General features: G+C 42.5%; 8 protein-coding genes and 1 long non-coding RNA gene across 14 annotated transcripts; 6 read left to right on the top strand and 3 right to left on the bottom strand.

Moving 5' to 3' along the window:
- The first annotated feature begins 6,407 nt into the window (after window positions 1-6,407).
- On the top strand, window positions 6,408-35,049 carry cep162 (centrosomal protein 162). 3 transcript variants are annotated; one of them, XM_068736126.1, is made up of 29 exons: window positions 6,408-6,499; window positions 7,225-7,326; window positions 9,654-9,771; window positions 14,665-14,805; window positions 15,276-15,447; window positions 17,447-17,523; window positions 17,625-17,686; window positions 18,476-18,506; window positions 18,914-18,988; window positions 20,438-20,644; window positions 21,936-22,017; window positions 22,642-22,918; window positions 23,076-23,304; window positions 23,557-23,702; window positions 23,891-24,025; window positions 24,153-24,284; window positions 25,212-25,324; window positions 25,529-25,628; window positions 25,928-26,054; window positions 26,182-26,345; window positions 28,027-28,131; window positions 28,218-28,445; window positions 30,057-30,263; window positions 30,416-30,710; window positions 31,697-31,829; window positions 31,915-32,056; window positions 32,128-32,226; window positions 32,959-33,093; window positions 34,269-35,049. In XM_068736126.1, the coding sequence occupies exons 2-29, from the start codon at window positions 7,267-7,269 to the stop codon at window positions 34,443-34,445; spliced, it is 3,969 nt and encodes a 1,322-aa protein (XP_068592227.1). In that variant the 5' UTR covers window positions 6,408-6,499; window positions 7,225-7,266; the 3' UTR covers window positions 34,446-35,049. The 3 variants fall into 3 exon arrangements, with proteins under 3 accessions (XP_068592227.1, XP_068592226.1, XP_068592228.1); XM_068736125.1 differs by having other exon boundaries at window positions 23,554-23,702; XM_068736127.1 differs by lacking the exons at window positions 6,408-6,499; window positions 7,225-7,326; window positions 9,654-9,771 and adding an exon at window positions 12,370-12,414 and having other exon boundaries at window positions 23,554-23,702.
- A 16,607-nt stretch (window positions 35,050-51,656) lies between these two features.
- LOC137891444 (uncharacterized) lies at window positions 51,657-53,622 on the bottom strand. 3 transcript variants are annotated; one of them, XR_011105350.1, is made up of 4 exons: window positions 53,376-53,622; window positions 52,815-52,851; window positions 52,261-52,354; window positions 51,657-52,131 (listed from the first exon to the last, which is right to left on the bottom strand). It is a non-coding gene; the product is annotated as an uncharacterized lncRNA (long non-coding RNA). The 3 variants fall into 3 exon arrangements; XR_011105351.1 differs by having other exon boundaries at window positions 53,381-53,622; XR_011105349.1 differs by lacking the exon at window positions 53,376-53,622 and having other exon boundaries at window positions 52,815-52,914.
- Window positions 53,623-56,111: 2,489 nt separating this feature from the next.
- LOC137891671 (lysosomal-associated transmembrane protein 4B-like) lies at window positions 56,112-67,992 on the top strand. The gene is made up of 7 exons (XM_068736403.1): window positions 56,112-56,380; window positions 57,242-57,353; window positions 59,876-59,949; window positions 60,271-60,393; window positions 60,534-60,632; window positions 63,178-63,273; window positions 66,765-67,992. Exons 1-7 carry the CDS (start codon window positions 56,285-56,287, stop codon window positions 66,843-66,845), a joined length of 681 nt encoding a protein of 226 aa, XP_068592504.1. The 5' UTR covers window positions 56,112-56,284; the 3' UTR covers window positions 66,846-67,992.
- Window positions 67,993-68,929: 937 nt separating this feature from the next.
- LOC137891169 (matrilin-2-like) lies at window positions 68,930-77,374 on the top strand. Its single transcript, XM_068735645.1, has 12 exons — window positions 68,930-68,990; window positions 71,144-71,376; window positions 71,545-72,117; window positions 72,211-72,333; window positions 72,505-72,627; window positions 73,481-73,603; window positions 73,732-73,854; window positions 74,115-74,237; window positions 75,033-75,443; window positions 75,530-75,682; window positions 76,055-76,147; window positions 77,125-77,374. The coding sequence occupies exons 2-12, from the start codon at window positions 71,250-71,252 to the stop codon at window positions 77,178-77,180; spliced, it is 2,028 nt and encodes a 675-aa protein (XP_068591746.1). The 5' UTR covers window positions 68,930-68,990; window positions 71,144-71,249; the 3' UTR covers window positions 77,181-77,374.
- A 1,030-nt stretch (window positions 77,375-78,404) lies between these two features.
- On the top strand, window positions 78,405-86,873 carry LOC137891052 (neurofilament heavy polypeptide-like). The gene is made up of 4 exons (XM_068735471.1): window positions 78,405-78,750; window positions 81,601-82,935; window positions 84,697-84,762; window positions 84,973-86,873. Exons 1-3 carry the CDS (start codon window positions 78,663-78,665, stop codon window positions 84,756-84,758), a joined length of 1,485 nt encoding a protein of 494 aa, XP_068591572.1. The 5' UTR covers window positions 78,405-78,662; the 3' UTR covers window positions 84,759-84,762; window positions 84,973-86,873.
- A 374-nt stretch (window positions 86,874-87,247) lies between these two features.
- Window positions 87,248-90,301, bottom strand: LOC137891170 (2-iminobutanoate/2-iminopropanoate deaminase-like). 2 transcript variants are annotated; one of them, XM_068735646.1, is made up of 6 exons: window positions 90,120-90,301; window positions 89,456-89,561; window positions 89,061-89,115; window positions 88,903-88,971; window positions 87,608-87,663; window positions 87,248-87,513 (listed from the first exon to the last, which is right to left on the bottom strand). In XM_068735646.1, exons 1-6 carry the CDS (start codon window positions 90,182-90,184, stop codon window positions 87,454-87,456), a joined length of 411 nt encoding a protein of 136 aa, XP_068591747.1. In that variant the 5' UTR covers window positions 90,185-90,301; the 3' UTR covers window positions 87,248-87,453. The 2 variants fall into 2 exon arrangements, with proteins under 2 accessions (XP_068591747.1, XP_068591749.1); XM_068735648.1 differs by lacking the exon at window positions 90,120-90,301 and adding an exon at window positions 89,722-89,814.
- A 239-nt stretch (window positions 90,302-90,540) lies between these two features.
- On the top strand, window positions 90,541-99,778 carry pop1 (POP1 homolog, ribonuclease P/MRP subunit). Its single transcript, XM_068736077.1, has 16 exons — window positions 90,541-90,626; window positions 90,868-90,979; window positions 91,321-91,461; window positions 91,790-91,965; window positions 92,089-92,349; window positions 92,449-92,536; window positions 92,695-92,873; window positions 93,022-93,287; window positions 93,405-93,498; window positions 93,580-93,688; window positions 93,810-93,929; window positions 95,476-95,597; window positions 95,751-95,942; window positions 97,135-97,289; window positions 97,836-98,072; window positions 98,727-99,778. The coding sequence occupies exons 2-16, from the start codon at window positions 90,871-90,873 to the stop codon at window positions 99,418-99,420; spliced, it is 2,943 nt and encodes a 980-aa protein (XP_068592178.1). The 5' UTR covers window positions 90,541-90,626; window positions 90,868-90,870; the 3' UTR covers window positions 99,421-99,778.
- Window positions 99,779-100,331: 553 nt separating this feature from the next.
- Window positions 100,332-124,465, bottom strand: LOC137891534 (NIPA-like protein 2). The gene is made up of 11 exons (XM_068736197.1): window positions 124,122-124,465; window positions 112,872-112,940; window positions 111,607-111,775; window positions 106,094-106,153; window positions 105,224-105,345; window positions 103,778-103,874; window positions 103,373-103,508; window positions 103,034-103,122; window positions 101,145-101,208; window positions 100,966-101,063; window positions 100,332-100,778 (listed from the first exon to the last, which is right to left on the bottom strand). The coding sequence occupies exons 1-11, from the start codon at window positions 124,227-124,229 to the stop codon at window positions 100,669-100,671; spliced, it is 1,122 nt and encodes a 373-aa protein (XP_068592298.1). The 5' UTR covers window positions 124,230-124,465; the 3' UTR covers window positions 100,332-100,668.
- Window positions 124,466-132,562: 8,097 nt separating this feature from the next.
- LOC137891700 (potassium voltage-gated channel subfamily S member 2-like) lies at window positions 132,563-135,318 on the top strand. Its single transcript, XM_068736443.1, has 2 exons — window positions 132,563-133,057; window positions 133,353-135,318. The coding sequence occupies exon 2, from the start codon at window positions 133,355-133,357 to the stop codon at window positions 134,792-134,794; it is 1,440 nt and encodes a 479-aa protein (XP_068592544.1). The 5' UTR covers window positions 132,563-133,057; window positions 133,353-133,354; the 3' UTR covers window positions 134,795-135,318.
- The last annotated feature ends 7,658 nt before the right edge of the window (window positions 135,319-142,976 follow it).

Below are 142,976 nucleotides of genomic sequence, written 5' to 3'. Positions count from 1 at the left end.
GAAACATAGGCGCTGCTTGGATTAGGCCACTAAAACACTTAGTTAAGGTTGTGGAAATATGTAATATTTAAAAAGCTAACTTGTCGTGACCATGAATGACAAATGAATCAAATAACTCATGTATAATATGACACCAACAGAGAATTATCACCAACTCTTTAGTTCCCCTCAGCTCTTTTGATCAAACCCTTTTTGAGCCACAGTGGGCACCTTTTTGTTGTTGTTGTTTTTGCTAAAAAAAACTCTGATCATTTGTACACTGTACAAACAGCAGAGCATTTAGCAGCTAAAGAGCCAAGTATTTTTTATAGGTGCTGCTGGAGATTAAAAAAGAGAGAGAACAATGGACAAACATTCATCAGGTGGACACAAACACGTCTTCCAGTGGATGCTAGCACATTATAAAAAAACTTTAAAAGGCTGAAAAAGAAAAAAAATATCTGCCTTTAACTTTGAATGTGTTTTCACTTTTTCTCCTGCCTCCCAAATCAATTAAATCAAATATTAGACTCATGACCAATTTTGAGTGCACTTTTCTGGAAACGAGAGGCGAATGGCACCACTTCTCCTCCAGCTTAAATCACCCAACTTTCCCTTAGGAAATAAAATCTAATCCCTTCCCCATATGGCATTGGCAGGCATTAATATAAATTAAAAATGGCAAGAGAGATAGTGCGAGAGAATCTGATCTATTTTGATAAAATTCCAAATTGTAATTTCTCGGATAAAAACCCACACAAACGAGACAGAGTGCTTGATACGCAGCACAGATTGGTGAGGGTGAAATTGAATGAACGTCTGACCTATTTGGCGTGGCACGCTTAACTGTGTGGGCACGGCACAGAAGTGTGAGCGACGGCATCAGGAAAGATTTCTCAACGAGAGCTGAGATGAGCACACAAGGATGTCTGAGAGCGCGTCATCCTCAGCAGTGGCCGTCGGTTAAGCTGTCATATCAGACAGCCGGGCCCAGAGGAGGAACGGGGAGCACAGGAGAGATCCGTCCCTGCCTCCCTACAATCATCTTTTTTATTTATTTCTTTTAGCTCTAAGCAGACATTATGTGGTTTGCCCGAGAAGAAAGTGACGAAGAGGATTCACCAGACGTGAGCTTTTCCCATCAAAGCAGATAGTGCGGACAGAACCAATCCATCACTGGAATGAGCTTCAAGCTGATGAGGTTTAGACAGACTGTTAGTTCTCCGGTGTGGCACTTTTCTTTTCATCCATTTATCTCTTGGTTGTATCATTCATCTTCATTTCATCCTTCTCCTCAAAGATCCGTATTCGGTGTCTAAAATGAAACGACTGTACTTGAAATACAGGGTCAGATCTCTTCACATTCCTCTCTAGGGTTACTTGTTAGCTGTTCATTATTGTCCGTCACTCTCTGATATCAAAATGATACAAGGGTCATTTCCTATCAGGTGCATCATTTCCATCTATAATGTACCCGTGCATCGTTTAGCACAGACACACAACGTTGTGTGAGAGCATGGACACTGAAACGCGTCACTCCACCTATGCTTGCTTTACATTTGATGAAATGAAGATCAGATCATATCCGTTGCCTCCACATGGCTCTCAACATGGCGACGGCCTAACTTAAAGTCAATGATGCATCATGGGAATCAGTGTCAGTTCAATGCCTTAATGACTCCTCTCCACTCTTTTTGTCACTTGTGGCTGGAGTTGCCACTGTTTGTTTCACTTTAACTTAATCTCCATTTCTAGACACATGGCGACATTCTCCAAACAAATAGGGGGCAGCATTTCACCTCTACTACTGGGCCCATGAAATTACTTAATGAAAGGCACACTGCTATCCTATAATCTTCACATGTGGCATCGTTTTATTTTATTTTATTTTAACTATCTAAACATACACAGACCCTGTACCTTCAACGTGACTAGCAAGCCCTCGGGGCAGCTCTACTTCTTCGTCCTCTCGTGTTGGACTGAGGACAGACTGGACGCTGCAGTGACTCACTATCACCTCAGCAGGTACAAGTGGTCTTACAAAACAGGATGGGCCGGGGCTAGCTGGTTAGCATGCTCAGTAGATATCTCTGCGACACAATACATAGACGTCTTTGACATAACGGCAACACCGTAACCTCTCCACATTCTGTTGACAATTTTTTTTTCTTAAACATTGCCCCTTTAATGGTCATGAAAATAAACGTATTTACCACATCAAGAATATAGCTGGTCGGTCCAGCTACTTGGTCTACATACAGTCAGTACATGCCATTTAAAGGGACCACTGCTGCTGAGATACAAATGTTTTGTCCTAGCACTACTTGCAGCTCCCACTTAGCTTCACTGAAAAGCTGGAAACAGGGTACAAACAAAACCCTAGTTCAGCTAAATGTATTTGTTAAAAAAATTGTTAAAAAGTCAAACCTATTTCCCTATTAACTGTCTTATTTAAACATCCATCACAGTTTTCTTGTGCTTTCAGTGATTAATCTGGATTAATTGCTGGCTTTTTGACAATCTATTTGATTGTGAGTGCTTGTGTTTTTAGCTTTACATCATCTCAGCCAGTGCTTTGGTGTTCAGTGTTATCATTAAATGAGGGATCTTTTGCATTACATTGTTTAAAGTGGAACCACTCCGCACCTGTGATGTTGGTAACAGGAGGCAGCTGACAGGTTGTTTTTTTTACATGCTGGGAGTGTACTCTGTAGGGTGAGGCCCCAGGGATGAGGGCCAAGTCGAATTCTACTTAAGACCGCCCAATAATCTGGTTCTGGCGCTAAGGCAGGCTTATCAAACTTTAAGGAAGGTAATACAAGCTGCTGAGCTACTTACCTCGTATCACAAGTGAAACTTACGACTTACTGCAAGCCATCTCTTCTTTGCTGCTTCAGTATTCAGCCAGAGTGCTGTTGTATAAAAGTTGATAATGTGACTCTCTTGGAGACTCCTCCCTGTTAGATTTTCTCTCAGAGGTCAGCGTGTCTCAAGCAGCATTTCAGTCTGTTGTGCAAATTCAATGGGTACAACTTCCCTGCATGCTCCACGGCCACAATTGTTCTCCTCTTTTCATGGTTTTTAACTGTGCTACTTCAGTTTCAAACTACCAACTTATTGGGTCACATTTCATTCACATTTTACATTACTCACATTTTTAGACATTGTGTGAAACGCTGGGATGTAGCAACAGGACATAGACTGTGTCATCTTCCAACTCTCAGTGGTTCAGTAGATTGAATAGTGAAAATTCAAAGTTGAAGGGACCTGATAATCCAATCCAAAGCCGTCAAATGAACCCAGTGTTTGAAGGGTATCTGAGGTAACGCATGCAATCTACCAAACTGCAAGTCAAACACGTGGCATCCACTCTGGATTCTAATACCCTAAATCAAAAACAGGACGTCGAACGCTGAGGAAGGTGCACTTATATCCTACTGACGGTCACTCCAATTATCTGTGATGGAAGTGCATCCTCATGAGCCACTTTTCTATAAGAAGCTTCCGCAAATGAATATGAATCAGAATAAAGAGCCAGTACATGGGAGGATGAGGGTAGCTGCCCAGCTCTCATGGTGGAGATGTTGATCCCAATGTCAGTGTGACAGGAGAGGACGAAGCCCTCACTAGGGCGGGGAACTGGTGCGTTTGCGTCAGAGATGCACATAACCAGCGTTCCCATCTCAATCAGTCAACCAGTTATCACGGAGCGACACAGTCGGATACAACGCTGATGGGCCTTTCCAACCCTAGACGTTAGGTTTTCATTTGCATGATTGGGGGAACATGTTGATCATTGTTTGCTGCTCCCTTTAATCCTCTAATTCCTGACTGGTATTCCTCCCCCTTCTTCACTCATTTGTGTTTGAAACAGACAAGTGTAACGCAGGGGACATTTATATCTGACTCCCTCTAAGAAAAGAAAGGTCCTGAGTATTTGATGAACAGATCACCACTACTTCTCGCCAGCGGGCTCTATTGATATTTAAATGTTCAGCTCAGTCTGTAAGCACAGTGATTAGAATCACAAAGCATATACTTTCTGATGAAATTATAGAGCTATTAATGAAATATAGAGCTGACGTATTTCAATCTGAAACACTTTTTTCTTCCTTTTATTGCTTTTTCATTCTTTCTCTAATAAACTGAACTTTACTTTTACTTTAAATTTACTTATGCCTATGAGTCTGCAGCCATGCTAGCAGCTCTGTGAGGCTGCCTGTGAGCTCAGCGACCAGCTTAAAGTTAACTACCCTATGGATAAAAATACATTTCTTGAATTTGTTACAGCACCCAGTAAAACACAAAATCTAATCTCCGCTCAATTTTAGGGTCAGTTAATGTTAAATCTACAAAGGAGGCTGACATTATGAAAGTGCATTGATAACATCACTACTGAGTGCTTCTTTCAGTTTGCATTAAGAAGTACAACCACCAATATATATTCAAATATCCCATGTAAAAGTATACAAATGTTTTTTCCGAGTGCCACATTATTGATGTCACTCTGTCAGCAGTGGTCCAGGTCTGCACTGTTTGCTATAGCCATCCATCATACCTAATGACTCTGTGCTAATGAACTAACGATTAAACACGCTATGCTGGAATAATAACTTTGTCTAATAATGACACCATATCTAAACACAGCGCAGCAGTGTTTCTATTGGCCCAACCAGCACGTCCACTCTGCCAGAGTTGGACGAATATATAGTCGGAGTTGCGATTCGTCAGGAGCTGAACACATGCTTGAATTTGTCCAATGTGACATTCATGCATTTTCCAAAAAGTTAAAAGGATCTAATATCTAGTTCCTCCACGAAATATTGCACTGTCTTTGTTCTGATCAAAAAGAAGCATCAAACACATGATTGAAATGTATTTATTGTTCTTCTATGAGCTTCATCTCCCCCCAAAAGAGCACAGTATAAGCAGACATTATGTGAGCAGAGCATCATGTTTGCTGTGTGACCATCAGTAGTTTTTTAAGGGCACATAAACTGGAATGAGACTGCAGCACAGATCAGCAAAAACAGAGCAGCCTGTGACTCTTTCCCTCCTCGCATCCTTGACACACGGTGTGAGCGTCGAGGCAATGTGTGCAAGGTTGTGAGGGACAGAGCCATATTAGGGAGGCAGGTGAAAACAGAGTTTATATGGATCCGTCCTGACCTCTGAAAGAGAGAGAAAAAGCGAACAGGGCAGGGTTTATTAGATTACTACTGATCTCTGCTGACAGACTGCCCTTCTAGGCGTACCGACACGGTGAAGACAGATACTGATCCTCGGCTCAATACTGCCACCAAGTGGAAATAAATACAAGGAGTTACTGCTAAATAACTAATTATAACACTTGAAGGTTTTTTACTGGGCAAATCACTGATTTAATTAATAATTAATTCAGTATGACTCTTCAAGAGGAAGAAATTCTGCTTTATTAGGAACGTACGGGCAACATCAGAATATATGAATAACTCAATTATGATAGGTGTGACTTGAACACTGCACAATTTTACAGTAAAGGCAACTCTTATTATCGGCACAGAGGCTTTAATAAAGGCCTTCACACGCTGGCTGGTAACTAAATCTTCTTTTTTCTACATGGACACGATGGACAAATGTTTCCATCACAAATGGTTTTAAGCATGCGAAGGTGAAGGTGTGAGTGCATCAATATACAAAAAATATGACGTGTCATATCATCTATAAATTGGGTAGGTGATAACTTAAGGTGAAGGAAATATTCCTGTTCTTTCAATCATCAATTGCTCACACTAAGAATGTGAGCTGCACCCGTGCAACCCGTCAATTATTTTTTAATCGACTTGCAGATTAAATGACTAATCGTTTCTGCTCTGAGGAATATCATATCATATTTAAAAGTAATTTAAAAGTAAGGCATTAAATGCATATATATTTTTAATAAGCAACACTTTAAGGCAAAGGAAAGGAAGACAAAACGTAAAAAACAAAGTATCGGACACTGATATAATTGTAGATATTAAAAACACAAACACAAACCAAATTCTGTGACCCATTGTGTTGGCTGGTGACAGTGCTACTGGAGAGTTTATGTGTGGTATATAACTTAACATTACAATTAATAAGAATGTGTTAAGTGTGGCACTTTGTTCTGGAATATCTAGAACTATCTACATGTTATTAATTTGGCTTCTGGTGGTCAGTTTATCTTGAATAAAATGTAGTCGATCAGAATGGCCTAATAATGGTGAATTGATCAAAGTATTTTGTGTGCGTCACATTCTACCTGTACAGAGGTACAGCGTGTCCACATACTTTTGGCCATGTATCGCTACAAAACCGTTCTCAATTTAGCCGTCAGTCCATTGGGTATTACTTCCGATGACGCGTTTCTTTCTAACCAATCAGGTTGGATTTGTCACCCGGGTGCTGTTGCGGGAACTGCCAGACACTCAAACTAGTAAACCACGTCGGAGGACGTCCGTCTCAATCCACAAGTCTTCAGTTGAGAGGAGAAAGCTGACAAAGTGGAGTCTGTAATGTGAGTTCTGTCGATGTAAGACTGATACATGCCACTTGTAAACGTGTGGTGCGCATGCAGGGGGAACAGTTAGCTTACTTTTCTAGCCAGCTAACGCTACTAGCTAACGTAAGGAGAGATGAGCTGCTTAGCTACTGCTAGCTGTATCACTTTACCTTAAAAATACCGGAAGTAAGGTCAAACTTTCTTCAACATAATAACGGGGCCCCTACGTAACTGCTCTAGCGTTTGTGCTACCGGTGCTAACTCTTTATACAACTAGCTTAGTAGACAACTTTATTTTGACAGGTTGGACGGGAAGTGGTAACGTCACCGTTTAAGTCCGTCTCTAAGACGCCTTGCTGACAACATCATTTTGTGATTGCTGGAAGCTCTAAATTAATGCTAGTCCTGTAATCAAAGCGATGTGTATTACATGTTTATTAACAAAGGAAATGATAACTTAAACGATTTGAATACAGTGCTTGCTTAAGCCTGTTATTTACAGTCACAAATACCGTTCATAAGTTAGAGGCAACTCTTATCCAATTAAAGCCAATTATGTCTGTTGTAAACTAATGTATTAATAAACGCTTTGTAAATGTATTTATTCCTCAAATTCATACCTGAACTCATGATCACATTTAGTTATGTAATGCTTAAAGTATGTAATAACATTTGTTTCAAACTATTCCATACTCGTGAGGTTGTAATTTGTTTCCCTAAATTCTTTTTGTCTTTGTCAGTGTTCTTGGTTCCCTTTGGCTGATGGGGTGGACAGTATCACTATGTCTCACAGGCTGACCAAGGACGAGCTCGATGAACAGTTTGAGCTGTTCTTGAAGGAGGTAATGAAGCATAATATACAGGCTACTATGCTATTGTTCATAGATTATCATGACACACATTTAGGGTGGCATGAATCACACTCGCAAAGACATGGAGACACCAACTTTGCTGGATTCATCTGCTTGTTAAAGTGATGCCTTTCTTTCATTGAGACATAGGTGTCTTTGAATGTTTGTTGTGGCTCACTTCATGACGGGACATTTATAGAATGCGACAGAGAGAACATGTTGTTTGTCTCATAGGCAGCACTCAAAGTTAAGGATGTCCCATTGACACAAAGATACAGTGAGACACTTATCATTACAGACATACATTTATGCATCATGGAATATGTATACAACTTTAGTGTTGAATGTTAGATGTTAAAATTCTACATCACATGTGCATACTGCTCACATGCAAAATCAATCACAGAGAGAGACTGATCTGAAGAATCTCCTCAACAATTTCACAGTATTTCCTGTTTTTTTCTTTGTGCAAAAGAGATAAAGATTCATTAAATACATTTTACAGTGTTTTTAGAATGCTGTACAAAATCACATTGAATATCTCTCTGCATTTTCTGCTATGGTCTTTTTGTTAAAGTGTTAGATGTTTGTTACTAGGTCCTAAGGCATTTACATTTTAGTAGTCATCAATTTCTTCCATAAAGTAGTTGAATATCAATCACGGGAGATGTATCATCCCCCAATAACAATAATGTATCCTCGGCAAACAGGTCTCAAATACAACCAGCACAGTTTTAATTGTAAACATGAGTTTATGGTCTCAATCTCTAGTTTCAAGTCTTCTTCAATACAGCATGATGTTCATTTAGTAAATGATGGTCTATTTAGAGTCAAACAGACCATAAAGCAGGGTATGCTTTAGGGCGGGGCTACCTTGTGATTGACAGGTCTCTACCAAGGCGTTGTCTGGTCTGAGAGTTGTCCGTGTTGTTGTCTTAGAACTTCAACCCTTTCACAGTGTGTTTTCACTTCATGGAAGTTAATTGTAACATTTTGGTTGCCTAAAAATGTCTTACTCAGCGTTCGGTTGCACCTGGCTTCATCCTCCCGTCCACTTCTTCTATACAGTCTATGGTCTGAGCTGGAGTGACAACGCGGCTGCTTTCTTGCAGTGACAGCTAGGGATGCACCGATCCACGTTTTTCACTTCCGATACCGATACAGATATCTGAGGTTTAGTATCGGCCGATACCGATCTGATACCGATCTAATAGAGAAAAACAGTGCTGAATCGATTTAAAAAACGCAGCCGACGCTACGCGCCCCCAGGTTGTCCATCGCTTTTCTCATGTTGCTGGCGTTGTCCCTCAGAATCACGTGGATTTTGCTCAACGGAATTTGCCACTTGTCAAACATTTCCTTCAGGCTAGCTGCTATCGCTTTGCTGGTGTGTGACCCACGAAAGTTTGTTGCATTTAACATTGCACTGTGTGGCACAAAAGTTTCATCCAGCCAGTGTGCTGTTAAACTTAAAAGTGACACAGGGGAAACGTCGGAGCTCCAGATGTCTGTCGTGAAACTTATCGATTTGACATCTTTTATCTCCTTCAATATGTGTTTGCACACTTTACCGTGCAGTTCAGGTAGCGCCGTCTCCGACAAATATTTTCGGCTTACCATGTCGTAGCGTGGTTCCAGGTGGTTAACTAGCAGCCGGAATCCCTTATCCCCGACAACTGAGAGCGGCTGCCCGGTTCCAGATGGCTGATCCTTTCGCTCGCTCCATTTTGAAAACAATCTATGCGGCCAGTTCGCTAGCGCATGACGTTACGCAGAGCACAACGCATATAATTGGACTGAATAGATTTGCCTTTATGGATCGGTCACATTGTCACCGATACCCGATCTAGAATTTTTTCCTATATCGGGACCGATACAGATATTGATATCGGATCGGTGCATCTCTAGTGACAGCAGGAGGCTTTGCCAAAGCTTTATAACTGCACCATGCTAAAACCACAGATGAGCGATCAGTCTACGACGATGCACAGTGCGGTTTTGGTAGTCGACTATTCTGTGAAACCTCGTTAAAGGTCGAAATTTAACATCTTCAGAAGCACAAAGAGGCAAGACTAAAATGAGTGACCCTGAATTCTCACCAGTAGCAACATGGCAGCTGACTGAAAGCACATGTCCATCCGTCCAATCCACACTAAGTCCAATTCTCTAACAAATTATAAGACTTACAAATTGTTTACCTCTCTTATTTAATTGTACTATAATCCGTATAGAAGAATGAAGAGTGTCTGACTCATGGTGTAACATACACAGTCTTATCCTGAAGGCATCTCTCTGACGTAAACCTGATTTCCTGTCAGTCCATTTCAGATGACTCTGACAAGCAGCCCGGCGCTAAAAGCAGTCAGAAATCAGCCCAGAGAGCAGCCGTGCCTTGGTGGCAAGATGAGGAACACAGCGGCGGAGCAACGGGGAGAGGTAATAACGAGGAGAGGATTCTCCATGGAATAACAGCCTGGACGTGTTAGCCTGGCACTTTAGCCAGCATGACAATGTGTCGGTGGCTGCAGTTTTGTCAGTGTTGCTCTGCAGTCCAGGGAGGAGGTGAGGAAGGATTTGGATTTATGTTATAGGATTTAACAACAGGAATTATCAAGTGCCCATAAAAGTAGTCTGTAGTGGCAAAAACAAACAGAGGTGACTGAGGAATATCTGAGAGGGGGAGAAAGAGCAGCATCATAATTCCTCTTCTGTATTGTTATACATTATGTTAAGTTGGTATGCAGGCATATAGTCAACCTCAGGATATTCAAAACTTGATTCAATATGGATGTAACTACGAGTCTGTAGTGCCACCATTTATGTTCTGTTTAGCGTGCTTGTCTTTGTAGGTGTAAAGACCCTGAAAACATATTTTCTCCAGCAGTTTCTTACTATGACAGACGTGTCCTATTTTCTGCCAAAAGTTCATACATTTTAGTCATTTCATGTAAGAGATTTCCATTTCCTCACTGGTTTGAAGTGGGTGGGACTCTCATGGGAAAAAGGTGATGTCACATCCTTCCATGTTCCTATCAGGATTTAGCCTCTCTTGAATCTTATGGGTTTTTATGTTGCCTGTGTCCAGACCTTTGAATCCGCCCACTCCACTCATTTGACAGTTTAGTCTGATATCTGGCAACGTTGTTCGGTTAACGTCAATCAAATCTGATCAAACAACACATTCAGTCCTGATGAAGCAGACTGTGATTGTTGCTTATTCAGTCTTGAGTGTTTAATAATATGGAGAAATAGTAACACGTTTTCAGGGGCTGTAAAGGGAAAATTCTGCACTTTTTATGTGATGTCCAATAAGTGTTCATGGTAAATGTAGTCCATTGATGAATAAATTCCTTAGTGCATGCTCTTTTAACCCAGAAAGCTGATTTCTCCTGCTCTAAGAGCTGTGCCATCAGTGCCTACATGTACCAGGATGCATTGCGCGCCAGCTCCTGTCCAACATGGCCTCTATTCAGTCCCTCTCCGCGCTGCATCTCATCAGCAGTATACTCTTGAAGAGTTAAGAAGTATCTTAAGAGCGATACCTCCCCCGAGCAGGTAGAAGTCATTCCTCATTCACAGGGCAGAATGGTCAGCAAGAGCTGCAGGAACAATCTCTTTGAGTTGCATCCTACTCCAGGAGCGCATTGTCACTGACAACATACATTTATGATGACACTGACATGCATGTTGTGCTGTACAGAAACAAATATTTGGAATTGACAAAGGCAAAGTGTAATTTTTTGCTGTATTCTTGTAGGATGAACATTACTGATAACTGTTCAGAAGCGTTTGTTGATGTTATCGTTAGAACTGAAAATTAGTCAATTGATGGATTTGCAGCTTTCTCCTTTTTTTTGTATTGATAGTGAATTGAGTATATTTGGGTTTTGGACTGTTGGTCGAACAAAACAAGCAAAATCAGCAAATATCACCATGTGCATTTTTCACTATTTTTTTAAAATCAAATGATTAGTAACTGAAAATAATCAGCAAAATAATCAATACATCTATGTGTTGGTATTGAATACAGCATCATATAGCCACTTAGTCTTGTTTAGAGTTATTCTGGCTCGTTAGCTCAGGTTGAAGTTTCCAACAGAAACCAAAGTGTATTTTTTTGTATAGGCTTGCCTCTCCATCCTACTGGTCAAATTGAAGTTCCTCTCTCTGTCTAACTTGACACGTCTGACTGACCTCTCCTCGACTCTTATCCCTCTTCTTTATCCAGTTCCAACAGGACAAGCATGTTGGTTCAAAAGGCTGTTTCACTGTTTCATTTCTTTCTGCTTCTCTCACCACACTGTCCTGTCTGCCTGGCTCTTCCTCTGTCACGCTCACTGAGCAGTGAAACACATCTCTAGCATGTTCATGTGCAGAGTTAGACTAAAGTTGATCTTCAAGGCCGCTTTCACAAGCCAACATTTAGTCTGTTTTAATCAAACTCTGGTGCGGTTCAACCTCTGGTGTGATCATTCAAGATAAACTGGAGGAGAAGGGTCAAAGTGGAAAAAAACTAATTCAACAGCAATATTTCAAAGTCGGTGATACCCTGCATAGAAGCTCTCGAGCTGAAAATGATGAATTTGCTCCTTTGTACACGCCTCTCCGCAAATTAATTTTTAATTAGGGCTGCTTTAATTCATGCACTGTGAAACTGAACCAGACTAAAGAGAAAAAAGAACCAAAACTAATTTGACTGTGATTCGGTAGAGCCAAACAGGCTATGGTTTGTGACAGCGACCTATAAAATGGATCTATGGTTTTGATTACCGGTAACCCTCTTATAAAACCAATAATAGACTCATTTAGAGTCTAAATTATTCTTTGAGAAGTGTTGCCCTTTGTGAGACATTGTAACATAGTCAATATGTCAACAAATCTCCCTCACTGCTACTGTGTAACATCACATTCATTGCACAAATATGCATCACTGTAGTGTTCATTTCACAGCTTTGTGTTTGTCTGATACCTCTATCCTGTTTTAAAAGCTGTCCCTTTCTGTTTCCTCTCTTTCCCAAGCAGAGATGGCCAAAAGCAGATTTATGAAAGGCAAAAAGTCTCAGCATGAGAACAACAATGGTGAGAGCATCACTATAGACAGCTTAGAGTTCTTTTAGACCATGTCCACATTCAGCTAGTTTGATTTGATACCACTGTGTCCGTGTGGAAACCTCATGCATCCACAGTAGCGTTCTCAGGTTTTTTCACTTATCTAAGAGTCAGCTGGTTAAGCCTCTGTTCAGTCCCCTGCTGCTCTGCTGCTACACTGTGTTTGAATTCAGCTACACTCAGGAGTTAGTATTTCACGTGTTTTTCTCTTTCTGTTTTTAGACAGATCATAACAAGTATGAAATAGTGATTTGATTCTGGCTCCTAATAAGTCAGACAGTCACTCCCAAGCTGGTCAAATCATCATCATTCATTTTTATGATTTTCACAAAGCAAAGCTGTTCTCAAGTAGCTGTAGTGATCGTATACATTCATATTTCAAATAAATAATTGCAGGGGAAGTTAGAGGAAAACAAAACGGTTGTTGTCGTAGTAAAGTAAAATAAGATTAGTCCAGTCCATCCATTGACACTTGTCAAAGTGTGCTAAAGAGGAGAGGGGGAGCACCCCCCCCCCCCCTCGAACAGAAACTCACTGAGTCAGCATTGACCTCTCAGCTTGCATTTTGTCTTCGTACGAGCTATGATTCATTTTGTGCTTAGAGTATACATTTTCCCATTCTCCTAATGTTTATCTGCTAAATGAAGCCAAGCATCCCATCTTTACCTCATGGGGATGTGTAACCACTTCCTGTTAGTTCAGCGTCCATCCTCCTTGGATACAATGGGGTCAGGTCAGTGCTAACCTACCTTGAATGTGTCCTCCGGGAGTCTTGCAGGCCGTCCTCTGACCCAGAGTTCTCCGTGGAAGATGTAGAATTGATGTCCGTAATCGCTACCCCTGTTATGTTTGCGCCCCCAACACATGAGGTAGAGCGAGTAACTTCTTGCTGTTTGAAGTGAAATTGATCTTCTTTTGAAAATTGGCTTTTTGCAGGAAATTTTAATAAAAGATGGCCAGTGTGTGTAGATGAATGTAGTTTAGATGTTTCATTCTGATAGTGATTCCAGATTTAATTTGACAGTTCACCAACATTATTTACTCTGTTTCTTTGTGCTGAAGTCGTCAGCGCGGACCCCTTTTATAGGCCGGTCCCCAAACCTCGCTGCAGAGCTTTTGATAGACCGGTTCAATTGGACACAACCCACAAAGATACAGTCTTGAGGGGTTCCCGAACCGTGGAAAAACACAGAACTCCGTCCGATGGCTCTGACAGTGTGAGCAGTGAAAACGTCCCGTGTGTGTCAGAGAGGAGCCCCGATGAGACCTTCTCTGATGAGGCTCCACCAGCCAGCACTCATAGTCATTCCCAGGGGGACGGTGAAGACGGTAACTTCAGCTCAAGTCCTCAAACCCTCAGCAGTAGAGTGATAGACATCACTAGTACCACTAGTTCTGTTACGTCTTTGTTTCTATTAAGCTTTGAGTTTTTAGTTTTTATGTTCATGTTTTTCTGCCTACCATATGAAACTGATAGTCTTGTAGTCTTGTTTGCTTACCGATACATTAGCTATATCTGTTACATCGGTTGCAGTTGGTTGTGTCATTGTTATTCACTGCCTGACGGAGGTTCTTTGTTAAATCATTTTAATAAACTGGTAATTCCATTTAACTTTCTTTAAACTTAAATGTGTCCAATTTAACTTTAGAAATTTATATTTTTTGATTATTATAAGAACAGAACAGGTAGTGGACAGTGGTTGGCAGTACAGGGTCATGAGTAGAAGTAGTAGTAGTAGTAGTAGTAGTACTACACACTGTGTGTCCTCCATCCATCTTAACATAAATGAGAACACATAAAATTGTGATATCTTTCACCATTTAGTATGTGGTTTATTAGGGACGACCAACAAAGCCTCAAGCTGGAAAGAGAGTAAGTTGGGACTGCACTGACAGATGAGGAGAGGCAGGTACAGAAAGAGGAATGATATTCATTCTGAGAAAATGTCCTAATTATTCACACTGTTTTTGGTTATATAGACCTGTGTCAGCATCGAGGCTTGAGTCAAACACAGATTCATCCAGGTTCCATCAACCGGTACTCGCAATCAGTCCCCACCTGCAGCTGATAGTCCTCAGTGTTGAATTACAGTTGACACGAGGAATAAATGCTCTAGAATAAATACCTCTAAGTATAATAAATAGCTTATCTACTTACAGCTATTAGTCATAATCTGTGAACAAGGTTCACTCATGCTTTTCTGTGACACTTTCCTCCAGGACTGCTGGGATCTGAGAAGACTTTCAGGAAGTCTTTGAGGAAGTCTGTTCGACAGGAGGACGAGGATCCAGGAGATGCTGGTTTGAAGGAAGACGGGCTGAAAGCAGCTGACCTCAGCAGAGACAGTATTGAGCTAGAGGGTGAGTCGAGGACAGCAGAGATGAGCAGGGTAAGACATGGGGACAAAGACTTTAACGCCTCCCTGTCAATGATAGCTGTGGCCGGCGGCGGTATGTTTTTACGTTCGTCAGTCCGTCTATTCCGTTTTCATTAATGCAATATCTCAAAAACATCGTGAGGGAATTTCTTCAAACTTCGCAAATGTCTAACTGGACTGAATGAACTGAGTCGATTTTGGAGGTGATAAGTCAAGTTCTCCTGAACGTGGTTCCTCAGGAACTTCTTGAGCGAATTTCCTTAATTTGGCACAAACGTCCGCCTGGACTGAAGGATGGATCAAAGGTCATTGTGACTTGGTCATAACTCATGAATCCATATGCTATAGTATACATAGCATATGTATAGGAAGTCTATATCCCCTCCCCATAATATTTCAGTTGAGAAATATCACACTGCTGTCCGTGTGTGCTCTCTTTTTATGTGTGCGCAGACTCAGTGATGGTACCAGCTGCTAACACGACCGGCTTGGACACGATAGAGGAAGAAGAGGAGAAAGCCAGGTTCTTTGCCCAACTAGAGGCAGGAGCTCTATCATCTATAGATTACTCCATTCTGAACAGAGAGCTGGACTCAACAAGTACTGCCATCGCTACTAACCTCAGGTATGTAAGCAGCCATGCTGGTATATTACACACTATAAGCACCGAAGGACAGAATTAGTCTGAGCTCTTGTTGAAGGTGACATTTGTTTTCCACTCCATCAGCATTCTCCAGTTGCTTACACATGTTGCTTGTACAATGCACAGTACTGGGCTTCCTTTTGGCAGACGGTTGGACCTCATGCAAGAACATTCTCGTATTCATGTCCTAAACCTTTTACTTTTTCTGTGAGGGTTGCTAGTACAAGGGTTCAACACCAGATTTAGCAAATCCTCTCGAAGGCACAAACTTGCTGTGAATGGCTCGTTTCAGCTTCATCAATATACTTGGGTTGTTTGTGAAATATGATCATTAGCATCAACGCCTCTAAATTACTTTAAAAGGCCGCCAGTTCTGCCATGAAACAGAAGCAATACAAAGAGGTATGTCAAACCACGGAGCTTCAAGTCCTGCTTTTTGTCAAAAGTGTATCATATTTAACACTGCAGCTGTTGTCATTGTTGAGTCATACTAAGACAGAAAGAAAGGTTACATTGTTGCAAAGGGGGTGCAAAGATACAAAGCCGAGTTTCCCTTTAAATCAGAGTAGTTCCTGACTTGGATGTGAGGTGGTCATGGGGATGGATGAGAGACTACCCTCCATTGTAGGGGATGCTCACTGCACCTGAGGATGTTCACCTGTATGAAGACTCTGAGGAAGCTGTGGGAGTGCGAGACATTTCTTTGCAACTACTGAACTTTGCAACTACTGAACTTTGCAACTACTAATTATGAACGTCGTTGGGTTGCAAATTGTAAACACACTTTTTCATAGATTAGTGTCAACGATTGGTAACATTAACAGTCAATCAATGGAGTAATCGTAATATTAAAAAAAAATTGCTGATACCAAATTATAGTATATTTCCAAAGCAATTGGATAGCAATATTTCTTACAGCATTGCCTCTGAAAAATATATAGATGTAGAGGCTTAGACATAATAGAATAATAGATTACATTATTACAAAAATATTCTCCGCTATAGTTTTAAAAGAAAGACGCTCAAAACAACATGTCATCGTCCTGATTTCTGCTTCACTTAGCATGTCGACATAGTTGAGTGTAACATGGTAGGTAGGGGGGACCGTGGCTAAGTGGAGAGCAGGGCTGCCTTTCAATCAGAGCGACGGCGGTTCGATTGCTAGTCAAATGTCAATGTGTCCTTGAGCAAGACACTTAACCGCAAAATTGCTTCCGTAGATACTGAATTGTAAGTCGCTTTGGATAAAAGCGTCTGCTAAATGACTGTAATGTAATGTAACAACCTGGTCATAATCACGCCAGCAGCTGAAAACATGAAGGCTGTATCCAATGTCATTTTATTACATTTGTAGCTTTGATTAAGGTTTTCCAATGAATCTTCTGTCATTATATTTAATAAAGAGATGGGGAAAATATGGTGTATAAATGTTATTTATGGATATCCAGAAATACTGGTGTGCCAGCTTTGCCAGTCCCGTGAATCTCGTTGAATATATCCAGTCTGTCAGCTTTGTGTACAAGGATGGGGGAAAAGTTCTAAACCTCCTTGTCTCTAAAACACAGTACATTACCAGCAGTTTGGGTTAACTAGACGTAGCTTGTGAAAGTAAGTCGTAAAATAATTTTCTTCTAAATTTACTGGTGACATGGGTCATATTACTTTGGAAAATCCCCTTGTGTGGTACAAAATAACTCCTGCACTTTGAGGATAACTAAAATGCTGTTATGGTTCATGAGTTTGCTCAGGGGTTCCTGGTAATTATTTTACTACCCTCTTACCTCTGTGATATTAACTGTAAATGGGGCTTGGAGGTTCCTCAGCCCTTGACAGATGTGCCAAAAGTTAATGTTGAGCAGTGGAATTGCATACTAACAGACCCCATGCGTACTTACGGGGACACAGTGTCTTTGATGCTGCTCTGCCCTTGAAGATCAACGTGGTGAATATAACGTAATGAGGATGAATGTCGTCCCTCCAGGAGAGCTGAGGAAGCCGTGGAGCAGAGTGATGATGAAAGCAAGGCCGGAGTCACAGAGACGGTCAGAGAGTCTCCAGGTAGGACTGATACACCTGTGGCAAACCTCTCTTTCTGGCCCTTTATCTCTGCCTGTAATCTGAGTGTCTCAGTCACATCTTTTCTCTCTCGGCCTTCACAGGATCTCCTCATTACAGCGAGGACTTTGAGGAAGAGGAGAGCGGAAAAGAGCTGCTGGAGGAGGTTTGTAGTTTATGATTAAACTCAGAATGTGTTCTTTGGTAAGTTAGGACTTTATTCATAAACAAAACTATTTCAACTCAAGGTTCACTCACTAACTTTTTTTAGAGCTTTCAACTACATGACTACACAGCGATTGGCTCAGTTGTCATCATGTGACCTAAGTGTGGAACTTCAGTCATTTGTCAAGTGGCCATATATTTTGTAAGCCCTGTATAAAAACTTGTTGTGCGAGATATATATATTATATGGATCTTGTGCAAACAAGATAATACATTGTGTGCATAAGTAATTATATTGTGTATAAATATTTTTTTAAATGGAGGCTGAGTTCCAAAAGTTTCCTGGCATACTAACATGATAGTTGTGGGTTTTGGACCGCACCAATAATCTCAGCTGTATCGTCTCAGTTCTAGTGTGCCGACCACCAGAGGAGGGCTGACGAGTCTACTGAAAAATACTTCTTGTTAACTATATTGCAAAAGCAAGCTAACATAGTTGAAAGATAGTGGCTGATAAGGTTATATCCTATACACAACAATAATGACAAATTAAATGAAAAATCCATAATCATAATAAAGTAATAATTAAGTTGCTATGGAATCATGCGAACATGAGCTCAAAAGAGTTAACCTGCTGTTTACATGCTTGATATTGGCTGAGGGGGTCAGAGCTGCAGACAGGGTCAATTTAATTTGCTAGTTATCTCTTTATACTGAAATATCACAAAGTGACATCTTGCTGCATGATTCAGTAATTCATCCTATGATCTTTATTTTTTATTTTTTTCAGAAGTCTAAAATGTCTACAATTCTTGCCAAAGGTAAGAGAAAACGACTCTGCGGTCATGGCTGGGTGTTTGGAGGAATACAGTCTTTCAGTAAAAGACTGTATGTTGAGATAAACAAGCCGTACACAACACATTAAATAAAGAAGCACTACAGTGGAAACCATGTTAATACTAATAATGAATGTGTGTGTTATCTCACTCAAATGTTTCAAGTTCTCTGTTATTGAATCAACAATGATAGAGAAGCAGTCGTTAGCAATGAAAATCTCAGATCTCAGGCTCCCTGTTACAGTGCTCATTAGTTTTACTTGAAATTACAGACTGCCTAGTCAATGTATATATATTAGTGCTGTACTGCTATGGTGGGTAAATGGGAAAGGGTTGTTACCATGATCTGAGCTGCAAATAAAAGACGAACTCTAACTTAACTTTTGTCTCAGTGTCTCTCCATGATTCCCTGGATGACGCGGTTGGAGAGGACCGAAGAAAGGACACAGCAGGGTCTCTGGACAGAGGTAACACGAACACATAGGGTCAACTAAGGAAGAGTCCAGTAGCACAAAACAAAACAAGTACCAGACTCAGGCACGTGCACAGATAGACCCCTAGTGGTGCTCAAGCACCTGCCCTTTTGCCCTGAATGAGAAAAGTGCCCCTTCTACTGGAGCCCAATTTTTTCTTCATTCATCAGTATTTAAGTATTTAAAAAATTACTCTCTCTGTCATCAATTCCCCCCCAAATGTGTTTTGATATCTGACGGGGCATTTATTTGAGTTCTTGTGAGAATTTCGCCCCGACATGCTCCGCGGCGCTCACAAGCCCCCACCGCAGGCATCTTCTTTGTGTTGTTGTATAAATGCCGTTTAGACAATTTCGAAAGTATGTTGATCAGTATGTAGTATGTAGCCAATCATCTTTATTCATAAGGAAAATGTAAGCTAGCTGTCTAATCTAGCTAGTTTTTATTTTTTGATTGCATTTGGCTCAATATGGCCTTGTTTTGTCTGTTTTTGCCTGTTATTCATTTATTTATTCAATTTGATAATTTGAGTTAGTTTGTCAACAACAATAAATATATAAGTTGAAAATATCCTACTGTGTTTTTTATTTATTTATTTATTATTATTATTTTTAATTTCATAAATAATTTTGGCGATGGGTGCCCTTTTTTTTGGTTTGAGCACCTGCCCCCCAAAATGTCTGTGCACGTGCCTGACCAGACTATATCATATAATGCAATCAACAAATAAATCCAAATTAAGAGCAAGCTTTATTTAAAGGCAGCAGGCGATACACTATTGCCCTTTTCTTATTTGTAAATGTATTGCTCCATACATTATCAAGATTGGTTCACAATGGATCCTTTATGCCCATCTCATCCTTTTGAAAGATGTAGCACACTCATTCTAGAAGATTCTAGATCTAGAGCAACCAGACACGATATGTAGTAGTGAGCAGACTAGTTTCCTTAATTATTGATACACAACCCATGCTGCATTTTGTTTTTCTCAAAACATGTTGGCTGTTACAAATTTGTAATATATAAATGTAACTTAAAGGACACAAACTTGCTCCCCGTCTAAAAGTATTGCATTTTTTTAATTAAATATTGAGATAAATATCATTCCATCGTCTTAGAAAATCATAGCTTATGTTCTGATGAAGTCCACAAACGGCAAACTGTTGTTTGGGCAAAATATATTTTCTCACAATAAATCACTGAGCTTCCTTTGTTTCTTATTAGTCAAATCCATGACCTCACAATTCTTTGCCGTTTCCACACAAGTTCATTTCAAGTTCTATGTCTAAAAAGACTTGACCTGCATTGTATATTTTGTTGTTGTTTACTTTCATAATCCTACTATTATGATTGAGACGCCACTAGTGGCAGAAACTTCCATATTTTCTGTCTACGTTTCATCTTGTGTTGTTTTTGAAGTTCTCTAAATGAGTTTGCTTACAGGCCAGTCGTATGTGCAGAGTGGAGCCTCAGACATGGAGGCTCTTCATGAGGCCTACAGACAGATCCATGTCGTGGAAGATTCAGATGACCATCACCACCATCATTCATCTCTGGAAGGGAGGGGAAGGATCAACAGACCTGCGTCTCCATCGTCTCCTCCTCAACATGCCACGCAGTCTCTTCAGCCAGCATCGACCAACGACTCAGGTCAGACACCACCGTCACACTAACAACCTCGAGACCGTGAAAATGAGGAGGATTTCTAAACCAGAGCAGGTGTCTAGGGCTTCTTTCACAGAGAAATTACGTTCTCAGAGACTTTGTTTCCTGCATTCTGGTGATTTTTAAAGAAAATAACGAAATAATAACTACACTGAAACAGAATTTTTATGTTAAATACTTTCAATTTTACTTTTGATTCTCAGGGAAGAGAATCGAATAATTTGTCATTCTGGCATGAATAAATATTCATCAGTTTTTATTCATTGATTTTGTTTTCCCCTGCTTTAGTATTTCTTTCTCTTCGTAGACATACTCTCCATTTGTCTCTTTGTCCTTCACTTACTGAAGGCCCTTTAAGACACAACACGACCACAGAAGCATTGTGCTCTGAAACCCATCATTTCTAATGGCTTAGGAAAACTGTGAAACGAAATTGTGAGAAATATGAGATGGTGAAATCAGGAGAGGGCAATGGAAAATAGGAGTCTACCAGAAAATCCTGAGGATTGTCAAGTGTGACCACCAAACAGTATTTGGGGAATGGTGGCCTCCCTCTGTCTGTCCGTATGATTCACTGGTCTGACTGGAGGAATGATGATCTACAAAGCTGCATCCCAGTTAAAGGCAGGGTTGGTAATCTTGAGAAACCAGAAAGAGAACACTAGATATAAAAAAGCATCCAACTTAAAAACCCAGCCCAACTCCCTTCTAATAAAAGTAGCTAGCAGCGCTGTCTCCAAAAGCTGCTAAATTTAGCGGAAAAGTCGCAGAGTCAGCAACAATGACAGCCCGTCCCTTCAGGTCTTCTTCCAAAGCCACTCCCCCAAAATGATCATAATGATCATAAACGACAAACATGGACGTTGTTAGTATTCACAGCTGTTAAGATAGCAGCTTGTGGAAGACTCCGGTGACAGCGTTGAGTGCACAGGAAGAATACTCGCAGACAGACAGGTAGCCCATCCAATCGTTACATTTTGGCTGAATGAAATGATCGGACAGGCTTATCACAGTCCTTCAACAGCCACAGATACCGTTTTTCTTTCTTGTCAGATCATTTGATTCATTGATTTCTGTCAGGATGTGAGAATTTTATCAAAATATCAACAATATTTCTGAAGAAGATTGCCAACCCTGCCTTTAAGGGACGGACTCCTCAGGAAGACACAACCAGTGTATTGAATTAAACATCCAGGCAGTCCTTTTCACTGGTAAATACTGTACGCTCATTACAGGACTAAAGTATGTTGAATATTTATTGTGTTTGTGTATCTAGAGCTTCCGACTGCAGAAGAGTTGATGAGACCCATCAGGCCAGAGAAGGACCATATCAGAGGCTTCACCCTCCAGCCTGTCAGGTTAGGACTGTAACATCGTACCAGGAATTATCCCAAATAAAGACTGTACATGTTCTGAACATGTAATAACAGAAGTATTGATGGTAGAGCATGCATATCAATATAACTGTAATCCAGTTAAGACAGGATTGTCAAAAAAGATTGATTGCAGTTATTGTTTGACTGAAGACGTTTCAATACTAATTTGTACGGGATCATTTTGGTCGATAGTTTACCAAAATACCTAATGATAAATAATAATAATAATAATAAGCCTATGATCAATAATAATTATGTCTAATAATAATAATTTGCCTAGATAAATACTAATAATAATAAGCCTACCTGTGAACAAGAGAAACAGCTTTTTCTCTGCACCCAAAGGCTAAGCCTATGTACTTGTGAGTTCATCAACATGCAATTAACAAGAATATCTATCATCTACAGTCAGGTATTTGTAGGATGACACCTCTTCAATCTGAGATTCAACCAGGCGATATCCAACACTGTACCATGAATATCAGACACACATCTAATTTGTGCTTTATTTGACTTCCAAACCTGAATTTAGTTCTCAGTAAGTTAAAACAGTAACACAAACTGTTTTTGAAGAAGTTCTTGTCTCTTTACATTTTCTGATTACAGTGCTGTACGACTGGAGGACCAAGAAAAGACACCCCGCTTCTTAGAAAGGACTTTCCCAGACGTGACGTCTCCAGAGTCACACCTGGAGCGAGCAGAAAAGGCTGGCCCCGTAGCAGGGATACAGGCAACCAGGGGGTTGACCAGTCCCCCGTCCAGCTCCGCAGACCCCCCCAACCTGACGTGGAGCATCAGACAGGAAGTAGAGAAGCTGATGCAGGATCAGAACAAATGCTCTTCTTCCACGTCCTCTCAGGCTGAAAAAGCTAAGAAACAACAGGTGAGGAGCACTTCAAGCTATTCTCCATCTCAGGAGTGCTTGGATTTGTAATAGTCAGATAGAACATTTAGTGGGTGGGACCAGATCCAATAGAGCAAAGGCTAAGCTGTGGCCGTCTGTTGTTACTGAAATAAAGTGGGCCTAATGTTTTCCCCAGGCTTCGCACGGATCCACAGTGTCTCATTCCTCTACATCCTCAGTGAGGAAACCCACGGTGGCCCCTGTGAGAGGCAGGAGAGTGGAGGGGAGAACAGCAGGGACTTCCAGGTCCTCAGGGCTGAGTAGAGCTGCTGCAGCCAAAGCCCAGCATTCTGTTTCCCGTCCTCTGCAGCATCCACGAGAAAAAGCCAAAATCACAAAGAGCCAAGAAAAAGAGGACTTCACAGGTTAATGATGGCACTCACACACAAACTATCAAGTCAGTTAACTGCTCAGATGAGTAAGGATTAGTGTCTCTCACTACAAAAGGTATATACACATTTATTTTTCTTCACTTTTAAATCTACGCAAGCCTTTCTATCTTCCTCATGTTATTTATTATCTTTGGAATTGATTTTCTGGCATCAATGTGTCCTGCTTGGAGTTGTGTGTTTGTACTTAAAGGAGCTGAATACCTTCTATGTTTGTTTGATTAGCAGAGCCAGGTCTGAGGGTGAGCGGTGAGCTGGTGGCGTCTGTTCAGTCCTTAGTGTCTGTCCTCCAACAGCAGATCAACACCAGCGGTCACCAGGGCGCCACCGACGCACAGGAAGTCACCAGACTGACACATCGTCTTCCAAATAACGTAGGGAAATACTACATGTCATGTCAGTGTTGCTGCGCTAGTTAACCCTACTGGATGGCTTGGCAAAGTGTGAACCTCTGTGCATGCTAACAGCACATAGCGTGTTTCTTGTGACCAGACTCTATTATGTTAGGGTTCCTCCACAGTTCATAATGCATGAGATGTCAGTGTTGATGTCTGACTTGCAGAGGGAGGAGGGCGGCTCTCTGGTGGAGGAGCTGAGAGTCCAGCTGGCTCACAAAGAGAGGGAGCTGCAGATGATGAAGGAAGGCACAGAGGAGCTCCACTCACTCAGACAGCAGAACTACCTTCTGCAAAGCAAGGTGCTCAAACACTCACAGCTCAGGGCCTTTCAGCACAAAACATTTCTACCATGCCTTGTAATCGTATTGTTATACATCTTATACATCAATAAGTAGTAAATAAGCAGTGTGTTTTTTTTCTCCTCAGCTGCGAAGTGCAGAAGAAGCCAGTCAGAAGAAGAGATGGGCCGAGGCCACTGACTCTGCTGCAGAGGGAAAGCTCCAGCAGATTGATAAAGAAATAAAAGAGCAGGAGACGCTCATCAAAGGCTACCAGCAGGTTTGTCCCCCTGAATCTCTTGACGTGGTCGTCTTCACTGTTCATTCCTGTCAGGAATTAATCACTCTGATCGTCTTTTAATCTTTTTCTGATATACTGTAGTTCCAAGCTTGTCGACTCTGTTGTGCTTTTGTGTTTTAAAATTTGTGTTTACAGAAATGTACTTGCTTTGTTAGGGTGTCGGGATGCAGACAAAAAGACCTAACTACTTTTAATGCTATCAAACAAAGAGAAATTCTCCCTCCTTCTAAAATGGTCCCAAATCGATAATAGAGTGCGTCCTTGTTTCATGAATGAGGTGGTACAAGAGTTGGAGCAGCGGCGCTGTGTGTGTGTCTGACTAATCGGCGACAGTCATCCCTGAAAACCCCACCCTAAAAGTTCCTGTACTTTCAGAAAGTACTACCCCTGACCACAGACTTTTTGGGGGGTAAATGACCCAGGAACTTAAGTTAGATCCTGATCCTTCTGTTCAAAACACAAAGAGTTCCTCCAAAGGTTCCTGGGAAAGTTCTTTTGGTTTAAAAGGGGCTTAAAAGTCAAAAATGTCTATTTTCTGCTCACTATAGTGTAAATGATGAAGTGTCTGTTATATAGGGACTAGTGAATCTGTGAATGAGGGAGGGATTTCTGTCACAGCCTAAGTTACCTTGTTGAGCTCCTGGAATGCTCACCTGCACACACATACATATATATATATATATCTACACAGTCTGACTGAGATAATGTCTCATTCCATCGGGGTAAACGTTTTTCCATTGTGCCAGCTCAGCAGTCTTACTTCATTCATTCTTAAAATGAAGCAGGCTGCCACCAAAGATCCTCACCCATGTCTCAATTGCATGGTTTGTAGTTTTCTTTTCTGCCTCTTGTAGTTTGAATAGTTGTTCTTATTCAAGTGCAGTAAAACTACGGTTTCTTTGACAGGAGAATGAGAAGCTGTATTTGCAGATGAAGGCTCAGCAGGTTAAGAGTAAGGCCAACGAGGAGGCCATGTTTAATGAAAACCAGAGGCTGCTGAATGAGCTGGCTTTCACAAGGTGGGTTCAGTAAAGGTGTGTCTATCAGCGGGGCTGATTTGTGAACAGATGTTTGCTTGTAAATGTCTTCCCAGTTTGAATGTCCATTTTATATTGTTAAAAATGTTGGCCTACCTATGAAGATTGTATATATACATTTTTTTTCAGAATATGTATTGATACATGTTGTTTGTATTCTCGATGGCATTTTTCCATCTTCACCAGGGATCAGCTGAATAAAACCTCAAAGACTGTGGGAAGTGTGTGCTTAATGGATCACACTCAACGCATTACAGACTTGTTGGCTCAACTGAATACATTTCAGGTACGTACCACAGTCACTGAAACCGTTCAGAAGGTCACCTATTCTATTCTCCAGCCCACACGGAGAATTCACTACGTTCACATATTCTAAACTGCCAACAGTAAATGAGTGACGACGGCCCATCGTCGTCTTTCCTGTGCTAACCGGACAATGTGTGGAGATTGCAATTACATCCATAGAACCAGCACCTTCAAGGGTTCATTCTTTCATCATCTCTGAGGGCTCAAGTTCAGTATTCAGTAACCCAACACCTGTTTTCAGCCCCCTCAGTTACCAAAGAGATGTGTTTCTGTGTGCAGAGGAATGAGGCCAAGCTGTCTGAGGACTTCCACAGACTGAAGCAAGGAAAGCAGGCTCTGGAGGTGGACCTGCAGCTGATGAAGAAAGAGTTGGACCTAGCTAAAGCTCGGGCCGTGTCTGCCTCAGGTATACTGGATTCAGAACAGTGCCAGTGGTAGACTTTAAATCCAAAGACCAAGTTTCTTCCAGACTTTTATACTGAGCAAGCTTTTGGTTTTACTGATGACGCGTCTCCATATTCTGAATGTGTCAGGTGACAAGACTTTTGAGATGCGCGTATTGGAGGAAAAGCACAGAGAAGAAGTGGCGGCCCTGAAGAAGAAGCTGCAGTGGTTTGCTGAGAACCAGGAGCTGCTGGACAGAGATGCTGGCAGACTGAAGGCTGCTACAGCTGAGATACACCAGCTCCAAGAGCAGGTGAGGCTCACTCGCCTCTTATCCTTGTGTCCTTGGGCAAGACACTTAACCACAAATTGCTTTGCTTCAGTCTATGAATGGGTGTGAATGGGTGAATTACATGTAGTGTTAAAGCGCTTTGAGTGGTCTGAAGACTAGAAAAGTGCTATACAAGTACAGTCCATTTACCATTAACCTCCAGGATCTATTCATAGTAGACGATACAAAGTCCTCCTCCTCTTATGTTCTGTTCCTTGCAGTATCACATTCATTCATAGCATCTATGTACTTCAAAAGGCCACTTCATTTGGTCACATAATGATCTGTGAAGTGTTACAGGTCCTTAACAACTCCTCCCCACCATCCGCTAGTCTGGATCACATCTGAAGCCCAGTTACTGGGTGGCCTTGTATAAACAGCGTAGGGTTAAAAACACAGGAATGACTTGAAAAGCCACCAATCAGTCCGACTCAAAGGGCGCCTTTAAAGCGTGTTCCTTCCGATCTTTGACATTTGTAAGAGTCAAAAACAATATAACAGAAGAAGACGTATATTGTTTTGTGATGTGTTTTATCATCATTATTCTATTATGCTCAGGACAAGTTGTGATTGTTGCTGGTTTGTGTCATAATTTGTCAGTATGGAGATGCATAGGTTTAGGTGTTTCACCACACTCACACACAGATTAATACAGTGACATATTAATCACAAACATTATGGATTTAGAGACCAACTAATCCCACCACAAACACAGCTCCAGCTTCCCCGTGTCAGCTGTCTGCACTGACAACACTACAGCATGCGTTTCTCTCACATAACTGCAGTTTTCCATCTCTAGTCCAAACGATAGTTATGTATGTACCTGCGGTTCTATTAACTCAGGAAGAATGAAATAGAACTCTCCACACCCCTGAGAGAGGATTTCTGTTTGTGTATGTCTTGATAGGTGGACATGACCCGGGTGGAGTGAGTGCGGTGGAGGTTTTTCTTTTGGGATGTGGTGTATAAGGCAACATCACAGATTTAAAAAAAAAAAAATAATACAAAAATCTCTCAAAAAAGACCCCAAAGACTGGCACCAGAAATTAGTCTTTAGACTGTAACAATGCTGGATAGTTAGTGTTTGTAGTAGCTCCACAGTATGCACAATTTTAAATGGCTAAATTAAACGGAATGGATAGTTTTTCATTGTGACATGAATGTTTCATGCCACATTCAAATCACAAAGTGAGGAGGTGAGATGCATTTTAGTGTCATCCAGCAGAGAGCAGCAGAGACATTCAAACACTAAACGCATACTCAGTAGAGCCTTTTCTTTTTTGAGGAGAAGACGCATCCTCCATGCCGAAAGGAAAAACTAGCAACGGTCCAAAAACAGCTGAGGAGGCAGAACCACGAGTTTCATCTCATCCTCGTTGACAGCTAATGGCAGCATGACAGTTAGGCTTTTGCATTAAAACAGTATGTTGGAAATATAATACAACAATATGATTTCTCATCTGCAGCTACACTAATGTTTAGTGTGTCTGCTGTGTGGGAATCAACTTGTGTGGCAGCAGCTAATAATTGCAATTAGATTTTATTTGTAATGTAATTGTAATCAGCCCTAGTATCAGCTATGATGTGTGACAGAACGACGGTTTAAGTTGAACAGTTTAATGCTGCTTACTGGGTTGGAACTGACAGCTTGTCTCCGTTTCAGGTAGAGAGGCTGAAACTGGATGTGGGCAAAAGAAGCAGTGAGCAGCAGACGAAGAGCAAAGAGAAAACAGTGGACACTAAGAGGATGCAGGACCTTGAGCGACAGGTCTCTCACACAAGCTAACCTCTTCCCCTTCCCTCTGCAGTTCATGTCCCTTCATTATTTCTGAAGAGTCTTACTCTCTTCTCCAGGTGAAGGAGCTGGAGCAGATACTAAGACGCAGAAACCCAAACTCGCTGCCCGCTCTGATCTACGCTGCAGCCGCGGCCGGCTGTCAAGAGGAGACGTCCCCTTCGCCCAGCAGGATCAGCGCCCTGCTGGAGCGCAGGATCCAGCGTCTGGAGGCTGAGCTGGAGGGTCACGATGAGGAGGCCAAGCGCGGCCTGCGGGCCATGGAACAGCAGTTCCACAGGATTAAGGTACAGCTAAAGGCAATTCAGATATAACAGCTGCTGTATGATGTAGTCACCTCTCAGTGTCAACAATTTAAATGACAGTCAGATCAGTATAATATTCTTTTTAAAGCAGCACATTTTACATTGCAAATATGCTTAGTGACGATGCGGTAACACTGAGTTACAATCTAATCAGTATAAGGGAGTTGTGGTGTCTGTGGCGACTTTGCAGCTGGTGCACCTGAAACGTCAACCAGCCTGAGCTAAAGGTGATAGGAAGGAGGGAGAGACCATTTTAGAGACGGAGCAGCAGCTCAGAATATGGCCCAAGCTCTGGTTGAAAGTTTCTGGAGTGGATGCTCCAGAGAAATATAGAAACTTGACGTTCAAAGGAAAGATTAAAGGACAAAAAAAAGAAAGCGATCAACAGCGAGGACATTCCTGGGGGGGAAGTGGCGAGTTCCCCTGCAGACATATGTCTTAAACACAAGCTTCTGTTGGCGCTCAAGCTTCGAGCACTCTCAAAGCCGTTTATGCTCAACGCGCTGTTCGTTGCATTATTCTCCAAACGCCAGAGGGCATGCAAACAGAATGTCCTGTGAAAAAGCAAGAAGATAAAGAGTGAAAGACCATCGACTGTAAGTGTAACCGGCAAAGCGCCATAAACCAACCTCTACTATGACGAGGAGGAATTGTAACTATCTGTAAACTCATATCTCATATTCATGCACTAAAAGAAATGAAGGTTGAAAACAATCCTGTAAACAATTCGATTCGGCTGCAAAATATTTACTGACATTTCTATTTTTAAGACCTCTGTAAAAACAAATTGGTCTTCTATGGAAAATCTTCAGACATGTTTCTATTGCTTTTGTCAGTGAACTATTTGTGACGCCATGTCACGTCGCGCACGCCAAGCCTCGTACCGGCTTCACTACGCCGAGTATAAACCAAGCTTAAAGCAGTGTCGGCAGTTTTACTGTAATCACTCTCACTGCCAGCAGGGGGGGACAAACGTTCCGCACTTAAGCAAGACTTTTCTCACTGCTGTTAGATGAGGAATATCACAGAACACATGTAATAAGAGGAATTTATAACCACATTGACAAGTGCAGACAATGAATAGGCAGCCAATTAGCTTTAGCTGGACCACCTATATACATTACATCTGTTGCGTCGCTTCTCCCGCACATAACAATGTTTGTCTGCATGGTCCCTGCCACCTAAATCAATGCCAGATTTATTTTTGTTTGTTTGTTTTCATGACTAAGGAATGAAGAATAAAAAAGGAGAAGTGGTGGATCCTGTCAGATGCTCAGATCAAATGCAAAAAACTGGCTGATCTACACTATTCTGAATTAAACGTCACATATTACCTCAGAAAATACATAAAAGGCTGTATGCCAGTGTGTCTTGTATACAAATGTATTTATCTAATCAATAAAATTGTCTTTGGTTTTAATATTCAAATGCTAAAGTGGATCTCTAGCGCCAGGATTTTCGTAGGTAGTAAGAGGAGGCTGGATCACAGGATTGTATTTGTTATCAGATTGACAAACACATTGTCATAAACTGCAACAAAACGTCATGCAAAACAAACTTTACAAACTGATTAAAATTGTGCGCACCGTTCAGCTGCGCTACGAGCAGCAGATCTCCGAGCTGGAGCAGCAGCTGGAACAGAAGCAGCAGTTGGAAGCAGCGGGGCCCGAGCCCCGGACGTCTCAGGCTGGAACACGGGAGGAAGAGGAAAGCCATCAGGAGAGAGAGAAATCTCTGCAGGACCAGATCGATCGTCTCCAGCAGCAGCTCAAACACGCAGTTGGCACAGGAGCTTCCCAGGTTGTTAACACGCAAAAACACCTAACGGCTATAGCTTCACTGATTAAACACAACTCACAGAAATGTGAGATTCTTTGAGAGACTATGTAAGATATTGATCTTAATGTGATGATCGTGAAAACCTGGAAATCTAATCTTACTACCCTCCACAGGCCCAACCCAGTCCAGGCCGACACCAGCGCCAAGCCGAGGCAGCGTTTGGAGCTCGGATAGAGCGTCTGAACCAAGACCTGGCCTCAAAGACGCGGACCATTCAGGACCTCTGCCGCACTGTGGAGAGACTGCAGAAGGAGAGGAGGAACATGATGTCCGTCCCCAACCCACGAGCAGAAACCCGTCCTACAGAGACGAAGAGACAGCCAGCCTCAGCCAAAACTACTGCAGGAGGAGAAGAAACGTTTCCAGCTGCTCATTGTGAGAAGACCTACCAGCCCACCGTCTTCACAGGTATGGATGTGGACGTTTGGCTGAATACTCCATTCTGACTGGCAGCAGGATGTCCATTCAGGATGTCCATTCAAAACAACGTTTTCATTGCATAAGTACCTGAGGGGATGGTAATGATTGTTCCAGGTATTAGCAAACCCTCAGGTGCTACCAGGGAGCGTAATATAAATAAATGGTCTTATTTTTTGTCTTTGACAAGTGACCATTTTACTTAAAGGATAGATCTTGGGGTCCATCTTGAAACAATACTTATATGCCTTAATCCTTCCTCCTGTCCACCCCTGCCATGAAGAAATCATGGCAGGACAATTTGTCCTACACTAAGTTCAATGTAAAGAAATAAGATACAAAATCCATAGTTCTTGTTCTGACCAAAATACACTCTAAAGTTAAGAAGCTTCAGAAGTCTGGGTTGGTGAAATGAAGTCTTTTCATCACAGCATTCCCTCTTAGTGTTTCCCCAAACACTGTTTCCTCACAGGTGTGGTGGAGGGGCAGTAACACATGGTGAATTATGCACTTATCAGAATAACATTGGAAGATTGGAACTTGATTTGTTGAACGCAGACTGCTGAAGCCTAATAATACTCATTTAAGCTGAATTTAAGAATGCATTTTTTGTACAAAGCAAGGACTGTCGATTTTGGAATCCTATTAGGAGAGGACCTGCGACCAGAAACTTTTTCAGTGTACAATATGTGCATGAGAGGGTTGTTTTAATACAGGAAGAAAAAAGAAGTGGACTTGTCTTTGTAATAATGGTGCAACAACATACAGCAGCACTCAAAATAGGACATTAAATGCATACAACCTGTATTACCTTCATCATAGTCATTACTTCTGATGGTATGTAAAGTTACATACCATCAACGTTAGTTGTCTGGTGCTGCATGAGTTTAATACTATGCCTGAGGGAGCCTCAGGTACGCTCACAGTTAGCTGAGCATTTGAACACTCATTTTATTGTGATTGCACGTCTTTGACAGGCAGTCACATCTCGGAGGTTCTGCAGGAGAACGAGGCTCTGAAGCAGAGCGTGGAGCGGCTGCAGCTGCACAGTGAGCAGGAGAGGGAGGCGTTGAGGTCGGACGCTGAACAAGCCAAGGAGGAGCTGTGCAGGTCTGTAGCAGTACGAACACACCAGCTGACATTTGCTGCAGAGCACGGATGCAATCTGACGGCTGACGTGAATGTGATCTGTTAGGCTGAAGAGGCACTCTGCAGAGCAGCTGTCCTCCGTGAGAGCAGAGCACCACAGGGTGCTGGACCAGCTGCATGCCACCCATGCCCTGGAACACTCATCCTCTAAGATCGCTGAGCTGGCCAATAAGCTCAACACTCAGGAGGTACGGGCTCAGTCACTGGTCACAACGTCGTGAAATGACGCTGTCGCTTTAACCGTCACTTTTACCTGCAGATCACGGTGAAACACTTGCAGGAGCAGCTGAAAGAGGTGCAGGGAGCTAAAGATGCTCTGGCAATATCCAGGACTCGAGAGGACGCTCTGCAGAAGCAGGTGATGCTAGAAACATTTCATCTGTTATTCATTTATTAGAATATAATGTTAGGATTATTTTGCTTATTGTTTATCTTCTGGATTATTTTGTATTTGTGATACTTTTCTTTCATTATTATTTTGATTTCCCACCTTGACTCCAGCGGTGACCAAACCATGCAGTAGCTCTTAAATGCACAAATACATCATTTAAATATATGAAGACATCGGTGTCACAAAATGAAAACACTATAATATAGTGTTTTCACTGCATATTATGCAACATACTTAAATGGAAGTAGATGAAGGCAAAGAAAAATAAAATGTGAGTGGATATGGATCTTACCAGCATCTTTTTAGCAGCTGTAACATTAGATAGCGATATTATTTTCGTCCAGGTTGTGAAATCTAAAGAAAAATCGCTGTTAAAAGTCAATAGTTTGGGACAATTTGTAATTTAGGACTTCCAAAATGTGAAAGTGGGTGACTGAGTTGCAAAGCTTGGCATCCCTATTGGATGGCGAAACGGCACAAAACTTGTTCTGGATTGGATTTGTTTCCAACAGCATGGACATATCATATCATGGACACAACATATCTTTAGAGAGTAGTAGAGAGCTCCCTTCCATTGATGTGTAAATATATATTTCAAGATGTATTATCACATTTCATTCGAACCAAGATAAAAAGTGAATTCTTTTGTTGACTGTTTCTTCTCATCATGTTAACATAAAGTCACTGTTTTGTGTGTAGCTGACCAGACTACTGAAGGAGCTGAAGGAAGCTAAAGAAGCTCAGAGCCCAGAGGTGAAGCTCCTGTGTGGCCTGGAGAGGAAGATCCTCAACATGGAGCTCAGACACCAACACCGAGAGAAAGAGCTGCAGCAGGTACACATGACGGCACAATTTAATGATTATATAGAATGTTGAAATGACCTGTTACTGTGGCTTGCTGTATTTTGGGGGGGGCACTTAGATGGCGTTGTTCTCTTGAGTCACATGGAGGCCTTTTATATTATAGAAGAAAATGTAAGAAGGCTCTCACATGCCTCTTGGTGAACTCCACATGTGTTTTTCTTTAAGCAATAGCTTTTCTTTCTGGCATCTCTTCCACTAAGGCCAGCTCTGTAGAGTGTGCAGCTTAAAGATGTCCTACGGACAGATACTCCAACATCTCCTCTGTGGAGTTATCTTTGGTCTCTATGGTGCCTCCCTGTTAATGTCTTGCCTGGTCCATGAGTATGGGTCCTCTCTACAGGTTCCTTGTGGTGCCATATTCTTTCCATTTAATCATGAGACTTCTGAAGGTAATTGATCTTATTTAGGGGCTTCATAGCAAAGGGGGTGAATACATATGTATGCAACACTTTTCAGTTTTGTTTTTTTTAATTAGAATTTTTGAAAACAATTTTTTATTTTCATTTCACCGATGTTGACTAATTTGTGTAGGTCCATTACATAAAATCCACATAGCCATTTGTTTTTTTTATTCAGGCGTGTGATGAAACAAAAGAGGAAAAACAGCAAATGAGGTGAAGACTTGTAGGGCTCTGTATATGTCAGTATCATTCAATCAATAGAAGGGTTTCGAGCCGGAGCCGGGTGAATCCTTCAGGACAGGTTGCTCCCTACCATCAGTTATCATCCGCATGCTGATTCCCTCTTGACTCAGAGGATGAGGAAGTGACCGTGAAGAAATCATTTCTGAGCTCTTTTTCTCATCAAGAGAATAAAATCTTGCAGTGTTTGGTCGCTTCTGTCCTCCATTATTAATTGCAAACCAGCTGTTGCACCAACCCAAAAATAGCAAGAGTTGGATTTAGTATATTCATGAACTCTGTTCAAAATGAGAAGCTCAGTAGAGACAAAAGCTCTGCTAAAGTTCCTGTGCTGAGAAAGGCCCAACAAGTATGTTTGCTGCATCGTCGGTGACATAGATGGCAGGGACAGTATCAGAGATGGACAATGTATCGTGAGGTGGCTCATGATTTTCACTAGCCAACACATTTTGAAGACTCTGGAGAATGTAGAGAACAAAGTTGCTCTCCCTCCCTCCCCTGCAGGTGATCGGGGGCTCGTGGCAGACGTCAGAGGCCAGTCAGCAGTCAGAGGTGGAGAGCTGGAAGCGTCTGGCTCAGGACAAGAGCAGAGAGTTGGAGGCTTTCCGTCTGGAGCTGGACTCCATCCTGGACATCCTGAGACATCTCCAAAGACAGGGAGTGGTCCTCCCCCACTCCTGACACCCCCCCCCCACACACACACCACCACCCAGAGGAGTTAATGCACACGCAAGCTAATGCTAATAATTGTGTATTGAAGCCAAAGACGGACATCAGCAGCTGCCTTCATAGCAGCAGCACTTATTGTTAAAACATACAAATAGAAATTAAGCTTCAGTATACTCAGAGAGATTGTTGGGTGTCAGAAACGGAAACATTTAAAGCCATGAATGTATGAACAAAAGAACACGCACAGTCTTTATACACATACTGTACCTGTTTCTTATTTTTGTGTGTATTTTGTAGCTGTTATCTATTTTTATTTTTTTTATTTAAATTATTGTAACTTATTTATGATGAAGTTAAAATAAATGGGGTTTTTTTCAAGTCTAAGCTGTGATACTCCTGACAGCGTCACCTTTTTAAGTAGTCTAATCCTTGTCATCCTAATGCAAAGGATTTATTTTGTACCAAAGACTTGGAGGTATTTACTCAGGTGTTGCATTCTTTTGGGTGCTAAACAGTCGACCCACAACCCGCAGCTCCGGCGAGTGGTTCCAGTGGTTCCTGCGAGGCCCCTCACATGTACCAACCACATGTAAAGGGCCCAGAAACCCTGTGTGAAATAATGGACAGTGATATTAAACTGGACAAATAGACAATTGCAGTTGTAAAATCTTTTCCAGCTCAGGTTTTTAGCTAACGTCAAGTCTATATATATATATATATATATATATATATATATATATATATATATATATATATATATATATATATATATATATATATATATATATATATATATATATATATATATATATATATATATATATATATATATATATATATATATATCTTTTAGTGCTGGGCAACTTAACGCGTTATTATCGCATTAAGGCATTAATTAATTAACGCCAACACTTATTTTATTGAGCATTAATGCAGTTTTTTTTATGCAATACGTTGATGCCAGCAAATCACCCAAACAAACAGTGGAGGGAGGCTTCGGCAGACGTTGGATGCAGCGTGTGGGAGAAGTATAGATAGACAAAAGCAAGACAAGCTAACAAATGCCACAGCAAAGTGGATAGATACAAACTGCAGGACGATTAGTATTGTGGAAGATGTCGGTCTGAGGAACGTTCTTAGGATCGTAACGAATGACGGCATGTATGAGCCTCTCAAGACGCACCATCACAAGAAGAACACACGAGTTGTATGAAAAGGAGAAGACTACAAAAGAGACGGTGTTACAACGTGCACCAACTGTTGCTCTCACTGGAGACTACCGAACATCGCTGGGTAATCATCATCACCTTGGAGTTAAAGTGCATTATATTGATGAACAGTGGGAGCTGCACCGGGTAAACACGTTTACTTGCTTTTCTTCAATAAAGTGTCTGGACAGTTGATTTAAAGTTGCATGTCATTTTCATGAATACCTGATGCTTTCTTTCACCACTGACTAAATATGCATTTTCACTTTTTATGCTTTTAAAAAGTTTTAGGCTGAGGGGAGGCCAAAAGTGGATTTTGTGAAAGTAAACACATGTTTTGTTGCTTTTCTTCAATAAAGTGAGATCAGACAATTTGTCTAAATTCAGATTAGACTTTGGAGCAAATGGTTCATAGTTACAAAATCATTTAACCTTAGCAGACCACCCCAAGGTGTTACTCAGAGAGAACCAGGACATTCTGATGTAGCATTTCAAAATTAAAGCCCTTCAAAATAGCATTCATGAGCTAACTTCAAATCACATTCATGAGACAATTTGTCTAAATTCAGATTAAACTTTAGAGCAAATGGTGCATAGTTACAAAATAATTTCACCTTAACAGACCACCTCAAGGTGTTACTCAGAGAGAACCAGGACATTCTGATGAAGCATTTCCAATTTAAAGCCCTTCAAAATTGCATGCATGAGCTAACTTCAAATCACATTCATGAGACGATTTGTCTAATTTCAGATTGGATTTTAGAGAAAATGGTGCATAGTTACCAAATCACTTCACCTCAGGTTAATAGCAGACCACCCTAAGGTGTTATTTAGGGGGAACCAGGACATTCTGATGAAGCATTTCCAATTTAAAGCTCTTCAAAATCACAAGCATGAGCTACCTTCAAATCACATTCATGAGACAATTTGTCTAATTTCAGATTAGATTTTAGAGAAAATGGTGCATAGTTACAAAATAATTTCACCATAGCAGACCACCTCAAGGTTAAACTCAGAGAGAACCAGGACATTCTGATGAAGCATTTCCAAATTAAAGCCCTTCAAAATCGCATGCATGAGCTAACTTCAAATCACATTCATGAGACAATTTGTCTAATTTCAGATTAGATTTTAGAGCAAATGGTGCATAGTTACAAAATAATTTCACCTTCACAGACCACCTCAAGGTGTTACTCAGAGAGAAACAGGACATTCTGATGTAGCATTTCAAAATTAAAGCCCTTCAAATTTGCATGCATGAGCTAACTTCACTTCACATTCATGAGACAATTTGTCTAAATTCAGATTAGATTTTAGAGCAAATAGTGCATAGTTACAAAATAATTTCACTTTAGCAGATCACCTCAAGGTGTTACTCAGAGAGAACCAGGACATTCTGATGAAGCATTTCCAAATTAAAGCCCTTCAAAATCGCAAGCATGAGCTAACTTCAAATCACATTCATGAGACAATTTGTCTAAATTCAGATTAGATTTTAGAGCAAATGGTGCATAGTTACAAAATCATTTCACCTCAGGTTAATAGCAGACCACCTCAAGGTGTTACTGAGAGGGAACCAGGACATTCTGATGAAGCATTTTCCAAATTAAAGCCCTTCACAATCGCATGCATGAGCTAACTTCAAATCACATTCATGAGACAATTTGTCTAATTTCAGATTAGATTTTAGAGGAAATGGTGCATAGTTACCAAATCATTTCACCTTAGCAGACCATTTCAAGGTGTACTGCACTGTCGGCAGCAACTCAAGCTCCAGAGGATCAAGTCCTCCGGGCTTGCCCCACACAGCGACACCTATCACCATGCAGGGCTTAAGAGCGCGACTGAGTCTTCCCCACAGTCCAAACGCCCACCGACAGCATTGGCTCCGAGAAGCCAGGGCTACTACCTGGGTGACTCCGTAGTCTTCCCAGAATGCAGTTCTTAAGATATGCTGCAGGACACTCCCCAAACTGCTCAACACAATGTGCATGAATCTGCTAACATGATAGGGCAACACCTTGACTGAAATTGGTTGAAAAGCTTGCAAGTTCCTCAGCCAATTTGCCAGATGATAGACCTTCACGTCAACAGAAGTTCACCATCCCAGCATAACTAAGATGGGTGGGGAGCCCCCCAGGAAGCCTGACCACAGTCGAATAAAATAAAATAAAATAAAAAAAACGTTATAAAACATTAGCGCCATGCTTTGTCGTCAGAGTTAAATCTGACTGTCTGCAGATGCTATGACCAGTGGTTTTGCCGCGGCCTGCCTCAGAGCTGTCCAGGTGTTCTCTGTGGAGTTGCTAAAAACAGCAGTGGCAGGCTGAAGGTCTAGATAATGGCATGTTTGACTAAATCCCCAAATTCCCAGGGAGCCGTTAGCAGTAATGAAATAACACTATATATTACAATATTGCAGATATTTTAAATCATACATGCAACAAGTCACAACAAAAGTTGAAGCTGTTGCAAGTAACTCCACAAATTAAGCTGTCTATGTTTGCAAATTCATATTCAAATGCTAACATATTGCATCCTGTGTACTGTATGGTAACTATTGCCACACCCAAATCTCACCTGCATCTGAGTTTGGGAATTAGTTAGTTGATGGATTTAAGACCTTAAAACTGTTTTGAACTGAATTATTAAATACATTTGTCTTAATAGTTATTAAAACAAATAATAATAATAAGACTTTCTATTAATTCTTTTTTGTTTGCGTGGCAATAGGAAGAAAAGATTACCCGATTTGCATTTTTTAAAAACAATTTTCAACTCCTCCAAGAATATTTGAATAATCACAAGACGGTGTTTTACGTATTAATACCACTAGATTTCACCATGACTAATATAACATGAATCATACACGTAGTATTATTAAATATAGGTATTGCCTGGTGATAATTAAACGTGATAATAACCACATGAAAATAATCATAATTACGTCAATGATAATACATTGATAATACATTGATATAACAAGCCCATACCAACTCAAATTCCTCGAACATTTTGATTATTTTTGCTGTAAAGTTCTTAATTAAATAACGATGATTCATGTGAAATGAATAGAATAAGACTGTATTCACTCAGATAATATTCACATGCAGTGGTGATGTTTCTACACAATTCTACATCTAAAAGAGATATTTTCACTAAACTCCAGGGTCGCGAGGCGATTCATTAATGATTAATGTGTTGAACTTAAAAGCAGCCGATAATCAGCTCTGAATACATGTTTCAACAGTAAACTCAGTCCTCCTAGCTTAAATGCATTTTAGGAAAATTGCTACCGAGGAAGTTTTAGATGATTTTAGAGACGTTAAATAAGGAAAAACATGAATTTAGTTTGTCTTACCAGGCTGCTGCTCTTCTTTGACAAGTGCATTTCTTCAATAGTTTTCGTTAACTGTTATCTCCAAACAGTTCAGCTTTCCAGCGATCAGGTTTTTTTTTGCAGATCAACTCTTGTGAAGTCCAAATGCAAAGTGAGAAAGTGCACAGATAGCCCGAGGGTCCCCCATTTGGACGACCTAGTACATAAAAACTTAAGAGAGTTTTGTGTTAAAAGTAACTGGCAGAGAACCCACGAAGAACGAATATAATGATGTTATAGTTCTGCAGAAACCTCAGCGTCCTGGGAACAACATGAACTAGGTCACTTCTACATGAGACAAACACATCTCCCATCAGCCAAGCAAACAAATAACAAAATATCATAAATCATAACTCGATATGACTGGAAAAGACCGGAGAAAACAGCTGCTACACTCCGTTAGCAACGTGCTACCTACGAACATGCTTGACGGAGATTACGGACATATCTTCCATTTCTCTCTCCGGTAAACCATCGCAGAGATATTCAGCTTCGAACACAAAAAGTCACACAGCTTTCATTGAATATTGTACTCACTTTTGGTCGAATCTCAGCGAAAAAATGAAATATCTCCGTACTTCCACTGCTTGGTATGTCCAGCTACATGTGCTCCGTGTGAATCAGTTCGATTCGTGTCTCTCCGACACTCCTCGGCTTCTTGGGAGGGTTGGAAGCTCAGCAAATTAGATTTCAGATCTGCCATCAGATGGGACGTTTTTGAGCTTTATTGGCTAATAGTGCTCTCAATCATCTAGTTCAATTCCAGGCAATTCTATTGGCTCCTACGGTTCGAAGAAGGTCTCAATGGTGAATATCGGAGAAAGGGGGGCTGAAATACAGCCCTAAACAGAGAGAGTGGGCTGAATTAAACTAAAAAGGGCTTAGAAAGAGCTTAAAACACTCAAAAAAAAAGCCCAATCTTCTGTCTTTTGATTCATTGAACATCAGGAGTGATACATAGAAGTGATATAGAGTGTTTTTTAATTTAAAAAATATTTTTTTATTCAAATATTGGAATATTTAATCAGTTTTTTAATTTTATATGCTCTATATTTTATAAATGTTTCACTGTATCTATGTATAACTGTGTATAGAGAGCCTTTATCAGTTGTTATAAGAGCTGGGAATATTTTAAATCTTGGATTTCCATACTTTCCAAAAAACAATATCCTGAAATTGCTGTTTTTCCAGGGCGAGCTTTAGAATTTTCCAAGTTGTGCTGTGTTCCATCCTTATCTTATGTTAACCTGTAACATGTATACTGATATTTCCATGACTTTTCACATCTCAAAAATATATAATTTAAAAAAAAAAAAAATTATTTAATTATACACTCAATTAGGTATTTCTTATCTTTTTTCGAGCTGAGGCATGAAAATAGGCCTCGTTTTTAAGTGAGCTGTCAACCTCGTCAGTGACGAACGACCGCGCGAACGAACGCTCGAACGTCACTGACGTCACTGATGCATGTCTGTAGCCTGTATATATATTTATATAATAAATGATACATAAAGTATCATAAAGTTGTCCGTCCTTTGTTTCTATGGGTGTTTTTTCATGTAGCTAATCATTTTCCATACAGAGAAGAAGCTATTGTATCTTCTGCTGACAATATGTTAACTTATGTTCATAATATCTGTCTCGCGCAGGAAGAGTGTAAAATCAAAATAAGAAATTATCTTTCAGGACATGCAGCACCTGATGCGTCCATACTGAGCATGAAGGCATCATATTGAGAAAAGCCAACTCAAAATGAACCATGTTAACACTGTGACTGCACAATAACAATAGAAATGTGTGCAGTCAGTATTTGGTAGAACACAGTGAGCTCTTATGTAGTTTGAAGTTCAGACAATCTGCTTCCTTCATGAGCTGTTCGTAGCTATTTTTCTGATTGTGGATATTCTTAATCTGTTGTATGGTGTTTATTTTGATATGTTATAGGTCCGTATACGTTTTGATAGTTTGTTTTATCGCCTAATTGAAAAAACGAAAATACAGAAATACCATGGACAAACACAGCCGTTTTTCCGTTTTTGTGGTCTAAATCCGAAAACGAAAATAGCAGAACAAAACTCAAATAACGAGCCCATTTTTTTTTTGCAAATCCCTCTTTTGTTTTTTTTCTTTTGAAGAGAGACGTCAAGTAAGTATTAAGACATTAATATTATTAAGACATTCATTAAGACAGGTAGTAAGGAAGTATGAATATGTCAAAATAAAAGTCAAGGCAATAGAATGACCGTATGCAAGAAAAGTGTTAGTCTGTGACGCAAGCACATACCATTAGAAGAAAAATTAAAAATATATAAATAAATAAACGTGGGCTGATGGGAGTGTGTTAGCAACAGTAGTTGTCTACATGCGATTTAATGTGCATGTATCCACGTACACAGCAAAAATTAGGTTTTCGATTAATCGGTGAATTGTTTGATGCATTACATTACATTACAGTCATTTAGCAGACGCTTTTATCCAAAGCGACTTACAATAAGTGCATTCAACATTGGTAATCAGAAGAACTACTAGTCACCAGAAGTCATAAGTACATTTCCTTTTCCAAACAAGCATCTAAGAGCATGAAGCAGAGCATAACTCAGAGCCAAAGTACAGTGCAGAAACAAGAAAAACAGTTAGTGCTATAAGTAATACGAATACAATAAGTGCAACAAGCTAGTACAGTTGAAACCAGAAGTTTACATACACTGTGCAAAAAGACACATAACACTTTTTTTCTCACTGTCTGAAGTTAAATCAGACTAAACCTCTCCTGTTTCAGGTCAGTTAGGATTACCAAAATTATTTAACTTTTGCTAAATGTCACAATAATGAGAAAGAGAATTTCTTAGAGAATTTTTTATTACTTTCTTCAAGGTCAAAAGTTTACATACATTTCCTTAGTATTTAGTAGCATTGCCTTTGAACTGCATGACTTGGGTCAAACGTTTTGGGTATCCTTCCACAAGCTTCTTACAGTACTCTGCTGGAATTCTGGCCCATTCCTCCTGACAGAACTGGTGTAACTGAGTCAGGTTTGTTGGCCGCCTCGCTCGCACACGCCTTTTCAGATCTGCCCACAAATTTTCGATGGGATTCAGGTCAGGGCTTTGTGATGGCCACTCCAAGACATTGACTTTGTTGTCCTCAAGCCACTTTTTAACTATTTTGGCAGTATGCTTAGGGTCATTGTCCATTTGGAAGACCCATTTGCGCCCAAGTTTTAGCTTCCTGGCTGATGTCATGAGATGTTGCCTTAATATTTCCAGGTAATGTTCTTTCTTCATGATGCCGTCTATTTTATGAAGAGCTCCAGTTCCTGCTGCAGCAAAACAGCCCCACAACATGATGCTGCCACCTCCATGCTTCACAGTTGGGATGGTGTTTTCAGGTTTACAAGCTTCCCCCTTTTTCCTCCAAATGTAACGGTGGTCATTATGGCTAAACAGCTCCACTTTAGTTTCATCAGACCACAGGACATGTCTGCAGAAGTTAAGGTCTTTGTCTTGGTGTCTTTTTGCAAACTGTAATCTGGCTTTTTTATGTTTCTTTAGGAGTAATGGCTTCCTTCTTGCTGAGTAGCCTTTCAGCCCATGTCGGTGCAGGACTCATTTTACTGTGGATAATGACACTTTCTTACCAGCTTCAGCCATCATCTTCACAAGGTCTTTAGCTTTTGTTCTGGGGTTGATTTGTCGGACCAAAACACGTTCATCTCTGGGACACAGGGCCCGTCTCCTTCCTGAGCGGTGTGATGGCTGGACATTCCCATGATGTTTATACTTGCGTATAATTGTTTGCACAGATGAACGTGGCACCTTCAAGCATCTGGAAACTGCACCCAAGGATGAACCAGACTTGTGGAGCTCCACGATTCTCTCCCTGATTTCTTGGCTGATTTCTTTTGACTTTCCCATGATTTCAAACAAGGAAGCAGAGTGTTTGAGGTGTGGCCTTAAAATACATCCCCAGGTGTGCCTTCAATTAACTCACATGTTGTCAGTTAACCTATCAGGAGCTTCAAAAGCCATGACATTATCATCCGGGCTTGCCCACGTTGTTTAACGACATAGTACTTTTGGTGTATGTAAACATTTGACCTCAAAGAAAGTAATATAAAATTCTCTAAGAAATTCTCTTTCTCATTATTGTGACATTTAGCAAAAGTTAAATAATTTTGGTAATCCTAACGGACCTGAAACAGGAGAGGTTTAGTCTGATTTAACTTTAGACAGTGAGAAAAAAAGTGTTATGTGTCTTTTTGCACAGTGTATGTAAACTTCTGGTTTCAACTGTATGTATACAATAAGTGCTAAATGGAAGGCTCAGGGTAGCACTTCCTGAAGAGGTGGGTTTTCAGCCTGCGCCGAAAGATGGGCAGCGACTCTGCTGTCCTGACGTCAGTGGGAAGTTCATTCCACCACTGTGGGGCCAGGACAGAAAACAGCCGTGACCGGGTCGATCGGCCGCAGGGACCTCTGAGCGACGGGGCAACCAATCGCCCCGAGGCAGCAGAGCGAAGTGGTCGGACAGGGGTGTAAGGCTTGACCATGGCCTGGAGATAGGAAGGAGCTGTTCCTTTCACTGCCCTGTAGGCTAGCACCAGAGTCGTAAACTGGATGCGAGCTCTTACAGGTAGCCAGTGTAGAGAACGTAGAAGGGAAGTTGTGTGGGAGAACTTGGGGCGATTAATCAAAGTCATCTTTGTGTGTGCAGAATTGTTGCTGTTAGCACTGATGTTTATTTTTCCACTGTATTGTGCTGTTGCTTTAGTGAAAGCAGAGCATACACTGTGTAAGGAGATACAGAGAAAAAGTGTTTACCATTTCTACCAGTAGATGGCAGTATACGTGTATTTAAACCATAGATTTAGTCATATTTACTTGTGCCTTTGTTAATTATCTGGGTTATTGATACAGATGTATTTAATGCAGGTTATTTCATCTGATATTTGATGCTTATGGCTAATTTACAACTTAGTTGTATACATCATGTATTTACTTGTTATTTGTATGTCAGGGAAGAGTGAGCACATGTAGTTCATGAAGCAATACATAACGACAATTGAACAATAAAGAGATGTTTGGTTCATTCTTATTAATGCTTCAGGCAGGCCAAACTGCATCTACCACGTTGTGAAAATAACGTTGGATGAACATTGCGAACAAAACAACTTTAGGTTTAGGCAACAAAAACAATTAGTGAGGTGAAGGAAAAGATTGTGTTCATACATTTTGTAACTTGATGTTAAGGACGTAAGCTACGTAACATAAGACTTTTGGTTTCACACAGGACATGAGAAACGGCCTCCTTGGTAAAAGTTCTGTGTATTTTAAACCCATCCATCCACCCCAACATCATCCCTATGAGGACTTGCTCTTCATACTCCCTCACCTGACTTCCTCCTTGGCTCCCGCCATAACTGCTAAGGCCACTAGATGTCGACGTCGTCTCATTGTGTTCACATCGGTGATCAACAGGTGGAGAAACTGCAGGTGAAAGAGTTGGGCCCAGATCAACCTGACCTCACAATCAGACAACAGACTAGCGGGAAAGAGATGCAGTACATGCAAAGCTTCTCTAGTAGCTGGTACACCAGAAAGGTTTGGCTTGCTGGATGCTGTCATGTTAAAAACGTATTTGCTTTTTAAAACAACAGGGACAGATCCAGCACGGACAGTTATGTTACGGGAGTGAGGGATGAGGAAGTAAGGAAACATGAGAACACCAGGGCACACATGGAGCCATATTAGGCAAAGTGAACATCTTTTCTTCTACATAGTTGTCCTCAGTCTCATTTGCTTAACTTGGTCATGGAGGCATCAAAATTTAATTGACAATGCTAACTTGACAGTGAAAACTCATCATAGCTTAATTTAACACCATTATTCCTAATTGCACTTCATGTTTACTTCTCCTGATCTTTACCTCCCTATTGGTTTCCCCAACAAACAAGGTCCATAGGGCCATCTCAATAAATAAACATGTTATATATATACACTGCCTGGCCAAAAAAAAAAGTCGCCACCTGGATCATGCCTAGTGCCTACTGTACAAGCCTGTGGGGGCAGTGCTATGATCTGGGGTTGCTGCAGTTGGTCAGGTCTAGGTTCAGCAACAGTATGTGCTCAAAGAATGAGGTCAGCTGACTACCTGAATATACTGAATGACCAGGTTATTCCATCAATGGATTTTTTCTTCCCTGATGGCACGGGCATATTCCAAGATGACAATGCCAGGATTCATCGGGCTCAAATTGTGAAAGAGTGGTTCAGGGAGCATGAGACATCATTTTCACACATGGATTGGCCACCACAGAGTCCAGACCTTAACCCCATTGAGAATCTTTGGGATGTGCTGGAGATGGCTTTGCGTAGCGGTCAGACTCTACCATCATCAATACAAGATCTTGATGAGAAATTAATGCAACACTGGATGGAAATAAATCTTGTGACATTGCAGAAGCTTATCGAAACAATGCCACAGCAAATGCGTGCCGTAATCAAAGCTAAAGGCGGTCCAACGAAATATTAGAGTGTGTGACCTTTTTTTTTGGTGGCGACTTTTTTTTTGGCCAGGCAGTGTATATATATATGTGTATATGTGTGTGTTTTATATTATACTGAATATTATTATATGATATATATATTATTATATTATACTGAATTGCCTGTGCGAGTTACAAAAATAAGATGTCCTGACGTGTTTGTCAAAGTGTTATTTACTGCTTTTTTTCGTGTTGAAATAAATGTTAAATATTTAACTGCAAAGTAATAATTTTTGAAACCTTTATTTTTTTGCATTAAATCATACTGGCATGTTTGCTGAAACGCCACAGGCGTTGTCATTGTGAGCATTTGGGAATAAAATTAAAGCACCACTGTGCCAAAGAGTGCATCCATCCATTTAAGCCTTGCAGTGCTCCAACTCTCTGTCACATAACATCTTCTGTGAAAAAATGAATCACACTAGTGATAGGCTGAGAGACTTGTCGGTCAATCAAAAAACACATATGGTTCTTTAACACCATTAATGCTTCAGTGGTTCAGAAAATCTGCCGTCAGACTCACATTAAAACTCCTTTTAATTAAGGATCTCTTGAGAGCTGAACTTATGTAAAAACTGTAATGGCTTTGTGTTGGTAGAGAGAAGTTTGCTATTCAACTTTTCAATGAATTTAGTGTTGAAGTAGAGCAGCATCTAGTGGACATTAGAGGACCTGCGACTGAACCCTCAGCTGGGGAGGATCCTGGCGTATTAAACCTGGCCATTAGGAAAGAAAGAATTGCATTCTGTGAAATGTATGCAGTTGCATTTACTTCTGAAGTCCTTCCTTTCTGTGTCATTTATCTACTGTATAAGTCTCTCATTAGTATTTATACCAACTCTCTTCTTTATAATCCTCTTACCTTCTCAGTCCACCTTCCTCCTTCTCTTCCTCTGTAACCACCTTATATCCTGACCATCCTTCTCCTCTCTCCCAATCCCCTCACACCATACTGTATCTCCCTCAAACCTGTTTGTCTTTCACAGGCAGGTGTCTAGCTTTCAGTGTAACCAGATATGGATCAGCATTAGTCTCCATTCTCAGAATGAAACCTGAACTCCTGCTGTCGTCTGTAAATCTGGCAACACTGAACCAGCTTTAATCTTTCAATTGTATAATATTTCACATCACAAATGGACTTGCAGTCCGTCTGCTCCGTGACGGCTGGTGAAATTTAACGTCAGAGTAAACCACGGCCTGTTTTTGACTGAATATAGCGGATAAAACTTGTAGAGCTGATTCATGTGTTTATTTGAAGCGTTCAATCAGACACATCATCACCATGGAAACTGACAGGAAGTAGGGTTGATCACTTGTGGAGGACGTAAAAGGTTAACAGTGATGATGACGGTGGGTTGCGTCACAATGAGACAGCCCGTGTTGTCTTTCGCTGCTCTCCGTTGTCATGACAACACAGCTGTCCAGTCCTGGGGACTAAAGGATCAGAAGATTCAGCACGGTGAAGGTTTGTCAATCAAATCATGCAAGATTCAAGAAAACTAAAATAATATTCTTCAATGTGCGAAACCCCACCCACCTGTGACTGCAGCGTGGCGAAAACCACCTTTAATCCAACACACACACACACACACACACACACACACACACACACACACACACACACACACACACACACACACACACACACCTGGTTTTAACCACTGGGCGGGTGGTAGTGTGAAAAAGAAGGTTTTCATAGGTCAGTATTGTGCATTACGATTGCTGTGTCAAGCAAATGTGACTTTCATACTGTGAGCTACAGACACTAAGCTTTTATTTGTCTTGGCTGCATATCTGTCACACCTAAGCAAGATTTTATTGTTAGGATCATTTCAATTTGTCACATAAGTGAACTGAGATGTACTCATTCGAAACCAGAGAAGCTCTGTGTGAAAGAATTCTGACTGGGAATCCCCATTGTAAGTTCTGTCATCCAATCCATGCTAACTCTGTATTTGGTAAAGGCCTACAATTAGTTCAAAACACATGTACAGCAGTAGTCTTTGCAGAATACGCTTCACTAATTGCAACAAAAATGTACTGTTAGCGTTTAGTTTTTTTTTGTCAGTGTGGATTGATTGGCCCAATATTTAGTGGCCAAATATATTTACTTATATCTGGTGGAGAAAACTAGCGTGTAGCGTTACACCAGAGAGATATTACGAGCTTACCAGTCACGAGATGTTTCCAGCTACGTTGTCTGATGGTTTTTGACATTCTGTACACGACCAGACGTAGACTCAGAGGTTTGACTTTATTGCGTTTTAAAATGGGCGCTACAAACACAACACAATTTTTTAACAGTTGTAGTAGTCCACACATTTAATAGCTTGCAGCCGTATAAGCCGCCGGTGTTTCGGTTTAACGCGCTACAGTAGTTAGCTCTTTTTGGCCATTTTTTCCGTTTTCAGGCTTTGTATTTTCACGAACTCCTCCTACAGTATTTATGCGATCGGCTTCAAATTTGGTGAGCATGATCTTAAGACTTTTATAATGAAAACTCATGCAACAACCTTGGCGTGGCATGGCATCCATTTTGTGCAATCTTTCATGAAAATTGAAATTGTTGTAACTCCACACTGTAAAACCTGATGAGTAAAGTCAACTCAAATAGTTTGAGGAAACCGATTCCCTTGAACCATTTAAGTTAAATAACTTAAATCCTTTTAGTGGAAAAAAATGCTTAAATGGAGTACTCCTAACTCAAGTATTTATTGTTAGGTATACTTAAGTAAATAAATGACTAGTACTAACTCCGTTCTTTGTTTTGAACTTAAAACATATTCATTATTTAAACTTATTTGTAATGTTTGTATGAACTCATTCAAATTATGTAAGAGCAAATATATGATTTAAGTCCGACTAACTTAAATAGCTTGTGTTACAACAACTCAAAATGGTATAGCAGCTACTCAATTCATTTAAGGAAACTGATTGCCTTGAACCATTCAAGTTGCATTAACTCAATACAAATACTCAGTTAGATGCAATTAATTTATTTTAACCAATATGATTTGTTGACCACAACATTACACATTATGCCAAAATGAATCCACACAGCTGCCAACATAAAAAAAATAAATCACTGATCAAATACATTGTGCTCACAACAAACATGTTTTCAAAAATTATAAACTGAAAGGAGTCATGAAAAGTTTTTGTATATTCTCTTAACAAAATGTTGGGCTTGCTTAACAACTGGCCAGCTGGGTTTGAAATTGACAATGGATAAGAACCAAACACAACTGCTATCGCCAATAGACCAACTATAAATAACCTATGGACTATTTTTAATAGACCTTTTGACAGAACACTAATATTCCCTTCTTCGGTACAGACATCTGAGCCGGTACTTCAGCCTCCAGAGCACTGCGGTCATCATTTACAGCTGGATTGACGGGATGCAAGAGTTGACAATGCCTATACAATAATAGGCTATAGGCTCCAATACTTCCTGAATCCCAGACACATATTTCCTCTGATACAGGATTGGACCTAATTAAACCAGGTGTGCTTGCTTGTTGTTGGCTGCTGAGATCAAGCACAGGTGGTTTAATTAGTTATGTCCCATCCTGTTCCAGAGGAAATGAAAGAGCTTCTGAGATTCAGGAAGTAGTTGAGCTGTGCATAAAGGGAATTTAGTCAATACAAGTCTTGATTTTTCTATGAACTGATAATTTCTATGAACTGATTTCTGCATATAAGACTTTGTTGGGCTGTAAACCATGACTGCTATAAGTCTTGCGCAGGATGTCGCCTCTTTACTCGAGCTCATTTTTCAAGGCCTGCAACTTAGGTTTGAGCTGCTTTCTTCCATCATCTAGATTTAAGAGGACAACCTGGATGAACTCAAAGAAACCACTCAGCTTCGTCGGATAGCTCATATTGAGAGCATAGATCAAGCTAAACAACACCACCAGTGCATCAGTCCAAGATCTGAGAGTCATTACAACCTGATCCTCCAGGATGACTGAGACATGGAGAGGTTGAAAGGGAATCCTTGCAGCCGTGTCCTCTTCAGCCACCACGGCCAACAGCGACCACTGCACCCTCCTGGAATGCTTCGAACTCCTCCTCCTGAAAGAGGGAGTACACATGAGGTCATGTACACATGAGTACACATGAGGTCCAGAACAGGCTGTTTTCTGTCCTGGCCCTACAGTGGTGGAATGAACTCCCCACTGACGTCAGGACAGCGGAGTCGCTGCCCATCTTTCAGCGCAGGCTGAAAACCCACCTCTTCAGGAAATGCTACCCTGAGCCTTCCACTCAGCACTTATTCTTTTCATACTAGCTTGTTGCACTTATTGTATTCGTATTACTTATAGCACTAACTGTTTTTCTTGTTTCTGCACTGTACGTTGGCTCTGAGTTATGCTCTGCTTCATGCTCTTAGATGCTTGTTTGGAAAAGGAAATGTACTTATGACTTCTGGTGACTAGTAGTTCTTTTGATTACCAATGTTGATGCACTTATTGTAAGTCGCTTTGGATAAAAGCGTCTGCTAAATGACTGTAATATAATGTGTGTTACAAACACGTCAACTATGATAGGCTAATAAATAAGATACAAACCTTTGATGGTACTCCTGGGAAACATATGAAATTAGTGTGCGAACAAATATTCACAGGTGTAGAATAAAACAGTTTGGTAGAGGGAAAACACTTGATTGCAGAGGTAGGACGAAGTCATCAAGTCTAAGTCTCAAGTCTTTCTATTCAAGTCAAGACAGGCAAGACTCAAGTCGAGTCCAAATTCTAAACTTGAGTATCAAGTACTTACAAGTCAAAAAACACTCTTCACCAAAATCTAATGTATTATTTGTGGTACACTTAAAAGAAAAAGAAAGATTCTTCCAACATTTTTATTCATCTTTCGGTTTGGAAGAAGGTTGCAAGTCTTTCCTAATTTTGTCGAGTCTAAAGTCATCAACTTTGTATAAATCAGTGGCTCATCAGTGCAAACAAGAGATGATGAGCAATGAAGGCTGAAGGCGAATGAGAAGTTAACGTTACCTTGCAACTCTTGAAGATCACTGATGAGTCTTCTTTTAGGTACAGTGGCAGCCCAGCCAGGGCTGCTGTTCTAGTTGCACTGATGTCATTCTTGTCCTTTTACACAGAGAGAGGTTTTCAACTGAAATATTGAATATATGATTTGACCATTTTATTTCATTGATTTTATTTGATGCAACATTTAATTGTATTAAATTGACCATTTAATTTGATAGCTGTTTCATCAGTTCAGTCATTATTATTGTAGTTACTTCCACCCTTCAGTAAACATATTAATAGCACCCTTACCTGCTCGTCATATGCCATCAGCAGATCTGCCATCTTTTCACCAAAAGCTCCAGTCTTCCTCTCTTTGTAGAGTTTGAGCAGCTGTGGAGTGTTTTTATCCAGCGCAGTGAAGAAGGAATATTGAAGGCTTTGATTGGTGATCCTATGGAATTCGCCATAGAGCTGAACCAAACACAAAAGCATAAAGAGACATCCCATAATGAGCCTAAATCATGACAAGTCCATATTTTGAATTTATAACATGGTCTGATTCATGTGATTTGTTTAAAAATGTTGGACAACAGTTACATTTTCTAAGCATATCTGTAAAGGGCAAGCAAGTTGCAAGTTTCCCATAGTAAGATTTGAAGTCATTTATTTTTCACATAAATCACGAGCTGTGTTTCCCTGATGAAATGATCCTGAGGACAATGTCACAATCCATTTTTAAATCAAATCAAGCAATAATCAATGTTAGTTGTGTGTGTGTGGGTGTAAGACATGTCACCTTTGTTTTTTGTGTAGTGCCCCAGTATGTTTTTACTCACTTGAGCTTCAGAGAAGAGGGCAGGCCATCTGTCTTTTAATTCTGCGATAGGAGGTGCTAACGTCACAATCTCTTCACGTCGGAGTGGAAAGGTGCACTGCATGTGCTGATGGACAAGAACCATGTCTCTGTCAGTTGGCGTCTTCTTGAACTCCTCCAGCATCTCCATCCTTCTGGTCTCCAGGGTGTCCTTGTTCTCACCATGGGGATAGTTAGGGAGGAACTGGACTTCCCCTCTTCTGGGTCGTTTAATGTTGGCCCGGGGTGATGCACCCTCCGGGTTGCTGCTGCTGCGCTTTCCTGCATTCACCTTCTCAAACGCACAGTTGCCCTCTCTTAATGCAAACTCCACCTCGTATGAGAATGTCGGAACAACAAAAACTTCAGGCCATCTACAGAGGCGCTCAGGTGACTCTGTATTATCTGATAATAACACTGTGTCATCTGTGCTGGCTGAACTCAGATCCAATTCAATTATTTTTACTACCGTGACAGTTGCGATAGATGGCAGGTCCTCTATATTGACCAAATTGCATAAGGCATTGTCAAATTCAGGGTCTTGGAATTGCAGGCGAAAGTCATAGTTCAGGTCGAGATTTTTTTCCAGCTCCAATATGAGGGCATTCACAGTCTCAGGGCGAGAGTGCAAGTTAAGGTTTTCGGCATTGACTTCATCAAGAATGACCCTTAGATTGAGGACATCAGGCGTTGCCATTTGTACAACTGTGAATGGGAAGCCTGTAACAAACAAACAAAAAAGATACTGCAAAGGTTAGCGTATGTTTCAGCAGGTACTCTGCCTGAACAGCAACATTAACATCTGGTTCCCCCATGTTATTTAATCATTGGAAAATAGTACTCACTTACTGTAATTGTATTGCTTTGTCCAGGTACTCTGTGCATGCAGATATGACAGGCTGTTGCTGACTGCTGGATGTGGAGCTCTTCGTTTACTCTGAAACTGGAATGAAATGTTTAGGTGTGAGGATTGGTTTGGCACTACAACGGACACATCGTAATCAGAGGCATTCTGATGTTCTCTGCATTTATGAGAGTTATATGTCGAGTGGACATTTGATTTAAACCTGCAGTCCCTAAATGGACATGGACCAGTTTGCTTCATTTTGAAATGTCCCCTTAGATGAAGAAACATGTCCCTCTCAACAAATAGCTGCTTGAAATCACACAGAGGGCAATGAAATTGTCTTTCACACCATGTGTCACTGCCTGCTACCCTTCTCTCACTAACATTAGGCCTGTGCACTCTTGACATGTGTATCTTGAGTGAATTAAAACTGCTAAAAGTGCATATGCAGTTGTAATACAAACATGGTAAGGGAGAAACAGTAGAATACTGGCCATGTTGGAGTCTGTAATGTCTCAGTAAGCAGACTTTGATGGGACTAGAAAAAATAACTTACATTTCCACATGACTTGGGTCCATGAGCTCAGCCACAACTGAAATGAAAATAATCCGTTCAATGTATTAAAGTTAGGCTTAAAAAAAAGAAAAAAAACGTGGCTAACATAAGGCAGTGACGTTAGTTTGGTATAGTTGTGTATTAGCTGTATAAGCAACAAATATGTTGAATGCCTTAAATTAAATCAACCATTTGATATATATTAAAATCTCAATCCCATTGTCCTAACTGCACAAGTGGTGCATATTGCATGTGAATGAAACAGAGTGAATGATAGCACCACGTGGAGCCCAACACGACCATGCTAACGTTAACAATGTTAAGCCTATTCGGCAACGTTAACTTAAGCTAACCGCAGATACTCCTTGCACTCTGGCAATGTAATTTGGATGGAAAATCATGTGCAGACGTCAACAACTCTAACAGGTGAACATACAACTTGTTTTGCAGGCAAACTAAACGTTAACGCTTTGAGAGAGTGCACGCTTTCGTTACAGCAATGCTAACGTTAGCTTTTCAAATATTTTGCTAGCAAGCTAATAAAAGAGAGAACAGCCTTACCTTACTTGGTTTATGGACAGCAAATGCGTTTAAACCACCGAAAATCTCCGCTGTGAGTTTCTCCCTTCTCTCTTCACTTTCTTAACCTCAGTCCCAGACAGACAGGTGTGTGGAAAATCCTCTCCTCCCCGCTGAGCTGGGTCAACGTGCCGTGTAACGTTACGCCTGGCTAGTTCAACTTCACACAAACAGCAGCATGCGTGTGCGCTGCGTTGATGTGAGCTACATTGCTTGTGCTAAAGTAAAATGAACCCGGTAACATAATTGAGCTACCTAAAAAATGAACATAACAGGAGGGTTAAGACAGGTGTCTGAAACTTACGGGTGAAGGTATCTAAAAAAAACGTTGATTTCGAATGTCTTTTAAGATAGCTGCAATATAATGTGTGATGTTGGTACACTGAAATAACGTTAGGCTATCTAACCTAGGCTAACGTGCTAATGTTAGAGAGTTGGCTGACTGACTCCTCGCAAATCACATCAACCATTATTGCTGGTTACACTAACGGTGTTATCGTATAGTACTGTGTCTATTTCTCGGTAACTTTTGAAAAATCTAAGCGAAAAAACGCCGGAAAATTTACATTTCCAGACTCCTGTCTTAACGACAGATCAAGGATCAAGACAGCTATCTAAGTTTTCGAACACAGCCACTGTCTATAAAATCAATTTAGATCAAATGAGTTAATACAACACATTAGAATTGATACACCTAACTTGAAAGTCTACCAGAAGTTGATCAAACTCCAACAGACTGAGTCATTATGGCTGCAGTTCACTTACGAGTTCATGTTAGTGTATCACTCAAGTAACTACAACTTTCTATGCCATTTAAGTTGGGTTAGCTTACTTCTTTTATTAAGATGAGCTGGTAGGTTTTACAGTGCAAGGTAAATTGTCAAATCTGCCCAACATTTCTTATGCAGGATGCTAGTCCAGGCCTGAAAACATTCCCATGCCTCAATTTTCACATAATCATAGCGCCACCTACTGGCAAAAGGAAATGACAAGTTTTTCACTTTGATGTCCTCCTCCTAGCTATTTTACCAGATCAACCTCACATTTTAGAGAGAAAGCCTTAAGACAATGATAATAGGTCATCATGAATATTGTGAGTTTTTGGATTACTCTGTTGCTATGGCAACGCTTTGTTCGCCATGAAAAAGCAAGCAGATTTTATGTCGTAGGTGATGAAATTAAAGATTTCATGTGGATTTTTGGCTTGGTCGTTATAAATTGTCTCGATAGCGCCCCCTGCAAATTTTCAACAAAGCAGCCCCAGCACCTCGTTTAACTTACATGTATGAAATTTAGTCGGCACATGTATCATATGGAGACTTAAAAAAAGACTCTTAGGACCATGCTCTAAAGTCCACCAAAAGTCGGCTATTTGGATTTTTGTGTGAATTTTCCCTTGATTTCTAGTCACTATACTTTAATAAACTCCTCCTAGGGACTTTGTCAGATCCACTTCAAATTTGGTCAGTACAATCTAAAGACCTTTATGATTAAAAGTTGCTAAAAGCTTTACGTTTGATGGAATGGCATAGCCACGGCGTGGCGGCTATTTTACGTGATTCGCCATTAAACAACAAGCTGATGTAACTCCACTGGACTTGCTTAAATCTGTCCCAAACTTGCCATACTTGATAATAGTCATTGCCTGAGGATGTCTACAAGCCAATTTTCACTCAAAGTTGTAGCGCCACCTACAGGCAACAGGAAGTCAGCGTTATGTGACAGACGAAATCCGATTTACATGACATTTACATGATGTGGTCTGCGCTTGATATAGAGCAACATAATGCATGTTTGCACGTGTTCTCTAGCGCCACATTGTGGATACAGGAACTGGTGGAATATTTGCACTACATAATTTCCAGCATCGCAGAGTCCAGTGAGAAAAATATGTTAAACTCCGGGACGCGTTGTCCGATGGTCAAAGACATTTCTGCTGGCGTCCCGCCAGTGCTCCCAAGACGCAGGAAGGTGCGAGGGCTCGTCCATCACTGCTTGCAGCTTTAATTTGTTTAAAGTGTTTGCAAACCAAATGTTATTGCACTTTTGTTCGCAATACACTACTTTTGAATTCATTATTAAATTTTGCGCATAACAATGCGATTAATCGTAGAAAATCATGCGATTGATCGCGATTCAAAATTGTAATCGTTGCCCAGCACTAATATATATGTGTATATATCAGTGGTGGACCGTGCATTTTATACCTGGGCCTTCTGTGCTGTCCTACTAGACTTGAGCCATGTCCTAATAAGCTCATTATGACGCCACAGCTAAGGTTATTTGTTTCTAGGGGTGTAACAATACACGTAATCGTATTAAACCGTTCGGTACGAGGCTTAAGAATCGAACAATACGTTTGAATAATACTAGTGCATTTGGAAAATGCAAAAGCTTAAATTGTGGGAAATATAATATATATATACGTATATATATGTATATATGCATACATATACGTATATATATACATATATACGTATATATACGTATATATACATATATGTATGTATATATACGTATACGTATATATACATATATATATATACGTATATTGACTAACTAATATACAATTAGTTAGTCAAAAATCCATTGATCTCACTCTAAACATTTTCACGTTAACTAAGCCATGTCAACACAAATGTATCAACGGGGTTTTATTTTGAAACCGGAAGTCGCATTTCCCCCTCCCGTTAGCTTGACGCCGCTCCGTGCCGTTAAACTGCTCGCGGTGATAAGTAACGGACAGGTCAGAGACGGTCAGGTCCCGTTCGTCGTTAAGGAGGACCGACGCTCAGCGGACGTTAACAGGACAGCGTGCGCTCTTTTTCGTCCATAAACGCCGACGTCGTCGCCACACGCTCGCGCGGTTGTGGAGCAGACAAGCGGACAAGATGATGATCTCCCCGTGGGACCGCTGGTTCTCCACAAGCTGCTGTCTGTGCTGCCATGTCCGCACAGGAACCATCATCCTGGGGGTCTGGTACATGGTAAGCGCTGCCTGTCGTCATGTCACTCACTGCTGCTATGGAGGCATACAGAAACCCTCAGGGGAGACATGACTTCATCACAAAGCGTTCATAATGTGTGCAGCATTATTATTATGCGGGCTTCTCCCGATATAAAGCACACATTTTTACTCACAGAAGAGGTTTGAATTATTATTCTTTTTGAACAAATCTTGAATCTGCATAATTCTGCTATATTTTAAGTGACTGAGGTATACAGAGGCCTTTATTAAAGGAGGGTTCTGTATATAAAAACTGGCAATAGTCAGTGAATTTCAGGTGGGTTTATCCTCTAATCATTTATGTTATACATGGTTATACTTACAATTGGGAACCTTTTAGAAATAACTCATAATGTGGTATTTTTCAAAAGGATTTAACTAAATAGAAAATGTCCCCTCTCTTGATTGTATCCCTGTGCTAAAGTGAATGTTCACATGAGAGGGTTACCTGAACCAAACACCACATGTGGAAATATCCTCCCTCCACTCCTATTAATAAATCAGCATTTGGCCTCTTCAGGTAGCCAGTTCCGTGTCCTATTGACTGCCGAGAATTTTCCATTACATTCACCTGATCAATGGGGATGTATGAGTCATCTGCATAATGAGCTGCGCCACCCAGACCAATACAAAAGCTTATGGTAATGTGGCTGGACTTCACTGTCACTGCAGACGTGTTATTTAACACCTCTAGAAAAAGGTCCTCTTATCATTATTCAGGTTTTCTAGAGTCTCTGTGTTGTGAAATATTGACGTGTCAGAATATACGCAAAGATTTCAAAAATATGTGCGCGTCTGTCCATGTTGCCTTTAATCTACCCATATGTCCTCTGTCCCTAAGCTCATCAATGCTGTGGTGTTGCTCATCCTGCTCACAGCGCTCAGCGATCCTGAGCAGTACCACCTGACCAGCGCTGAGCTGGCTAATGACCTGGATGTCATGGATGACGCCAGTAAGTAGCCCACTATACCACTATCGGCCATGCAGTTCTTGTCCTTTTTTTGGCATTCTGACATCTTAACAGTTTCCGTTTCATAGAATTACATCTGCTCAGGTAAACGGCTTGTTCACATTCAGTAAGAAACCTCTGCGGTGTTTGTGTTCTACCTGAAACTAAATCTCCTACAACTGACCGTGACAGATGACTTGATCTCGACGTCATTCAGCACTCCTTCTTTTTAATCCAAACGCCCAAAGCCACAGACGTGTCCAATGTCCATCTGTGCAGAGCATTTGAACAGCCATGCTTAACAGACCAGGTGCACACTGGAACAGTCTGACTGGAGGAGGGCCGCAGCACACGCAGCTGTTAGCCTCTGGTTGGGAACGACTGTACTGTCCCAGTTCTGAGGGATTAGGGTGCCCGCCTGTCCTTTGGAACAAGAACACTATGATACTGCTCAGATATTTTAGGGTTGTTGAATATTCAGATTTGACAGACAACAAGCTGTAGTGACTGTTTGTTTTTCTTTTTCTTGTTTCTCTGAATTTTGAACCCTCTGTCATTCCATACGTATTGGAAATATGCCGCTAATTCCGCTGAATATTAAATCGGATAATCAACACATTTTTGGGATGTTTTATTGTTAGCCAAATAACTCAATGAACAGGATGACTCCGCTGTTTCTGTGTTATCATATTCCTCTGCTATTTTGTTCTTAATGTTGAACACTGAAGGGACAAAATGTAGGATTTCTCACTCCACGTCACACTCATTTTTTTTGCGCGTATGTGACTCAGATGTTTGTTTGTGAACAGCTCCGATCATATGGAATCTGATCTTTTCTATTCAGATTTGGACCACTTGCATATGTGGCCCTTAACCCTCTGGACCCCCAAGTCTGTGGCCTTGATTTTCACAGTAATATAGAAGTCCTGCATCTCTATGGAAACAGCACAACCATGGCTAGAAGTAGAGAGAACTAGAGATACAAATGTATTTTGTGCAGTATAACACAGTTACATTGCCATGAATCATAAAAAAAAGAATTATTTACAAAAATGATCAAACAATATGTATACAACTTGTTTCCAAGTTGCTATAAGTATTACCAATGTTGGAACAAATGGAGGCTCTACGTGCTATATATATATATATATATATATATATATATTGAACTATTTACATTTTTACAACCTCTACTTACAGCCTCTCCTCAATGCACTGTGTTCAGAAGCCTGCAGTTCAGTGACTGTTGGTCTCAGTCGAATCAATCATGGCTTCCTAGAGGAGCTCAGAATTTAATGTTTTTTACAATATTTGGTTACTTTAAATGAGACATGTAGAATAAAATGTTTTTGATAATATCAGTTTTAAGCTTAGTGTCGGTTGCTTTTTGTGACGGTGTTCAACGGCCATTGGAAAGAGGAAAATCTGACTTTTATGACATCCTGCCGCCAGGTTTTGGGGTTCAGACAGAATCAAATCCGATTGTGACCAATGTGAGTCTGAACAATCCTATCAGAATTCATGCAACTTTTACGTCACGCTGGATCGACATTCGTCACATTTTTGCGCCGGGAAGCCGTTCACATCACAATCCCAACAAACACACACCTCTGTAAAGAAGTAGCAGCCATTGTTCCACAAAAACACACGATTAAACATTTTATCATTATCATCTCCTCGCTACCTTCCACTGCACATCAACTTCATAATTTAACTGTGACTTCAGTGGCCTCCATGTTTTACTTGCGTACAGCAGTGTGCTGCGGGTCAGTTCACACTGGAATCTGATAACGGAGACATTTTAAAGATAATGTGAACAGCCAAACAAAACAAAAAAAATCTGAATTTAGCACTAAAGCTTGCAATGTGAACGTAGCCATGGTGTTGTGTTCAGCAGCAGCAGACCACCGTTTTTCAGTGAAATGGAACACAGTGGAGCAGTTAACAGCTGAAGAGACAGATATTAGGAGACCAAAAACAGTGAATATTGGACTTATCCATATCAACTTGACGTGACTGTTACAGCTGACCACAGTTTATTCTATTGATGGCATTTTAGATAATTGGTTTGGAATATTCCAGATGTCTAATTCTGTCTGCCCTGTTGACACTTAGCTAAATTGACACTCTTAGGAATAAATGGCATATATTGTGTCTCTGTACACTTTGATGAGATAATGTGAATCATCCTGTGAGGCTACACAATATTCATTGTTCATAACATGACATTCTGACGGGTCATAGGACGGAGAAATGTAGCGCCACATGTACTGTGTGTTGTGTCTCCTTATGCAACACAATGATTAGTTCTGTTGTTTGGATATGAGGTCAGGCTGACATGGCGCGTAGAGCTTAATTCCTTGTCTGGTTGACAGATGCAGCTTGTCATTTATCTTCTGTGCAGAATTAGTTTTCAGCCAAACACAACGTTGTGAACATTTTTCACAAATTAGATTCTGAAATCCAAATGACGTGGCTGAGAGTGACCTCACACTGACTAGCAAGCGCTCCTCTCTCTGCCTCAGACATGTGCATCGCCTCAGCCATCTCTCTGCTGATGATACTGATCTGCGGGATGGCAACATATGGTGCATACAAGGTAAACCAATCATTCCTCGGATTATACTCCTGTACGTGTTCATTTCCGTAACATAAACACTTTTAAACAATATATACATGTTGCCAGGCTACTGCTCTAAACACTTATACTGCATCTATTTTTGAAGTCTTTGTAAATAGAACTAATCCAAATTCCATCCCTACCCTTTTGTATTATTTGTGAACGCACTGTATGCGACCCAGTTCAAGCTGTGATTTATGTCCACAGTGTTGCTGAAGGAGCTCAGCTTGTTTCTCTGCTGCTCTCGGATAAATACATCACCATAACTATACCTAAAAAGAAGACGTATCTCTGTTTCAGCTGCGCGCCGCCTGGATCGTCCCATTTTTCTGCTACCAAATATTTGACTTTGCTCTCAACACCCTGGTGGCTGTCAGCATCGTGGTTTACCCGAACACCGTGCAGGATTACCTGCAGCAGCTGGTGAGGAACCTCAAGTGTTGAGGACAGAAATTGTTCGATGTGCAGCTGCAGATACTGATGCCTCTATTATCCAGCGACTGGTGCTCCTTTAACCTCTAATATAACTGTCTGCTGCTTGTGTTTTTCGGACTCCCGTGCAGCCTGATAACTTCCCCTACAAAGAGGAGATCGCTGCTCTCAGTAACGTGTGCTTGGTCCTCATCGTGCTGCTCTTCATCGGCTCTATTCTCGGCTTCAAGGTAAAGTTCTCAGATGAGGCTGTACAGATAGGCTTCACACAAGTATTTCTTTCAATGTTTTTCTCTTTTAGTTTTTGGAAAGAGTCTTGCATCTCACAGCAGAGGCTGTCCAGTAGGCCTTTTTCACAGTAGATGTTTTTTTGACTTATTATAGTTTTAAAAAAGCACTAATGCCAAGATGACAAGTGTCCCAGGGAGCCATGACAGTGTGACAGCGAGCAACTTGCACATTACTAAACAAAAGTGAAGCAGCTAAATGGACTTCAGACATCATATGAATGTTATCATTTCCACCTGTGCATTTCCTACTGTGACATGTTAAAATGTGAACTGTGCTGAAAGTAGAATGGGACCTACTGATACGTACTTTGTCACTGTTGGCTGTTGGCCGGAAGGATTTAATATCGCAGCGACAGACGACTTGTTCGTCACTTGTATCTCTTTAGCCATTGGCTCGAGGGATGTCAGTTGATCCACCTCTCGGGTGAGGCTGAAATATATCAACAGCTGCCATGACATTTGGTACAGACACTCATGGTACCCATAGGATGAACCGTAATGACTTTGGTGGTCCACTGACTTTTCAGCCAACAGCAAGTAAATGTTTTCACTTATCTAGTGAAAGATTTCTACATCTACTGGTTTGCACATTTTGTACAGACATTCGTGGTTCCCAGATGATGAATCCTACTCACTTGGATGATCCCCTGACTTTTCCTCCAGCGCCACTATGAGGGTGAAATTTATGTGAAATAAGTATAAGTATTGTATTCATTAGCATGAATACCATTGACACATTTTATTGTGAGGAGGACATGAATGTAATAACTATCTAGCTTCATCATCATTTTTTAGGATGACATCTCTATAAGGTCCAAATGTTATGTATATATATGCATTTATGTGTACATATATAGTGAAGCATGTGTATGGTTATACATTTGTATTTATACGTCCGTTTGACTGTATGCATGTACACAATTATATATATATATATATATGTATATGTTTGTTTTTATCACCTTGTTTTACATTGTTATTGACATGTTCTGTGATGTTTTGTTTTAACAGTTACCTTACTGATTTTATTGTCTTGTAAAGCACTTTGTAATATCTGGTTTAAAAAGTGCTATATGATTAAATGTTTTATAATAAATGTATATTATTATCATTATCATCAGGTAAAATTTCTCAATTCGTCCAATACTTTGATTTATGACCAAATACCCGCAAAACGAATTCCTGTCAGCCCAACACGCTAAACTAAGATGGGGAACATAGTAAACATTAAACATTAGCATATTAGCATGCTGCTGTTCATTTGTATGGGGTTTGTGTTGTGTGGCTACAGACGATCCAGTAGAGCCATCAGGTATGTTGTTGTGGTTATGATGCAGCATCTGTCTTCTGTAATAACCAATGTCAAGTCTGAGATTAGAAGACAAACGGCTCATTTTAATAGCAGCAGTTATGGTTTGGAATGTCATAGATGTAGTGATTTTTAGATTGTATACGTCGCTCCTCCACATTAGTGACCCCCAGAATCTGTTGTGACCGATGGAATAGTTTGCTTTGCACAATCAGCACCATTATCACACCGCTCAGAGCTAAATGAAACAATCTCTATGCAAATGGTTCTCCTCAGAGGCTGTTCAAACCTCTGTGAGCATTGAAGTGGGTTCTTAATTGGGTCACTATATAAGTTAGAGAGCTCGGTCCGCCTTTGGTTTGTGCCAGCGGATGGATTCAGCAGATGGTGTTGTGTTTGGCCGGGAAGTTCCAGTAGCAAGCTCCCTGCTGACAAACAGGAACTTGTTTTTGCTCCTCTGAAGTAATATACTGATAGAGTCTGAATTCAGAAAGTGCGTGAATGGATTGTTATCTGTATTCTCTGTCATTTTTCTCTATTAGTGAGCGTTTTTTCTGAATGACATACTTTTATTACAGCCTCCGTGATGCGCATGTTATCGTGGTGCCGTCTGTGTGTGTTTCTGTGCAGAATACATAGGACGGGAATGCTACACTTACACCACAGCTTCTCTGGGGAGGAGATGACCTCATTATTTTACAGAGGAAAGGGGAAACGCTGGTTTCCTGAAACTACAATACTACTTAAAAACTATAGCATGCTCACAGTTGAAGACACATTCTCCATCTTAGCTTTGCATGTTAGCATGCTAATTAGCTCAGAATAAAGCTGAGGCTGATGGGAATATTATTGATTTTGTAGCTATTGTGTCATGAACCAAAGTGTTGGACAAATTGGTTTTTTGACCACATGGGTTTTTACCAGAGTTATTACAATGAATCCCAAGAAGGATATGAATGTCTGCACAAAATGTTATGGCAATCCACAGAGCCGTGGCTCTAGCGTGGCTAGCAACCATGTGTGTGTTGTCAAGAGAAGCTAAAAATGTTTACTTTGACACATTTAACCAAATCATGTATCCCTTACCATGACCCTAAGTTGTATTTTAGATTTTGGACGTAATGCAGTTGAAGCTTCTGATCTGCGATTGTGTTCTCTCTCTCTGTGTGATTGCAGGCCTACCTGATGGCGTGTGTGTGGAACTGCTACAGATATGTGAGCGGCCGCGGTGCTTCAGAAATCCTGCTCTATGTCACGACCAATGACACCACGGTTAGTCACCTCTGCTGACATGCTTTATACCATCATACCCACATCACCAAGATGACTTCATAGTTTAAAATCAAGGTTAAAAAGAGTGGCGATGATCTATCCAGTAGTGTTGTCATTGTCAACAGGTCCTGTGAAAGGAACAAAACCAGTAGTGTGTGCCCCTAACTCTTTTTACTCACATAATCTTTCTTTTTTTTAAAGGCTCAGTAATTTCCTAAAACAGCTGAGCACTGTAGTTTTTTGCAACTTAAATCAAACAGGAAGAAAGTCTGGGACTATTTTCAGCGGCGGATTAATTTATTAATTCATTTCTATCAACTTTTTTCCCCTGTTGGACCACCTGTGTGAATGCTTAATGTTTTCTAATGAGGCATTGCGTACTACGGACAGACAATAATTCATTCTTCATGGGCAGTGTACAGCTGAACAAATACTTTAGTCAGCGTGAACTGTAAGAAATATTACCTCAATGGATTAAAATGTCTGGCTAGCAAACCAAATGATTCACAAGTCAGCAAACGTTGATGAAATGTAGAAGTGAAAAGTACATCCACTGTGTGCATGTGTGCAATATGTTACCTAATTCATAGTCCATTAAATGGTCCTTTATGTCTATATTGTCATCCACAGATCCAATATGAAACAATATCTGATCTTGATATGCTCCACTTCCCAAAAAAAAAAGGTTTCCTTATTCCCTCCAGACACGTTTTCACCCTCTGCTCAGGACAGTCTGTCAACTGTAAAGTCATCATGTCGGGGGAGGGAGGAAGTATAAAGATGTAGCAGCAGGTCGTTTTTCACGGGCCAGCGTGGATGATTGGACAGACTTGGACTGACGGATCGGGCTCCAAGCTGGCAAAGCCATTATAACGGTGGCGGAGGCCCAGTGGTAGTACAGTACGTGAGCTCTGGGTCGGTGTCCTGTTGCTCAGCCCTGGCCCCCTGACCGCTGTGACCCTGCTGCCCACACACTCATTATATCTACTTCTACTTTGACAGAAAGGAGAAGAAAAAAGTAGGCTGTAGAAACACTAATGACCTGTTTTGACTATCCGGAGAAGCGTTTTCCAGCTTTAAGGAGCTGTCGATATCTGGCCTGCTCTGAGTGCAACATTCCACACAATCTTAAAAACAAAACCGTCACACTCGACACCTTTAAACACTGTGTGGCTTTATGTGATGTTTAGGGTTCAAAGTACCAGAAAAAAGCAGCAGCCTCTTTATTTCCTAACACCCGACTCACCTCTGCAGGTATATGGTTTTTCAATTAGAGCCTGACCTATTCAATTAGAGCTCCCCACAGACCACAGGCAGGTTCTTGGCAGCTTGTATGGCTATACATCAGTAATGCAGCAGTCAGGTCAAAGGTCCACTAATGGGTTCCGTATGAGCCAAATTCCTTCACACATAAAGAACAGTCACTCACACACACAGTCAGGTGCATTTATTTTGCATAATAGGTCACCCTTGAAATGCCTCATAGAACAAAATGAGAATTATTTCTCTTTATGAGGTTGGTATGGACTATCACCCGTCAGCTAACCGTTAGCTAAGTCCCGCTCCCTGAAATTACTGTTAGTCAGTGTTTCTGTTCTCGCGCAGCACACAAGCAGTTCACAGTGATAAACGGTGCAGATTTAACATTTCGAAATAGTCATTTTAGAAACATCCCATCTTTGATTTCACACAGGGTTCTGGTTTCTAACCAATGAAATGACGACTTTCGCTAGCAGATTTCATCAGCTGTAGCTAGCTAACATAAACTAACACTCATGCCAAAAGATGTTGGTTGACTGTCAGTCATTCCACTGTCGCACAGCACATAAGCAGTTCACAGTGATAAACGGTGCAGATTTAACATTTAAAATCTTTAGTAATCTTTTATTTCACTCAGGATTTTCAATTCTAACCAATGAAATGACAACTGACGCCAGCAGATGTCATCAGCTAGTAATGCTCATGCCAAAACTCCATGAGTTGGATGACTAGAAACTGTCTCTAGCTTCATTTTTTTATGTTTCCATCTGTTTTAAAATGAAAAGCTTGTGAAACGTGTGGTGGGGGCCGATGGCCAATGTTACAGACATTTTGGTCTCAGACTTTTAGGAACAACAATGAAAAACAAGCGGCCCAAAGGCCTTGGTGGTGGAACATTCTCATACAACACAGTTAGTTATCTTTGTGAACAGGCAAGAGAGAATTCTTCTTTTGCACAACAGAGACACGGTGAAGTTCAACAAAGTTAAGAGCAAAATGACTTATGCATGAATACAATATACTGAGTAGAAATATATACTACGTAAAAAATGACCATTGCAAACGGTCCTAAATGAGCTCTTGATGTGTGTAGATACATGATGTGTTGCTAAAGGAGCAATGCTAATGCTACATATCCCAGGTAAAAAGCTCTAATTAGGTAAATAGTTGTTTGCTTAAATTACTGGCCACTATACTTCAAGGGGGCATTGATCCATAGGAGAGGCTTGTAAAGGTTATTGATGACCGAATGCCCACGTCATCCTTTAACAGTTAGTATGGTTCACCTTCTCAAAGGAAAGAGTCCGTCTGTGTGGACTGAAACCTCCAATGACTCATTGTTTAAAACATGGGAGACACAGCACAGACACATAGAGTTTTTGTATTTTAAATCAAGTGAACCATTGAGAGAGCCTACATTTCTGTTAGCCATGGTGTCAACAGCAAAACCAGAATGTTGAGTCACACCTGAGGTTCTGCCTCCACACAGTCTCAGCTTCTTCTACCTGAGAAAGAGAGGCGCGGAAAGCTTGTTGTCATTGGTCATAAGGCTGCTACGAGCAATTTTAGTTGTCAGTGTTTGGTTTTTGCATTATTGACTTACCTGCTGATTATTTTCTCAATGAATCGTTACATCTTTTGGTGTATGAAAAGCCATCACTCATAGCCCGTATTAAAGTTAAAGATTTTCAGTTTACTGTCACAGATGACTTAGAAAGCCAGCAAATATTTACATTTGAGAATCTGTGACCAGTACGTTTGGCTATTTAATTTTGCTTACGACACAACTAAATATATAATAATATATTATGGAATTTGGTTTAAATCCTGTAGTTTATCTTATTAAATAGGAAATCATCGCCATGTTTCTACAGTAGCCCAGAAGGGACAAACCAAACACTGTCTCCAGATAGGGGACATTCGTCGTTCTCCTTCACACTTCGCCCACGGGAGGTTTCAATTGATTGCAATCTGCAACCTCACCACTAGATGTCGCCAAATCCCACACACTGCCCCTTTAATCCAAAGTACCCTTTTTACTGTTTAATTCTTCGTTTGGTATTACACCAAAGCTGGTGTCATATCATGCCACTTTAACAAAAATAAATTGACAGAGTTATCAGCATTTAGCACCATTTAACACTATTAATTTTGAATTGTACCTCCTCTCTTGCAAAGTTCACTCATACTGACCATATCATTTTTTCCTCCACTTCGCCCTTCATCCCCAGGTGCTGCTGCCTCCGTATGATGACAGCGTCAGCGTCCCTCCCAAGCAGGCTCCTCCCCCCTACACCACCGCCACAGCATGAAAACATTCCCAGCATCCTGCTGACTGGACCCTGCTGTTAATATACCCCCCCCCCCCACCAAGACCACACTGCCTCTCCAGTGTACAATGTATCCACGGATATATTGTAGCTACACAGACATTCCAGTACACCCATGCATGCACCGACGCATATAAAATCATCGTATGCACATGCACACACCTCTGCCACCACCGTGACCTCTCATCCCTCCCTGTTATTTTATTGGTGAGCACGTATTCTCGCCGTACCTCCTCTATGCGTCCGTTCTGTTTCTGTTTTCAGACGTGATGTGCATTTCAATGCATTTGAACCTGGGTGCAAAAAGGCACGAAAAAGTATTAGATTCTATATATTTGTATTACAATTCTAGTCACGCTGCGTGTACCCGTAATAGTGTTTTGTGTCCTACCTTTGATAGTCATATTTAACTTATGCACAAATGATCTTGATGAGTGAACAGTGGACGCGTGTTTCCCGTTCGTCTCGTCTCTGCTCGTGATCAGGGTCGGATTGCCTTTATTCATCACTTTCTCTCTGATGGGGTGCCCTTTCTGGGGGTGACCCATGTGTGAAGTGTCACCTTGACTGGAAGTTGTCCCAAAGAAACGCGTCTGCATGTATTCTGACATGATCACAAAGCAACCTAGTGTATATTGAACATATCACCTTCTTTTACTGCTTTACTCAACTACAGACCCATTAGTCTTGTGTTATCAGGAGTGTTGAGTTGTGCTGGTTGACCTTCATAACTTTTAAATGTAACTGTGTGTTTCTACTGAGGGACGAGGAAAATGTACTCCCGGCTATTTATCTATTTTAAAAGCACAGAAGTAGCGCTGATCTGGAATCGGTTTGCTCTATGAAGTTGCTATGAATGAGTTGCTGGAGGGAGGCCAGTGCAGTGACTCTGGATCGGGGCCTCTCTGTGTGCAGGAGCTTAGTAAATACGGGCCCTGGTTGTGTTTTTTCAATTAAAACCAAACGGGAGCTTCTGTTCTGTGTAAACACAAAGTCTGCTCCACCAGATGCAGCAATTGGCCGGCTGCTCCCACAAACGTGTTGTGCAAGGACACACAAGTCAAAGCCGAGGGCTGCTACTGTTTGAAAAATACAAGATGTGACATTTATTTGTGTATTAAAAGTCTAATTTCACCAACAGATGGTTGTGTTTCATTTTGAATGTACAAGGTACACGGTTGTGCGTGAACTCAAAGTTTTGTTAGAAAAAACAGGCAGATGTGCCCCTGGAAACTATTGGTAAGAGGTGACTGTGTGCAGGGTAAATGTGCTCATTGTGTGCAAGGCAGGTACCCCCAGAGTGGTTAGAATTATGATGATTCTACTTAACCGGTCTTTCCATAAACTGCTGCTCAAATTGGGTTGTTTAGGAGTTCATCCAAGCATCAATTAAACATGACGAAACACCTCTTTCACAGTCGCTGTGAACCGGTTAGACTGCAGGAGAATATAAATGTGTTTCCTCTTAGAGGAGAGACTTCCAACGTGTTAAAACTGAAACTCCAACTTTATAACAGCTTATTTGGATTATTTCTAATAAACAACACGGAAAATAAGTGTGCAACGTCTAGCTTTTAAAAAGTTATTCAAGCCTTGACACCAAATAACACAGAAATTGACATGGACAACAAACTCTACACCCAATGGATAGTATAAAAACTTCCAGAAAAGATCTCAATGATGACACAAGACCTTTAAAATATGTAACGGATCCATTAAATCTATTTAACCTGAAAGCACAAGGGAAAGGGAAATTAAATCATTCAACTCTTTTTAATTCTTTAATGTAAGAACAAACTGAGTATGAGCAAGGTTTAGCTCCACCTATATCTCATTATGAAATGTTCAAGGTGTAGAATTAAGAGGTTCAGTCCCCGCTATCCGTTAGTGAAAGTATCCAGAGTTTTTCTGAGCTGAACAAGAGGCGTCTCCGTGGTTTGAGTCAGAGGGGGAGTAAACAGAGAAACAGAGAGGGGCAGAGCAATGCCCCGTGTCTGGACAGATAGAAACAGACTGCAGGCTGGGATGCGTGCATGTTTACTCTTTGGAGCTTCTAGTGACTGATTCTTCCCGCTGGAACTCCTCTCTGAGAAACTTGCAGGAGTTGAGGAGAAATTTGATCACAGGGTAAGTAGTTTTTGATTTATTTTCCTGATAGCATGAGTCTGTTGAGTGGCTGAGCATTGTAGGCTCTATTTGCATACTTGGAACATTTTTTAATTTTCTTTATTTTTTTTAGGATAACTTGTAATTTTTCTTTGTAAAACACATTGTAAAAAAAAAAGAGGAATCACCAGCTGGGACCTCTTTAAGGGTCCACATCGTCGTAGTTTCCATCACCTCCATCGTGAAAAGCCATCAAAGGCGGGGATGTGCAAAACAGAGACCAGGTCCCATAAAACCCTATTAGGTATACACTGTTTCCGTGTTTCATAGTAAACACAGCCTTGGCTTTCACTCATGAGAGGGGTTGTTCTGTGACGAAATCACACCATTTCATCACACCAATTGTGAAATCTCTGTAAAAACAATCCTATTTAAAATGAAAGGTAAGGATAATTATTACATGTATCCAATGCGTCCTTTGCCACTCATGTATCAGTTTATAATGAGTTTTAAATGATAACAAGTTTGGAAATTGCTTTTTCCAAATGATAACATAACATAATAAACAAATCATCTGTCCACACATGACGGAGATACTGGACTGACTTATGGATAGTGAAACACATTTAAGCTTGGTACTGTGGTACCGTATGGAGGTCTATGGAACTTTAATTATTATCATTATAAATAATAAACTTTATTTTTTAGTGTTTATCAAAAAAATAGAAGTGCTTTACAGATAAAAATAAAATATCAACATTTTTAAAAGGCTAAATTAAAAATGTAAAACAAGAAATTAAAAATCAATCAAATAAACAGGCAGCTCAGATAAAATTTGAATATGCTTCCAGAAAAAAGTATGTTTATAGAGATTTGGAAGAGGACACAGACAGCTTTATTTCCTCTGACAGCTTGTTCCAGAGCCTCGAGGCTCTGAATACAAACAAGACAAAAAAAGAATAGATGGTACATTTGTTACACTCATGGACACTTGATGGAGAAAGCTCTGTCAGACCTGTGGCAGAGATACGTCAAACAGATGTGAGGTCAGAGGTCAACAGCTCTGTGGGATGCAACATGGATATGTGACCCCTGCAGGTCTCAGGTCAGCTGCTACCATATACTGCCTGGGCGGCAAACAGACACTGAGCGCTGATTCAGTGTCATCACCCTGAATCCTTTAATTCTAACATCTTACATCTTGCCTTAGAATTAAGATGTCTCCTATATGACCAATGCAACCTCATTCTGCTTTTGAATGTGGACATATTCGCTACTTCTAGAGCAATCACAGACAGGTTTCAGACCACAGTGGAAATGACGGGTAACAGCTCTCCTGGGGACCGGATAGGGAAACAGTCTGTGGTTCTGTTCAGCCTCTCCTAAATCCCTTTAAATCACCTGTGCAGCAAATCACCCAAAAGCTCATTCATGGAGCGTTTTGTCGACTTCATATGGCGGCAGATGGGAAAACTTGACTCTCATGTGGAGCCTACATGAACCCAAAACGCATGTCAATATGTTACATTTCATTAGACTATGCCATTTGAAATGTGCTCTAGAAAACTGATGCTGTGTGCGTTACATCAGAAACACTAAAATGTGTAATCTGAAGCTGAGGAGGTCAAATATGCAGGAGGTGAAAGTTCTCCCTATTTATATCCCTCCTCATTAACTTCAATGTAGCATTTCACTAGTTACCTTACTGATACAGAGTCGCTATATTTGTTTTCAGACCTGCATGGTTGTTGGTCTGTTGGTTAGAGGCAGATTTAAGGGAAATTTGGTGTATTGAGGAATTTTCTGCCGAAGCTGGAACAGTTTGAGTTATTTCACATGAGAGATTTCTGTATTTGTATCTTTGCAAAACTGTTTTTGCCATTCCTCCCTCAAGTTATTAATTAGTCTGATGTGTCATACCATTTGGATGCCAAACTTTGGGTGCAGCCTAATTGGCATAGACTGCCCTCACATTTTATAGTGAGAATAAGATGACAGGTGCACAACTTTAGACAATCCTGCAAATTTTAATAGCATTCACATTTTGGTGGTGATCCAGCAACATGATATATTTTAATGCCATCAATTATGAGTCTGACTTGCATAACACATTTCCTTGTTTTCCCTCTTGCCTTATTGCCTCTCTCTGTCTCTGTCTTTCCTGTTCAATGCAGGCTTGTTCTCTGCTTGCACTGCATTGTGGGATTGTTTCTATTAGTTCTCGCTCTTCTCTCTCTCTCTTGCTCTCTCTTAACACTGCAGTTGTCACATCTTGTCAGAATGAGGTCCCTGGCTCTCTGCCTCTTCTGCCTGTTGTGCTGTAATGCGGTCCGACTGGACAGACGGCGTCCCAGACCCATCACGGCCAGAGGTCGCAATGAGACCATTGTCCAAACCAAACCAGTGGGTGAGTCATCAGTTGGTGACCAAAATGTGTGTTTTCCAACTGCATTTTCTATCTAAGATACAAAGTTGAACATTTTTCTAGAATAGAGTTTAGATATTTCCCCAAACTGAGCTGTGAGTTTGGAGCAGATGGTTCCCTGATCAAAAACATCCATGTCCTTGATCACAGAGAACCCCTGCAAAGCAATGCTGCTGGATTTCGTCTTTGTCATCGACAGCTCCCGAAGCATCCGCCCCAACGACTACGAGAAGGCCAAGGCCTTCATCGTCAACCTGCTTCAGTTCCTCGAGGTCGGCCCCGACGCCACACGGGTCGGCCTGCTGCAGTACGGCAGCGTGGTCCAGCCCGAGTTCTCCCTCAACACCTACACCACCAAGGCCGAGGTGGAGCAGGCGGTGAGGAGCATGGAGCACCTCGCCACGGGAACAATGACCGGCCTGGCCATCCAGTACACCATGGAAACGGCCTTCACCGAGGAGGAGGGGGCACGACCGGTGGACCTGCTCATCCCGCGGATCGCCATGGTCGTGACTGACGGGCGGCCTCAGGACACGGTGGAGGAGATCGCGGCTCAGGCGAGGCAGGCCGGCATCCAGATCTTTGCTGTCGGAGTGGGCAGGGTGGACATGAACACGCTGAAGGCCATAGGGAGCGAGCCGCACTCTGAGCATGTGCACCTGGTGGCCAACTTTAGCCAGATAGAAACCCTCATCTCCGTGTTCCAGTCCAAACTGTGCGGAGGTGACGAATCCCATCTATTTATTTCATCCTCATGTACGCATGCACGTGTGTTTGCGTCCCTTTTATCTGAGTGTCGGTGCTGGTGCGTTATAGGGTCAGAGATGTGTGAGGTGGTGGACCACCAGTGCCAGCACATCTGTGTGAGCAGCCCCGCCTCATACAGGTGCAAGTGCAGGAAGGGCTTCACCCTCAACCCTGACGGCAAGACATGCACAGGTGGAGGAAGTCCTTTTTTTCTCTCTTCTGATCTGCTCTTTTAAAAAATGTTCTCACCTAAAAAAATGAGTTGTCTTTTTTTCGCTCTTTATGAACAGACAATGTCCATCAGCTCGGCAAAGTTTTGGCGTCTTTCAGCTCTTTGTTTTTCCCTCCACTGTCACCCTGTAGCTGAGGATATGTGTGCTGTGGTGGACCACGGCTGTGAGCACATCTGTGCCAACCTACCAGATGGCTACGAGTGCCACTGTCGTCCAGGGTATCAACTCAACGTAGACCTGAAGACGTGCGACAGTAATGATACATTTCCTTCTTCACCGGGGTCTTCTCTTCCTGCATCAGTTGTGACCTTAACCTCTTCCTTCACTAGCTTTATCAGCTCCATTCTTTGTCAGAGAAAATTACTAATTTTGAGAATGCACACATAACAAGGTCTGAGGGTTCTGTTGTTTCTTTTCACACAGTCCATCCGTCAGTCATGTGACTTAAATCACCATTTTACTAAGTATACAAACCAACATCAGCATGATCTGTTTACGATATTTCTACAATATTTACTCCTAATGGGTAAAGGACCACCTTGAGGAAAGCGTGATAGCCGAAGACGTTTGGCAACTAAAACATTGGTGTAATTGGTTGGAAAGCGGCCCTTTTTGCTTCTCTGGGGGACGTTAACAGAAAGCAAAGTGGGGGAGATTTCCTGAAGGAAGTGTGCTTTTGCGATCATCAGAGCAGCAGCTGAAATGTGGAGGTGTATCCAGGGTGTCATAACAAGAACCGTTCTTTGATCTTTCCCGTCTGGGGTTCACACCTTTACCAGTACTTTATGAGAGTGGGTTTGGATTTTTGATGAATGCATTATGGTTTTCTCTCTTTTTCTGTTCCTGTATACTAGGTATACATGTGTTGAGCCTTATGCATACAGAAAACCATTGTGACGATAACTTAATAGAAATTCTATTGCTTTTTACTGCGATAAGTATTAGTATTGTAGAAATAAGTATTCTTGCATTAACTGAAGGTTCATCCTCCTCAGAATAGACCACTGGGACCGTGGGATTCGTGGCTCAGGCTTTCTGTCTTCTACGGTTATGTACCGTCATTTGTTGTTGTTCAATCTCTGTTCTGTACTGTTTTTGTCACCCAGAGATCGATCACTGTGCCAATGGCAGCCACGGGTGTGAGCAGGAGTTCATGAGCACAAAAGACGCCTGTGTGTGTAAATGCAGGAAAGGCTACACACTCAGAGCTGATGGGAAAATGTGCAAAAGTAAGAGTCCATTTTCTGTGTTTGAGATTTTGATATTTCAAAAGTAGCAGAGCTCAACAGGTAGCCACGTTCTCTAAGAAGGGAATCCTTAATCCTGCCTGTCCTGATAAACAGACTGTTTCTTGTAGAGGTGGATCACTGTGCTGATGGCGCCCACGGGTGTGAACAGGAGTTCACCAACACAGAAGACGCCTGTGTGTGTAATTGCAGGAAAGGCTACACACTCAGAGCTGACGGGAAAACATGCAAAAGTAAGTGTGAGCGTAGCTTATTTCTTTCACAATGAGGTGAAACCCTGCACACATTAATAACTTTTGTACACGTCCTCCAAACGGTTTCATCCATCCATCAGGACTGCAAGCATATTAACTGTAGCACAAGGAGACACCTAACCCAGATGTGATGCATTCACTGTCATCACCTCTGCTGATAAATGCTCGGATGGGTCTGCAGCACGATTAGATGTTCTCAGTAATCCTGTCTGTGATAATAAACGGACTGTTCCCTGCAGAGACGGACCACTGCGCTGACGGGAAACACGGCTGTGAACAGGAGTTTATGAGCACCAACGATTCGTGTGTGTGCAAATGCAGAAACGGATTCTCACTCCGACCCGATGGGAAAACATGTCAGAGTGAGTCCAGGCTCGTCCACCGTCATGAACATAATGCGAACTGCTGCCAAAGGATATTTAAACACAGTGATTTGATGGGACACACATCAAAGTTCATATAATTCATATCAAACTGTAGATAAGTGAAGAGAAGCATAACTCTAACAGTCTCTTCATGACTCATTTGACAGAATGAAAGAGACAGAATTGTCATAGCGTGAGGCAAAGTGAACAAAATTCAGAACATAATCTCATCATCATCAGTTTTCATATGTTCCTAAGACCGTTTCCTCCAGTATTTAAATGTTACATCATTTTTGGATGAATTTTGAGCCAGTCATGAGGTCCCTTCTAATCTTCTGATTAAGAGGATATTCTGTGTTTATGATTCCCGTCATGAAGCATTCATGTCCTCAGATAGTTATTAGTTTGTGTGTTTGTAGCCTCCTCCTTCCTTAACAGAAGACAGATAACATACAGTTACAAGAACATGCAATTAAGAATACAATTTTGTGTGATCACAAATTGTAATTTTAATGACTTTCACAATATCTTATAAAATAAAAATTTATAATTTAGACACTTTAATGTGCCACAGCCAGATCGTACTAATGCTGTGTTTCAGGTCTGGATGTGTGTCAGACAGTGGACCATGGCTGTGAGCACCAGTGCGTCAGCACCGCTGACTCCTACATCTGCAGATGTTTTGATGGATTTATGTTGGCTGAAGATGGGAAGAGCTGCAAGAGTATGATGCCAGCTTTCTTTCATATAAACATACCTGAAACATGTGCTCGATATCCTTGATTCTGACAGAGCCGGAGTGCGGTGATGGAGTCATGGATCTGGTTTTCGTAATCGATGGCTCTAAGAGTCTGGGCCCTGCCAACTTCGAACTGGTGAAGCGGTTTGTGAACGGCATCGTGGACTCGCTGGACATTTCCAGGACGGGCGCGCACGTCGGCCTTCTCCAGTACTCCACCAAGGTGCGCACGGAGTTCACCCTGGGCCAGTACAGCACGGCGCACAGCGTCAAGCAGGCCGTGTCCCGGATGCAGTACATGGGGAGAGGCTCCATGACGGGCTCCGCCTTGCACCACATGTTTGAGTCTAGCTTCTCGGCCAAAGAGGGAGCCAGGCCGAACGTGCCCCATGTCGGCGTTGTGTTTACTGATGGGAGATCGCAGGACGACGTGTCCGAATGGGCTGATAAAGCAAAGAACTCTGGTACACGCAGATGCACTACACAGTTCTTAACCAAGCTCTTTGTAGCAGGACTTTCCTGTCATTATTCTGCTTTCTGTCATTTCCAGGGGTCACGATATACGCCCTGGGTGTTGGGAAGGCCATTGAACAGGAGCTGAGAGAAATAGCTTCAGAGCCCGATGAGAAGCACCTTTACTACGCTGAAGATTTTGAGAAAATGGGAGAGATTACAAAGAAGCTCAAGTCCAGGATATGTAAAGGTACTTTAGCAGTTTGTCAAAAGAAGCGTCCTACCACCAAACAGAGTGAAGGTTCTCTAGGATGTCAGATTAGAAGTAACAGTTTCTTCCATTGAAATGGTGCATCGCTGCCATCTGCTGCTGCTGCGATGACAAACTGAATCAAGCAACTCTATACAATTTGAGGCAGCCGCACTGTCCAATTATCCATAACGCATAACTCATAAGTCTTTTTTTTTTGCTTTGTAATCATGTGCACATCTGCTACATTCTGTACAGGCAGAGACAGAAAGGGAAACCTGCAGGGAAAGATTAGAAGAGATAGGGTGAGCAAAAGGGGTAAGAAACCAAGCACAGGGAGATCTTCTCATCTCACGTATTCTTTCCCCGCAGACAAACCATCCGGTGACAACATGTGCCAGTGTGAGAATGTGATTATGTTTCAAAACCAGGTCACCGAGAAGCTGAAGAAGCTGGTGCAGAATAATATCCTTTTGCAAATAACTGTGGACTCCAAAGTTACACTCGGATTCAACAGGGATCTTTGGTATTCTTGGGTCGATGTGTCTCTCCAAAGAGTCCCTCCAGTGCTAATAGTGTCAACAGTCAATAGTATTTAAATAGCCCAATACCACAGATTTTATACATGTAAACGTATGAACAGCTACAAACAAATGGACAACTACAAGCAGGTGTATTTAACTGATCAGTTAAACACAGGTAAATACCATGATGTGTCTCTTTTTCATTTCAGAAACAATGTATATGAATGTCTTCATTCTGACACATGTTGTGAGGGACCACACCAGAGTCAATCTAAGGGTTTTATCTGCCTGCATTGTCAACACGTCACTTTGAACGTGAACACATTCAACAGGGCAAAGTCATGCAGCTCTTATAGCTCCCTAACTGACGTTCAGCTCATGAATGGAGGTGCGGGCATTAACAAAGAACATACTGAGATGACTGACTGACAAAGAGACAAAAGAGGAGACATACCTGTCTGGATTGACAGTGAACACAACAGAGGAGACAAGGGAACATTCTATACATCATACTAAAGTGAAGGAAAGATTCGAACATTCAGACTTCTTGCAGCGCAGTCAATTCCTCCACCAGTCCTTGTGTTCATACACTCACACAGAAGCTGCACAGCTTCATGTCTTGGTGATTAAGCGCTTCATTTATTAGCAAACGTTACTATCGTCCAAAGTAAGCTAACACCAGTCTGCTCCAAATGCCTGGATATGCGCTGTGATATGCTCAACATATGCAACAAAGGGCATGTGCCTTTACACATAAAACAGTCATTTTGTGGGTTTGGAAAATTGAAAAAAACTTGATTATGAACATGTAATTTATCTTTAAACAAAAAAGGCCAACCTATAGTGAAAAGCAACTCTAACACTTGGTATGTAGGTTGTGTTTTCTTTTGTTCCTGCATCTTTCCTTAACTTGCCTACTTGAAGCCATGACAAAGAAGCTGGACACACTCGAGAATCAAGTTGTAGGCAAATGAATGACGGAGACTCATCCCCCCAAACCTGCAGCGCGGCATTCACAGAGCCCCTTTAATCCTGCTCTACGAGTCGCACTGAAACACACAAATGCGACGCTTTCTACTGAAGCTATTTATACACTTCTTTGTATACAACACAATGTATATTTGACTGTAGTGTTCTTTGTCAAGTAATGCCAAATTAAATCAATAACTTTGTACAGTAAACATTTTACACTTCACATTTCTTGTGTTTGTTTTTTATTAGGCTGTGTGATCACTGCAGGGGACAAGTCTAACAATTGTCACAAAAATAAATGAAAGCTGCTCAGTCAGCAATACAACTGCAAACCAGTATAACAGCATACATTCACTGACACGATAAAAACAGAACCACTCTAAAGAATTGTATAGGTTCTACATGGATATGAAAAAAGAACTGGATACAACGTCATTCATATTTAAGTTGATCAGAGTACCTAGTATAGAATTCATATGAAAATACCTGGATCTTGAGCACGCGCACTAGCGTTTCTTTTTTCCCATCGCACCAAGGAAGGAAATGCACCACCCTGCCATGACAAATTCCTTGTATGTACAACATACATTGGCAATAAACGGTTTCTGATTCTGATTCTGAAAATGAATATATTTTATCAAAATAAAATTTAGGACATAATCATTCAAATAAGCAATATTTACGTAATTTAAAAAGAGTATTTTAAAGGTGCATCACATGACAGAAGTTGTAATACCACCATTTGACCACTATAGCTGTGTCCCAGTGGTCGCACCCTTGGAAGGCTTTTGTGGACCTAATGGTAAAAAAATAAATAACAATAATAATAATAATAATAATAATAATAATAATATTAGTACAAATTCCCATATACAAATTCCCATTGTAATCATGAGAGGCTTAAATAATATTATAAATAATATACATTTTCGTAAAAATGCCAATATTTGAAATTTACACAGATAATATCTTGCCTCTAAAATTATCAGAAGTGAATTTATTGATAATATCCGAAAATTTAAAATGTAAAAACCTACGGTTGGTCAGACTGCTGTAGCCAATCAGAGGCGAATCTTTCCGTGAGTAGCCCCTGCACATGCGCAGAACGCATCGGCACTAGCAAAAACCACCAGGTGGAGCATTTCTTCCAGAAGGGACACTCCCACAAAGGGGGAGGACACACACTTGACACACACGCGTTTGCCTCCCCCCTCCTGTATGAATAGTGTGCCTGTGAGCATGAGACAGTCAGTGGACATTCATGCATAGCTGCTTTCTGGGGGGGCAGCGGGCCATGCACACACGCACAGAGACTAGGGAAGATAATGGTGCCCGACTACTCTTAGCGACCGAAGAGCATTAGCGGTCTATGCGTTCTGTCTCTTCTAACAGAGAGCGGCGGGACGTTTGTTTGCTCTACATAGTAAGAAGTTCCAAGTGTGTTTGTTTTTGAGTTTTTACTTGTCTCAACTCTTTCTTCAAACATGGGGTGCTCCTCATCCAGCGCTCAGACCGTCGACCAAGAGAAAAGACCTGGTACGAAGCCGGAGGAGAGCAATGGCGATACAGTGGGTGAGTACTGATCCCCCGTGTCGAGGTTAAATGTGTATATCTGTCATTTACATATCACGTTCTATAACTGGGGAGCGTGCATTATCATTTATACCTCTACTGTAGACATGCACCGCAATTGCCTTTAACTTTACTTCATTCAGTGGAGTCTTGCAGAGGGGTGTGTGTGTGTGTGTGTGTGTGTGTTTGTTTGTCTGTCTGCTGGCCGCTCTGGAACACTGTGTGCTTTCTCACTCCACTCTGTAGTAGGCCTACTACAGACACCCCTTCTGTATGTTAACCCATTAACTCAGCGGGGCTCACAATATGGTTGGCTTTTATTTTTAATCGGCCACCTCTAGCTTGATGTCTGTAGAAAGTGTGTTCACCAAAAAAAAGAAACTACGTCGCGTGATTGATTGATGAAATGAGAGTTGTTTGTTCATGTTTAAATTAATTAAACATGAAAGCTATATGTGTATCCTCAAAGCTATTTGTACATTCTGCATGAAGGAAACCTTGACTGGTACCTAGGACTGCATGCGACTCCCAAGGCCTGCTGGGAGTTTTTAACAAAAATGTGAGAGGTCCTTCTGCAGCCTGAGGCAAGAATTGCAACCCAACCTGTTTTCTGCCACGTACAGTAGTCTGAGTTGTGACTAGATAATAATAATAATAATAATAATAATAATAATAATAATAATAATAATAAAAGATAATCAAACTGATGTGATCCAAAAGATGGCATTCAGTCATGCTTCTGAAGTTTGTATGCAAATGTTTGCATGATAAGGAGTGTTTGAAATTCGCTCCAGGAATTTACAACACACACACACACACACACACACACACACACACACACACACACACACACACACACACACACATACATACATACAGTGGATGCCTGGTTGCAAAGGAGAAAGAGGAGGGGCTGTCAGATGCCCCAATGCTCCAGGCTCCTCAGAGATTCCTCTGCATGGGGAGTTTTGCACGTAAACATGCAGTCGTGCTCTTTAGTTTTGCTCACATGGACTCAGCCCGTGCACACGCCCACCGAGCATTCTGACACAGACCGTGATTGTTAATTCATGGGTTCAACCCGCTGGTACATGGCTATGTCATGCCTGGCACAGCTGCATGTACAGTATGTTCTCGCTCCATCTCCCCACATACGAAAGACAGTTACTCTCCTTGTCAGAAAGCGTTCCTTTCACTTTGATTTGAATGAGGAAAAGATGTCGCTTACACCTTTTTTGAAGGAAAGTGAGCGAATGAGCAAAGCCTACTCAACTGTCACATACTCATTACACCTGGCCTACTTCCTCTGCATTCGTGTCCAGCCTTTCCATCTCCCACTACGTCAGCGTGTGATGTTTGTGTCGGGGCATTGTCTCTCTCCAGCCGGCCAGCATCGGTCACCTGGAGAAGCTCGGGCCCCTCTCCAGGCTCTGACATCACCCCAACAAGAGAACCACCTATCTGCCCAGGCGTGGTCCTCTAAATGTGGGTGGAGGTTTTAAACCACGCAGCGTACAGTGTGTCTAACAAAACCAGCTGTATGCCATCCAAAGACACAACTGGTCCCATCCCCTGTCCAGCCCCCCCTTCACCCCTTCCCTCCCGCCCTCCTCTGTGCACTGCTTTGACTGGGATCTCTGTCATCTGTGGCTGCTAAATCATGTTGACACGCGAGTCATCCATGCCTGGAGAGGCCGCCCCCGCCTCGACCCAAACAGACTTTCCAACAGCAGGTTCTGGCCTGCTGTGCTAGACAGCAGCTTTGCTTTGTCTGCGTGCGTGTGAGTGTGTGAGAGGTGGATCTCTGCTTAAAGAACGGCACGCTGATGGAGAACGTGTTTCTTAAAAAGGAAAGTCAAAGGATTTAAATGTTGTAAAAACACCTGTCTGAAAACGCCTTCTAATTAGAAATGGTTCACTTCACACTTGTTCCGTGTAACACGTTCTCCCACTGGCTCGTTTGAGTTGCCAGGCCGTCACATTCCCTTCCACCCATCACGCTCGGCTCCTTTTACCACCTCTGACAGACAAATAAAGTGAGGAAGCTGCAGCGTCCAAACTATCCACCCACTCCGCTCTCTCAACCCATTCTGGTTTGGTCTCATTTGTGAACAAAGTGCAGCCAGTTGTTTTTGTAAAGTAGTTAACTGTGATGCAGCTGCTAAGGGGAAACCTTGACGAGACACTCGGTAAAGCTTCTGTTCGGCTGTTCCTGCAACTGAGATGTGCCCTAACCCTAACCCACTATTCTTCCTAAACTACTGGATTTTCACCTGAGGGAACACAGTTCTAAGAGCAGGGCTATGGGGTATTGGGGTAGGGTGTCTCTTCAAAGGCAGCAACGCCATCGTCACGTGTATTTAATTTCCTCCTAGAGAGTCTTGCCCCTCGTCTGGGCTTTAGACAAACGCAGGCTTCAATAAATCACATTTCCAACTGCGGAAATGAAAGGATGTTTTCTCTAGATCACAGACCTTGTGCCTCATTGCCGTTATTCCTGATTCGCCTGCCTTCCATGTTGGTTTAAGCCATTGTTTATATGTTTTTGCAGATCATCATTTTGAAACCAGTTTATAAATGAACACATTTTATTTATACAAGAACATACAGGAACATCCCTAACACCTTGCATAATATCAGATGACTCTTGGTTGACGCAGTCAGGATGCGTTTTTACAAATGAGGTTTCAAGCTCAATCAAATCAGGAATCTTCTTGAAATGTTACAGATTAACAGGGTTAGGGTTAGGGTTAGTTCTTCTTTTCTAACCCTTTTCTCAAAAGACGAGTGCCACATGCACACCAGTTGTAAATCCTAATCGAGCTTCCCTTGTCGTCCCTGTGTTGACAGCGGTCAGAAACGGCATCATCGCGGAGGATGCACAAACCATCGAGGACCAGATGCAGTTGCCTGTGCAGACGGCCTTGCCGGACGATCTCCAGCGGGGAGCCGATGATGAGGCGGAGGCCGTGTTGGTAGCCCTGGAGGCCCAGGAGGATCTCGGCTCTGGAGAGGACCTCCTGGCCGCTTCCGAGCCTCAGCTGGAACCTGTCAGCCCTGCAGAGCCGGCTCCAGAGGCTGCCGCTCCAGCTGAAGTCGCGACTGAAGCTGTGGAGGCGGTGGAGGCCCTGCAGCCGGTGGAGGAAGCTCTCCCTTTAGAAACTGTAGTGGCCGAGGCTACTGCTGAGGTCAAAGGCCTTGTTGAGGCGACAGTGGAGGCCCCTGTTGTTGAATCTGTTGTGCAGACCGAGGCCCCTGCTGTTGAATCTGTTGTGCAGACCGAGGCCCCTGCTGTTGTTGAGGAGGTGACCCCCGAGCTGGCGGAGGCCTCCCCTGAAGTTGCCACCCCTGTTGCTGAACCTGTTGTATCTGAGCCAGCGGAGGCTCCAGCGATCGTGGAAGAGGCAGCGGCTGTGGTGGCCGAGGCCCCCGCTGAAGCGGTCGCCTCTGTGGTGGCCGAGGCCCCCGCTGAAGCGGTCGCCTCTGTGGTGGCCGAGACCCCCGCTGAAGCGGTCGCCCCTGTGGTGGCCGAGACCCCCGCTGAAGCGGTCGCCCCTGTGGTGGCCGAGACCCCCGCTGAAGCGGTCGCCCCTGTGGTGGCAGAGACCCCCGCTGAAGCGGTCGCCCCTGTGGTGGCCGAGGCCACCGCTGAAGCGGTCGCCCCTGTGGTGGCCGAGGCCACCGCTGAAGCGGTCGCCCCTGTGGTGGCAGAGACCCCCGCTGAAGCGGTTGCCCCTGTGGTGGCTGAGGCTCCAACTGACAATGCTGCACCAGCTACTGTCTTGACAGCCCCGTGTGAATCCTCAGAACCAGGTGAAGCTTTGGCACCAGCACCAAGTGAGGCTGCAGCAGCAGGTGAAGATGTAGTACCGGATGAGCCCGAGTCCTCAGCCACCATAGTGGCAACACAGCTTCTGATAGATGCAAAGATTGCTGCAGCAACAATTCCAGAGATGCCTCCGTTGTCTCCAGTCACTGTCGAGGTCCGGGCTGAGCCCCAGGTTGCTGCTGAAGAGGCAACAACGCCTCCTGCCGCCCACGCAGAGATCGCCCCACCAGCAGAGGCACCCTGCCCCACAGAAGCCACCCCTGCTCCAGCTCCAGGGGCTGAATCTGCTGCTGCTGAGCCGGTCCAGAAGGCCGAAGTTCCAAAAGCTCCAGCGGCAACTGTGACCTCACCTGAAGGTATGAAGCTCTGACTAACACCACTATGTTGCTCTTATTTTACTTTGTTTTCTCTCCCATCTTATATAATAATGGAGAGATGAATAGATTCTATGTATTCTAGTCGTGTCCTCCCTCCTGACAATAGGATTCCGATGTAAGGTGGCTGCATTTGTTAGGAATGAGTTCTGGCTCAGTGATCTTACAGAATTAAACGCAGAATCGTTTCTTGACAAACCCGTCATGTTACCTCTGACTTTAAGACGTCAAGCCGTTCTTTAACGTACTTGTTGATGAGGCATGATCCACCAATACTGACAGATCGCAGGGCTGGCCGAAATAGTTTTGAGATCTTACGTGCGTTAGGCACTAAGCATGTGCAAACAAGCAGAGAGGTGAGCAGAGAGAAAAAGATAAGTTTGTTTTCATACAGGTAAACAATTAATGGTCTTTATCAGTTTCACCGGCCAATCTGTCTTCAGTAAGATCGTTTTACAACATCACCCCCCCTGAAGGTGCTGCCATGTTAACTAAGCATGTATCCAACGCACACATGGTTAGCAACACCAAACTCTCAGTGAACCGTTCTTTTAATACAGGATCCTTCACATAGGTTCCCGTCCGTACTCCTCCTGTGATTGGTTGGAGCTGGCAAGGATGAACAGGATACTGTTGGTCCGAACAGATGACACAGTGTGACAAATAGAAAGCGGCCAAAAGCACACACACACGCACGCACGCACGCACGCACGCACGCACGCACGCACGCACGCACGCACGCACGCACGCACGCACGCACGCACGCACGCACGCACGCACGCACACACGCACGCACACACGCACACGCACACTCTCTCAAGAGTGAGAAGTGAAAACCTTTCTCGAGCGTGTTGATTACAACAGGAGGGAGCATGTTGTCGGCACAACGGATCCAGTCACGCAACTCTCGCTCATTGTCCTCCATTGTGAACTGACTCCAGAGTAATCATGGCCTGCTGCTTCCCTTTACTTAATGATGTAAGAACACTCCGTAAGCCTGACTGCATTCCAGGGGTCACACAACGTGATGAGTTCAAACCACCTACAGAGCGGAATCTATAGAGAATCTCAGTCAGTCGTCGTGTTTGTGATTACTCAGATTCTGCTCACTCATCATTATTGGTTTGATTTCATTTTGAGTATGTTGTAATGATGCTGTTTGTTCCCTCAGAACTGAAGCACAGTGATTCTCTGGTTATAACCTGTGACATACCCAACGTATACACTGTGAACAGTTATAGACTTTGTTGGGAAAGTAAAACAATTCAAAATCAGTGCGTCAGGTGTGCATTCTGCATCCTAAATGCATTAAATGCACAGTACCTTCAGTGGTCTGTGGTTTTTTAAGCACCTCCTGCACCTCTGAGAACACGCTGTACTTTTAGGGCAGAGACGCCCCTCCAGGCAGCACATGTAGAATACGGATCTGGTGTGAAAGACATATTGCAGAACATTCATGAGACTCTCTTCCTGGAGGCTATGCTATGTGCATGCCAGGCCAGTTAGAGTATTGTGTTCAGAAGCCAGGTAAATCACTAGTAAACCAGTTCAGCAGAACCAGAGGGTTTCAAAGGAATGTTAGCTCTTCCACTTCTCTTTGTAGTGCAACGTTACAGTGGTCGTGTTTTTAGTTTGGTGACGGTAAGATCACGTGTTTAGTGAGCTTAAAGTTCCCTCAGCATGAAAGACTACAATGTGACGCGTATTGTATCGTGCACTGATTTCTTTTCAATGTGTGTGCAGTGGTGTCTGCAGCCGAGGCCTCTCTGGGTACGGAGAGCGACAAAGTCAAAAAGGAGGATTAAGTCGGTAAGAGCACAATCTACACCTGAACCCGATACACGTACTGCAGGAGCAACTCCGTATCTAGTGCGCTGAGTAGTCTCCTTTTTGAATGTACAGTGCCCATAAACAACTTTTTGGGGGGGTGAAAACCAGGTGAAATGTTATACAAAAAAAAAATGAGTTGAAAATTGTTTATATGATGTTTGCTAACTCTATCAAACTATCTTCTTTCAGAGAGAAGAGTTGCACCAAAATGACAGAAAAGCCCAAAGCTACCATTGTTCCGGAACAAAAACAAGACGAAGCAATAAACGCTACATTTTTCAGCATTGTCACCAGCGCTCACCACGCTGTTCAATAGATGCATTAATATGTGCCGTGCCTTTTTAATAACATGACATTTTTCTACCTTTTGTAAATACAAACCTTTCTTATTCTATGGAGACCTTAAGTGCCTTGAGCCACATACTTGACACACGTGCAAAGAAAATGTTCTACAAACACTTGATGGGTGTAATATTCTGTGAACTCTTACGACAACGTGATGAACCAGAGGAAGGACGTGAATCCTTGTCCATTACAGCTGCTTCTGAGGAATACAAGCCAAACGCAACTGTGAATAAAATTATGCAAGGAGTTTGAGGTGATGGCATCACCAAACTGTGTGGATGAATGGCACACTGGCTAGGATTACACTGCCATCGCCAGTTTTTATCACCTGGATAAAACAGATTTTAAAGTATGACATTTTCACAGATTGAATTTTTAGGTGTTATGAAGTCTAAATTCTGCCATAAATACACGTTTTTGTCTGGTGTTTTACACGTTATTTAATTGCAGCCTTCATTGAATTAATAGGAGTGACAGTACTAAATGTTGACTAACAGAGTGTGCACAGTGCAATACTGATAAGCACTACTGTACGTTTTGATATTGCCTTATCAAATTCAAAGGAAAAATCCTAAATAAAATGTTTTAGTTTTTTGGCATATGGATGAAAAGATGCATTTGCAGAAGTTTAGTAACAACAGGAGTCACTGCGAGGTTGAGGATGCAGATGATCCAAGTACTGAGAAGTCATCTTGCTGTTCCATGAAGCGTCTCGTGCAGATGTTGATAAAACTCTTCCTGAAGATAAAGGCGTTTCCAACTATGAACTCAGAGGCCTCATAAGGGGCCTGGCAGTGCTGATGTCATAGGCACAGTGGTTTTGGGCTTGAGTGTGTTACATAGCTCTCACGTTTGTACTTGCAAATATCATTTAATGCTACTCATCTCGAGATCAAGAGGTAATTGTTTTGTTATCTCGAGACAAGAAAGCTTACTTTCACGTGTTAACGGGGTTCATTTGTCCATTCAGAAAACAAAAGGCAGATTTCTCAAGATCATGAGATGATTTATCCTGAGATCACGTGAAAATTGAGGAGAACTCTGGTTAATTTGATCAAGCCTACGGAAGCTGAGAAAGACCATGCTTGCTTTTAATGTCTTTATCAATAAATCACAAGTTCATTGTTTTCATTATCTTGAGATAACAGAGCTCATTTTCTCATAACAAAATGCAGATTTCTCAAGACAACGAGGTGCTTCATCACGAGAAGAACTTTTTCTTGAGATCACAAAATAATTATGGGGAACTCAAAAATGAGTGCTTCATTTGATCACACCTGACACCTGTGTAATTAATGCTCTAACTTATTTATTTGCAGCCGGGCTATTCTTCTCCCTAAATGTTGAGTGATCTGAACGTGATCTCTATCAGAAGTAATAAGAGGAATTCACCCGTTGTTTTCTCCGAGATAACAAAGCTTGCTTCCTCAAGATAATTAAGTTATTAATTTGTGATCTTGAGATTATGGCATTCCAAAAAATATGTATTGCAAGCGCAGCCTTTCTCTGCTTCCGTAGGAGATCACCCAATGATTTTTAAATGATCATTAGTTATACATACTATGTCATTAATGTGCAAAGTTCTTAGAAAATGATTTCAACTGTTGGATGTGATGGATGTTGTGGGAACAAAATGTGATGTCTGATTTTTTTATTTTTATTTCTTTCTCTGTAATATATTCCTTTTCTGCTCTTTGTCTATGATTCTGCTAACCTAGTGTACAGAATAAAGTTTTACTCACTAATACTGTACATGTGCTTTTTAAAATGAAATGGGACTGTATTTTAGTTATGCAAACCACCATGTTACATATTTTAAAAAGCATTGAGAAAGAGTTCATATTTTTCAAGATGTGTGCAGTGAGGAAGGTTTGTGAGTCTTCCTCAGAGGACTATTGGTTTAGTTTGAAAGACAAACACTGACTTTTGTCTGTTTGTGCACAAACATTTGGGGATCTGGAGTGCCTACCAAACTGAAAGAGGACGACCCAGTTTGATTTTCTTTTGTTCCCTCTGATCATAAGACATAATTCAACAAGCCAATAGTGGTTGTTAAAGAGACAGGCGCTGAAACAGCCTTTCAGACAGAGAGTGAATACAGGTGTATTCAGACAGACAGTATGATAAATAAAGTGTTTTATGAACATTAATACATGTGAATATGTTACAGTAGCAACCCAAAATACAAGTATGAACCTAAAAATTAGCATATGTGCCCTTTAAGTCAACTAAATTAAGGAATATATTTGATAAACTCTATGCTCATAGTATAAGGCAGAAATAGTTTTGTTGATATCAAGGAAACAAATCGCCATTTTTTTTTTTTTAGGAAGCATCGGTCAGAGGGCCCAATACAGCAACTGCTTCAATCTCAACCAGTCCACCCTAGGAGAAAGAAAAAGACAGAACATCAAGGCTGTTGTCAGTTTGATGAATCCACCATAGAATCAATGGAAATGAGTGTTCATCAAATACTTACTCTGGGGAGAGCAGCCACCTGGTAGGCAGCTCTGGCTGGGTAGTTTGTGCTGAAGACTATAGAGCAGTACGTTTAATGGCATTAGGTCTCTCTCTCTCTCTCTCTCTCTCTCTCTCTCTCTCTCTCTCTCTCTCTCTCTCTCTCTCTCTCTCTCTCTCTCTCTCTCTCTCTCTCACTCACTCACTCACTCACTCACTCACTCTCACACACACACACACACACACGTTCGATCCGACACACCTCTGATTTCAAGTTATAACAGGCAACATGTTAATATGAAACGCTCATTACTGACTAATATGAAATAAAAAGTATTTTTTGTATTGTATAGGTGCTTTGACTGTCACAGTAGGTAAAGCACAGGTGTAACCAATAACACTAATTAGGGGCTCAGTCTGCTCAAGCATTCGTTAGCGTTACCATCTACACCTGTGCTCTCCCTGCAGAGGCACGTCAGTGAACAGGTCTTTTGTTACGGAACCTTCAGCTCCTGAAAGCGTTTGTTGATCCTAACATTTAGTGTCAGGTAGGAGTCTAATTAAGAAACATCCTCCTGTGTTTTGAGGCAACACTAATGCTGAACAGACACGCAAAGTCAGAATATTGACTCTCTGAGAGATGATTTAGCTTTCTCTTTGTGAATTGGCAGAACCTTTCCAAAGTTTCCCTTTTACTGCGGCACGTGTAACTCTCCATGTTGAATATTTCTGGATCTCCCATGTGGGTTTTGTTATTAGAGTAATAGGATTTTTTTGGTCTGTCTGTGGAGCATCAGATGTGCGTGTTGTCTGACATTTAAGTCTCAAACCGCTGGCAGCAGCTCAGGTTTCACTCTGCTCAGTGATTCGGCAAACATCAGCTGTCCCTGTACCGGTGTGGTGATGAACAGCTCGTGTCATACCTCTGAATGTGCTCTCGACATATTTACAATACAAGGAGAACTATTATCTCAAGGACGTGCCTGGATAAATATAATGGCATTTTACGGTGAATGAATAAAGGGTGTGTAACAGCAGTTTAGCACTTAAAACATGTGACTAATGAACCGTGTGAATGGTAGGAATGAAGCCAGTATGCAGCAAGAGCATGACGAGAAAGCCTTCAAGTGACCCTCACCTATGTAGTAACCAGTGCGTGTGCCTGGTTAGTGCAGGTTCCCTGGGTTGTGCTGACACCCAGTGGGGAAGTATGTATTGCAAGTAGTTGAACCTAATTAAGCTCAAGAAGCGTTTGATTTTACCATGGCTCAGCAGCGACTAAAAGACCCTATTGATAAGTGAATGAATGATACTTACACTGCTTGTAGACGTCGTTGACACTGGTGAAGTCATTCATGTCGGCTAAGAGCACTGTGGTTTTGACAACTGCAGGGGACAATGAAAAAGTGGATGTTGACAGCTGTGATAAAACAGTTCTCCCCCGTGTGAACTTCAAAGGAGTTTTTTTTCCTCACCGTTCTCATAACTGCACCCAGCCACTTTAAGGATCTCGCCCATATTCACAAGAGCCTGTGGGAAAAGAATTTCCAGATGTGAGTGCTCTGTTTTGTTTCATTTAGATTTGCTCATTTGTGAGCCGAGCTGATAGAATACGAGATTTAAATGAGATGAGAGCAAGCCCCTGAAGACCGGATCAATTTACTCTCAATAATCAATTATAATTACACACGTGGCAGCCTCTCGAACAGACTATGAGACACCTTAGAGATTCATTTAGTGACCAGAATAAAGTGGAGAAACAAGAAACCACATCCATATTAATCATTACAGTAAACAAACAAATATATTGGATTTTGCAGTGCTCCTTGTGAATGAATGACTGATGGGAGGGTGTTTCGTTGTGGGTCACCTGTCTGGTTTGAGCCTGAACACCCCCTTCCACCAACTGTCCACTGGCAGGATTCATCCCCAGCTGTCCAGAGATGTACATGGTCCGATCCACCAGCACCGCTTGGCTGGGAGACACACAAACAGGGACAGAAAGTCACCTACATGGGATTAAAGGTTACTACCTCTATCAGAAAGAGTGTAAAATCCTCTTGTCCTTTCTGGAGTTTTCCACTACTACAGATGGAGAGCAGACAGACAGTAGAAATGTAGGTTAAAAAACTATACCTCCACTTGCTTTTCTCTCCTAACTCCCAGAGTTGATTATGCATCTGCAAGTCAATCTGAAGCCATGTACAATTTGACCCAACGTTTTAATGCTGTCATACTACACGTCATAAGGAGCACTGCAATACTTTGAGCACAGTTTGCTGTTTTCAAAGTTTATGCAATCCCCCAAAAAATGCACTTTGCTCCCAAGCATCCCGTTGGGTGACTGCTGCCCGACCTGCAGCCACTAACTTCCTGGACGACCCAGTGCACTTAAACACACCTCTATGATTATATTATAGCAATGACTCGCTTAACACCTTACCAACAATGTTGCTCAATGTCTATGAATGTCATTTGACTGCTAGTGAGTCAGCTGTTTGTGCGAGCTGTAACTCGGTCCGAGCTCTCCTCACCTGTACGGGCCGATAGCAGCAGGAGCTTTTGTTGTGCTGATGATCCTCCTGATTAATGCAGCCATATTATTAGGAATACGTGAACGAAACCAAGTGAAACAAGTGCTGTAACGAAGGTGCAAGCAAGGAGAAAAAAATGCTACAAGAGCACTGGGTTACGTAAGAGCGGCGTTACTGTAAAGTACGTTTTAGACGCGCAAACACGTTTTTTTACGTCATACTTTTGTTCACACTATTTGTCGTTCTATTGAAAAATGTTATGCTCGGTCAACATTTAACGTTACTCGTGACAAAAGAGGACATTATTTCAAGAAAAATGACGGTCGGTTTGCGTTATAACTTTTAGTTGCGCCGATACACTACAATTCCCATGAACACCACGTATCAGGAAGCAACATTACGTCATCCAGCGTGAGGAAAACTCACATGGTAGCTGACTGGAAGTAGAGAGGACGTCTACACTTTGAGCAAAGTTCATGACGTACTATAATACTGGGGAATCTAGAGGTGAACACATGATATGGCACCATTCTGTACTTTCTGTTAGATGTATCGTATTCGTTGTTGTTAATTAGCTAGCTAAACAAACCACAACTTAACGTGGAGTAAAGGAGCCTAGCTAGCTGGCTAACGCTAGCAATAGCGGAGACTGGCATGTTACACTGGTGTTTGAAGTGTCCGCTTCTTGTGTAGCTAATCAGTTAGGCTGTCAGCTGGCGTCTAAAACGTGCCCTGTTGTTTTCTGTAGAAAATGTCTGCAGCTAAAGTGAAGATGCGCGAGAAGAAGATGAGAAACCAGCCCGCCAGTGTTCAGTACACATCCTCTTCCCAGAAGAACGGGGGGGACACTCCGGTCACAGGTACTGTGTCTTCTCTTTTTGTCTGTTCTGGTCCAATATGTCTGCCTCTGTTCGGGCGATGCTGTATGCGCGAATTTATTCGAATGAACTCATTAGGGGATCTCTGGGTAAAATGAGCTGTGGGCTCATATGCTAAGATATTCTAAAGCCAAATGAGTTTAATAATATGCTAAGATTGCCAAAGCACAGTAATAATAACAATGATAAAGGTTAAACAACTTCAGGTCAGAACCACATTTTTAGGCTAGTATACAGAACAGAACCCTTTCCATTTGTGTGCTTCTTTAACAAACACGTTCTTAAAGCATGAGGCAAATGACCAAGTAATGATCTTCCCACAGGTGGTGGTGGTGGTGAAGGTCCATCTGGTGTTCATCCTAACACAGAAATGACAAAGAACCCTCCACAGCGGGGTGGATGGGTCCGAGGACACCAGAGGGATGGTGGAGACTACGCCAAGGAGATGCCCAAGTACATCACTGGTAAAGACGTTGTGCCACTCCTACAAACTCACATTTTACTGCATGCAGTAAATAAGATGTTTTTTGTTTTTGTTTTCAAAGATTGCATAATGTCTCTACCACCCTGTGTGAATAGCTATTGAGATCCATCGTACACCATTTCTTATCCTGCAGCCCATAGAAAATGATCCGATTTTACTCCTACATCCATTGCTTTTGTTTGGTCTAGTTTTTTCTAATTGTCCTTCAAGTAAACACACACCAACTGCAAATGCAATGTGAAGGTCGGATTACTTATGCATTAAACTCCGTGCCTCCACCCTTCTCCCCTCCTCCCATCCATACTCAGCTGGAGCTTTTGCCAGGGTTAGGGCGGAGGAGGTGAGCACCATGCTGAAAGCTGTCACCAAGACAACGGGCAGCTGCCATGTGTTTGGAAACCTGCCGAAACACATGAGGAGACGGGCCATGAGCCACAACACCAAGCGGCTCCCTTCCAGGCTGAGAGATGTGGCCAACAGAATGGTAAAGCTTGGAATATTTCTTCTTCGCACCTTGGAGTCCCACTGTTGTTCTACGTCTGGTGTTCCAAAAGCCTGACTGTCCTTCTCCGAGCGCAGTGACATTTCTGTGTCCTCCCTCCCCCAGCGAGAGAAGAGCCTCCAGGCCGGCTCCAAGAAGAAGAAGGAAGAGGCAAAGGGCAGGAGCCGCAAGGCCCGCCGCCGGCACGGAAATCTGCTGCTGGAGTTCAACCGCCGCCAGAGGAAGAACGTGTGGCTGGAGACGCACATCTGGCACGCCAAGCGCTTCCACATGGTGAAAAAGTGGGGCTACTGCCTCGGGGACAGACCCACATACAAGTGCTACCGGCCTAGCTACAGGGCAATGAGCAGCCACTGCCTGCTGCAGGTAACTAGCTTTCATTTTTGTCACAAAATTAGGATGTCATTAACGGGATTTCACTGCCAGTAAGACGAGCGTGACCTTGTTTTGGTTTTGTTGACTCAGGACCTGTCTTACTACTGCTGCATAGAGCTACAGGGAGAGGAAGACAAGCTGCTGGCTTCTCTGTCCCAGCTGACCAGCAAGGAGGCTGGTGAGGTTACGCCCTACACCAACCACAAATACACACATTTGGTCTTTAATTAATGCTCCATAATATTAGGAATGTGGGCCTATTTTCCCAGATGTAAAATTTTAAAAGGTTTGATGGCACAATTGGCGTGATATGCGAGTGGTGTGTGTGTTTTCCAGGTCCCACATTTGCTGCAGCACTGTGTCTATCAGGGCAGAGACAGGGCAGTGTGGTGGTGTACAGAGCAGGACGGTACCCGATGCAGCCCCTGGGCCCTGTCACCTTCCTCTGGAGACCCTGTGCACAGGGCTCAACCCACAGGCAGCTATGGATTTGGGCTCATCCCACTATTAAACAGGTACAGTGGGTGCTTTATGAACATTTTAAATAATTAGGATGTAATATTCTGACAAATTGTTGGTGAAAGGTTCAATTGTAGTTGATATGATAGTGAATGGAGTGACAAGGACAGCAAGACGGTACCTCTAACTGTGTGCTCCCTGCAGGACCTTCTTTCTGAGTTACAAACTGTCTGCCAGTGTTGTGAGGCTGTACTTCCTCCAGCGGTGACACCTGCTGAGGTTGTTCCCGCACTAGAACCGGAGCCAGAACCTGAAAAGACCCCTGAGGCTAAGCAGATGACTGGAACCAAGAGAAAGCGAACCTGTAAAGATGCCAGTGAACCTCCTGCCAAGAAGATCCTGGGAGATGGAACCAGATCTCCCACCACCCCAGTTACCTGGAAGTCCAGCTCAAATGGGATCGTTATAAGGTTAGCGTAGTTAGTATGGAATTTTAATTTAGATGCAAACCGAGTAAAATGTGGCTTCAATTCATTATTTTCACTCCAAATGGTGATGGGGATTATCTTATTTGACATCTATTGCAGTGATCTCACAATGGAGATTGTACGCTATCGTCTGATTGGACCACAGTCCCATTCGGTTCTGGCGGAAACTATGGAAGCGGCTACAGACTGTGATGTAAGACTTATGAAATATGTTTGCATTTCACTCTCAAGGACTGTGTTTTACATGAGGTTTTTTTTTTGTTCTTCTTTGAAGGACATGACTAAATTCCAGCCCTCTTCCCTCTGGTGGCCGGAGCACTGCAGAAACGAGAGCAAGATGAATCTGCATCAACAACAAGCCGATGTCTTTCACCTGCTGAAAGGTCTATTGTTTTGTTTTTTTGTCAAAATAGGATTGCATTCCACCAGATAATGCTTGCTTTTTGCCGTCTAGTGAGGTGTGTGTCTGCATGTTCATCTGACGTGACCGTGTGATTCATCCAGGCATCTATTCCACTGGAGAGCTTCCCTCGGGCACCGTGCTGGGTCTGACTGTTGATGACCCCAGGCTGACTTTACCAACAAAGAAGGTTAAAGCTTTACCCTGTGTAAAGCAGGCACAAGGTAAAATCTGCCCGAGCAGACACACAGTGGAGGAGTGTGAGCAGTTAGATTACAGATACACAGGGTTAGAAGGGTATGCGACCATAGACAATTTCCCCAGACTCAATCATACCCTCTGGTTTTGAATGTCGAGTTTCATATAGTGTACAGATAGACTGAAACTTATTTGTTTCAATCTATTGAAATTTGGTTATTATATATATATATATATATATATATATATATATATATATATATATATATATATATATATATATATATATATATATATATATACACACACACACACACACACACACACACACACACATACAATACAGATTTGTATTATATATAATACAAATCTCAACCTCGTGTTTACGAGCGTATTGTTGAAAAAATAGATTTGAAGCCTAAATAAATGCTCCAGTAGCGGAGCTGAGATTCATTCATTCAACATTACAGCAGCGGTCGTTAGAGACACACCTGGCGGAGATCTGCACTCTACTGAGAGCACCTTTCTAGGTGAGCATAGAATCAGTCTGTTGTTTCTGGTCATGAGGTTGTTTCAGTGAGTACACATCTGGTTCTGTGCTCCAGGGGGCCTCTGCCTGGCCATGCAGATGTTCCAGGTTCAAATCCTGGCAGGACCTTGTGCTCCAAACACGCCCTCAGTGACCGACAACAACTGATTAATTTTGCTCACTTCTGATGAAACGCGTAGTCCATCTTGTCACTGTAGCGCTTTTCTCAGTCTGCACATTTCTAGATCACAATAAGAGGCGTTATGACTGTGCTTACACACATCCTTGATTACTTTGCCAGTGCTTTGCTCACTTGATATAGGGTGTGGGGTAGGCGAACAGAAGGTCACACATCTACAATCTTCCATTTATACATTTAACAATAAACAAACATGTTTTGCTTTACGTTTACCAGCAGCTTGATCAGCATTAGCAGCCATTGACATCCCGGATAATAAGGCCCGCCGTTAAAATAACCAAGTCTGTGACTTGATATCACAAAATAACGATGCCACTAGTTTAACACGAGAGAGTCACGTTTGATGGAGCTGCTCACTTGCTGACATGCATTGGGCTTAATAATGTTAATCAAGTGTGAATGGCTCTGTAGCCATTTGCCAATAGATTTTTGTTTGTTACATGTTGAGTTAATTTCAGTTTCAGACCGGAGAAGGTGTTTGTAACTTCTCTCATTCATCAAAGTATTCTCTGTTCAATCCCGATCACCACCAGACTCTGTACCATGACAACCATATCCTGTAATGATTGTCTTCATTGTAGCTCATTTCAAGAATCTGCAGGATACAGTATTTACATATTTCAAATATGAAATGTCATATTTGAAACCCAGTGAATGTGGCTGTTTTTCTGGCTGTGTGCCTTCACCAAACTATTCATGGGGGCTCAGGGTTCATCACACCTGCATCATATATGAATAATGTTGGGTTATAGATCAGACGTAGGGAGCTTCACGCGTCTCTTCTGACACGAGTGATGGCGGTCATACAGGAGCGTGCCATGTGTGTGCTGTGTGTTTGTTTCAGAGGTGGAAGAGGAGCAGAGGAGGGAGCTGATGTTGCGAGGAGTACCGGCACACTGCTGTCAGAGTTCCCTGTGGGAGCGCTCTGTCCGGGACAACGTCACGGATAACAAGATATCCGAGCAGGTAGTTAAATGTCACAGTACTTTTCAGTGATGGTTATTGTACTTTTTCTTATTTACCATCTTAACATCTTAGCCTATCATCTCTATTCCTAGAAGCACAGGTGAGCTTAGATGTGTGTCTCACCTCCTAGCATGTTCTCCGCATTGCCTACAGAAGCTGAACCGGATGAGGAGCGAGGTGCTGGTGCCGGGCTCCAGGCTGAGCCCCACTCCCCTGCAGGGCCGAGTCCCCATCCTGTTGGTTCACCAGCCTGGCAAGCAGGTGGGGCATGAGATGAGCTCCTGGGGTGCTGGGTGGGACCTGCTGCTTCCCAAAGGATGGGGCATGGCCTTCTGGGTTCCACTGGTAGGTAGCATGGACAGTGCAGTGAATTTCACTAAATTATCTTTTACACTTCTGCAAGGAAGTAGCATTTTTGGATCAATTTAATTTCCCCTACAGTAGTAGTATGTTTACAATGTTTACGGAGGTAATAAATCAAGAGAGAAGTAGAGTCATTTTCTCATAGACTTCTATACAACCAGAGGAGTCGCCTCCTGATGGACACTAGAGAGAATGCAGCTTTAAGACACTTCTGTATCGGCTTCACTTAGCAGAATCGGAGGTTTCTGCCTGAGCACTGTGGTAATTTCTATGTGTCACGTTGCCATCGTGACCGTTGTAGCGGGCTAAGTTCTGTATGTACTAAACCGACTTGTGACAAGTTGTGTACTCACTAAGGTGAGTATTTACGGCGACGACTAAAACGAGCAGTGGAGTAGAAATGTTACAAAGCACAGAGAGAGAGAGAGTAAATGAGTAAATTTTAAAAACGTCATGCTTCATCTACATCTTCAAAAGATGTGTGGCAACTTCGTTCGGCTCATTTTCTGTAACCAGTGTAGAATATAATTATCGTGGCATTAGCTAGCTAACCATTGGACAGCTTGCTAGTTGCTTGCATGCTGATAAGGCCTAGTTGGTAAGATCTGGGTGATATGGATTTGATTATGTCTCTGCACTGGTGACGGCCGTGGCCGGACACATTGTGTTGTTTGGGGTTGTCCGTCCATGCATCTGGTCATTTCTCATGAAAGTGATGTCGCTGGAACACCGAAATTCCACTTAACATGTTTCGGGCCATAATTCATGTGTTAATTATGACAATTTCACCTGAATGTCTAATAGGATAAAATTATGAAGCTATGACATTTTGGGCAAATATGGATGTAACCCGCTGGTTGATGGAGTTCCACAGCTGAGAGGCAGTAACTCTAGTTCAAACTAAACGTGAAGGTTTCCTGTTATTCCACTGAAGGTGCTGCGAGGCAGCATGTATACAGTGTATAATACATTGGATGTCAGCATGAAAGCTCCGTGAAAGATGTTTTCATTATGTGTGGTTGCCTCGTTCGTGTTTTGGGGCGGTTCCATTTTGTTTGGACAAGCACTGTGAAATGTTAAATGTACCTTGAAATTTAACGGCGGACTAGAAGCCCTCAGGTTCCATGAAATCCAGCGCCCATGTCCGTGTCTGCTCTGTCTCTCCCTCTGCAAGGTGTACAGAGGAGTTCGCATCGGAGGCCTGACCATGAGTCTGAAACACTGTCAGAATAAAGGAGCTGCACACTTCCCCCATGATTACCCAGACTGCCCGGCAGGCGTTCTCTTTCAGGAGGAGCAGGAGGCACAGCTCCTGGACAAGTTCAAAAGGTCTGCTGAAAAATATGAATGTTTATTCATGCGATTATTATTATGATCACTGTGGGGCCATGTTGTGCTGCCAAAGCTTTTGTGTAACTCGTAATATTACTTTGGCATATCACTGGTACGTCAGCCTGCTGATTGCCCACAATATAGAAGATCCCTCTTACTGATGGAGTTGTTTCAGTATATTTGAATCAACCATTGGCAAACTTCACATGAGCCTTTTTTAAATTGTGAGGGAAAATGTTTTCAGTTAAATGAACATAAAATGAGGTGATCATGAGACTGGGGATGCTTTGTAATGTTCTGTCACTTTATGACTTTACAACCATCTGCTAGGAAAGCCGAGGTAAGTGGTGAGAGTGTCGGTGGATTAGAGGTTTTGATGGAGGGAAGCGCTCCAGAGCTCTGACCCCGGTTAATTCCCACTCTGCACACAAGAGGACTCTATCAGCCCGAGCAGCAGTCGTGATTTGTTTCATAAATTAGCAGGATTGCCCCCAAACAGCTTGACAAGGGTTTGACCTTCTGACCCCCCCCCCCCCCTCGCAGGCGCCCGCCCGCCAAAAGGACCAATTACATTAAACACGGCTGCCTGGCCCCGTTCTGTTGCCCATGGCAACAGCTGGCAGAGGAGTGGGAGCTCATCTTGAGGGAAGGAGGAGAGGAGAGGGAAGGAGACGGACGGACCCGCACCTCAACGGAGGCCGACGTGGTGATGGAGGAGGAGGCGCCGCCGTGCCGAGCCGTCACTGTCACAAAGCCTCCGAGCCGAGTCGCTGTACTGAGGTGAATGTTTGTCTTGTATACTTACCATTTATTATTGTGAAGATACACTCATGTCGGTATTGAATCAAAACACACCCACTGCAGTTTTGTGCCAAACTCCCTTTTACATCCTGCACATCTGAATCACACTTCTAACAATAATAATGCACTTGACTTTTAAAGGTCCCTTGAGAAGAAATGTGCACTGTTTTTAGTAGTGGGGGAGGTTGTTGGCCACCAATCATCACTTCTTTCCTATTTTATTTTTTATAAAGAGACCTCGACTTAGCTTTTGACAGGCTTGATGCATGGTGCTTCTCCGTCTACCTCCCTTTCATCATCACGTCCCCGATGAGAATACCCAAAGTACATCCAGCCTTAAATTGCTGCAATACATCACAGAGATTAGTGGAGGGGGGGAAGAGCTGCATCTATCCTCATAAAACCATCACACCAGCTTTGAGTAACGACCGACTTTATGAGAAAAATATTAGATGGATTTTCACTGTCCATTGGCTGCCTTTTTGTTTTCAGCATTAGGAATTAAAAAATGTGCTTCAACCAAATTGAATGTCCCTCGGGGTGCTCAACGGGGCCAATGCAACGTTCCTTTTTGCATATGAATCACTTTTATAAATGGATATTGTTTTTTTTCTTTTTTTGAATGCTTCCCAGGAACAGAAAGGCGCTGAGGCTGCTCTCCGGTTGGTGCAGACCCACGTCATCTAAAGGTGAAAGGGCGCGCCGCGGTGGGGTGTCTCCTCTCGACCGGGCGGCCATGACGCCGTTTCTCTCAGCACATGGGACGAGTCTGGTGTGGGTGCGCCTGTCGCTGCTGTCCAAGGGCAAACCAGAGCTCCACGCCATGGTGTGCGTGCCAACCACGGAGGACCTGAAGCTGCTGGACAAAGAGCCCGGCAGCAGCGGCCCCCAGGAGCCGCCGCACAGAGACCACTTTAAAAGTCAAAATAGACGCCGAAAGAAGGGCCCCAAGACGGCTTCCGCCTCGTCTCCGTGTTCAGATGAGACGGAGGGCAAAGAGTCGGACCCTCCCTCGGCCTCTGAACCAAACCCCACCACATCTGAAGGCCCCGAATCTTCCCCCCAGTCTTCCCCGGACCTCACCTTCGGGCTGTGGCCGGACCCTCTGCCGAGCGTCACCGCTCACTGCTCCCGGGTGACGCTGGGCTGGGTCACCCAGGGCGACTTCTCCCTGTCCGCCGGGTGCGGGGAGGCGCTGGGGTTCGTCAGCGTGGCCGGTCTCCTCAACACCCTCTTCAACCAGCCGGTGGGACACAGAGGAACTTTGCTGCTGCGCAACCCTGCGTCCCTGCACTACCGCTTCGCTAAAGTCAACCTGGAGGTGTGATTGAAACATCTGAGGAGGATCAACACGGCTTTTGTCCTGCAGAGGCCTGAATGATCTGCAATGAAGTGGCATGGTGCTTCATTCACGAAGTGATCCCTATGCCTTGATAGGGTACTGAAGACTTAATGGCATGCGTGGGGCCTAACTTGGTTAAAAAATGTTTTTTTAGTTGTGTATATTTAACCCTCATGGTTTTCAGTTGAGAAAGGCTGGTTGTGTTTTCATACCGACGCCTGTGTTCGAGGAATGCTCCACAAAAGAAATCAGTTAAATACAAGTGTCGGTTTCAAACATTCTACTGGATTGAAAGTTGTTTTGAACATAAGCTAATAAAATACCCATGCTGCACTTGACAGAATTTGTCATCTTTGGTTAATTGCTGTCACTTTGTGTTGATGTGTTCCAGCACACAGTGAACAAAGCACCGTGGCCTGAACTGATGCTTTACCGTTCTTTTTATAGCTATACTGCCATGAGCACTGGTTTTCCCACACATCCCATAATGTGTAGGTGGCAGATAAGAGTTCCGTTGCTCGGCAACACTAAAGTTTGATAGCAATGGAGTGTAGTAGTGTGAGGTTTATTTGAGGGAAAGAGGGCCGGGCACTAGTGCTTTTGAAGAGAGCTCCATTACATCTTCCTGGAATCGTGCTGGAGGATTTCACACACAGTCAAACCTGCTGGCTGAGTGTGAGCAACTTCAAGTGATCAGCTACCAGGGAAGGGTTACAGTGTCTAACTTCTACTGAGCTACTTCTGTCATTTCATCTGAAGATAATTCACTTGACTCCAGATCTCCACCACACATGCACCGAGCCGTGTGCCTGTCTCTGAGCCTCTCCCACCATTAGAGGGCAGCAGTGCACTTATTTTGCTGAACTTCATGAACTCTCCACACCTTTGAATCGACAGATGTTGTCCTTGTTTATTGACATTGCACATAGACCAATTTATTCAATTGATGAACTTAATACACATGTTATACTGGAAGACATTTACCACAGTGCCCTCCTTGACCTTTTTCTATGTTTCCACATAGCACTGCTGGAAATACTTTTAACTCGAGAGACATTTAAAGAGATACTTGGTATTTTTGATAAATAAATCAAGACCAATATGGCCACCAATTCTGAATTGATGCCTACCATTCATTTCTATAAATAGATATTATTGAATTACCCGGGAGGAATTATGCACGCACACACACAACTCCACCCAATATTCCAGTCCTGACAGATGGAGCCGCTCCTATGCGTCGTCGTGGGTCCGGCTGGCGCTGTTACACATGAGTTTGGCTGCCAGCGATCCGTATGTCTTAGTCTTGGCCTCAGGCTGCACTTTGTCTGTGTGACTTCTACCTGTGAACACGGACAGCAGAGCTCATTAGATGCACCCTGCTGCCAGGGCTGCAGACATTAGCAGTCGAAGAAGTCCAGGGTCACTGCCAGCGGATTCAGACCGGTCACCGCTGGCAATCAATACAAATGGAGTGTGTGTGTGTGTGTAACACACGGCAGTGTGGATAGAGCTGATTTAAAAACTTACTAGGAATCTTATCCATTGCGATAAAATTGGGTTCTTGTTGCTTTATTTTTGGCCTGTTTCGGGCTATCAGGAAAACTCCGAGGAAAGACAGGAGACAGCTGCAGAAGAGTTTCAGGGAGGGACTGTAAATACTGCAATTTAATGAGCTGCAAATACTGGCGTGTGATTGGGATACTTACCCGAAAAGAAACATGAAAATGTTTAGTAAAGCCAAGCCTTCAAATTCCTGGTAAAACACTATCCCTGCAAAATGGAGAAAGCACATTAAAATACATTTCACTTCTCACAGAATACCAACCAGACTAATGTAGATCATCTCGAGTGCTTTGTTTGTGAACATAGCCCCGTTAATCCTGAGCACACATTACACTGGGATGACGAGAGGAGAGCGTTTGATTATTAACTGAATGAGTAGCAAAATGTTGGATGGGTCACCGATTAACCCTCTCCAATAGAAAACTCACTTCTCCTGTGCTCACTTCACTGTCCCTGAGAAAAGCAATAATTTTCTTCATTGTGGAACAAAACTAATCTTCAAGGAGGAGTCCACCCCCAGATGTTGTTACGCTGCCAGATATAATACATCAGCAGCTTGTTGTTCAATGCAGTCAATTGCTGGTTATCTGTGTGGGTGGGGAGAGCCTCAGAAAAAGGTGAGAGTAGCTCAAATCACCACACGCTTTGTGGCTCTCCCTCCTCTGGGACGGATGTCTCTCTGTGTCATTATAGGACGTCAGTGTGGAAAGGAGCTGTTGCTCCAAAAACTGTTTTAGACCGCAGGAACATTTTCTGCTATTACACTCCACTGGAGCTGCACTTGCACTGGAAATAGCTAGAAATTATGTCACGTCACCAGTAGTGGATCTACCAGAAGATTCAAAAAAGAAGGTAATGGATTTGGTAATGACGGGTCCATTTAAATCCTATAAAAAGCTAATAAATAATAAAGCACAACTGCTTTTTAAAAACAGCCTGAATTGATGTTTTCAGATTGAACAAAGAACATTAATACTGACAGGATAATAGAGACCTGACCTGGCAGAATACGGGTGCTATTAATATTGTGGAGCTTTCGCTAAACCAGGCCTCCAAAGTGGTTCACACATAAGGGAGTGAATCACCATCTTGACTGCGCGTTATGTTCGGCCGTGTTGTGTCATGAATCGATTTCAATCATAGCGAGCCTTGCAGCACATCATCAGAAAAAGTGTTTGAGTTGGGAATCAAAACACCAAAATCAACAATGCCTCGTAACACTCTCTGGCTTCTCTTCGCTGTTTGTGGTACTCAGCCCATTGGTGAATACAGGATAAGAATCTTTATCGCATTTAAGAAACACTTCTTATAATTTCACAGGATTTTCCTGGAAAGAACAATGTCATTTGGAAAAGCTGGAATCTAAACTGTACTGTACTATCGAAGCTGAAATGAATTAAGTTTTTGGGTGGAATAATCCTTTAAAGTTGTTGGACAGAAAAGAAGTCATTTGGGTGGAAAACAAGCCTCATCCTGAGCTTCCTGCTTTTATTTTGACTCATACAGAGTTCCCCGTTAGGAAACAGTTGCCTCCTGTGGCTTTTCTATTGAAACACGAGGGCCAAAGGCAGGAAGGGGTGTGTCCATTCCTTGTCACATTTTGACTTGTCGTTGCAGGGTAAACACAGGTGGAGTTAATAACATGAATTGTAGCCCTGTTCCATTGAGGCCCTAGTGTTGAGCCTTTTACATGCGCGTGCACGTTGGTGACAGAAGTGTTGGTTCGCCCGAGCCATCCAGAAGAGTTAGCAAGCTTTGAACTTTGAACTAAAACTGTTACCAACGTCAAAATGTCTGGCTGTTGCGTGTTCGGTTGTCAGGATGAATATTTCCAACAGCGGACTCAAGTTCCGTGACAGGATCACGACCGTTTCAGAGCAACAGGTGTTTCATTTGGACAAGTCACAAGAACAGTGTTGGGTCAATTCATTGTTGGTTTTGGTCTTTTCATAGGATTCGTTGACAATATTATTATTTCAGCAGGAAAACAGAAGGCAGTGAGTAAAACGTGACAGCTTTAAAGGTGACATACCTGCAACAATGGCACTGGCGGTGAAAAACACAAAGTTGATAGGAACCACCTCGGTGGCATCATACATTTTCATTGCCTGATTGAGAAATCTGTGGAGAGAGGAGATTTGAGAGCTGCAGTGAACAGAAGGACCTCGGTTATAAAGATAATACGTAGCGGCCTATTCATCCGCCATGATGCTGCTGGTGCAGTGTCATCATTTCCCTCAGTTTGTTCAGGAACTGGAAAGTCTAAATTCCAGCCACAGCCTTTGGCAAACACGAGGGATTTGAGAAAAGAAGAGGCTGAAAGAGGAAAAAGAAGGTACACAGAGGAAGAGAGAGGAAAACCTTGACTAACTTGATCTGGAAGGCGCAGGAGGCGATCATGACAGCGAGCATGGCGTAGAAGATCGGGTAGATGAACTGCAGCTGGCCTTTTATGGACTCTGTGATCATCCCTGACACGGCTTTGACTGAGATGACTGTCTGAGAGGCTGCGGCGACAGAGAAGCAACAGATCACGTCAAAATTTAGGCATAGAGGACTTGCTCATCGGGTCATGCTGATTTGTAGAGGAGTTTTAGTGAATTACTGTTTCCCCCCCCCCCATCACGCTCCGCTCTGCTCAGCTCTTAACTAAAGCGATGGGCAGAGAGCAAGTCCGTTTTTCGGTAGCCAGGCAACAAAAGCAACCTCTGACTGCCTGAGAACGGCTTAATCCAGAACCTCTGCCCTCAACCAGACAGCTTCCATTTGTTCATACCGAGCAGGGCCACCAGCAGCATCACAATGACGATGTGCTTCATATTCCTCCTCTTGTAAACGTAGAGCAGGACACAGAAGACGATCGCCTCTAAAAACTGTTGAGACAGAGAGAGGGAGAGGATACACAAATCGTTAATCCCTTTTCCTCCAACTTTGCACAGCAAATGAAAAATCAGAATTGCACTCAAATTGTGCTTTATACGGCCCGTCTTATCTGTGTAGCACAGCGCTACATGGGGGCAGTGAGCAGCGAGCTTTAATTGAAACAAATGGCCGTGGTGGAAAAGTGAAATAAATGGACTGGTCTTTAATGAGGAGAGGCCCGGGGCCGGCCTTGTGAGTCCTATAGCGTTCTGCTCTAATGGAAGGAGTGCAAAAGTAGAACTGAGGGGAGAAAAGGCAAGGGCAAGCTGACCTGTTCAAACCACCCGTATCTGTGTAAATATGTTAATTTAAATGGATTTAGAGAGATACATATAGAAGTGAACACTACACACACTTTGAATGACACCGACGCTGTTTCATTGTCTCTCAGAAGAAATCGTTTGATAATAGTATGACCTCTGAGAGTAACGAGAAGACAGCGTTGGATATTTCACTTCCCTCTGATTAATCTCCCACAGTTCATCCCGTGCAGCCGGAGGTTGTTCCTCCGAAGGGCTGATGTGTATTCACGACGCACTGCCAGAAATGGGAAACGGCGTAGCCTCTCACACGCCATCCATCACTGCAGCCAGACGCAGAGACTACACCGATGTGAAAACATCTGTCCGTCCATCTGCGTTTTCCTCACACCCGTTTGAACATTTCTCTCTGGTTTTGCATCCAGTAGCTCTTTGGTTTCTGAGTGTGTTTACATGAGTTCAGCATAGAGGGCTCGATGAGAGTGGAGAGTGGAATATGGTTGAGAGAGACGCTGCTTCCTGAATAATGACAGCACTGCCACCCAGGGCACGCATTCACTGTTTATACTACGGGCTAGCTTTCAGGTTCATAAAAGAAAATACTGTTTGAAATGAAAAGTGTATAAATATCAGAAAGGCAAAAGGCTACATAGGCTCTCTGCTGCTATCACGGGAGCCCTGGCATCAATGGAGACGCAGCAGGATATGTATGACCTTCTAGTGCAGAAATCTTCCTTTTAAAAACATCGAAGAGACTAGCGTTAACATTTACATTTCTGCGCTGAGCAGGTTTTGAGAAAAAGCACTTTGTTTCAAAGCCGTCTCTATGGTAATAGCTATGTCTGTGCCATCCCTGCGTGCAGGAGAAAGTTGAAGTAGGAGAGCATATAGGTGTGTTAATGCACTTTCAGACCATGATGTGGGGGCAGTATTTTTTTTAGATACTGAGTGGAATAACATAGAGACATACGAACTCAGAGGAAGCGAGACCACGCTTATGTACACATGTATATTACTGGATTCATTAAAGGGTTACATACAAGGTAAAGCAGGAAGTACCAGCTGATGAAGTAGTACTGGATCAGATGGGCTGTGATGTGTGTGGTGGTGTGGGGGGCAAACGTCACCAGGACATACGTCCCTGTTATGGCCAGGGTGCCACCTGTGGAGGAGAGACAGCGGAGGGTCAAGATTCTCGTCAAATGGTTTTAGCCTCAGAACTACTGCAGTGGCAAATAATGTCATGTTTTTAAAATCTGGACGACTGCATATGTTCAGCTGTTCATGATGAAGGTGATTTTAAGATCTGCTGCAAAAATGTTTAACAAAAAATAAATGCATGTTTTACATGTCTGGCAGCCACAGTAGGCTATTTAGGCCTGGGCTTAGGACTAGTTATGTTGTCTGGTTTGACATATCAGCATGTTGCTGCACAACAATTTTTGCAAATGGGTCACTGCTCTCAGTATTTTCCCTCCTTCATAAATAAAACATCCATACATTGAGATATTTCCAATAGTTGTGGCTGGTAATGTAACTCTAATTACTAGTCAACAGCTAAGGTGCTGATGATTAACCCAGGAAAACAGCAGCCTGCAGGGCTGTGTGGTGCTGATAGACATTTCCAATCCAGCAGTTGCGATGATGCGCCATTGTGACGACCAACACGGCCCTCCACAAATTGTTATGACAAACAATAGCTTCTCATAAACAATAGGATGTCTGTTGAATGGATTGTGCCTTTTCCTTCCCCCACTGGCAGAAACAGACAGCAATTAGACGTTTTAACAAGTGCATACAAATGTTTCTATCTCCGTCTCTCACTGATTTCACACTGAGAGATGTCTGCACTCTTTAGATGTTACTTCTCAGGTATGTCCTCAGTGATCCAGACTGGAGTGTTTGCTTACCAACGATGTCAGAGGCGCGCACCGTCTCCTTGAGGAAAATCACAGATATGACAGCGCTGGCTGGGAAGAGAAAATATATATTCCTGTTAGTTTAAACCATCAATAAAACAGATTCTATTCAGTCTGCTAGAATATAATCTGAACTCAGACACAGTTCGATCTCACTTTGTCTGTTTTATTTAAAGCAATAAGATACGTAGTCTAGACACTAAATCATTTGAATTGTAGATAGATCTCTGTTGTTTACCGACCACAATCGATGCTTGTCCCCTGACAATAAAAAACACAATTGGTATTTTTTGTAGCCTCACATTCTGGATTGATTTGTATTTTGATGCAACGCGTCAGTTTAATCACAAGCAGGGTCGGATACCAAAATACCAATAAAATAACACACTGGCTGTATACTTGTGAAATGTCATTGGATGAGGAGTAATTCTATTTTACTGTGAGAATATCACCACAATGTCTCATATATAACATATGGACAACATATGCAGTGACGCGTACACACAGAGCACTCAGTCATGCTTGCGTACACACAGTGAGACTATGTGCAAATGTGTATTCTGCATAAATTGATACGCACACAATGCTTGGCGGGTTAGTAGTAATCTGTCGGCTTGCTCAGATAAATGGAACTCGTTAGGTCTTCATAAGCATCGAATTACGGCGAGGTGCTATTCCTCGCCGCACTTTTTCGTGAAGCCATTCGTCAATATCACTGTCAAAAACGGCGACGCTGGAATGCAATCAGTGTCTCGTGGCCCTGATTAGTCTTTTTATGCGTGGGGGGGGGGGTTTATATACGACTATACGACATTTTGGCTGTCGCGGAGACGGATAGCGAGAAAGGCAGATGTGTATGATGCAGAAACACAGATCAACATGCACGGATGGGTGGTCACACAGGCCGACTAACTGCCTGGGACAGAAAAAAACGAGCTGGAAGACAAATTGGCAGTGGACAGACAGACGGGGGGGGGGGCAGATAGACGAGAGAGTGACGGCAGCATGTCAGCCAGGAGGTCAGTTTACATAACACGCTGTGACTGCCATGCTGGAGGTCCTCAATGCTAAGCAGCATCATTGAACGCCCTACTTTTACATCCTTTTCAGCTAGGGCAGATGGGAGATTTTGGACACACCTGCATGTGATGGCACGCAGACAGATTGAACAGGAAAACATGCTGGATAATACTGAGAAAGCAGACAGTTTGTGTACAGGTTATGGCACCATAATAAGGAGATTAGCTACAGAGCATAAACAGCTCAATATGTCGGGGAGACACAAGCGAGTCACTCTCGGGATTACTGTGGTGTTGCGGCGTGACAGACACTTTATCAATATGGATGTTACTCATTGACTGTGGAGCACGATTGCAGTTTAATTAGCAAAATGCTTCAACCTGAGGGTCAATTTCAGTCAACGGTAATAAACCCGAGCTAATAGTAAAGCTTAATATGAACAAAAAATAGAAAAATTCAAGTTGAATAAAGCAAAATTTTCCCCTCAAGTATGCTCAGTGTCTGTGACTGTGATGGAGCGTCTTCCAGAGGAGACGTTTGAAACCAGGCCTGGACGTGCACGATGCCGCGGGGACATTACTGTCAAATTGGAAGTTTATAAAGACTCTCCTTGGTATGCTGATGAAACAATATTTCATCAATATTTCATACTGTGAGCATGTTCACATATACATTTAGGACTCCTTCTTTGCCTCTGGGGTCGGCTGGATCCAACAAGTAACCATAGCAACTCTGTGCGAAGTGAGATTCACACAGCTTGATAAAATGAGAAATGTGGTAACCTCTGGGGTACACAGGTCTGTCACTGCTCCAGTGAGTGTGTGTGTGTGTGTGTGTGTGTGTGTGTGTGTGTGTGTGTGTGTGTGGACTGCCACTCTGTGCTCTCTCAGATGTGTAGTAATGGGACCCTCCCTGTGGAGAAAACACACCGTGTCAAACATTCTTCCCCCACACGCATCTGACATGAACGGATGAAAGCCGTGAAAGTTGAGCCGTCATCTCCCAGAGAGGATCTAATACAGGAAGTGTTGCCATGGTGCACATAATGTATTGTTCACAATGTCACAAAACAAATGTTGACTTTTGAAAGCTCTCTCGTCCCGTGAAGACACGAGTTTTGAGCTCAGCTTTAACAACCTCAGACATTGTTAAATGTTTATAGATGTATATAGATGCTGTGCAGGTGTTATCAGATCAATGTGCTAGTTCTGAGTCTGAAGGACAAATCAAACTTTGTGAAGTAACCAGGCTGTTCTCACACAGCTACGTAGCTATTCCTACGAAAATGAATGCACCGTAATTCGTAGATATCCCAAGAAATCAGTGTGTATGTAATCTTTGTAATCATGAACCAGGACGAATAAAAACTGCAAACAACCCACAGCGGCTGGACGGGAGTATTGTAGGATGGATCAAACAAACATCTGTCTTTCAGCCAGGAGACTGCTGTTCCTGCAGAGTGTGAAACGAGTCGGCAACAATGATTTATTTGTCACGTAACATCCGTATTACCTCTGTTACCAAAACTTAATATCTAATTTTTTCTTAGTATTTTAAAATCCAAACTTAAAGAAGTATTTTAAGATATTTTCCTAAACCTAAGTAGTTTTGTTGCCTCAACCTAACTGAATTGTTCCTGTGAAGGCAGAAGTGTATTTTGAAATGACTGTATGCATGTTAACGGGGGAATTGACACATAATGTTGGGCCTTCGTAGGAAAACGTGAAAAAAATGAGGAGTAACTTTTTTGTGAGATATCGTACAACTCGTTGTAGGAGGATACATAGAATACATTTTCACAGGTTTCATATTCACAATGAAAGCCATAGATCTATTTCAATTGATTCAAAACAGACGGCTTCACACAGCGACAGCAACACATCTGAATCAATGATACAAGTGCTGCAGGGTGACATCTGGGAACAACGCTGATGCAGTGAGTGAATCAGGTTTCTGTGTATCTCCAGCATCCCTCCTCTCTCTGCATGTGATGACTTGTCATCTGACGGAGCCGATGCTCTGCTCCATACAACAAACATTTGGGATGACGCTGTCACTCCTCATAGAGAGCGGTGGAGCTTCGTGGATGGAGACCGCGGTAATCGCTCGCCGTGGAGTGTCGGCGTGCCATGCGGGGAGAGGCTCCCCCGATCCAGTCTCTGTGCTCCTCTCCCTCGGTATCTCTGCCTGTTGTCTCCTCTCATTCAAATCTCTCCCCTCCCTTTACCTTCCCCTCTCATCACCTCACCATCCGTTCTCCTCTCTTCTACCCACCCCAACCACTTGCCTCCCTCTTGTTTACTCACCCAAGGCCTCCCGCTGTCCTCCCCCCTCTGTGCCTTCGCGCAGCTCTTGGAAAACATGCACAACAGCGCCGCGGGAGGTGTGTGTGTGTGTGTGTGTGTGTGTGTCTGTGTGTGATAAGCGTCTGTGGTCTGAAGAAAACCCGCTAGACCTGGTTGTGTTTACACACCACTACAGTCATGCACACATTTCTGTGTGTGACTGCTCATTTGCGTACAATATGCGAGTCAGTGTGAGGCGAGAAGGGAGTCCCGATGGCAGACAGCAATCTGCACATTCTTGTATTCCCCTCGGCTCCACTTGTTAGCCCTGAGGGGGCAGACGTCATCCTCTCCCCTCCTTTTCATCCCTCCCTTCATTAATTCTTCACGATGCTCCTTCAAGACACAGTCCTGCCGCACGTTATCCACGCACACTCCAAAGCAACCCTAGTGTCGATCAATTAGCGGTCACCGAGAGGTACCGGTACAACGGTACGAGGTGCAGCCTTCTTAAGCGAGATTAGTGGTTTTTGTTCAGCGCTTTTATTTAACTCCATTCATCTGCTTGGTGAGACGTGACCGTGGGGGAAACAAATGGTTCGAAGCGGCGGTGTAATAGCTGTCATTTATATCATTTCTATCCAGGACTCACCGCTCACCTCCTCCGGCGCGGTGAGCGACGGGTGGCGCGATGCAGGAAGCGGGCCTGCTCAATATTAAAATTGTGATCGTTGTAGCAACCGGGCTGGCTTTTGTTTTGATTGGCTAATGAATCGGGCTGAGCTCATGACAGCTTGAGTTCACACTGTGGGCTGTAAAAAAAAAAGAAGTCAGAAGTAATTGAGCTTCCTGAATCACCCATGAGGGTTGAAGGCTGGAAATGTATATATTCATCTTTAACTAGGAAATTGGAAAAAAAAAGTGAACATGCATCAACACACTGACCTGCTGTGTGAGGCTGTGAGCCACAGTATCAGCCTCGCCAGCACAGATGTGTACTTGTGAGGGTGGAAATAGCACTACTACTGTCAATACAGAACTTTATTATTGCGGTTCATTTTCATGTCCTGTTTGTTTTTTTACAAGGCGCTGTATAGATTTGTTTCGTCCATAATTATACACCAAGAGATACATTGATATTGAAAACACATACGTGAGTACCAACAAAAAAGACAGGCGTTGTTGCAGTTTCAGCAAGCGTTCAGACCACTGCTCGTGAAGCCTTGTATTTGCTGATGGCATCTTTGCGATGTAAAGAGGTTGTGTGATTCATTTGATCGACTGAGAGATGAGTAACAGGACAGAACAAATATTTATTCATGCTTTTTCACTGTGAATTGTTGAAAAGGTTTTTATTTTAAAGGCGTCTAAAATAAATCACATAAAACAAGGAAACTCAATCTGTCTTTGGTCGATCTGGTAAACTTGAATCTAGAGGTCACAAGTCAAAAAAGATATGGAACCACTGCATGAAATGAATGCATTTTACTGCAAAATCATTCCAGGCGTCCAGAAATCCAATTTCACAGGACGTTTCATATCAGTCAGATGTTTAACCTTGTTTGTTAATGTTCACGTGATCTGGTTATTAGGCAGAGTTCAGTTTGAGCTGCCTTTGTAATCAGTATTACAGGACATTTAGGTTCTACCTCTGAGGATTCCTTCTTTTAAACCTGATTAAACCATGGTTTAACTTTAAATCGTGTTGAACCAAATATATAAAACATGAATATATAGTCGTAGCTGTATGTATTTATCAATTTGAAATACATTTGTGAAGTAAACTTGACCTCTTTGATTAGATTAGATTCTCCAAAGTTTTCCAGTATATGGTAAATGGTATGGAAAGGATTCCCAAAAGAGAAATTATCAAAGGGATCATGACAACATTGTATCCATCTGTTATTGATAATGGTTTTTAAAGTAAAACATGAAAAGCTTGAAAGTTCAACAATGCCTCTTTTATTTTAGTTTTAGAGTGACAAAATCTGTCACTGAGACTTTGGAAATGTGTTCTATCTGTCCTGTACTATAGCTCCCTTTTTGTATTCATAATGCATTTGAATTAGCTTATTCCCCCAGATAATACCTGTCAGACTTTCAGCATGGCAACGCTTCCTGTTGTTCCCAGAGGAAGCAACCTTTCCTCCGGCCTTCGTGCATGGATAATGTATGAGGGGGGAAAAAGGTTGCACTCACCAAGGACAGACACGCAGCCCAGCGGGGCTATGAGCGATGCTGGGGCAAAGCCGTAGGCCGCAAAGTTCCCCAGCTCCCCGACACCCATGAGGGCCACACCGCACCACCACACCACAGACGTGTAGTAGGGCTTGGAGCCTCGCTGACACTGACGGAGGTGGGCATATTTCTGTCGGGAAGAGAGGGAACGGGAGCCAGAGGCATCGGTCAGATTCAGCAGAACTAATAACTGGAGAGCTGCAACATACACCACATTCATACATAACTTTACAGCTCTACACAGCCACATATATCACATCTGAACAATATGGTGCAGTTTATAATTTGATACAGCATTACAGAGGCTGTCACACCATGACACCGTCTGCTGATTAGCATTTTATCTCAGAAGTGGCATGACATTAATTAAGCAAATCAATGAGGCGGGAGGCCATACAAGGCAAACTCAAATGTATACCTCATAATCATTAACAACTCTATCTTTACAAGCTAACACTAGCTAATAAACAATGGTTTTCATTCTTTTCCAGCACTTTTCACATTAAGTTGAAGCTGTCAGGCCCTTTCGATCCATCTCACACACCCTGCTTGCTGCTGCCACAAACACTCCATGTTCCGGTTTCAACTATTTAACTATTACTATTTCATCTGTTTATCTGTTACTTTTAGCTAACTATTAGCTAACTATTTCAGCTGTTTATCCATTATAAAGCTACTTTTTTGGACTTTTGTAATACTCATATTCTTGAATTGTTGTACATCTTTAACTGTTCTAACAACCGTTGGATGTTGATTAGCTATTGTCTCACATTCTTGGTATGGTGTCGCTGTTGCATCTGACATTTTTCTATGTAAATGAACCAAATTGAATTAATTTGTCTTATTTCACCCATTGTGGGAAAGGCTATTGAATTCAGTCTTTCATTAGTCACTCATAGGGAAGCTTTATGCTGCAGCAAGTCTGACTTAAAGATGTATTCAAGACTAGGTCTATTTTTATGCAACTGGCCCCTGATGCCTAAACATTCAATTCTATTAATTCTAATTCAGAAGACTTTATTGCCTAAAGACAAGGTCATTTCTGCTGTCTGCTGCACAATGGCTGCTGTGAATATGAACAAAGTCACACAGACGTTTATGTACATTCAATGAGATCCTGACGGAGTCTAGCAGTGCTTAGAGACTAGAAAAAAGGATCTTAACAGGCGTCAAGTGCCTGCTGGGTTGGAGTGTTTGCTGTATAGCTGAATCCCAGCGCTTCCTACCTGTATGTTGAGTGAAATGCTGATGAGGATATTCCCACATATGGAGATTATGATTCCCAGGAGATAGGTCTGTGGGGAGAGAACAGTATACAGGCACAATATTAGGGGATGCTCTACTTGTCACACAACAAACACCCCATAATTCTTTCAGCAAGTCTTCCCTCCAGCTGTCACATCTGTCATTTCCGTGACAATCACAGAGACTTGCTTCATTGGTGCCCTGTTCAAAGGCACTCGTGTGTGTGTGTGTGTGTGTGTGTGTGTGTGTGTGTGTGTGTGTGTGTGTGTGTGTGTGTGTGCTCCTGTGAAACAGGCTTCTATAGGGTTTCATGATACCAAACTTTCAATTCCCACACACTCAAATATAGTAAAAGGCAACACACACAAACACACATATGCCAAAACACAAACACTCCCTCATCCTCTTAACTCTCCCACGATACACGACACCTCTCAAAGGTGCAAGGATGCAGGTTGGTACACACCCTGGTCGTGACACATAAGCAAAGTTTTGGGAATAGAACTCCGGCAATGTGCCGTGCATTGTTGGTAGAAAAAAAGCATGGCATTGTAGGTAGAAATTTGGACAAGATTGAAGTGTCACACAGCCATGCTAGTGGCTCTTTTAGGCTGTACTTAGGCAGCTAAATGATAAAATGTCAGCATGCTAACAATGACAATGCTAAGAGGCTTATGTTTGGCAGGTACAATGTTTACCCTGTTCACCATCTTAGTACAGCATGATATCACGCTAACATTTCCTATTTAGCAAAAAAGAGAACAGCTGAGGCTGATGGGAACGTCACTAGTTTACAATAAGTACAATTTTGATCCAAAAAAAACTGTTGGGCTTCATCCTCTGGAGACAGCAAATGTCTGCATAAATGCAATCCATCCATTAGCTCTAAGGATATTTCAGACCAAAGCCGCTAGAGTGGCTAACACGCATGTCAAGCTCTTGAGAAATGGCAATTGATTATGCTGAACTACCAGTTCAGGTCAGGTCAAAGGGCTGCCAGGGTGGTGAAGTGGGAAACAAACCGCCGGTACCCCCCAGCAACTTTTTAGTGGCTTTAGCAGCTCATCCTTCACAGCTGCCTACCTGGACGACATTGTCGTTTTCAGTCTCACGTTGGAGGACCACATGCGTCATCTGAGAGAAGTTCTACACTGGCTGCAGCAGGTAAGTTTGACTGTTGGGCCTAAAAGATGTTCTGTGGCCCAACGGGAAGCCAAGTATCAGGGCTACTTGATACCCCAACAGAACAAGGTGTCAGGCAGTAAAGGTCTGTCTACATCCCGTACCAAGAAAGAGCTCAAGTCCTTCGTTGGCTTGGCTGGTTGGTATCTGCAATTGTTTTACCAATTTGCCAAACGAGCAGCCCCTTCAACAGACCTGATCCGGAAGTCCAGCCTGTTCAATATCAGTATTTTCTATGGGCATAATGTAAATGGAACCGTTCGGTTATATTTGAGCTTTTTACGGTTTAATTACTGATTATAGACCTATCGACGGGTTGTCACTATCCACTCATATTTATCAACATGAAACCCGTTAGTAGATGACTGTATGAAGATAATGCCCCTGAAAAGAGGCCCTGAGCGGTCATGCTTCAGGGTGAAGTGTCTGGCAAACATTGAAACTGATCGCCGGGGTCTGCATTGGCTTCATAAAATGAAAGACTCGAACGATGGGGTCACCAGATGGGTGTTTTAGACCGGTTTCAGGTTGAGTATCGACCAGGAAAAGCCAACGTCGTGGCTGACTTCCTGTCTAGCCACCCTGATGATGAGCCCCCCCCTCAGGGGAAGGGGAAATGTGTAAAGCTTGCCTTCTACATTTTTACCAGGCCCAACAAGAACAGTGTTTTTTTTGTGCTTGATTATTAATTTCAGTCTAATGTTCCAGTTTATTTAATGCATTATCCATTAAGCTGAATAAATGACACAAGCTTGTTGAGTGTTTGATGGGTACTTAGGCTTTGTGTTGCTGTTCTGCCTGATGTTGTGGTAGATCAGCTGCTCAGCTGCTTAATCAAGGAAAGTGGCCACAGGTTTGCCTCATTATGTCCTGTTAGCAGAGAGAGACCGGGCCCTGTTAAGATGTAGTACGATGGCTAAGATAGTTCTGCAGTAAATCACATTCTACAATATTGTGTGGTGGTATGTTCAGCTAGGTGAGGCTGAGAAGGAGCTTGCTGTGAGGCTGCAGCTTTCTTTTATATGGTGTTCTTATTTGGTGTTCTTCAGTTTGATTCAGTTATGTTAAGTTTCATTGGGTTTCATTTTTGCCCTTTGTTTTAAATAAATACCACTTTTTTTGCACTACTCCTGCTTATTAACCTGGTTCTTTGAAATCCTTTTTGTTAAGATTTCCAGTGCCAAACCACTTCATCTGCCCTTTATATTGGGTGGCGGCCCTACATCCCCAAAAAATGATGGAAGGAGAAACAGGATCCATTTGCTTTAAGTGTTCAAGAAAACGTCAGACTACTTTCCCCCATATACTGGGAAAATGATTGCCAAGAGGAAATTTAATTTTAGGCCATAAACATACCGGTAGCTGTGGGAGGACCAAGTTTACAAAGAAATGAAAGCGTGCAGTGGGGGCGGAATGTGAATTATGAAAACCTAAAGAAAGAAACTCAATCACTGTAGAAGAAGTAACAGCAGCCAAGCTCATCCAAGTATGTATCTGTTGAAAGAGCATTATGAGAGAGAGGGAGGGTAGAGAGAAAAGAGATAGAGCATACACAGTGATGGTAATTAAAACAAAAGACCAGGAGGAAGAGGAGCTGCAAAATAACAGGGAGGGAGAACAGTATAGTGAGAAAGAATGGGAGAGAGGACAGCAATACCAAATATAAATCTAGAAAGGCGCAGTCAGAGTGCAGATCTCCACCTGGTGTGTCTGCAACAACCACTGTTGTAATGTTCGATTGAATGAATACAACCCCCCCCGTCCGTCCGTCTAGACACTAATGGACTGTAAGAAGTCGCAAAAGGCACCTCATTCAAACACAAAAACAAGCTGTGACATATGCAGGCAACAGAATGCATGCAGCCATAACTGGCTGAAGGTATTATGCAGTTTGCTGCAGCAGAACGCTAAATTAGCCATGGACAGACACATAGTTGCACACACACACACAATCACATGATCCTCCTGGCGGAGATAATAAAAATAGAAAGAGAGGAGAGGGTTCAGTTGTCCATTCTGCGCGATAAGACGGGTAGGTTATTGTCAATAATATCCGAGACAACAACACTGTGATCAAAGGCTACCAGAATGAATGGAGTGTAAATTAATTTGTCTGGTCTCAAAACACAACAGCTGATCACTATCACACAATCCAGAGGTAGTCTAGAGCTCTGTCAGAGCACATCATTAGGCATCCTCAGAGAGAGTATGAAACATCTCTTCACACCCCTGAGGGGAAGGAGCCGTCTTCACAGCTTACTCTTTGAGTCATTACACAAAGACCAACGCTCATTCTGCTCTTTCCGTCTGCCTCAGAAACTACAGGAAAGCATACAAAGCAACGCCGGACAAAACGACGATGGCAACGTTCCACGGAACAGTTTCATAACCTTTTCTTTTAATGAGACAAGGTCTTGTCCTCAGGTGTGCTTCATCACAGTGGCAAAATATGACTCTGTGTGTGGGTGAGGTGCAGAACGTCAGGTAGTTCTTTAGTAGAATTACAAATCGTAAAATAATATTGTGTGGCACAATATTTTATTTTCACTGGAGAGATCAACCACAATTTTACTTGTTGGCAGCTCGGGGTCAACTTAAATCAACGTTTGCACTGCCTCAAGACTTCCAAGGTTTCCTCACTGCTGCCCTTAACTGCCTACATATGATATGTATAATGATAATATAATGATACAATATCAATCAATTAATTCCCCTTCAGACAAGACTAAGAGTCTACATCCCTGTGAGACTGTACTTTGGCACATTGGTGCTTTGAGCTAAATGCTAATGTCAGCATGCTAAAAAGTGACAATGTCAATGTGCTGCTGTTTAGCAGGTAGTGTTAACCATATTCGACGTCTAAGTTTGCCGTGTTATCATGCTAACATTTCTTAATCAGCACTGAACACCAAGGCTGATGGGTTTTGAAGGTATTTAGCCATATACGCAAGTATTGGACAGATGAAGATTTTGACCTGATTGTGAAAAACTCACCAAAATGATTACAATTCCTCCTGTGGCGGACATGACAGCGCACGCGTCAGGTTCATGGTAGTGCTAGATTTCGTCACTGATTGCCCAAATCAGTAGATTTGTCCTCTGTGGCTAACGAATGTCTGTCCAAAAACAAATGGCCAATCCATATTGCCATATTCCTAGAGCCATACCTGCCTAGCGTGATTAGAAGAAACTTGATGTAATTTCTATTCGTCGTCTGTCTGCATATGTAAACATGACAGGAATACACTATCACGGTAGCCTGTAGCTGATACAATGGCTGATGTAATACACCCCCGTCTACTGTCACTTTTAAGCACACAAGACTTCCCCACAGCCCATTTTCAATTAGTTTTGACCTATCTGATCATCGCCCAACAGCCTGCTTTAAAGTCAGACCACTTGTTGTACCCTCTTTATTCCATGACACAACTCATCCTCTCCTCACCAGCCTGATAAACATTTTAAGCCTGGTGGATTTCTGAGTAATTTTAAATTCGACACCACGGCATACGCTCCTCTATCTCACAGTGTGCCTCTATCTTCTCCTCGCCCTCCGCTCACCAAGTCGGATGAGTCCACTGACCTGTAACAGAGGCGAACGGGATTATGACTCCAGCGTGTGTGTGTCTGTTTGTCTATACGTTTGTGTGTGATGATGCTTGCGATGCATCAGAGGTAAACAGGATATAGTAAGAGGTGGGGAGCAGATGATGAGATTCCGAGGGGAATGATATCATCACATCAAGGTACAAATCGTGTGCGCTTGTGGGTGTGCAATGAAAGACTCCATCCTCAAATGTTGAAGCAGGCAGACAGAGAGCGTGGTGGGCTGACTGTTCTGTATGAGAGATGACTACTGTGCTCTGTGGTAATTCATGATCACAGACGGCGTCATCCATCAGGCCAGCTGTGCTCCGTGCACCAAACCAAGATCAATAACTCTTGTCAAGCTTTACAGGACGAGGAGGGTAAGTGGCCCGCTGCTTCGCTGTTACCGAGCCCACGAGGAGGCTGCTGGTTAATACTGAGAGGAGCCAGGAGGCATAATGAGGTGTGTGGGAGCAACAGTGTGTTAAGAGCACACTGCTGGAGGTACAGACTTCACACAGGAGATGTGGCAGTTTGAAGTGTGAGGGCAGGTGGAAACCTCCGGTTCTACCAAGTGAAGCCAATGCAGAAGTGTCTTAAAACTTGCATTCTCTCTACTGACCAGCAGGGGGTGACTCCTCTGGTTGTATAGAAGTTTATGAGAAAATGACTCTACTTCTCTCTTGATTTATTACCTCAGTAGTAGGATTCTCCAGATTACAGCTCTGAGAGCGAAGCATATAACTTATTAACCAATTATTATGCCCATGTCCATCAGACTGGGGGTCTGTATGTGCTCGACATGATGAGCCCTAATTGGCTCTTAAGCAATAACAGCAGAAACAGGGTGACCTAAATACAGAGGCAGCCACATCACATTTATTGGAACAATTAGACCTCCAGGATGTGTCTTAAAGCTGCATTCTCTCTAGTGTCCACCAGGGGCGACTCCTCTGGTTGTATAGAAGTCTATGAGAAAATGACTCTACTTCTCTCTTGATTTATTCCCTCAGTAAACATTGTAAACATGAGTTTATGGTCTCAATCTGTAGTTTCAAGTCTTCTTCAATACAGCATGATGTTCATTTAGTAAATTATGGTCCATTTAGAGTCAAATAGACCATAAAGCAGGGTGTGCTTTAGGGCGGGCTTACTGTGATTGACAGGTCTCTACCAGAGCCATATATGGCGTGTCTACGTCACTCTTCCGCATTCCAAATATGGTCACTTCCGTTCATTGGTTGCTAAAATAACAAAAACGGCCGTAATTCAAGATGGCGAAGGTGAAATCACTGAACGCAAGGCTTCATAACATCAGTCCACAAACCAATGGGTGACGTCACGATGACTACGTCACGATGACTACGTCCACTTCTTATATACAGTCTATGCGTGAGGAGGGATTCGTCTCACCGTTTTAACTGGATCCACTAACGTTACATTAAGCTTTGCCAGTCAGTGAATTCAGTCTTATTACAGTAAAATTATTCTTTTTGTTTGACTTTGTCTCAGTGTTGGTGGGAGAGAGAGCCTGACGCTGAACACCACAGAGGGAGAGTGAGAGCAAGATAAACAGAGAGCGGGAGAGAGAGTTTTCCTGTCACAGGAAGAGCAAACAAAAGCAGTCGAGGCAGGCGAGGCCGGTACACTGGGAGTGCCGTTGGTTTGTAGCTTACTTAGCAAACATTACCCACTTGACTTTACTAAAGGAAAGCAAAAGTGAAGTTTTACAGAGCTGAACATTGTTTCTGCTATTAAACATATACCGCCCACGGATTGAGAATGTAGTGGAAAAAATTCCTTTTACTGCTGAAATAAGGAATACCGAAAACCAGAGGTTGTCTTCTAAGTATTTATTCTCTGCGCAGAGAAGGTTCAATCATCACAACAGAAGGGGGGCATTCTGACAGGAGTGAATGAAGGTGTATTCAGACAGGCAGTATGAGAAAAATAATGTGTTTTTTGAAAATGAAAGCATGTAAACATGTTCTAGTAGAAACCCCAGACAAGTATGCATCTGAAAATGAGCATCATGTTCTCTTTAAAAACTTTACAGGAGCATTTCCATTCACTTCTACTCCAGTACATGTATTTTAGTGTTAGCTACTATCTATGATTGAACCATTACAAATGAAACTACCTACAGACAGTAGTTTAAATTAGCCACAGCACATTCATTACACAATATTGCATCAACAATTATAAACCAATACAGGAAGTTATTAGTTAGAGGTGATGAAGTGGTTCCAGCTCCATGGAGAGGTGAAACCTCTTACCAGCATTGCATGGTAACAGATACAGGCGGCTGACCCAGCATGGCAGTACCTCCTTATATATCATTTGGAATGAACTAGAACCCAGATGTTGGACAAAGTGTGGATCAGCACACCATGCCTACTTATGTTGGTATTGAACATATATTAAACTGGGACCTTTGCCATCAAGGATTCTGGTTTTGTTTAAAAGTGATTGCCATCTTCTGGAGATCTTTATGGCCGCAAATAAAGTACTGTTACCAATCGCCAGCTTCAGAGAAACCTTCCTGCTATGGACCTTTTCATAGGAGACGCTGTGGCTTTCTACCTCATGATTTGGTCCTGTGTATCAGGAGCTCTGTTACATCTAAGATGTTGTAATATGTCATTAAAAAGCATAGTTAACACTGGGGCCTTTCTGCATGATGTGCATTTTCACCTTTGATACTCTGAGTGTATTCTACTCCTTCGTTATATATTTGAACAGTTATCCGGTTGTTTTATGGTGGACTTTTCTTTTACCACTCCAGGGTGTGCGTTTGATTTGTGTGTTCTGTAATTGCAGGCTTGTTCCAGGCCAGCCCAGTGAGAGGGCTAATTACACTCCAGCTTTCCTTTCAGCTTTGTCAAAATGTAATTAATTTGTTACAAAGCGGGATTCAGTTGCACAAAATGTCACCAGAGAACAATTGACACAAAAGAACTGACAGCTCAACTGTCACACAACACAGTGCACAATAACTCTGAACAGCACGGCTCGGTAAAAATGCTGCCGCCAGAATCTGAACAAGAATCAGCAAAAAAACGACCGTAAGACTCCGAGAACTGGATTCTTTAACCCGCCATATGTGCCGATAGTGAGGAAACCAGACAACAGATCCGAGAACGATCCCAGTGTTCTTTTAGTCAGCGCTGAAAAGTCACGGTGACACAAACTCAAACCGCAGTCGAGTGGGTTTGAAAGTCAGCAAAAACTCTGGGGACTGCATCCACACACTCATCACCAAAGGACATCAGGTTTCATCCACCGCTTGTTTTCTGTTCCTCTCTGTACCTCTGTACCTTTTTAAATCAAATTGCGGTCAGTGTATTTGGTAAATTCTATTACATGAATGTCAAGGTTAAAGACAGTTTGAGTTTCTCTTAAATTCTCCCTGGAAGTTTTGCAGCCTTAGAGTACATGTTTGGTGTATTATAGGGCTGGACAGAGCAGCAGACCCTGAAACAACAAACATTACTTCTGTGTGCTGGTGGTCTTTACCTTCATCTACATTCTTACTGTCACCTGAAGTCATGTACCCCACATCTAACCTTTACATGTATCACCTCATGAAGGCACATGAAATACTACACACACAACTTTTGTGACAAGCAATTTTTCATAAGCGAGTACTCGCACAAAGCAAACATGGATCAGAACAGAACACCTCTCCTGCCTGAATCTAAACTAAGGATGAGGCAACAGAATGGACCTCAGCGCTGGTGGAGGGACTGACAGCACTGATCCTCCTCCTCGCTAGGACACTGACCCAAAGAGAGGCAGACAGACAGCTAGATACACAGCATGGCCCTTTGTGTTCGCTGACAATGGGGATCTGTCCCCTCCCTGGGATGGGCTGATCTCTGGATGAGGCCCGTCAGTTTCAGCTCAGAGACGAGGAAGGACAACGAGAGAAGGATGGAGAAGACAGACTATTTATGTTGACAACCATACTTCACTTTTAATGTTAGATTATATCAAAATATGAAAATGATTAGCCTGACAGCTAATTCAAGCGCTAGATAGATAGATAGATAGATAGATAGATAGATAGATAGATAGATAGATAGATAGATACTTTATTAATCCCACAAGGGGAATTTTTTTGCTACAGCAGCATTAATAGGTACAGGGAAATTGTAAAGCAAAGCAATAAAAATAACAGTGACAATATTAAATATGAAAATGCACAATATATACAATAAAATAGAATAATATTAAATTAACTAACTAAACTAGTGCAAGATTAAACCAAACAAACAACGACATTTAAAAGCAAAGAAAATCTGTCACTACTTAAACTACTTTGTGAATGATGAAACTTGTTGACCTTTAATCAACACATGAATTATTTTGATGTACTTCCAATAATACAAAGGTCTGGGGATGATGGAGCACACTCACATTTTTTCTATTCTAAGAACCTTACAGGAGGCCAAGGCCAAAAACACGGAGCCAGTAGCTGTAAGCAATGACCAGTGATGGACAGACAGACTACCATGTCTGTTACCATGACAAAGATGAACTCAGCACCGTGATGTGGCCAGGTTTGTTGCAGAATTACTTCTGCTGAACCGTTTATCTGTAGTGGTAAAGTTCCATCATCCACTTTCTACACCTCCCATGGAAACAGGCAGCGTCGCTCTTAAAGCAAATTATGCACAAATTGAACCCATTTGCACCAGGTGGCGACCTCCGGGTCTGAAGAGTGACGCCAATGCTGAAGTGCCTTCAACTTGACTTTTTTCTAATGGCCATCAGGGGAGACTCCTCTGTGGGACTGGGAGTTGTCCACTTTTTTAACTTAAACCCTTTCACGGTGTGTTTTCACTTCATGAAAGTTAATTGTAACAATTTGGTCACCTACAAATGTCTTATTCAGCCCTCATTCAATAGCCTTGCCCAAAAACCAACATGGCGACTGCTAAAAATCAAGATGGTGACAGCCAAAATGCCAAACTCGAGGCTCCAAAGCCGCAGTCCACAAACCAATGGGTGACGTCACGGTGACTACGTTCACTTCTTATCTACAGTCTATGATTTGCACCAAAAAAGACAAACAAACAACACCTATATTATAAACCACTGACAGACTGAGAGATGTTCCAACTATCAGGGTGCATCAGAGTCAGTTGTCTCTTTGGGACATGTGGACGACTCTGTTCACGTCTCTTGACAGGTGAGCCAACCAATGAGACGAGCTCTCAGAACATCGACCTTTTCAGTCCACCAGTGTGGACGTTTTCAACCCTGGGAGGCGGTCAAAGTGTGAGACAGACAGATATATTGTCCCCTGGATGTCGGGGTGTTCTCTCTGGGATGGTGGGTAGCTGGGACCATTAGCCAGCTGGCTCAGGACTCTTACAGTAGATCTATTCTCTCCCAGCCCACCCATGGGCCATTACTCATTACTCACGCCTCTCACTCCTCCTCTGTTACTCTCTGTCTCTCGCTGCCCTCCGATGGTAATGTCACACAGAGGAAACACACTGACAGGGGAAGATGAGCATGAGGAGAATGTGTGTGTGCACGGGAGTAGGAGGGCAGAAGAATGACACACAGGACATTAGCAAACACACACACACACACACACACACACACACACACACACACACACTTATATTACCATACATAGAGCTCAACTCAGCTTGAAAAGTCCGAAAGAACGATAAGACCTTTCAACACAATGACTTTGTCACGATCACTTTGTAAAACTGTTGTGACAGGTGCCAACACCGATATATCCCGGCGCTGTCTGGCTTCCTCATTCACACTGAGTGCTCATTACCCAAAGAGCTTTGGTGGCGGAGCTTATATTTTGACTTCCAAGATTATTTTTTTTGAAGACTTAAAAAACTTTATCTCCTCTTGGACATTAGTGGGTAACCTCCTGCTCCGAATTGCATTTAGGGAAGGCAGTTCCTGAGCGTTAGTCAGGGAGGAGCATCCTCACTTTCCTCTTATCTCCTCAGTCCTGATTATTGCAGTAAAGCTGAACAGCGTAGGTTTATATCACACACACAGTAAGCAAAGGAACTATACACATCTACATAGAAATAGGCAAAACATACTGGCCTTGTTCAGTGACATTTGGGGAAAAAAAGATAAGGGTGACACTGTACTTTTTTTTGTCATTTTTATATATAAAGGAAGCATTGTTGTTCAGCAAAGTATGTTCTTTATTTGTAGCGATAAAATGTAGCGATATATAGGACAACAAACCTTCTTATATAACTTGACACATAAAAAGATCTATTGTCAAAGATTAGGTTGGTTTCTCTCACATTAAATGTACTGTTCTTATCAATATTATGCATTAACCTAATCCCCAAGCCCTGAAATACCAAGTAGTATCTGCTGTTTCACATCACACTATTGGTTCTCCGCTCTAAATAAACTTTGTCACCTTTACCTGACCGAACAGTTTGAAACTTGAACAAACTCACCCGGAGTGGATTCTCCAGGATCTCCGCCCTGTGAGCGGAGGTCACGTTGAGAGCCGCGTGTGGAGAGCTGGAGTTCGCCATGTTTTCCGTGTCATTTAATAAAGACATGATAGTTTAGTAGACTCTCTTCACATCGCCGTCCGCTGTCTCTCACCTCACCCCATCCCGCGCATCCCACGTCCGCTTCAGTGGAAGCCCAGAGGCGGAAAGCTGTTGCGTGGCGGAGTTTGTGCTGACTTCATGTGCGGTCGGGAACAATGGAACTTTTCAATCAAGTTGTAGGCTACAAATATGGGAAACTTTTTTAAAGGCTATTTCAATTGGTTTATTTTTTGGGGGGATGGATTCAAATTAAGTTTCTAAAATAGAAAAAAAAAAAAAAACAAGAGCGTCATCACTTTCTTTCTAGACCCACTTTGTTTGTATTCATCGGTTACTTCTCTGATATACGACATTAAGAGGTGCCCTTGAATGCAGCACGCGTGAACAGGTGCGGTTTATGTTGCTCGTGCAAAGAGCTCTCCAGCGCAGATAAGCGCGCAGGCCCGCTGGCGAACAGAACGTGTATTTGCCTGATGGTAGTCGGTGTTCAATACGGTGCCACCTGCTGGGCGCATTCAGGACGACACATATGACCGACTGTCTCCCAGATGGCTGGACAACACGTCTGATTTAATACAGCAGCGTGATGTGAGCAGCGTGAGGCCGGTGGTGTGCTCACCTAAAGACAACAGGTGTTTCATTGTATATGAATGTGCTAATTTATTGCCATCCACGCTCCTCATCATGGCCCTTTGAAAACATCAGCAGCAGCTGAAAGGGAGATAGAAAATGGTGCATCATAACAAGAGATGATGCAAACAAGGCCGGCTACATCAGGAGAGGACCGTATCTGATCCCCATTCAGTACGGGTCCAGCTGTGGGCGCGTCCCGGTCAAAGGATGCAACTGAGACACATTGGTGTGGTGTCTTTTTGTGGGATCTCACTGATCCCGCTCCATTTTTTGTGAATAGATGAATGCTTTTTGTTCTGGGATGCTCGACATAATCAAACTGATTCGAGCATGTGCAGATGGGGCTGCTGCTTTCTTTCAAATACACACACACACACACACACACACACACACACACACACACACACACACACACACACACACACACACACACACACACACATTTCTTATTCCAAAGATGTTAGCATGAGGAAAATCATTTCAAATGATCTTCAGACTTCAAGCAGATCAGGTAACTACAAATATCGATTGATACGTCTTCATAGGGAATGAATCTTCAGGTACACTGTGGATTTGTTATTTATTTATTTATTTATTATTTAACCTTAATTTATCCAGAATAATCCCATTGAGATTTTAAATCTATTTCGCAAGGGGGTCCTGGTCAGGATGGAAGCGTACATAAAAACACATAAAAGCACAGATAACAGACTTTAAAGCAGCAAAAAAAAAAACATCACAGAAATTTCACATGAAAGAGATGACAGACTTACAACAAAGCATGCAGCAAATTGCATCAATCAATATTTTTTTTATTGAGGGGGCCTAGAGGGGCCCCTCTGCTTGCATGTGCAGTTGCAGTTTATTGAGGCTGTGTGAACACCCTGAGAAACAACATTGATTTAGATTAAAAACAAGGTGAAAAGAGAGATATGTCTCAATGCTATGCTGTCAAAGCAAGTTGTGAGTGTTTACACAAACAGTGAATGTAAAGGACACCATGTGACATCCCACAGAAATACATGCAAGTAGCCATTCAAAGTAGTGCCATTTCCTTGACGCGCCCACAGCTGGACCCGTACTGAATGGGGATCAGATACGGTCCTCTCCTGATGTAGCCGGCCTTGTTTGCATCATCTCTTGTTATGATGCACCATTTTCTATCTCCCTTTCAGCTGCTGCTGATGTTTTCAAAGGGCCATGATGAGCAGACCGAGAAGTATATATAAGAAGTGGACATAGTCACCTTGACGTCACCCTTTGGTTTGTGGACAATGGTTTTGAAGCCTGGAGTTCGGCATTTTGGCCGTCGACAACTTGGGCATTTTGCTTATGTTTTTTTGCAACCAGAAGACAGAGCTATACATCGCAACGCTGAATACTATTTTTAGACAACCAAAAATGTTACAATTACCTTTTATGAAGTGAAAACACACTGTGAAAGGGTTAAATATTTAAGACGAAAACAACTCCCAAATCGGACAACCTAGTGGTAGCAACCTGTCAATCACAAGGTAGCCCCGCCCTAAAGCATACTCTGCTTTATGGTCTGTTTGACTCTAAATGGACCATCATTTACTAAATGAACATCATGCTGTATTGACGAAGAATTGAAACTAGAGATTGAGACCATAAACTCATGTTTACAATGTTTACTGAGGAAATAAATCAAGAGAGAAGTAGAGTCATTTTCTCATAGACTTCTATACAACCAGAGGAGTCGCCCCCTGATGGACATTAGAGAGAATGCAGCTTTAAGACACTTCCTGGAGGTCTAATTGTTCCATTAAATGTGATGTGGCTGCCTCCGTATTTAGGTCACCCTGTTTCTACTGTTATTGCTTGAGAGCCAATTAGGGCTCATCATGTCGAGCACAGACCCCCAGTCTGATGGACATGGGCATAATAATTGGTTAATAAGTTATATGCTTCGCTCTCAGAGCTGTAATCTGGAGAATCCACGTCTCCAGCTCCTCTCTATTCATCCTGCTCCCTCTGTATCGGTTCTCTGTCCTGAGTCAGCCAGCTTTCTCCGTCACAATAATCAAGGCCCATTTGATGTGATTACTGTGGCGTGAAGGGGAAGGCGGGAGACGAATGAAAGCACATTTTCTTTCAGTTGTTGGAATAACATGACTAAACAGCTTCCCCAATTTTTACTTGACCATTTCTATAAATCTCTCTGGAGACTGCTGGTGGAGCTTTGACTGACAGCTCTTGTCATGGACAGAGAGGGCCGTGGAAATCTCCCCAGCGATTATGGAGTCGCCTGGCGAAGCTTCACATGACACCCTATTGTTCTCAAGTCAAGGATGAGGTCGACATGTTTTTTGAATCTCAAGTGTTGGAGGATTGAAGCGAGGGAATCGAACGAGGAATAAAAGACGCGGAAAGAGGGAAAAAGAGCGGATGGAAAATGTTGAGAGGGAGACACATAAAGACGGCGAGGGAGTGGGAAAGAATGCAAAGGAGGGAGAGAGAAAGATAAAAGCAGCTGAGCAAAAGATAGGGTCCAGCAGATTTAGTCGACACAAAAAAACTCCTACACACTCTCACTTTGCACCTCAGGCTTTGAAGGAGAGAGAGAGAAAGAATCACGTCCTCTTCCTACTTTTTCTGTCTCTTCCTCATTCCGTCCTCTCCATCCACCCGTCCTCTAACTCTCTCACAGAAAGTCTAAACAAAATGTCATCTTGACTCTCTGAAGGGGATAAATAGGCTGATTGATTATCTACTCTTGGCTGTGTGGGTTTGATTATGGAATATGAGATTTAGAAATGAAGGCTTGAAACTGTTAGAATGATTTAAAAACTCTGTAATCGATTGGTCCCCTTAGAGCTCAGAGCGGTTCTCAGCACAGCCGCTATTGACTGTCTAAAAACTTCCTCTTGAAATCAACTTAACAGAAATATATTGGTGCCAAAGCTCCAATTTAAACCATTTATGACCCAAGTAATGAATCGCTCGTTCAAAATCAACATTGTTTTGTTCATAATTAAAGACATACCCAGGGCAAACCTAATAGTTTGTTTGTTATGATTAAAGATCTGAGCTTGAAATTTGTGCCGTAGATCATTTTTAATACTGAGGACATTTGATTTCCTTTATGTACTGTTCAGGGCTGAGACACTACAATGAAGTTATGATTACATTTATGCTGGGGTTCTGAAAAGGTCTCCATCAAACCATATGCAATGTGAATGAAAGCCTGCCAAGAGTATGCACAATCTAAATGGTGGTGATTTAAAATGCACGTCTTTTATTGTTACCAAAAAGGTTCTGAATACCAACTAGATGTGCAAAAGCATGCCCCATCCTAAGTGAGCAGTTGATTGAATAACCTTTACCACCCCCAACTGAATAGTGGGATAACATTCTAGATTTATTTGGGGTGGGAAACGAGCGTCCATAAAGCTGACTACTCTCCAACGTCACAAATCAGACCATTATTTTCTTTCCTTTCTCTTGAAACCATTATCCGATTGGTTTAATCCTGACTCTGTCACTTGGTGGTACCCTATAGAGAGTAGTTTAGCACACCCATGCAGATACAAAGATCTGATTTACTCTGCTGCCCCTTTGAAACAAGCTAAACTACTGGTTGGTCCCATGATGAGTTTCCTTCTGTCACTGTGAGGTCTAACTGAGGGGGAAGCCAACAGTACATAGTAGCCCAGTCTTCTCTTTCACTGGTGTCCAGCCTGGCAAGGTGCCCATACTTGTGCCAACATTTACTCTGAAAATGGGCTCCCCAACTTTAACAATTTAACCTTTGTTCTATATCGCCAACTGTGTTGTCCATGAAGGAATATGGAGTGTGAGGAACACTCCACTCACCACTCATGTATTGCTTTCCATTTTGGACTACAAAGGGTGAAAAAAAGGAGTTTGATTGGTGAACTACATTCACCCACCCTTTGGCATTACAACTCTAAACATAAAACATGTATGGTCTAAGGATGTCAAGCACTACATTGGAGAGGATCCACTTGACTGGGAGAAGGTATGGTCGTCGATTGTCATTGCTTCTAAAAGCCCAGATCGTCAGCATATTCATTTCATTTAATTCAAAGGGTGTACCTCACACTGAAGAGGGTCAGAAGGTTATCATCTCCAAACTGCACCTTGTGCTCAGATAGACTTACAAGTACTTAGATGCATATGTATCAGGAATGTAATGATGTGAGGCTTTTATGGCGCAAGGTTAGTGTTACTTTATATAATTTACTGGATATAACTGAGCCATGCTTTCCACTGTGCTACTCATGTTTGAACAGACATATTTTCTCAATGGGCATCACTGCTGCCAAAAGGAAGCTGGCTTTTTGATTAAAAAAACTCCCGGCGGACTACTTCAGCAGATGGGAGCTTGGTGCACTAAGTAAGGTAGCTAGCTAACTAGCCAGCCGCTAATTGAGTCAAATTTAACCAAAACATTCTCATTTCAATGTCCTATAATGACACTTGGTCAGTGGCCTTGAGCTTCAAACGATGACGCTCCAGGTACCCCTGTGGCATCATTTCTGGACGTGTCAGGGACGGCGTGTCTGTTTCCACTTGTTACATGCGTAGTTTCTTTTCAAAAATAAACTTCATCTTCACAGGAGGTGAAAATTAGGCAACAAAGAAGCCTGGTTGATGTCAACTTGCCAGACGACTCACGTCACTACTGAGTGACAAACGCTTGGGGTCCCAGCGTCGGGTAACTAGCTGGAGCTCCGGTTGCAGATCAAAAACACAGCAAAGCAGGATCTGGGTCTGTGGACTGGTCGCTGCCGGAGGCCCTGCTGTGAGGTGAAAGAGTTTCCGATGGACCCGCATGATTTCATCTGAGTTTGCGCAGAATTCGACTTAGTGGCACAGATGACAAGCATTAAATATAACTATTTAGAAATTCCTCTCTCTGACTAAATAGTTTCCTTATGTAGGTCATATAGAGGGATCAGTTTCAAATTGAGACTGTTTCAGTAAAATGTTCCCCAGTAACTGTGTAGGTAATTTAAATGCAGAGCTTTCACTTCAGATGCAGTATTTTTACAATAATTTCTTTGCTTAAATAAAGGATTTGAGTACTTCTTCCGTCACTGGTTGTTTGTAATATTTGAATATAGCTATGATAAAATGTGACAGAACAATTTCTTTGAAAAGCAAGGCCTGCTATCAATAAAACAGCAGATCTAAGAAGGGTTTTTCAGGAATAATCTATAAGGAATAGTCCCTCCTCCACAAAGCAGCGTATTAAACTCAACCGTGTGGGAGAAGAATGAATCAAAAGCAGCCCGCTTCAATGGAAAGCAGACAGTGAATAATCTGCAGATGATGGCCCAAATAATTCAGAACAACCAGCTTCAGTAATCCTGAACAAAGTCATTGTAACAAACATCAAGGTTCTTCACCCACGCTAATGAAATCTGAGGGTGCGTGTTTGTGTGCGTGCGCCGTCAGAGATACCTTTCAGGACTGATGGGGTTTGCAGAGCGGGACGATGCCTAAATCAGATATGCTGCACAGAAGATGAACATTTCCCAGCAGGTAAAGGATAAACGCTGGCTGTCGCCTAATGTAATCCTAAAAGCTGTGACATCTTAAGGCTGTCCAAATGTGCCATAGTAAAAGGCATGTTGCCGCCTGCGTCGGATTATAAGGCTTTCCTACACAGTGAGAGGAAACATGGAGAGAAATATTCAGAATAATACAGATCGCAAACATCAAGGAATCTCAGTGAATGGAGGATGATACCCAGGCACTCAATAATACCCCGCTGGACGAGCATAATGATAGACTAAATGGGATTATAATCATTGCAACAAAATTCCCACTCAACCTCTGATGGATCCCATAAATAAGAAAACGTCTGTCAGTTCACAGTATTGTAATCAGTGGAGTGGTTGCGTGTTCTTTCAAGGCTCTTGTTAAGCTTCACAAATCCTGCAAATCTGCTGTGCGACGGTGTAGGGGATCCACAGATTCATATGGCATAATCTATAACACCATATTGGGCTCACCTGAAGAGTATAGGTTCAGTTTTCATTAAACGCCCGAAAAGCATCCAGCATGAGGAGAAGCCATGTGTGAATACGACTGTAAAACCCCAATCTGCATGGGCAATCTCATGGGCTTATACGTGCTCATGTTAAGCTCCAATTGTTGGGGAGAAAAAACTAAATGCGATGAAATATTAATGTGCTGGCTGTCTGGGAGTAACAATCTAGTGAAAGATCCTATTTAGGAGTAAACAGTTCCACTGCTGCCGGCGGCCTGCGGTTATGTTACCAAATAAGTGCTGCAATACAATACAGCAAGTAAGGAAATTGCTTCCAATGGTCCTAAATGTGTTTTCAAACGCGACTAAAGCCTGGTGTCTTAAACAGGGTGGCCAGCAAATGATATCGGAAAGAGGAGACGGTCACGGTGGCACAGCCTGAGGGAGCAATAGCTGCTATTAAAGCCGTCACTTTAGATCTCCTCCTTCAACGGAATGAAGTGATAGCGACAACCTTCATCGCGGCTACTTACACGGGTGTGTTGGGACCAAAAATGAGCCGCCTGTGTATTTTCAAAATGCTCAAGGCCTCTCATGTTGTTGTTTTTTCAGTGTATCAGTTTAACAGCTCAGACTCACCATAAACCCGTCCTGGATGTAATCAGCAATTTCCCATCACACCTTTCTTGGCTAGTTGATGGTACACTAACAAGCACCCCAGAGAATTAAGATAAGGCGGCTTTTGTCTGCAGCCGTCATCACCTTCATAACAGCATCATGGTTCTGTAGTGAGGATTAGAAAGCAGTGTTAAAAGGGAGGAGACTTTGGCGCTGGTTGAATGTCATCATGCTATTGATCCACACTGCGTGACAGTGACTGTGTGATCGATGACCATAGACTCGACAATCAATACACTTTACATGAGGGCATCGCGCCTCAAATAAAAAAAAAAAATCAGTGTTAGTCACTATATTGCATCAAATACATCACTATAAATCATCTGGGACATTCTTACAGGACACTTATACTGTTTCTATGGTTACCTATTTGCTCTGTTGTATTAGTGATATTAAAGGGCACTCCTGTTGTGTGATTTCAGGGTGCTTTCACACCTGTTGTTGGGTTCATCTGCTCCGAAGCGCGGTAACAAAATTATACATTGTTGCTTTTTAGTTCTGGTCCAGTTCATGCTCACACTGACTTTTGAAGAGAGTTACTCATTGATTGGATAGTTTTGGCAATTGTCATCCTTCACCATCAGGACCCCTGTGTGGAAATCCAATTCTTCCTGAAGAGACTTTTCAATCAGCAGATGAGTTTATTATCAGCTTAGCTTTTAAAAGCATGCCACGATCACATATTTGCTATCATAAAATCCTGTGGTTGGTTTGTTTTTCTTTCACACCACACTGCTTGGAAGCTGACCGACACCCACCTTTCCATGCAGTTCCAGCTCGAAACGATATTAGCTGGTGATCTTATTATATGTGACATTACAATGCTTGGTAAATCTCCCTTCCCTACATGCAGTAAATATGAAGCTTATGGAAGTCAGTTATTGTACACTTAAACCGGAAACGCATCATTGCAGTAGTTTATTTTGTTAGTTGGTGACTCCTCTCCTCTCCTCGCGGAGCCGCGCCTCGAACCCCCCCCCACACACACACACACACACACACACACCACCAGGATGCTGAGATCACTCTTGGAGGGTGGTGCAGAGGGAGAGCTACGTGTTGCTGCGCAGCAACAGATAGACAGGAGAGAGAGAGAGAGAGAGAGAGAGAGAGAGAGAGAGAGAGAGAGAGAGAGGGGAATTCCCTCGCACAACAAAAAGCGGCCGCCAGGGCGTGTATCTGTTCCTATGGCTCCCCAGAATCCACTGTTTTTAAATGTAGCCGATACCTGTAGCTGAAGGAGGAGTTTGGTCGGCGGGTGCAGGATGTAAGGACTACCGGCTACAACCAGCCTCCGGGTGAATTTGAGGAGGAGGTGCCCGTCAATGTATCTCTTGTCTGGAGGGGCAACAACAGATTTGACAAAGTCCTCCACTGCCCAAGCTGAGCATATCAACCCGACGGAGACTCCAGGGGACAGCGGGGGTCTCTGCGGCTATTACACTGGCCACAACTTGGCCGTGAACTGCAATATGCGATCACCGGAGTTGAAAGCAGATTCTACTCACGGGGGGGTTCAGTGATCCGGCAGCGCTTTAAGGTAAATTCCTTGTTTCAAAAGGTTGGGAGGTTGGAAATGTAATTGTCTGTAATTTGGGAGAAAACACATGTTTGTCACAAATAGTTTTTCTGTTTCTTTTACTTTAAAAAAGCAAATGTCGCTCTAAGTCACAGGATAATAATATATGTATTTATCGCCCTCTCTGAATGTGCGTGCCTCGCTTTGTACTGACTGTCTCTTCCTCTTTGTGTCCATGTGTCCGTCACCTTCTTTTCTTTCTGTGCGCCGCGCGTCTATGCGTGTGTGCCCCCCCCCCCCCCCCCCCCCTCTCCAGACATGACGGGTCAGGCTCTGGGGAAACCGGGCGGCAGGGCTCACACGGATGACAACGCCGCCATCCACATCAACGTGGGCGGCTTCAAGAAGCGCCTCCAGTCCGACACCCTCTCCCGGTTCCCCGAGACGAGGCTCGCGCGCTTGCTCCACTGCCAGTCCAAAGAGTCCATCCTGGAGCTGTGCGACGACTACGACGACACGGAGAAGGAGTTCTACTTCGACAGGAACCCGGCGCTCTTCCCCTACGTGTTGAATTTCTACAACACGGGCCGGCTGCACGTCATGGCCGAGCTGTGCATCTTCTCCTTCAGCCAGGAGATCGAGTACTGGGGTATCAACGAGTTCTTCATCGACTCGTGCTGCAGTAGCGCGTACCACTGCCGGAAAATGGACCAGGACCGGGAGGACTGGGACGACAGGAGCGACGAAGGGAGCACCACGTCGTCTTTCGACGAGCTGTTGGAGTTTTACAGCGACGCCACCAAGTTTGACAAGCAACCGCTCGGGAGCGCGCGGAGGCGCGTGTGGTTGATGCTGGACAATCCTGGCTACTCCGTGGCCAGCCGCATCATCAGCATCCTCTCCATCCTCGTGGTGCTTGGCTCCATCGCCACCATGTGCATGAACAGCATGAGCGAGTTCAGCCTGGTGGACGGTGAGGGGCAACCCGCAGAGGACCCCCGGTTTGAGATCGTGGAGCACTTTGGCATCGGCTGGTTCACTCTTGAGCTGGTCGCCAGGTTCACGGTGGCACCGGACCTGCTGCATTTCTTCGAGCACCCGTTGAACGTGATCGACCTGGTGTCCATACTTCCGTTTTACCTGACGCTCCTCATCAACCTTGTGGTAGAGAGCAGCCCGGCGCTGGCCAACCTGGGACGCGTCGCGCAAGTGCTGAGGCTGATGAGGATTTTCCGCATCCTGAAGCTGGCGCGTCACTCCACGGGGCTGCGCTCACTGGGGGCCACCCTCAGGAACAGTTACAAGGAGGTGGGCCTGCTGCTCCTCTACCTGGCCGTCGGCGTGTCGTTTTTCTCCGTCATGGCCTATACGGTGGAGAAAGAGGACAGCGAGGATCTCTCCACCATCCCGTCGTGCTGGTGGTGGGCCACCGTCAGCATGACCACCGTCGGGTACGGGGACGTGGTGCCGGTGTCGATAGCGGGCAAGCTGACCGCCTCGGCGTGCATCCTGGCCGGGATCCTTGTAGTCGTGCTTCCGATCACGCTCATTTTCAACAAATTCTCTCTCTTCTACAAGAGGCAGAAACAGCTGGAGGTCGCGATGAGGAGCTGTGACTTCGACGAGGGGATCAAGGAGGTGCCCTCGGTCAACCTGAGGAACTATTACGCCCACAAAGTCAAATCCCTCATGGCGAGCTTGTCAAACATGAGCCGGAGTTCACCCAGTGAGCACAGCCTGAACGAATCAATACACTGAGACGGGGTTTCATCAAGGACACGGTGGGGGGGTCAGGCTGGGTGACGCTTCTCATTCAACGTGGCCCTTCACCAGGAGCTGTCCAGGGTGCTGAAACCTCTGGATAACAAAAAAACCCCACTTCCTTCCACTGATGTCTGACCGTTTGCCTCCCTGTAGCTCAGTGCAATAACGTGTTATTATATGTGTCAGTCACAAGAAGAAAGCAAGCAAATGTACAGGGCCGTCTGAGCTGATATATATATATATATATATATATATATATATATATATATATATATATATATATATATATATATATATATGAAAAAAGACAGAGAATGCTGTAGTTGTTTGCAGTCCTAGACGGTGTCACACTGTAGTCCATCCTCCAGCTGTACATGTTGTGATGTCTGACAGTAACTCCAGCCGTATCTCTCTTTCTGTCTCTCGACAGAGTCGTTGATGTGTAATTGTTGTGTTGCAACAGGATTACTTCAGATTTGTGGTGAAAAGCAAACTGTATTAAACAAAAATGCACAACTTTTTTAGCGTCTACTGATTGAGATAACACATTTTTATGTTCGGATGTTTAGATTTATGTTTCGTGACTGACACGATATCTGAAACAGTCTGACGGGCATAGCAGCAACCATTCAGAGCTGACATGTTGGATAATTCTATTCCAACGATAGGATTTTTTGGGGGGCAATTTTGGCATAGGCATGACAAAACACTTCCTGTGTGTCCAGTATTTCACAATTAATTGATTAATAGATACATGCTTTGTCCCCATTGGTAAATTTGACCTGGACTCTACACAGACAATAAAGAGTGCACAATAATACACACGCTGAGGCCTCTGCTTATTTTAAAATTACAACTGTTACAGGAAAGCAGTTCATTCCATACCTGATCTCACACTCCAAAACAGCCCCAATGAAACAAAAACTCTGGAGAGGTAGACAACATACCCAGTCAACATGAATATTTCAGTTTAAAATGCTGTCAATGTGGACACTAAAACACTTATAGGACTGGGCTTTTGTAACTCACACCAACTTCTCTGACATCAAAAATAAAATTTTCTTTTTATGTTTTTTTTTTAACATTTAAATTGAATGATGATCAAGGGACTTGTGTCGCACCAAGAAACAAACTCCTTTACTTCTCTTCTGAATGATATCATCATGCCTATACCATGGATGAGCACTCATTTGTGTACAGTGTAAAAAAAAAAAAAACAGTGAGCTAAAACAGACTATTACAGACGTTAACCTGCTGCTGTTAAGAGTGAAACCATGTGATAACTGTCCAGTCGTCTACGTTTCTGAACTAAACAGTACGGCTGAAGAGTGTTGAAAGCAGAGGTAAAATGAAAAGCAGACCATAGATGTATCACCAGAACAGAAGTTACAATGTTTCATGCTTTCTGCACACTGTTTTAATAGACGATACTTTAAATAGGATGTATGGCTACTGCCTGTTGAGAACACAGCAGACAGATACAGGCCTTTTCTCTCCTCAAGTAATTTGTCTCCTTGTCTCCAGCCTGTGAACGTAGAAGATGAACGGTGGAGACAACCTGCATATATCTCCTGTTTCTATCAATTCTCAAGGTGTCTGCTTAAAAACAACTTTTCTTATTCCACTGGAGAGGAGTTTTTGCACCTGTCTCTCCTTGTTTCTGGTCAGCATCACGACAAACAGCTGTCTCTTGCAGGAACATGACGAGAACACAGACTTGTGACATTGATTCCAGTTTAAAGGATAAAGAGTCAATTGATACAAGTAGACAACAGCTCGAAAACTCAATTATTTTGTCATCTGATATTTCTGTACAGTTAGCCGCATTGATTTCAGTTCCTAAATCTAAAGAGCATTTTATTTTGAAGTGAGTTCTTGTCGAGTGATTTCTAGAGAACAGATGACCGTTATTATTTGGAGCAGAATCTTCTCATCACAAGGGAAAAACTGCACTGCAGCACCTTCATCACTGTCCACGTTTTCTTTTTACAGATAATTCATACATTTATGCACATCTCAATGGCTTCAGCGATCCAAGCAATCTGCTCCAGCGGTCCAGTGATAATTTGAAATTCACTGTCTCCAGATTTATATGAGGGGACAGGCAGAAGTACCAAAACATATTGGCACTCACAACTAATTAGTTTGAGCATACAAAACTACAGACAGCAGCCACCTGCGGTACAGGAACTCCCGAGGGACTCCCAGAGACAAAAACACAATTAGTTTCATGTATTCATTTTTCATTTTTCATTTTATACCACAAAATGCATCATTACATATAAATACCAAATTAAAAAACACCAAAGAGCTCTTTGGTTAACATATAAATATCATAACAGTCGTAGAACACAGAGGTTTTATTTATTCAAGGGATGATTGGAGAATAACCGAGTGGCACAGGGGGGATTTTAATGCACTTCGGCAACAAGGTTGCGCTCGCTTATAATATACTAATGAGAAATTCACATTTTGCAGCTTGTTTTCAAGGTTTTTCTTGGGAGCTCATTTGAAATGATATTTACCCTCAGAGGCCAATTATATCGGCCTCCTTTTGTTTACTCCTGCACCTTTACAGGCTTTTCCCCCCAGGCGCAAATCCCAAACACCACGCAGCGCCGAACTAGCACGGAGGAATCAGTAAATGAGTTCACAGTAACAGTGGGTGACATTTCTACAAGTCAACAGAGGCACACCAACAAAAATCTATCTTTTCTATCTCTGGAATAAAAAGGTCATTATAGGATTTGGAAGAAGATTGAAATCTACTTGAGGAGTGTTGGAGCAAGAGGAACAGTAACGCTATTATAGATTTGGCCAATGTTGTCCAAGTGCAAAAGTCAGGGCTTTGTGTGTGTGTGTGTGTGTGTGTGTGTGTGTGTGTGTGTGTGTGTGTGTGTGTGTGTGGGTCACGCTGAGGTGGAAGATGGAGATGTCTGACCCCCTCCAATGTCTCCTTTGGCTGGCCTGTATCATTACTCTCTGACTGTGGAGATAGCTGTGTGCCAGGCAGGCCCTGCCCTCCTCACATCTATCTCAGTACAGAGTACAGATGGCAGCTCAGGTCATTAGAGGAAGGCCATGGCCAAAAAAAAAAGAAAGTCTGCTGTCCTCCTTTACACCAGTAACCAGCAAAGCTCAAATCCAGTCCAACCATTTTGTTTTAATCACTGAGACCCAAATCTGTGACTCCTCACACAGATGATTCAATTGTTTAAATTGGTCTCACGTGTCATCATCAAAGCTTTCAGAGGTATACTTTGTAATCAACTGTTTTATTTAAATGATGAATTACTAAAAGAGTTCCTTTTGATCAAATGATGTCCGATGTTGAAAGTTAAAAGAACCTGGCTATATTTGTTTCCTTTTATATTTGCTGTGAACAAAGACAAGAGAGGAGGATCATAAAAAGATGCATGTTAACACAGAGCTGACAGTAAACTGTGCTTGTGACATACCAGTGTGTGATGGGGAACTTATTGAAGCCGGCAGCACACAGGCGTCATCTCCAGTCTGCTCTGCATTGGTGATATCTGTTACTAAGCAGGCGTTCCGTGTTGTTGCAAATTACCATCTGCTACTATCCCTTTGCTTTAAACAGTGTGGGAAGATCGGATCTATTCCGTGCGCTTGTTTCTTTCACCCCCTCCCCCCCACACACACACAACACTTTCTGCCTCCTCCCACCCTGTCTGATCTGTGAATATCTCCAAAAATAACCTCTCATTACATGGATCACGGCATAGCTAATTATCACCTACAGATCTGGTGCAAATGCAGAATGCAGGTAACGCTGAAAACAAGGATGGCTGATCACATGCTGCTTTAAGCCACCGTTGGAAAATCTAAATTAAAGTTTGTTAAAAGGCAATCAGCGCATACTTGTTTTGCATCATTCACCAGCCTGCCATCTTTATTTGGAGTAAATACTTTAGTTATAATGGGTGTCTCTGTCTTTTATTCAGATGGAGCAGACTTTTGTGCTGGCTTGCCAAAATCAAAATTGCAAGTAATGTTATGATGATAGAACAAAAGGCATCTTGGATTTAAATTCCTTAGAACAAGACTGATAGCGTTCAGCCGTGCAAACAGCTCTGTGAGGCAAAGTGGTGCTTTGATCTAAATGCTACCAGTGTTGTAGTACTTAAGATATGTCTTGGTCTCGAGACTGGCCTCAAGACCACTTTTTGAGGGTCATTTTCATTTTCATTCGGTTTAGTCTCGGTCTCAGACAAAGAGTGGTTTCATTCCAAGCACGGATATCAGGGATATCACTAAACTGTCTGTACATTGTCTGATTTATTTCCGAAAATCATTACTGTGTTTGCTCATAAAAAACAAAATTCACCTATGCAATGCTTTTTGATATTTTATCAAGACATTTCTCATGGTGCACTTATTCCATCACATATGGACATACATGCATGTGTGGTAAAAAGGTGAAGAAGAATCTTTATTAGTGTTTTTGTGGGAATGTGGATTTTTCCGATCAGGAGGGTTTAAGTGTCTATACAAAATATTTTCCAATCCATCTGGTGGATGTTGACATGTTTCACTTGCTAAGTGAAAACTTTGACCTGCTGTTGACGTTAGAAAAATTATTTGGAGATCACCAACGACATTATGCTTTGTCCCCTGGGGACCATGCATGTCTGTATAAATTGTCATGGCAATTCATTCAATAGTTGTTGAATTTTTTTCAATCTTGGCAAAAGTTGTGGACCAACCAACAGACTGCAACTGTCATTCCTTTATCCACATGTCTAGCGTGGACCCATTATGCGCAACTATGTGAGCACACCTTATTTTTTTAAGCCAGACTTATTTCAAATGTACATCACAAAAACCTCCAGCAATAAAGCTGATGTTGGCCTCTCACCAGGAAACCTCGGGCACTTGATCATCAAAGAACTCCTGAAGGGCATTAATTCTAGAAAAATGGGACCATTAATATTCGTTCTTTTTAATGTAGCACTCTGTCTGCTACCATTAAGTGACTCATCCAGGCACAGACAGATGTTTTTGGATCTAAAGCACAATAGTGTTCCCACAGAATTTTAATGGATAGCACAAATGGTCCAATCCAACACTTAGCAAGCGCTATCCTACCTTTTACTTTAATGAAAATCAACTCCCAGATTTATATTGAAACTCCTAGTCTGTCCTGTTTAAACAGACTAAAAGGCTGGAAATGCATTTTGTTCTCAACAGCCAAGAAGGGTAATGGCAGTTTTGTTTGGATGGCACAGAGGCGGCAGTAAGCGCAAAATACTTTAATTATAGGAGCCTGTATGTTTCAGGACTTTGTAAGTGCAAGCAGAGGAGCTGAGCTGAAGCTATTCGTGCAAGTCGGATGCATCACTGATTTCACAAAGCTCTACATTTAGGAAAACTCTGTTAACACTTACTTTGCCTATTGAGCTAGATACTTTAACTGTGTGCGGTAGACCAGAAACAAATATTGTCCTGCAGTGTTTGCTAGAGTTTCTGGAACATTGATCAGGTATTAGTGCCTCATTCAAGGTGACAATTCTGAAAAGAAGATTGGTTTTCTCAGCTGCTTAGAGGAGGTACATGTGCATCCAGCCCCAACTGTTCTGTCCCTGCAGTCAGGCCAGGGATTCTCATTCAATTTCATGTCACACATCTCTGACTCATCAGCTTCCATCAACTGCATATGGGGGAGTAGGACACATTGTACATGATCAGAAATTATAAGGGTGAGCAAAACCTACAGTATGTTGGGACTAACTTTTGCCTCCAGATTGTCTGGAATGTGTCGTACAATTTTAAGACATTTCTACCAAAGGGCCCAACTCCTACGCTGAACCCTTTCCAGTCCCAAGCTCGGAGAAAGAAATGACATCTGAAATTGTGTACACTATAGGTACAATCACCAGGATACGACAGCATGCTCTAGGGCTAAGCCACACAACCTCAATCAATAACACCAAGGTAAACAACACAACCTTAACAATTCAATACAACTGTAACTTATGCCTGTAGCCCAGAGATAGGTAACGTAACGTTAAGCAGCAAATACGTTGCAGGCCTACTAACCTCCTGATTTTGCTAATGTTAGCTAGCTATGCTAATGCTGTTAGAAAACTAACATCAAAGTTGAAATGATTGCAATAGGCTTTTTGCATCTTTTTTTCCTGTTGTTGCTGTTGTGCTAACATTAAGGGTGACCGTGGCTCATGGGGTAGAGAGGGTCGTCCGGCAACCGCAAGGTCGGCGGTTCAATCCTAGGTTTTTACGTGTCGCTCCCTCCCTCAACACACTAAACCTCTAATTGCTTCCCAGGTGCTTCTCAGGGGCAGCCCACTGCTCCCTATACTAGGGATGGGTCAAATGCAGAGAACAAAATTCCCCACTGCGGGACTAATAATAATTGTTTAATCTTTTTAAGATTAGTTTGCTAATGTCATTAGCATAGCTATTGACAATTTCCCCAAAGCCCTTCAAGAACCACGGTGTAAGGCTGCACACATACAAGGGCAAAGATAAGTTCTGTTATTATGTCATACATGAAATCATCCAGGTCTGAAAAATGGTCTGGGAAAGAGCGTTACACACACACACACACACACACACACACACACACACACACACACACACACACAGACAGACACACAAACACACACATAGAGGCTATGACCCTTTACCTTATTGAGATGTTTCTACTCATCAGTCACATACTGGAGGCTGAGAGGCTGGAGGATCTAGAGACATGCATGGTACGTTTGTACTCCTCTGCACTTGTAGCGTGACTCACTGCATTTCTGTAGCATTGCAGCAAAACCAGTGGTGGAAACATAACGAGATGATGGTCATTTCATGAGGACTCAGAATGAGACAGCATCTCTACATGTAGCGACCCTGTAACCTCGGCCGATTGCTCAGTAGAGAGGGACGATATTTTGGGCAAGCACAAGGTCACAAAACCTTGTGTCAATTAAAATAAAGTTAAGACCTAAGTCCAGAACGGGGTTGTGAAGGCTCATGCATGCCAACACGCACAACTCAAAGCAAATTGAGCTGCGTATCTCTCAGACACTGCTGCTCCCACAGGTGATCCAGAGAGTCAGACAGACTCAGATTGGATCCATTATTACACTTGGATGGGTGGTAGTCGGGGGTCGAGTCAAGAACACAGACACAATCAGCAGTCTACAAACTTCAAAGCAGGAAGAGAAATGGCTTGGGAGATACATACAGATCATTTACCTGTAGGTCTGTGTGTGTATTTGCATGTTTGTGCAGTTTGTGTGTGCTTGTGTTTGTGAGTGTGTGTGTGTGTGTGTGTGTGTGTGTGTGTGTCATTACTTCCCTCCGGAATCAATTTCCTCTAGGATGTGCCAAGGACAGCGGTGCAGACAGTTTGATTTGTAAAGCTTGAACAGAAAGTGTCTGAGTGCCTCGGTGGCAGTCCACCTGAGCCCAATGAAATGACGTCAATAGCACCTTGAAACACCCAGATATTTCAAGGTGTGTACTTTGTAGAGAGAAAAAACAATTATGTGGAAGGTTCTGCAGCAATAATACACAAAATAAAAGCAAAGGTGGAAGACTATCAAACTGCCTTCAACCACATCGCCGAGCGTGATGAAAAATGTGGTATCACTGCCTCTGTACACCTTGTACAGAGGCAGTGATACCACATTAGGCAAAATACTGTGAAATGATGTGTGATTCAGAGAGACAGGCTGCAAGAAATCTAGATTATGATTCTACTCAAGTGGAGAAAAGACAAGAATAGAGAGTCTGAATTAAAAGAAATGTTCATTTGTTGGTGGAATGTGTCATCTGTGATACTGTGTCAGGAGACAAGACACACGACATGTACTTCCCTGAAAGTAGCAGCGGCTGCAATAACATATTGTGAGACATGACGTGAATGTAATAGCATAATGAGTCTATTTCTGTTTCTTAGAACTGCAGCCCACTCCCTCTTTTTTCTCTCTCTCTTTTTCCTCCATTGATTTTCCCGGATCATCAGTTCGCTAAATACTAAGGGCTACATTCATCCCCCTATAGTATTTAGGAATGGTGGTAATTGCCTAATTTGTTAAAGCTGCAGTGCTGTACCTTGTCTGGTGTGGTTAATTGCCTTTGAAATCCACCTGGTGTTAGAATTATAGTGTGCAAAGTGCTGCAGCCGCTCCAGGGGGAC

Source organism: Cebidichthys violaceus, unplaced genomic scaffold (assembly GCF_023349555.1).
Source record: "Cebidichthys violaceus isolate CVI_PGR_0920_01 unplaced genomic scaffold, fCebVio1.0.p SCAF_7, whole genome shotgun sequence".
NCBI classification, from domain to species: Eukaryota; Metazoa; Chordata; class Actinopteri; order Perciformes; family Stichaeidae; genus Cebidichthys; species Cebidichthys violaceus.
This window is presented reverse-complemented; position numbering and strand designations above follow the sequence as displayed.

Bases quoted from the DNA above. Each gene is read 5' to 3' on its own strand.
- pop1 (XM_068736077.1), top strand. From the start codon at position 90,871: ATGTCTGCAGCTAAAGTGAAGATGCGCGAGAAGAAGATGAGAAACCAG. The intron at 92,350-92,448 runs GTAACTAGCTTT...TTGTTGACTCAG, and splicing joins GCAGCCACTGCCTGCTGCAG to GACCTGTCTTACTACTGCTG. The intron at 98,073-98,726 runs GTGAATGTTTGT...AATGCTTCCCAG, and splicing joins AGCCGAGTCGCTGTACTGAG to GAACAGAAAGGCGCTGAGGC.
- LOC137891170 (XM_068735646.1), bottom strand. From the start codon at position 90,184: ATGGCTGCATTAATCAGGAGGATCATCAGCACAACAAAAGCTCCTGCT. The intron at 88,972-89,060 runs GTGAGGAAAAAA...TGTCCCCTGCAG, and splicing joins TGGGTGCAGTTATGAGAACG to TTGTCAAAACCACAGTGCTC. The intron at 87,514-87,607 runs GTAAGTATTTGA...TCTTTCTCCTAG, and splicing joins AGGTGGCTGCTCTCCCCAGA to GGTGGACTGGTTGAGATTGA.
- cep162 (XM_068736125.1), top strand. From the start codon at position 7,267: ATGTCTCACAGGCTGACCAAGGACGAGCTCGATGAACAGTTTGAGCTG. The intron at 24,026-24,152 runs GTGCTCAAACAC...TTTTCTCCTCAG, and splicing joins ACTACCTTCTGCAAAGCAAG to CTGCGAAGTGCAGAAGAAGC. The intron at 26,055-26,181 runs GTATACTGGATT...TGAATGTGTCAG, and splicing joins TCGGGCCGTGTCTGCCTCAG to GTGACAAGACTTTTGAGATG.
- LOC137891671 (XM_068736403.1), top strand. From the start codon at position 56,285: ATGATGATCTCCCCGTGGGACCGCTGGTTCTCCACAAGCTGCTGTCTG. The intron at 59,950-60,270 runs GTAAACCAATCA...TCTCTGTTTCAG, and splicing joins CAACATATGGTGCATACAAG to CTGCGCGCCGCCTGGATCGT. The intron at 63,274-66,764 runs GTTAGTCACCTC...CTTCATCCCCAG, and splicing joins TCACGACCAATGACACCACG to GTGCTGCTGCCTCCGTATGA.
- LOC137891052 (XM_068735471.1), top strand. From the start codon at position 78,663: ATGGGGTGCTCCTCATCCAGCGCTCAGACCGTCGACCAAGAGAAAAGA. The intron at 78,751-81,600 runs GTGAGTACTGAT...CTGTGTTGACAG, and splicing joins GAGCAATGGCGATACAGTGG to CGGTCAGAAACGGCATCATC. The intron at 82,936-84,696 runs GTATGAAGCTCT...ATGTGTGTGCAG, and splicing joins AACTGTGACCTCACCTGAAG to TGGTGTCTGCAGCCGAGGCC.
- LOC137891700 (XM_068736443.1), top strand. From the start codon at position 133,355: ATGACGGGTCAGGCTCTGGGGAAACCGGGCGGCAGGGCTCACACGGAT.
- LOC137891169 (XM_068735645.1), top strand. From the start codon at position 71,250: ATGAGGTCCCTGGCTCTCTGCCTCTTCTGCCTGTTGTGCTGTAATGCG. The intron at 72,118-72,210 runs GTGACGAATCCC...GGTGCGTTATAG, and splicing joins CCAGTCCAAACTGTGCGGAG to GGTCAGAGATGTGTGAGGTG. The intron at 72,334-72,504 runs GTGGAGGAAGTC...GTCACCCTGTAG, and splicing joins TGACGGCAAGACATGCACAG to CTGAGGATATGTGTGCTGTG.
- LOC137891534 (XM_068736197.1), bottom strand. From the start codon at position 124,229: ATGTCTTTATTAAATGACACGGAAAACATGGCGAACTCCAGCTCTCCA. The intron at 103,509-103,777 runs GTATGAACAAAT...CTGTCGCCGCAG, and splicing joins GCTGCTGGTGGCCCTGCTCG to CCTCTCAGACAGTCATCTCA. The intron at 103,123-103,372 runs GTTAGTCAAGGT...CTCTCTCCACAG, and splicing joins TCCTGCGCCTTCCAGATCAA to ATTTCTCAATCAGGCAATGA.